Source organism: Dermochelys coriacea, chromosome 10 (assembly GCF_009764565.3).
Source record: "Dermochelys coriacea isolate rDerCor1 chromosome 10, rDerCor1.pri.v4, whole genome shotgun sequence".
Lineage (NCBI taxonomy): Eukaryota > Metazoa > Chordata > Testudines > Dermochelyidae > Dermochelys > Dermochelys coriacea.
Genome location: NC_050077.1, coordinates 81,046,402 through 81,190,580, shown reverse-complemented (window position 1 = coordinate 81,190,580; position 144,179 = coordinate 81,046,402). Strand labels below are relative to the sequence as shown.

General features: G+C 43.2%; 1 long non-coding RNA gene across 1 annotated transcript; it reads right to left on the bottom strand.

Moving 5' to 3' along the window:
* Positions 1 to 57,860: 57,860 nt before the first annotated feature.
* Positions 57,861 to 143,641, bottom strand: LOC119862697. Its single transcript, XR_005295336.2, has 4 exons — positions 143,484 to 143,641; positions 142,540 to 142,674; positions 105,553 to 105,675; positions 57,861 to 59,340 (listed from the first exon to the last, which is right to left on the bottom strand). It is a non-coding gene; the product is annotated as an uncharacterized LOC119862697 (long non-coding RNA).
* Positions 143,642 to 144,179: the final 538 nt, after the last annotated feature.

Genomic DNA, 144,179 nt, shown 5'->3' with positions numbered 1-144,179 from the left:
TGCGCCAGTTCTGGTTGGGTGCGAAAACTTCCGGCATCGTGCCCAAAATTTTCACAGTAGCAAAAGAGGAATTCTTGTGATTGAAAATGCCTGACAACTCCCTTTAGGCCCTAGAGCTGCCATCTCAGTGAACTTGGTTTACATAAGTAAGCTGGATAAGCCATGGGAAAACAGTCATCGAATGATACGCTGAGGTTTAAAACTGAAAACACGAGAAGAACTTTAATATGTAGTAGTTTGAACTTAGTTTAAACAAAGTTTATTGATGGTCCATCATGAGTGGCTGATTGCCCTTATGGAAAAACCCTATAGAATGTAGCAAAAAAATGAGAAATGATGAAGCATGACTCAAAGCTAGCATTTGAAAGGAATGAAGACTTCTTAATGAAGAATAGTATCCTTGTGATAGAGTTCTATAAGATGATCATTAAAAACCCAAACCAAACCACAAAACACTTTAGAAAGGATGTTCTCTGTTAAACTATAGGGGTGAAAGCATTGAAGTCAATGGGAATTTTGCCAACATCATCAATGGAGCCAGCATTTCAGCTTACGAGTTTTTGGAATAATTTCTATGGTATGCTAGAAGATTTTGTAGAATCCACTTGGTTACACATCTATTAAATTTGCATAAGTGTGTGTGTGTAATTGGAATGTGATGCATGATTCTATTCTCACTTAGCAGAGCTACCAGCTAGAAAGATGCTACAGTGTGGAACCCAACCCCACTAGAGAGTTGGCAGAGTGATTCCAAAACAAGCAACAAAGTGGAACCCCAGTGGAGTGCCTCAAAGAACCTTTCAAAAATGTGTCTTGAGGCCCAGATCTCATGGCTTTCCCTCAGCTGGTGGTGAGGAGGTTCACTAAGCTAAAATGCAGCTCTCTTAGGCAATAGAAACAAACCAAATTTGCTCACTGTAACCAGACTTGACTTTCACCTAAAGTCTCAGTATTCCACCCTTAAAATATGCTGCTCAGCTTAAGAGCTAGCAGTCTGCTGTGCTCAGGAAATTGCACAGAGCTTAGTTTAAAAGTGCAGCAGAGAATGCTAAAATAACCCATCTGCCTTTCCTTTCTTGGAGAGTCTGGTTCTACAAGGGCTGAGTTTCCAAAGAGCTCGCACACGTGTGAAACCCTGAAATGTGTGCACACAAAGTAGGTAGCTGCCCATACAAAATGCCAACTAGGGATTTTTTCCTCCTGGAAACACACGCCCACAGATTCATCATTTGCATTTCCAAGAGACCTTTTGAAATCCATCCATTGAAAAGTTTTCTTGGAGTCTTGCAGCCTAAAGTACTTACACATACTAGGGAAAATACATGACATTTTACTGTGCAGAGCAAGCGAAGAAATATACAGGGCACCCAACAGCAGTTAACCAAATCTCCCAGGAAAATGGAGCCTTGTCAGCTTCCCCTGACAGACTATGCCATGCATTGCTCCCCCCTTCGCCCTGCTTCAGTTATGCACTGTACTGTACTAGTGTAGGATACCTTCGGGGGGGGGGGGGGTTCAGTAGAAAAAACAGCTTCACTTCGCAAACTTTTCTTCAAGACTGAATGTTCATAGCAAAAAGAAAAAATTCTAATATAATCTAAAAATAAAAGGAAAAATCCCCATCAGGGGATTCAGCCCAGGTCTATGAATCTCAATTTCCCCTTTTTTAGTCTCTCCTTCAGACTAATCACTTGGGCAAAATAAAGGGGAGCGGGGCTGGTGTTAACTCCTTGTTCTCCAGGAAGCAGGCAGTGTCCTTGCCCTCTGGCTCAGGGTTCCAACAGACAGCTGTACAAGTTACTGATTCAGAGGTGAGTACTGTAGTCAACAAGTGTAGCAGAGTTTGGTGAATTCATTGTTTTGGCACCAGCTCACCTTTAATTGCTTTTGATGTCATATTTTGGCACTGGAAGAATTCTGTCCAAAAGGTCATCAGGACTATTTCTTTCTGTGTTTTTAATTTCTTGAAGGCCATTAGGTCTCATGGCAGAAGCAATGCTTGTGGAAAGGCTGCTTTTGGGAAGATCTCACCCAAAATTCAGGATGTGCACACCTCCCTTTGGCAGTGCAGCCATGCAGCTCCTGAGATGGTCAGAAGAAACCAAAGCAGAAGAGTTGCAAAGCAGCTGGATGGAGTTATTTTGGGGATGGGCCACTGAAACCAGTTCCTACAAAGCTGCTAAATATACTATGCAGACAGTTCCAATTAATAGAAATGTAGGAATTGCCAGACTAGATCAGAGTCAGGGTCCAGTCTCCTGTCTGAGATGTTGGCCATTGCCAGATGCATCAGAGGAAGGTGCAAGAACCCCACAGTAGGCAGATGTGGGATAATCTGCTTCCTCCAGCCTGATCTCTAATAGTTAGAGATTGGTTTAAGCCCTGAAGCACAAGGTTTAATGTCTCTTAATGGCTTGCTTGATTTTCTTACTGAAGGGTGACTGCCACAGCCATGGCTTTTTCCGCTTATATTTAGGAATGAAATGTTACTTTCATTACTCGCTTTGCTTTTTGGAAACGCTGCCACTTTTGGTGCAAAGAACAGAAGAGGATTTTGCTCGTAGGAGTCGGATGGGCGCCTCTTTGGGCTTTAACCAGGATTAAAAAAACAGGAACTAGTTACTTTCCAGAAGGAAAAACAAACTGCTAAGTTTCTGCTGACTTGAAGTTGCAAAAATGCATCTTGGATTCTAGAGTGCTTGGTAAAATATTGTGGTGGTAAGTAGCACAGGGAGTTAGTTTAGAAACAGCAGTGTAAATATACAGCCTAATGGGCCAGTTTGTTTCAGGTTCTTTTTTGGAGGTTATAGTCCTGTCTATCTCCTTTAGTTAACATGCAACTAAAACTTCAAGTTTAAGGTCAACCTGAGGCTGCACATGCTTGATTGGCTGATTATACCATGTAAACAAGTGCGGCCGTGTCGTAGACCAAAGCCGGTCCCACTCACTAACTTTGGTGCTGAGAAATGGGGAGCCAAAGAAAATAGAACTGTCAGATGGCTTAGTCAATAGCAGAAAGAAAAATGGTTCTCAAGTCTGTTTAATATGGATGTATGCGCGCAAAGTGACTAAAACAATGGAGCTGAAGTAGTTAGTATTTATTTTATTATCTATATGGTGATAATATCTCAAGTCCCTACTGGACTTGAACAAGACACTGTATAAGCATATTTTGAGAGAGAATAATAGAGTATCTTTAAGAAGCTTTGCAGAGTGGTAGCCATGTTAGTCTGCATCAGCAAAAATGATGAGGAGTCCTTGTGACACCTTAGAGACTAAAATTTATTTGGGCATAAGCTTTCATGGGCTAGAACCCACTTCATCAGATGCACTGAGTGGAAAATACAGGAGCAGGTATAAATACATGAAAAGACGGGCGTTGCCTTACCAAGTGTGATGTCAGTTTAATGAGAATTCAATTAACAGTAGGCTACCAAGGGAGGAAAAGTAACTTTTGTAGTGGTAATGAGTGGCCCATTTCAAACAGTTGACAAGGTGTAAATAACAGTAGGGGGAAATTAGTATGGGGGAAATTAGGTTTTGGTTTTGTAATGACCCAATGCCACTAGTTGTCACCTACAGCCCCCCCAACTAAAACCTCTCCAGTACATCATCAAGGATCTGCAACCTATCCTGAAGGACGAGCCCTCACTCTCACAGACCTTGGGAGGCAGGCCAGTCCTCACTTACAGACAGCCCCTCAACCTGAAGCAAATACTCACTAGCAACTACACACCACACAACACCACCACCAAGCAGGAACCAAACCCTGCAACAAACCCCGGTGTCAACTCTGGCCACATATCTACTCAAGGGACACCATTATAGGACCTAACCACATCATCCACACCATCAGGGGCTTGTTCACCTGCACATCTACCAATGTGATATATGCCATCATGTGCCAGCAATGCCCCTCTGCCATGTACATTGGCCAAACCAGACAGTCTCTACGTAAAAGAATAAATGGACACAAATCTGACATCAGGAATTAGAACATTCGAAAGTCAGTAGGAGAACACTTTGGTCTCCCTGGTCACTCAATAACAGACTTTAAAGTAGCAATTCTTCAACAAAAACTTCAAAAACAGATTCCAACGTGAAACTGCAGAACTGGAATTAATTCCTAAATCATTTCAAATTAGTAATCAAGTCCTAGGAAATATGGAGTTGGTGACAAGTTAAACTTGAGTCTGGAAGTGACCTGCTGTGACAGGTGAGTCTCTGGATAGCTGTGAAGATGATGCATTGACAGTGGATGTAGAGGTTACTGCATTACTGTGCCTTAGATCTGCCCTAACTTACACCTTGCCCCAAGGGACCTTTCCAGCTGCCAGAGTTCAATGGATCACAATTTTTTCGCTATGGGAATACCCCTTTCACATAAAAAATCCAGTGAGGCTGGGGCCCTTGGTCTTTAAGAGAATTCAGTGATCAGTTAGCTTTATTCACTTATAAGCATCAAAAAATACCAGAGGCAGCTGGCCATATCCCATTTGTTCTGGCAACTACCAGGGATACCACTAGTGAAGGGTTAGACTCGGAACTGCTCCTTCACTACTGACCACACTCAGTGAGGGGCATCTCTCTGGGTATGATTAAAGTTATAGGCTAGCCTGTCCAGTTCTGGCTCATCTTTTAAGTCAAGTAGTTCACTGCAAGTGGCTGTGCTTCAATAGTGGTGGTCATGGCTGGCCAGAGTAATGGCTTTTGGAAAAGAGCAGTACCAGCGTGGGCACTTGGAAGAATAGATGAGAAGGAGAGTCTGCTACTGTAATCTGTTCCGTCAATCAGCTAAAACAGGAGGCGACATCACCATCCAGCAGTCAGTGCTGTCAACTGCCAAAGAAATAGGACTATAACCCATAAAAGCTAGTCAACATGAGAGTTCAAATCAGAGATGGGGTGAGTGAGGTAGGAAAACGTGATACACCTCCATGCAAGGCTTATTTTGAGAGTTAGGGTTAGAACACATAGGCCCTCCAGTACCTTCTGTATTTGTGCTGGATGCTTCTGAATAATTTGCTATACCTTTTTGTATTGTTCTTCCCCCAAAGGCAGTACTTCCTCAGGCTATGAACTTCGTCAAACAGATTGACTGGCAAGAAGACATCAGTCTTTGTCATACTAGCTGTTGAAACTGGCACCCTTCCAGGAACAAGGATGGAAAAATAACCAGCATATCCCATGAACAAACAGGTATTTGGGGGTTAATAGTGGTTAGGAAGTATTTTCATTCCAGTACAGTTTATTGTTGTTTAAACAATGGCATATAATATATACTGTGTCAGTAAATAAATGAAGGGCTAGTTCTTATCAGGAAGGAATGGTATAAGGATAGTTAATCTCTCCATGCCTCATTATCCGCATTTCACAGATGGGAAAACTAATACCTACCTCCAGAGGTGCTGAGGCTTAATTAAAGCTTGTAAAGAGCTTTGAGATCCTCAGATAAAAGGAGTTGCAGAGGTGTATATTATTATTGTTAATGTATCCAGTTTGTTTGAGCTCTTCTACCTTTCTGGTTTTAGCCATTTCACACACAGGACCTACTGTCCTTAGCCAGAATACTTCAAGGTCAACCTGAGGCTAGCACCTCAAGTAGCTGGTTATATGATGTACACAGGCCTGGCATTACCCTCCCTCTTGAATCCCCAAGACTGTTGTAAGAATTTGGGGCAAGGATCGTTTGTTGTGTTTGTACTGCACCTAGCACAATGGGGTCTTGGTCCATACATAAATAGTAAGGGTGAAGTCAGGAAGCATATGCAAAGAGCAGCTCAGCTTTTCATCTCCACAGATGGGTTTAAATCCACAATTCATCACTCATGAATTCAGATGTTACAAATTCCACATTGGGGACTCAACAGTCAAACATTGGTGACATCACAGGATGACCCTATCCTGCACATGGCTCCTCAGAACCGATGCGAGGACATCAGCTGGACTCACCCAAGTTCCAACCTGAAGCTGTGTTCAGGCCCAACAGATTTGAAAATTGGATCTTAAAGAAGAGAAATGGAACGTTTTATTTCAGATTAAGACGACCAAATTCAACCTACACCACTTCTTGCTACAGAGGGCCCAGGTTATGCCCATGCAAAGAAGTTACAGCTTTCTCTGCCAAAGAGGGAAGGTACATACAGGAGACCAGAGCCCCACTAAGTAGTACTGTAGGATTTGCTGATCCAGTGCATACACAAAGAAAATACACTGTGCATGCACACAGCACTGAGACAATGCATACACCACTTCTGGCTGCAACTTAAGTGTTACCACCCCTAGGGAATTTCTCTGCAGGTAACTTCTGCCAGCCTCAGTGACAGGGCCTGCAGCCTAAAGCAGTACTCTCAAGCTGGAATCCATTAATTTCCATAGCTGTGATATTAAAATTTTGTCGCCAGGCTTAGGAAGAGACAGGGTTTCACTGTGGACAGTTATATTCCATTTCTTCTAAGTTTCCTCTATTACAAAGTCTGAACAGTGAAGTTCTGTAGTCCTGAAAAGTAAATTAAATAATAATACCACCAGCCTTTCAGCCCTAGGCCCCAAAGCCCTTAACAAAGGAGACATCATTAATCACTTGAGAATTTGAGGAAACTGAGGCACCAGGAGGGAAGGTGACTTGCTCAAGGTCACTCAGCTAGCTAATGGCAAAGCCAGGACTAAAATGGAGGCTGCCTGAGTCAGGGTCTATTTCCCTTATCCTCTGCTTCAGACAACCCACTGCACCCGCTTTACAATATTTAGACCAAGCAGATAGAGAAAGTTAAAAAAAAAAAAGAAGTTTGACTGAGGCTGTCTCTAACTACAATGTATGGGGTGATTCCCCCGCTTGCCTACACCTACTTGTGCTAGCCCCTATCCAGCTAGTATGGGTATAAATAGCAGGGTAGCTGGGTACCATGGGCAGCAGAGGCACAACTGAGCCATACAGAGGACAAACCAGAGCTCGCGTGAGCACGCGTACACGAGCGGGGAAATCACACCCTGGCTCATACCACAGACATAGCCTCAGAGCACAAACAGGGCACACATAGCACAACTGGTTACAGAACGCAATAGTTCTAACAAGTACATATTTAGCTTTTCTTCCAAGAAACTCTGTTGATAAGGTTTATTTAACTCTTCCAAATAGACGGTATATGCCTTTAAACATCCATCAGGATAGCAGGTAGATAAACTGTGCAACTATCGTCCATAATCCAAACCAAAGGAGAAGCTACAAAGCCAAACACATGAAAGCAATTGCTCTTTTGGCTTCACCTAGGCTTTACCACTAGGTGGCAGAGGTCATTGAGAAATGTTCTGTTTTATTCATATTCAACCTCATTCGACGGAGACCTAGATTTAACCACGCACTTACGCTCTTGCTTCAGAGAATCTTTGTAAGACAGTCACTGTTGCTTCTGTAATGGATGAATCAGATGGATTACCCACACATTGGAATGCCCTCTAAATTTCTACACCACCGTCTCTCTGATTTGATCCATTCTCCTCTTTGTAGGTACAGAGTTACATTCCTATATCACTTTGCATCAAGATCAGAATGAAATGCCCTCTAGTGCTGATTAGGGCTATTGAAACATTTTGTAACGTTGCCAGACAATATGCTAGTTTATCTATTCTAGAATGCCTATGAAAGGGAAGCATTTTATACCAAGCTTTCATGGAGTGAAAAATGGAGTTAAAAGATGAGTGGCAAACTGATTGGAGTTTTTCCCTATTTGATTCTCTAAAGTCTAAATTTCTTGCATGTAGTTTTAATCTGGGTCTCAGTGCTTCACTTATACTGGCTAACTCACCACTGTATCTGAGGGCTTAATTGAGCATAGCAACAGTGAGAAAGCTGAAGGCAGGCAATCTGGGTACAAATCATCTGATGTTGCAGAGACTGGAAATTTAGCAGATACATATGTACATAGAGATAGCTGTAGGTAAGTAAATGCAAGAGAGTTTTCATGCACATGAGCCTGGCATTTAAAGTGAATTCCCTCTAGCAACGTTCACAGCCCTTTATGTTTGCTCCCCATGGACATTTTTGCGATCAAGTTTTACCAGTGTGAATGGTTGAAGAAAGCGAATTTCAAATCCACAGGCAGATATACTCATGGAAAACTAATTTTTAAAGGTGCTTGCCTCAGTATTTGAATGCCTATAACAGCTCATCTAATCAGAGAACAGAAAACGGTGCCATGCACTTTATCTGGTCAGTCACAATAACCCAAATCAGTGCAGACAGGAAAAAAAAATTGCCACCCACAGTTAGGCGAATCATTGCATAAATCACAGTGTGCCCACACAGCATCCATGAAAACGGGAAGAGAGACCACACTGATCAGATTAATCATTGTCTGCTCAGCTCCAGTAAGAAAGATGAAGAACGCTTGGGAGTGGATTGCGCACATATTGGAGTCAGTGAAAGCTCCCATTGGCATTAAGATCAGGGCCCTCATTTGTGAGAAACAGATATGGGGGTGACTGTCAATGCAGTAAGCTCAAACCTTGTAAAATCTAATCAGAAAACCAGCTTTGCAGGTCAGCACGCTGGGGGGAAAGCACCTGTGGTTCCAGAGCTGTGCCTGGCAAATGGACAAGGAGACATTGGAACTAGGAACATATCTGGGGAGCTGCATCTGTGCTTTAGAAAAACTTCCCTTTGAACGGGGAGATTTGGACATTGACAGAGAGCTAAGGTCCATGAGAGAAACAAAATGCACTAGTTTTGGAATGGAATGGTTTTCATAGATATTAAGATCAGAAGGGACCATTATGATCATCTAGTCTGACCTCCTGCACAATGTAGGCCACAGAATCTCACCCACCCACTCCAGCAAGAAACTTCTCACCTATGTCGGAGCTACTGAAGTCCTCAAATCATGGTTTAAAGACTTCAAGGTGCAGAAAATCCACCAGCAAGTGACCTGTGCCTCATGCCACAGAGGAAGGCGAAAAACCAGGGCCTCTTCCAATCTGCCCTGGAGGAAAATTCCTTCCTGACCCCAAATATGGCCATCAGCCCGAGCATGTGGGCAAGATTCACCAGCCAGATATCCAGGAAAGAATTCTCTGTAGTAACTCAGATCCCACCCCATCTAATATCCCATCACAGACCATTGGGCCTATTTACCATGAATAGTTAAAGATCAATTAATTGCCAAAATCAAGTTATCCCATCATACCATCTCCTCCATAAAAACTTATCAAGTTTAATCTTGAAGCCAGGTAGGTCTTTTGCCCCCACTGCTTCCCTTGGAAGGCTGTTCCAGAACTTCACTCCTCTGATGGTTAGAAACCTTCATCTAATTTCAAGTCTAAACTTCCCGATGGCCAGTTTATATTCATTTGTTCTTGTGTCCACATTGGTATTGAGCTTAAATAATTCCTCTCCCTCCCTAGTATTTATCCCTCTGATATTTTTAGAGAGAGCAATTATATCTCCCCTCAGCCTTCTTTTAGTTAGGCTAAACAAGCCAAGCTCCTTGAGTCTCCCTTCATAAGACAGGTTTTCCATTCCTCGGATCATCCTTGTAGCCCTTCTCTGTACCTGTTCCAGTTTGAATTATCCTTCTTAAACATGGGAGACCAGAACTGCACACGGTATTCCAGATGAGGTCTGACAGTACCGTTATACAAGGCACTGAACACCTTATCTCTACTGAAAATACCTCGCCTGATGCATCCCAAGACCGCATTAGCTTTTTTCACGGCCATATCACATTGGCGGCTCATAGTCATCCTGTGGTCAACCCATACTTCAAGGTCCTTCTCCTCTTCCGTTACTTCTAATTGATGCGTCCCCAGCTTATAACTAAAATTCTTGTTATTAATCCCCAAATGCATGACCTTACACTTCTCACTATTAAATTTCATCCTATTACTCCTGTTTACAAGATCATCCAAATCCTCCTGTATGATATCCCTGTCCTTCTCTAAATTGGCAATACCTCCCAGCTTTGTATCATCTGCAAACTTTATAGCACACTCCCATTTTTTGTGCCAAGGTCAATAATAAAAAGATTAAATAAGATTGGTCCCAAAACCAATCCCTGAGGAACTCCACTGGTAACCTCCCTCCAACCTGACAGTTCACCTTTCAATATGACCCACTGTAATCTCCCCTTTAACCAATTCCTTATCCACCTTTCAATTTTCATATTGATCCCCATCTTTTCCAATTTAACTAATAATTCCCCATGTGGCACGGTATCAAACGCCTTACTGAAATCTAGGTAAATTAGATCCACTGCGTTTCCTTTGTCTAAAAAATCTGTTACTTTCTCAAAAGGAGGAGATCAGGTTGGTTTGGCATGATCTACGTTTTGTAAAACCATGTTGTATTTTGTCCCATTTACCATTGGAGAACTACTTTCTCCTTCAAAAATTTTTCCAAGACCTTGCATACTACAGATGTCAAACTAACAGGCCTGTGGTTACCCAGACCACTTTTGTTTCCTTTCTTAAAAATAGGAACTATGTTAGCAATTCTCCAGTCATACTGTACAACCCCTGAGTTTACAGATTCATTAAAAATTCTTGCTAATGGGCTTGCAATTTCATGTGCCAATTCCTTCAATATTCTTGGATGAAGATTATCTGGGCTCCCCGATTTAGTCCCATTAAACTGTTCGAGTTTTGCTTCTACCTCAGGTATGGTAATATCTACCTCCATATCCTCATTCCCATTTGTCATGTTACCATTATCCCTAAGATCCTCATTAGCCTCATTAACAACAGAGGCAAAGTATGTGTTCAGATATTGGGCCATGCCTAGATTATCCTTAACCTCTACTCTATCCTCAGTATTTAGCGGTCCCACTTCTTTCTTTGTTTTCTTCTCATTTATATGGCTATAGAACCTTTTACTATTGGTTTTAATTCCCTTTGCAAGGTCCAACTCTAGTTGACTTTTAGCCTGTCTCACTTTAATCCTACATGTTCTGACCTCGATAAGGTAGCTTTCCTTGCTGATCCCTCCCATCTTCCACTCCCTGTATGCTTTCTGCTTTTTCTTAATCACCTCTCTGGGATGCTTGCTCATCCAGCTTGGTCTACAACTCCTGCCTGTGAATTTTTCCCCCTTTCTTGGGATGCAGGCTTCTGATAGCTTCTGCAGATTTGATTTAAAGTAATCCCAGGCCTCCTCTACCTTTAGATCCATAAATTCTTCAGTCCAATCCACTTCCCTAACTAATTTCCTTAATTTTTTGAAAGTCAGCCCTTTTGAAATCAAAAACTCTAGTTGCAGATTTATTTTTGTTTATCCTTCCGTTCAGTTTGAACTGAATTAGCTCATGATCACTTGAACCAAGGTTGTCCCCTACAGCTATTTCTTCTATAAGGTCCTCACTACTCACTGAAACCAAATCCAAAATGTCATCCCCTCTAGTCGGTTCAGCAACTACTTGATGAAGGAATCCATCAGCTATCGCATCTAGGAAAATCTGAGTCCTATTACTAGCACTGGTCCTCCAGTCTATATCTGGGAAGTTAAAGTCTCCATGATCATGCAGTTTCCATTAGTATTTACTTCATTAAAAACATTAAAGAGGGCTCTATCCATATCCAGATTAGATTGCGGCAATCTATAGCACATCCCAAGCACTATCCCAGGGGAGACTCTAGTAGTTTTCTTCCCCAATGTGATTTTTGCCCAGACTGGCTTATCCATTCCATCGCTTCTTATTTCTTTACATTCTACCTCATTGATATACAATGCTACTCCACCACCTTTACCTTTATTTCTGTCTTTCCTAAACAGCACATACCCTTCAATACCTGTAGTCCAGTCATGACTACTATTTCACCATGTTTCTGTTATCCCTATAATATCTGGTTTCACTTCCTGCACCAGTAGCTCTAATTCCTCCATTTTGTTACCTAGGCTCCTCGCATTGGTGTACAAACATCTTAATTTTTTGCTGTATAGCCTCGCTCACATTTACCCGATTAGGCATGGACATTCTACAGCTTTGGGAATCTGTGATACTGTGGAGTGGGTCTTTGTGGCATTGTTCCTGTTGGGCAGTTGTCATTTCTGAACCAAAGCCCTGGATATCTGACCATCACTATACTTTGGGAATGGTTTGATCCTGGATCCCCAGTCTGTGGCTCAGAAGTACTCCAACTGAGGGCAAACTATGCGAAGGACACAAGGTATGGGCCAAATCCTGCAAACACTCCCATGAGTAACTTTACACATCAGAGCAGACTTGCTGAGATCAATGGAACAGAAAGTCACTCATGTTCATAAGTGTTTTCAGCATCGGAACCTATACTTGTAAGGTAGGGTTTGGTTTATATTTGCAGGTGTAGCACCACATCCAATCTCCATACAACTCCATGTCAGCACTAATACTGACTGGCATGTCCCTGTGACGAATTCCAACCTGTTTAATCTCTTCTACAAGTGGGAAGAGTTTAATAGCACATATAAAACTGTGCCAGTTTGTATAACCCAGGGGTTTAAGTCTGTATTTAACTTCAAGATTCTGCAAGGGAATCACCCAACAGTACTTATAAGGAGTGAGCTGCCCACATCAATGTCAGCAGAATTACAGGCTCATTACTTGAACCAGACTCAATACTCACTTCTTCCGCTCTGAAGACAAGCTTCCATCAGCCCCTCTCCCCCCACCCCCCGGCCCCACCTTAGAAAATCCTGTTTACCTTCTTAGATGGGATGTACATCATTATGGTCACAAATAGAACCTTTTCAGCAAACGTCTTAGTTCATACTGTCTTCTCAGTTTGCAGAAGGCTGACAGTGGGAGACCTATGGGATTGTTGGTAGTATTATTGCTTTCTCAGAGTGGCACCCCAAGCTGTGTAGTTGTGCCATCAAGAATTAAAGAACTTGCTGCTGGCAGTACTGATTAAATCCAGCCACAACCTCTTCCATTGTGTCCCCAGTTCTGAAAATGGCTCAGAGTTGGGTGTGCGGTTGCATGTTGGGGGTGGAGTTGGTTGCGACTCTGGCTCAAACACATTGGCATTTGAGAGGAGGGTTGTTTGTGCTAGTCAAACTCTCCCTCCCTCTCTGCCCTGCAAAACTCCTGGTGATCCTACATAGAATTTGGCTAGTTAGCATATACAGCAACAAAAGCCATATCCTGCTGGTGTCATTCCACTGATTCAAACTCCACGTGCCACACATGCCCAGCCTGACAGGTATGTACTTGATCCTTGCTCAAACTCCCAACAGTGACAAGGGGAATTTGACCCACCACCTTAGGATTTGAATCTAAATGGGTCAAAGTACATGATCCCTGTTAAGAAAGCTCTTTGCACTGTTCTGTCCAAAGCAGAACTTTCTCCTCAAATTGTAGAAAGCTTGGTATCCTTTTTCCAGTGTTTCCAAATCCCTCTACAAAGGAGACTTTTCAAAGGCACACAGGTCAGTTAGATGCCCATGTCCCACTGAAAGTCAATAGCAATTGGGTGCCCAATTCTCATCTCTCTCTTTGAAAATCATCCACCGCATCATTATCTAGTTCTACATGTGCATTAAACAGGATTAGGCGGGCTTCAATCTAAGAGCCAAATTATATCTTTAGAGGTATATGTATAAAGCCTATTGCTTCAGGCGGAGCTGTTCACATCGGGTGAGGGTTGAAGACGTGCTGAGAAGAACAGGGTAGAGAAAGGTACTTCCATTTGGTGGAGGATTTGGACATTAAGAAAATAGGATTTCAGTCTGATTTGGAAAGAAAGCCCAAAACGTCAAAGTTCTCTGTGAAAGGAAATGGAGCTTGGCCACAGGGCAGTCTGCCTGGAGAGGTGCCCTGGAGCAATAAACTCCATTGTTCCCTCAGAACCTCATCAAAATCAAACAGTCTCTGTGAAATATTTAGATGTCAACAGATTTTTTCCTCATGAAAATGTTCCCCCCCCCAATCAGCTCTAGTCATAAGTTACCTTCTACTGTAATCATAGGTTTTAAGGCCAGAAGAAACCATTATGATCCTCTAATCTGAATCCCACATAATACAGGCGATCAAATGTCACATTAAGTTGCTGATCCCAGCAACTTGTGGTTGAACTAGAGCGTCTCTCTGCAAAAGACAGCAATTGCTTGGGCTCATGTTTTGTGTAGTATTTATATACTCTATTGTATTGTATATATTTTTCCCAGCCCATTTGACCAAAGTCCATATACAGGCTTTAGATATGAACAAACTGTAATTTTGGTTCATTTAGATCTAGGTATTCAGAAATTCCAGTTCTGTCAGTAGGAACTCCTTTGTGTTTAAATGCAATTAATGGCAACAGAGGTCTGCATTATTAGCTCAAATCCTCCTTCATGTTATCAGAGTAGCAGCCATGTTAGTCTGTATTCGCAAAAAGAAAAGGAGTACTTGTGGTACCTTAGAAGAAAGCTTATGCTCAAATAAATTTGTTAGTCTCTAAGGTGCCACAAGTCCTCCTTTCCTTCATGTTGTGAATCTTTTTTGCATCAAATGCGTTTCAGGTCAGGGTGGGGTTTTTCTAATAGTCCACCTGCCAACCACCTGTTATCGCGCTACGAAAAATGTTTGGGGCATTAATTGCAATTGTGGGGAGGGGGAGGAAGAGTGTGAGAAGCAGTCCAAACCAAAGTCTGCTTGGAAAGGCTTTAAAGGAGAAAGTGAATAAAACGTTTTATAGCCTGTAAGAAAACTTTCAACCAGCGTATCAGTTTGAAGTAGATTCCGTATGTGCTTGCATGGGCATGCCGGCCACACCATAGCCAGAGATGAGCATGCCAGGGATTCGTGCCTAGCCTCGTGCAAGGTGTGTTGGCATGCAAATGCACGTGCTCCATAGGCCTGACTGTACAAGTGCCCCACTGGCATCCAGGCTCCAGCGTTTGCATTCAGAATTGCAGGTGCAAATTTGAAACCTGCCTTTGAAAATGTCGTCTCAAGGCCTGTACTCTCATAGGTAAATTGCAAGGAGTATTGTCTTTCAAGCAGCTCAGTGAGATCTATGTAAAATAAAAAAAGACATCATTACACATTTGTTCCCTATTTCTAGATAGCACAACTGTGAGGGATCAGCCCTGGGATATGAAGACTTTCTACTCTAGATTGCTGGTTTGAATCTAGCACAGATTAGCATTAACTAATGTCTGTTTGGAAGCCCCTATGAAACGAACTTATGGTTCCTAGTGGACAAATGTTTACATATCCCACCACCACAACTGGAACAGCTGATGGCAGTGTTAGCAGAAGGGCAAGGTCTGAATGTGTCAGAGACTAAACTATCTCTCACCTTATAGATGGTCTCTGCATTTGAGGGATATTTATAAATTCACATTACATCGGGCTCCGCATTACTGTCAAGCTAAAAAGGCCATAAACAATTGTCCCCCAAACTTTATCATTTAGAGATGGGTCAAATCCTGTTCCCCCACAACCACTCAGCAATTAGACTGCATCCAGGCCTGGTGTTCAGCTGGAGTTGCAGGGTACCCAGCATCACACACTTAACATATATTAAAACACTGAGGTCTGCCTTAGATTGTTTTAAACACAGCAGGACAGATTCTGTTCCCAGTTAGGCTGATGTAACTACACCAAATTCAATAGAGTTGCTCGAATTTATACCAGCCTAATTTGGCCCAGTGTGCTTCAATGGGCTGTCAGATACAATCGTGATGTGAAGCAGTAGAAATACCAAAATGAAATAGAAGAGAAACTGGACTAAAATGGCCTGTACCCCAGACTGGTTTCAGATGTTCAGAATCCAAGAATTTCAAACTGAAAATAAGCTGTAAATAAATTTGGAAAGATTCAAACAAGACAGGGCTGGGCTAAGGGTTTTTTGCGATATGGTTCTGTATGGCATTACAAGGAAGTCTTACTTTCTGCCTGGGTTCCCACTTGTATTGTATTCTGTTTGTAATAGAATCTTCAAAACCTGGAGAGCCATTAAAACTGTACAGAACCATTAGTAAACCTGTATGACATGTAAGCTAAAGACTATGCTCTCTGCAAACAGACTGGTGACACAAACAGAAATGCAGAATCAAAGGGCACAGAACCACATAAAAATGCAGAATTTGCCAAATCACTAAAATTGCCCACAGCACATACCCGGCAAGAACAATACAAGTCACCCCAGTCTGACAATATTGCAATATCAGGGCTAGCCCACAATTTCCTTTCACAGATCTACACTAAAGTTGTGGAGGATATCACCAAGATGATGAATGTAAGTAATGAAGATACAAATGCATCCGATGAAGTGAGCTGTAGCTCACGAAAGCTTATGCTCTAATAAATTTGTTAGTCTCTAAGGTGCCACAAGTACTCCTTTTCTTTTTGTATTTTCATGGATGGCTGTAGTAGGAGACTTGAATGTTGAAAATTATAGAGGTGTGATGGCAAGATCTAAAAATAGGGTAAATGATTGCCTTGGCAGAAACACTTTCAATGGAATAATAAAAGCTGTTAGATTTATCCTGGCAGTAATCAGAATATAACTGGCACCTTTTTACAACATAAAGCTATAAGTACATTTGACACATGGGAAAAGGCTACCAAGAAAATGTTATTTACTTTATATTCAGTGGGTGACTGCATACCAGTCTTAGAGATTATTCAGTTTTATAGTGATGCAAGTTATTAGTAAATGTATAGGCAATGACAGAAAGAGCTCCACACCCATTGTTTCCTGTTTGAAGCCATCACTTCTTTAAAGCTACACTCAGGGGTTTACTACTTATCTGAAGATCTGATACATTTGAACTTTGAGAAAAATATGGAAAACTTAGTGATGGTTCTTTGCAAAAGTAGTTAAAGATGCTGTCTTTGATGGTATAACTTTTTTTTATGCTTAGATTTATTTACAGATAAATAACCCTAATATAGATATTAAAATTAGAAAGCTATTTCTATACAATATATACTCCTGCATGGTAGTGAATGCTAAAATATAGCGTCAGAATTCTCCCAGACAAGTTATTGAGGCAGCAAAAAAAGACACATTACGAGCCCCTAGCATCGTGAGCTTATTCGTTAACTAGAAGCCAGATTAAGCTCTATGGAGCCATACATGGAATGGTCGGTCGCTCTGAGCACAAGTCTCTTCCCCACGTAGAAAGAAGGGTGTCGCCCCATGCTATGGCATATAACCCCCTCTTTCGGGCACTTCAGAGAGCATGGGGAGAGTAAATGGGGGGAGGGTGTCAATCACTAATGTTAACACATCCTCTCTGCACCAAGGAGCACCTTTATGCACGGGACCCAGGGCCCATGCCCACAGGGGAATCCCTGTCAGTATGGTACTAACATGGCAGTGCTAGAGGCAGGGTGACAGCGAGCCAAGAAAAGCATCAGGATGCCAGGAGGCACGCAGAGGAGGAAGCTCCTGCAATAAGGCGGCTGTAGGAGGTGCAGAGTGCTGCTTGTGACTTCCTGAGAGTGACCGTAGGAAAACTGGAAATGCCATTTTAGCAGAGTCAAACTACTTGCAGAAGCTACAGGTAACCCAGTTAAACATGAAACTCATTTAATCAAAGAATCTGCCATTCCCATATCAGGCCAGGTTGAAAAAAAAAAACAACACAACACAAAGAAAGCTAATCTGCAATCTTAAGATCATCAATGGAAACTTGCTAGATTCTTCCCAGGCCCATTGTATGCCTTGGGCATATCTAGCCAATGCCAATGGGAAGATGGAGGGCAGAGCTAAATTCTAGTTTGTACAGTGGCAGAGCTCCGACCGTGTCCCCATGGGTCCTGCGCTTCCAGGCAGTTTATGCTACCTTCAGAGGCACACTGCAACCCGCCATGTAGCCCTTCTCTCTCTAGGGCCAGGGATACAGTCTACTGAGCCCTTTTCATCATAAGCCAGCAATGAAGGTTGGCGAGAGAATTCCCACAGTCTGTTGCTCCTACGGCCTCATGCCAAAACAGTTTAGCTTCCTGTCCTGACAGGGGCCTGTTTTCCCCTCCCAGGAGATGTTTCTGTAGTGGTGGGTTGGGGGGAACCCAGGCTCGTCCTCTACTCTGGGTTCTGGCCCAGGGACCCTAATGGTAGCAGCTGTTGGCAGCCAACGTTTTACTGCCAGAGTTGCTACATTTCCCTTGGCCACTTCCCCACAGCTCTGCTTCTCCTTTACCTTAGGGCTCCCTTACCAATGACTTAAGGGTGTCTTCATTAACCAGCCCTTCAGCCGCACTTCCTCTCCTCTGGCTCCTCTCTGCCTGACTAGAGTGAGCCCTTTTATATTATCAGAGGGGCCTTAGAGTCAGGTGGTCACATTAGCTTAATGGTTAGGTTAATTGGAGTAGGTAAGTTCTGGGTACTCTTCTGGCTCTGTCAATCTGTTTCTTCACTTCAGCAGGTGGGTATTGTAGTTGTAAGAACAGATTGACAGAGCCAGAGAGTACCCAGAAGTTACCTACTACAGGACAGGCCCAACAAAGAAAATAACAGAACGCCACTAGCCATCACCTTCAGCCCCCAACTAAAACCTCTCCAATGCATCATCAAGGATCTACAATCCATCCTGAAGGATGACCCATCACTCACAGATCTTGGGAGACAGGCCAGTCCTTGCTTACAGACAGCCCCCCAACCTGAAGCAAATACTAACCAGTAACCACACAACAAAACCACTAACCCAGGAACCTCTCCTTGCAACAAAGCCCTTTGCCAACTGTGTCTACATATCTATTCAGGGGACACTATCATAGGGCCTAATCACATCAGCCACACTATCAGAGGCTCGTTCACCTGCACATCTACCATCTATGATATATGCCATCATGTGCCAGCAATGCCCCTCTGCCATGTACATTAGTCAAACTGGACAGTCTCTACATAAAAGAATAAATGGACACAAATCAGACGTCAAGTATCATAACATTCAAAAACCAGTTGGAGAACACTTCAATCTCTTTGGTCACTCGATTACAGACCTAAAAGTGGCAATTCAACAAAAAAAACTTTAAAAACAGACTCCAACGAGAGACTGCTGAACTGGAATTCATTTGCAAACTGGATACAATTAACTTAGGCTTGAATAGAGACTGGGAGTGGATGGGTCATTACACAAGCTAATCGCCCCCCCCCCACTGTTCCTCAGACGTTCTTGTCAACTGCTGGAAATGGCCCACCTTGATCATCACTACAAAAGGTCCCCCCCCACCCCACTATCCTGCTGGTAATAGCTCACCTTACCTGATCATTCTCCTTACAGTGTGTATGTTCTCTGTGTATATAAATCTCCCCACTGTATTTTCCACTGCATGCATCCGATGAAATGAGCTGTAGCTCACGAAAGCTTACGCTCAGATAAATTTGTTAGTCTCTAAGGTGCCACAAGTACTCCTTTTCTTTTTGCAGATACAGACTAATACGGCTATTACTCTGAAACCAGCTGATCCTAGAAACTTCCGAGGCAGGGAAGGACCCCAAGAAACACGTTTCTAAATCCCAGCCCTTAGTGGAGGCTGGGAAATTTTGCTACTAGCAGGATAAACAAAGGATTGGCACCTATACCAAACTTTTGGGAAAGAGTAGCTGATGTCCTCTTTCAGTGCTGCTAATTACAGGCATTGAGTAATCTCTTCCCAAGTGACCCTAAAATCCAGTGTTTGTTTTTACTTCTGGGATTCTCAGGGACCAGATAATTGTGGGGGACTTGGATGGTAACAACGAGATCAGACTGTCTGCTCCCTCTAATTGGTGGATCTCTGCAAAATTGGAGACATTGTTTATTGCCTTCTGTACAACTTGGCTGAGATGCCAAGAACCAGGGATGTCTCATGCCTGACAATAAAAAACTGCTTTAACAGGATCTTGTAAGGTCCTGCTCATAGCATAGCCAGTGGGGCAGGATGTAAGGAACATGTACAAAGGATCTGTGTCTGCTACTGACTGTGGCTATGTATTCAAAATGATCTGGACAAACTGGAGAAATGGCTTGAAATAAATAGGATGAAATTCAATAAGGACAAATGCAAAGTACTCCACTTAGGAAGGAACAATCAGTTGCACGCATACAAAATGGGGAATGTTTGCCTAGGAAGGAGTACTGCAGAAAGGGATCTGGGGGTCATAGTGGACCACAAGCTAAATATGAGTCAACAGTGTAACGCTGTTGCAAAAAGTGAATATTCTGGGATGTATTAGCAGGAGCATTATAAGCAAGACATAAGTAATTCTTCCACTCTACTCCACGCTGATTAGGTCTCAATTGGAGTATTGTGTCCAGTTCTGGGCGCCACATTTCAGGAAGGATGTGGACAAACTGGAGAGAGTCCAGGGAAGAGCAACAAAAATGATTAAAGGGTCTAGAAAACATGACCTATGAGGGAAGATTGTAAAAAGTGGGTTTGTTTAGTCTGGAAAAGAGAAGACTCAGAGGGGATACAACAGTTTTCAAGTATATAAAAGGTTGTTACAAGGAGGAGGAAGAAAAATAGTTTTTCTTAACCTCTGAGGACAGGACAAGCAGCAATGGGCTTAAATTGCAGCAAGGGAGGTTTAGGTTGGATGTCAGGAAAAGCTTCCTAACTGTCAGGGTGGTTAAACACTGGACTAAATTGCCTAGGGAGGTTGTGGTATCTCCATCATTGGAAATTTTTAAGAGGTTAGACACACACCTGTCAAGGATGGTCTAGATGATTAGTCCTGCCACGAGTGCAGGGGACCAGAATAGATGACCTCTCAAGGTCCCTTCCAGTCCTATGATTCTATGATTATTGTGTGTGTTATAGTAGTGCCTTCAGACCCTGACAAAGACCCAACCCCATTGTGGAAGGCACTGTCAAAGCCCATAGGAAGACAGTAGCTCCCCTGAAGAACTTGCAGCCTAAACACAAATGATGGTGAGAAGGGGTAGAACATACAAGCCGAGTAAACACTGATGAACATTCTAGCATTGTGTTGCTTCCATAACTCGCCCTGCCCCTCCCACCTCCACTCATGCGTTAGGGAAGAGGTTGGAAAAAGCAGCCAATCACCAGAGGGGAAAGAACGTTCAAAGTAAAACCATCAGAAAGCAGCTTGATACCACAGTCAGTGTCTGCAGTTCCCTACTGCAGCTGCTTCTGCATCTGCTCAGGCTGGCTGAATCTCCATCCCTATCTTTTCCTGAGCCCACATGGTGTCTTTCCCCCACCTGCAAGTCACTGAGATACAGAAAACATACAGGCTGGCCAGATCTTTGTGCTGTCTTCTTTGCTATATACAGCATTTTTGTAGCTGTTTGTGTCCCAGGAGAAGAGAAAGATAAGGTTGATGAGATATCTTTTGTTGGACAAAACTGTCTCACCAGCAGAACAATTATCTTGGAGGACATTAGTGCATCTTATAAGGGGCCTGAGCTGACCCTTCATTCCCTGCACAACCAGGTCTGCCATATAACTGAGCGGAGTTCTGGGTACACTAAGAATATAGTGTAAGGCCTCTGGTGACTGATGCATTCCAAGAAAATTTTTTGTGGTTCAGCAGCATAATTTAATATACAGTACCTACTGAGTTCCTTGTGCACAATCTGAAACATCATCTGACTAATCAGATGTGAACTGAACCTCCCAATCATTCTCCAATGTCTCTTTTAAAGGTTGAAATGTTTCTGGCTTCTGGCTCCAAGCCACAATGAGAAGGCTTTTTCAGAAAGTGACATATCCCCATATACTAAAAAAAAGTATTAGCAATATACAATTCTGGAGGCTCTGCATGGAGGGATTGAGTCACCAGACACCAGAAGGTCACCACACACTGGTGCAATAACTTTGAATCCATGAGCATCCATATCTATCCCTTAATTGATGAAAAAGGATTTAGTGGTGATCTTCATAGAGCTCCCCAATTAACCAAAGGCCCATTTCTCCAACCAGACAGAGCTATTGATTTTTACTTCCTGCAAATTGGAGAAAGACAAACAGAGCTCAACTGCTTCAAATTCCTCCATAGTTTTGACTGAATGAGTATTCATGCCCTCCTGTCCTTAGTTGTAGCATTGCTGGGTAGTAAGCAGCCCCTGCTTTTCATTCTCCACGGTTGGCTGCATTTCATGGGGGAATATATCTATACTGAGCTTTGACTCCTGACTGAGAGGGTACGCTTACCCTCAGCCTATGTTTGACTCTGCTCCCAATTCAGGGCTGGGATTTTCCAAGGAGCCCTAAGAGATTGAGACAGAGCTGGATCCTCAGACTGAATAGACAGAACTGCAGATATCTAACTAGAGTTCTCAGAGTCACCACAGGCCCACTCGGGCAGGCCTTTCACAGACAACCTCAGAAGCTTCATTTCTCACATCAATGACTTGAAATGGGCATTTTGCCTGCAGGATCAAGCCTGGTAAGAGGACGTGCTACAGTCTAGGAGTCCCACTGCTGCTGCATAGGGTGACCAACCAGCACATGTGAAAAATTGAGACAGGGGGTGGGGGATAATAGGAGCCTATATAAGAAAAAGACCACAAAATCAGGACTGTCCCTATAAAAATCGGGACATCTGGTCACCCCACTGCTGCTTGCTAATATTTATTGCTACAATTCTCCATTTTGACTTGAGAGGCTTCACACCAAACACACTCCAGAGCAGAAATGTCAGGAATTCAGATTCTGAGCTCAATTGAGTTCTCCCACACAGGAGGGCATCTTGAAAACCCTCTGAACACCGCCTTTTGTAGGGAAAGCAAGTTGGGGTGTGCTAGGAGACCTGCTGTCCCCAAACAGAGCCAGGCTATCAGACCTGCAATAATTGCTAAAATACCATCCAAGCGACCAGAGATTTATTAACCCATTGTCCTGTTAATCCTGTGAAGAGCTGCAAACTGAATTCCCCCACAAGCAACCTTTAGCTGTAGCTAGAATCACCTCCTTCTCAGATGACCAAAGCACTTCTTCCTACAGACCATACGCAAGCATTGAATCAATGGGATCAGTTCCCATGTTGCGCTTACACTAGCCCGAAGCATCTCTCTTTGGGTGTATTCAGGTAATAGGCATCATCAAAAGTTTGTGAAGCAGGGGGAAGCTGCAGACACAGCTTGCTCATATTGGCTTGTTTGACTAAGAGTGGCCCAATTATGAAACATGGCTCTTCCAATCCATAAACTTCCTTAAATTAAAAAGGAAACAAATAAAAACAATCTCCTCTGATGAGTTTCTCTGGCAGGTTGTCTCAAGTTTTCCTGTTCTGACACTCGCTCACCTGCTTTCCACCCTCCCCTGCTCCAAAAAGATCAGTTTACAACAAAAGAAACTTGCCTCTGTCTCTTTACAGAAAAGCTGCAGAGATAGTTATTCACATGAAGAAACTTTATTGTTGAAAGGAGTTCCATGTTTCGTAAATCAGATTAAGGGGCAGAATGTAAAACACAGGAGAGCTTCAACTGCCTTTACACTCCATTTGGATCACAGATTGTGTGTATGCTCCAATCACATTCCTGGATTAATATTGCAGTTTAGAAAACCTGAGCACTTCTATTGATTCTAACTGCTTGGCTTGTTCATCTGTATTTCAATGAGATTTACTAACTAGGAAACAAGACCAGGAGAGGCACATCTGCACATCCTCTGACCTGTCTCCATTTATAAACCGACCTATGATATAAGGCTCATAATGGAAGAACATCTTTCCCTGGACACACACCAATATCAAGGGAGACTATCTCAACAATTGGATTGTTTTCAGGTTCAGTAAAGGACTAGAGGAGACATTCCTATGACTCCCAGAGACTATTGGTATTTATTTATAGTAGAATAGTACATAGGGTATGCCTACACTACGGTGGGGAGCGAACCTCCCAGCTCAGGTAGGCTAGCATGCCAACAAGAGCAGTGTGGACACTGAAATTCTGGCTTTCAAGCCCACCCAACCCTTCAGCACTGAGCTCAGGTGGCTAGCCAGAGTGCCCACCAGAGCAGTAATGTCCCTACTGCTATTTTTAGCATGCTAGCTTGAGCCCTGCTTGCACAAAGCTGTCTACCCCAGCTGAGAAACTTGCTCCCAGCTGCAGCGTAGACATCTCTGTAGGGTCCCCAGCCAAGATCCCTATTGCACTAGGCACTGTAAACATGTAAGAAATAGCACCAAGACAGGAAATGAAGGCTCAAAGAGGCAAAGCAATTTTCTGAAGGTCACACAGCAGGTTTGTGTCAGAACTGGGATGGGAACCTATGCCTCAGAGCTCATAGTCCAGTGCCCAATCCATGGGACTACACCACCATCTTCTTTTGTACCCATCTTTATATCCCCTCTAACTGCCTCTTTCAAAAGTTAGACAGCTCTTCAGAAGCTTGGCTCTAATTGTTTAGAGGCTTAATAAGTTGTAACTTAAAACTAGTTTATGGCTGTACATAGAAAAAAAACTCTTGTTGTAAAGTATTTATTACACTTCCTTTGGAAACGATGACAGTCCTCCAGTGAATGTTTTTATTGTTATTCATCATCTTTCAAGAGGGTTAGAGAGCTCTGAAATACGGCTTTAATAAGAGCCAAATGAGAAAGTGCAGATTTAAGGGAAACCTCTATAGATCAGATTTCACTCAGTGCCTGCAGCACTTAGAACATGTGTTTCTGATAGAAAGCTTGACTTTGTTGTACCAAAACTTGAACTGTGTTACATTTATTTCATACGAACTGCAAAGGGTGGGGAGGGGGGGGGGAAAGAGAGAGACACACACAAAACCCGCTCCTCTGATTCGCAGTGATTGCTGGGGGATTACTCACCCGAGTAAGGTGAATAGAATTTGCCCCAGACAGATTAAAGTTGTTATATTCTATAAGGTGTAAGCCAAATAAAGCTGGGTCTCTGGTTTTACTAAGCTGTGATCTGAATGCAGAGCTAAGGTACTATTTAGTCATGTGGTTGAATATCACAGTGCTGGGTTAAGTATAAAACCCTGGAGAGATAAGTATAGATAATCTCCTGGAGAATGGTTGAAGGTTGGAACTGAATATTTTTAAATCCAGTTAATTTATAATCTTGGGAAAACAATCAGTATTTCCCTCAGTAAAAACATATTTAACGTATTATCTTAGTGTGGACTATATGGAATCACAATTAACCCAGTAAAAATATCTTCTGCTGCATGTTACATTCCCATACACAAAGAGCAATTCCAGGCACTCAGTCTAAACTATTTTAAATTTTAGGACTAAAGTATGGAAGTGAAGGCTCCATGAGAGAAAGCACTGGGTCTGGGTCCCACATAACATGCTTCAGCACACCCTCCACCGCCTCATTCCCTTCAGCCTTCACACTAACAAGACCTGGCTGGCCTCCTCTCCACGACTAGGTGGATGGGTAAAGTAACAGGTTTGTGGGGGTGCGTAGGGGGACATTTCTGGATTTGCTGCAGGGAAACCGCCTGAGGGCTACGTGAATGTTCACCTGGTGAAGGGGGATTTTCTTACTGTTTAAATTTCTTCCTGCTTGGCTTGCAGCTGATGAAGTGAGCTGTAGCTCACAAAAGCTTATGCTCAAATAAATGTGTTAGTCTCTAAGGTGCCACAAGTCCTCCTTTTCTTTTCTGGCTTGCAGCACATACTCCACCTCAAACCTGGGCTTCCTTTCAAGTGAACATGAGATGTGATGCAAGTATTTCACACAGTGCTGTTAACTCTGCTTGCCACTGATGAGAGGGGACTTCAAAAAGAGCAGTTTATTGCGCTTGAGAGATGATAGAAGCAGCTAACTTCATAGCCAAATCATTCTGAATTGAACTATTCATCTAACCTGTATTTGTTTTCTGCAGATCCAAGATGGGAAGAGTCTGTTTTGATGCTTTCAAAGCAAAAAATGATTTTTTAGGACTTCCTGTCCCACACAAACTGTGGCATAGATTGAAACCACTTCAGAGTCACTCAGCCCACTTGATCTGACGCAGGGAGAGCTGCTCCCAGCTGCTTGTAGAAAACACTCTGTGGAAAGCCTGTGTATAGATGTTTGTGCAAAAGGATGTGTCGGCCCCCCCACGTACCAGCAGAAGCATCTGTTTTCTTGTGAAATCCAAATGGCATTAACTAGCTTTGGAAAGAAGTTTTTGAAAATGGCAGAAAAATGCCCTGTCTGCATGGAAGAAGTAGTGAGACTAATGAGTGTCTGAGTTATAATGATGTAATGCACTTAGAATTAGTTGTCACAAGATTAGTCCCAGCTAAATGCTATAGCACATCCTAAATTGTGTTAACTTGCAGGCACTCTAAAGTCATCCTGCTGTGCTGTAATTAAGCTAGGGATTTGTGAATTTGCTGTTTGAAAACAGCCCTGGCAGAAATGTTTTAGGACTTTTCCCAGCTAACAGCTAGCTTATACTGCCTGGGCTAAGAAGGTGTTAATTTAGAGCCAGAGACCTAAAGAATCTGTCCCATTTGGCAATAGAAACATAGCTTTAAGGAAACCTATATTTAAAAGGAAACTATTTAGGTTTCACAGGTCTGGACAGGGCACCAGTTTGTAAACTTGTCAGGAGATGAGCATTTAAAATGGTGTCAGAGGGTCCAGCCCTGCATGAACACTTCAGTTTTGTGGGGGGGTTCGCCCATGCAGAGTGAAGCTCACCCCGTTGAATGCTGCTATGTAGCATCCAGGCCCTGTGCACAAGCAGTGCAAAGTCCTCGTGTGGATTCTACACAAGAGATGGGTGTCAGCCAGCATGCTTGCAAGAGCAAGTCAGTCCTAGATCTTCATCGCAATTGCTCATCCACAAATCTAACAAACCAAGTGATAAATGGGATTAAATGATCCATGATAAATTGTGCCCTGCATAACCATGTTCCTGCTGTACCCCCTCCAGTCGATGGGGTTGCACTGTGTGTAAATCAGTGCAGATTTTGGCTGTAAGCTTTTTTCAGCACTGGAAGCCTGGTGTTCCAGACAAGCCTGGCGTTCTACACCACATCATGTGAATCTGTTCCTCCATCAGCTGGCCGGAATTTCCTGGCTGGTAAGAGGCGTGACTCTCATACATGCATGGAGGCAATGAATTTGATAGACTTGAAGGATTTAGTGTTCAAGTTAAACCGTGTGCTGCTTCCAGCTTTCACCAGGCACAGCATGGAGTGGTGGGAGCCATGTCAGGGAGCCAGTTAAATTTCTCATTCTCTACCTTGAATAGAAGTTAGAGAAACCTGGTGGCTGCTCTGAGCTGCACCATCTGGCAATGGTCCCAAAATAACCACCTGCCGATTGCTGGAATGCATCAGGTTCCAGCCATGCTCACACTCCACCCCTTCACACCCTAGGATGCCCCCTGCACCAGGAACTGCAGGGAAGAAGGTATAGACCTTGGCTCTGCCAGCTCTTACAGCCAGTCTGTGCTCTGTTTATGCTGTGTGTGGGACACAGAGGTATTATGTCCCATCATGTATACCTGCAGTGCTAGCTTGTCAATTGAAGTTCCCTACCCCACACCCCCCCATCAGAAGGAGACTGTGGCAGTTTAATGTACTTCACCAATGGACTGAATTAGATGGTACCTTGCAAGCCTTGAAGTGCTAGATAAAACTACATGCTACAGCGAAGCCTGCATTAAAGACCTCCGCTAACAGGCATTCTTCCCCATTGAGACCCCCCTTTATAACATCTCCAAGGTTTCTAACAATTTTGTTTGACCTGTAATTAAAAAATGACCTTTTCTAATACCACCACCACCCCACCCCAGCTCTTATCTAGCTCTTTCCATCAAAGCACTTTACACAGGAGGTGAGTGTCATTATCCCCATTATGTGGAAACTGAGGCACAGAGCAGGAACATGACTTGCCCAAGGTCACGCAGCAGGCCAGTAGCAGAACCAGGGAACAGAACTCAATCACCCAAGTCCTGGTCCAGTGCTATGTCCACTAGGCCATACCGCTAAGCAATTCTTTTTTGTTGGTGTTTTAGGTGAGGTCTTAAGACAGATTTCACTGGATACAGTGATGGATCAACTTCACTTCACCCTTCTTCCAAAATGAGGCCACCTCAGAAAGGGTATTAGCAGCAGCACCTAATCCTTTAGAGACAGACAGGCACCAAAGAGAGGGGACAGAGCAACATTTTACCAGTAAGTGCCTGAGGGCATTGCAACCTAATGGAAAATGATCCTGCCTTGCATAGGGAGGCTGTTAATGAAGTGTTAATTAAAGTTGTTGGCTTTTTTTTTTTTTTTTTTTTTTTATTAAAGTCTAAACGTCAGCATTTCCCTTGAAGCCTATTAACAGACAATTACCTTCAGGCTCCTTTTCTGGTCCCTTATGGAAAGTGAAATTCTAGGTACACTAGGACTTCAGATTTAATTTACACTGAAAACTGAGAAGAGGCTGGAACTTGGGAGTGCTCCTTGTTTTGACTGATACTCCCATTTCTCTTTGGTAGCAACTTGTCAACATGACAATACTGGTCCTTCCCACTTTGGGTCTCCAAGGAACTGCAGGTAAGATTCAGCATTACATTATTCCATTTTCATGCTGAAACTATAGCACAACCAGCATGCTTTAATATAGTGCTTCCAGTTTTCAAAGCTATATTCTGAGGGTAAGATCCTCAACTGGCGTAGCACCATTGACTACACCTGTTTACACCAACTGAAAACATGGCCTTTCCCCTCATTTTAGCCCATGGAGACAAGGAAGCTACCAAGGTACGAGTCCAGACTTTAGCATGGGGACTCTGCTTAAGAAGCTCATATTTAGCTCCCGTTGGATTAGGAGTTGAGTCTATCCTTGGTATTGGTTAACTACACACTTTAGACTAGTTTTAGGGCTATTTTGTGAAAGCCTCATCTAGAGAAAACTTATCATGTAGCAATAGCATGAACTGCACTGTAGCCATCAACACAGTTCTGTGGATTATCTATAAGAGCATCCAGATCTTGGTAGAAATTAGAATTGTCGAGAAAGTGCACATTCTAATGCAAATGCTTTCTTGTGAACCACCCTCAAGATAGCTCACTTGGAGAGGAAAACATTTAAGCAGGTTGTACTGAATAAAAATCTAGAAATCAAGAAAGCTAATCACTGTACTGTAAAATATGATATGCCTGACTTCTCAAGGCTTCTTATGACAGTTATGTTGTTTCCCTGAGAATACCCAATTATAAAGCATGTAAATGTCCCCTATGAGACAGGGCAAGATGACTTGTCATATGTGTATAGACCAAGAGAGTACCTGTCAGATAATATCAGTTACAAAAAACCCAACAACCTAGATGTGAGCTCATTTCCAGACACCGTACACTTATTGCATTAAGAATTCAAATCTCTATGGTCCTCTCAGTATCATGGTATTCCATCTAGGACAAAACCAAGAGGTATTTTGAAAAAAAGAATATAAATGCATCTCTTGCTACCACTTCTGCATATTCAGAGTGAGTGAGTGAATATTTTTAAGAGTTCAAAAAATTGTTCCCGTCTCAAATTGGGACAAAGTCAAAATATTTAAAAGATTTGAACCTTCTTTCATTCTGGGTCAATTAAAACATTTTGTTTTGATTTTGACCTTTTTCAGTCTAATTAGCTTAAATTTAAAAACAAATCTGAAATTTTCATTTAGAAAAATTTTGAAACTCCCTCCCTCCTCTTTCTTTGTGTTGGGAAATTCATCAAACCCATCCCCGTTTCACAACTGTTTTGGTTTTGAAAATTCCCAGCGAGCTCTACCTGTAACGTTCACATTATTTAGCCCCAGTAAATCCTGCCTTCTGCTATACCTAGGTCCTTCTCTGGATGGTGGAAGAAGTAGGATTTGCCCCGGTGCAGCCAATGTGCATAAATTTTATACTACTAATCCTAGAGAAAATGAATGACCATTCAGATGGTGACTTTTGGCTGAAATCACTGTAAAGCACCATGTAAAGTTCTCGGGCTTCAGAAATATTTATTCATAATATTAATTCACCCAGAGCACAATCTTGAGCAATTGGAGCTAAGCCAAGCACTGTGACTGGGGCACATGCCGACTGAAAACAATAGAATAGAAGCACTCACTGAAGACCTTCTGCTATATGCTCCTTGCCCCTGCAGCATTGATTTGCCAACTCCTAGTTCACCCATGCCTGCCCTCCCACGTAAGAGAAGAGAACAGTAACAGGGCGGCTTGCCCTTTTAATGGCCAGAGGCCTGGGGCCAGCCAACCCCAGCAATAAGCAGGCACACCTGAGCAGGGATCAGGGTGATTCCCATGCTAAGAGCAGCAGGAAGCTGTAGAGAGATGGATGCTCAGGAAGAGACAAACAAAGGACGCTGTGGCTGATGCTGCAGAAGAGCTGCAGTGAGCAGGAGGCTTCTGCAGGAGACCCTTGACCAGGAAGAAGGGTTTGGGCCTGGAAGCTTGATCAGAGGGATGAAGGCACCTGAGGGACATGGAGAGCAGATTCCATGGGAGTAGGAAAAGACTTCAGCCAGGATGGGCTGAGGGTGGCCTGCCAAGGCAGGGAGGAGCTGTAGAGAGCACAGTCAGGGGGAGACGAGAAGCCCCAGGGTGGAGTTATGTTTGATGTCTTACATCAATAAACTAGACCCAGGAGAAAGGAGCATTACTGGACAAAAAAGCCTGCGTGGTGTTTATTTAAGAAGCCCTTTGAAGGGGGAAAACTGAGGCAGGCTGCCTGTAGAGCGAGCTCAGGCCAAGAGGGGGCACTTGGGAGGCATCCAGCCCATATACTGCCATAATAAAATAGCTTTCTGAACTGACTGCTAGTGTGGACTCCTACAAAACTCTGCGGTTGGGAGGAATTGCAATTCTTTCACACCTTGTTTATGACCTAGGATATGATGAATTCCCAAGTGTCACGTCCTCTACAACTATTCAGGAACAAAATACCATTGACGGTGACTGGGAGGCCAAAGAATAAAACATGCTGCCTGTGATGATTTTAACTTGTGATGGCCAGAACAGACCACATCCTAACTGAGGGTCTGATGGGTGTCTGGTTGCTTGGTGGTGAACATGGATCTGTGCCCCAAGAGGTGTTTTACGTGTAGGATTCCCGAGGTGCCGTGTTGGGCCACCTGGTGCTGGGGGGAAGCAGTTTCAGGCCTGGGATTAAGAGTCATTGAGGCTTCATCTACACTGCCCCGTTAACCCAGGTGAGGGGTCAGCCTTACCTGGGCATGAGCAGCCACACTGAAAAGCCCTACCTGAATTGCTGTGATGCCACTGATGCTGCACTGCCCCCATATGTCTGGGGGTGCGTCCCAAGGCCCTTTGGGCCAAGAGGCTCTAGGATTCTTTCCCAGCCAATTGTGTCTATTGCAGGAGAACTTGACTGTCCTTCAGGGTGGAATTGTGGGAAGGCACTGGGGGACTAACCGTATTGGAGTAGTTTAGCCTTAGTCTTCACTGCAATGAGCGGGGGTTCCTGTTCGAGCTAAAACAGGGCCAGGCCTCTAATCCACACTCCCAGCCTGGTAAAATAGCATGGGTTTAAAGCAGCTCCAAACCTAATTCCCAAGTTTTTCCTGTGTGGACGGCAGGGGCAGCTGGGCTAAAACCCAGGCTAAAAACCCAGGTTAACTGTGCATTGTAGACAAACCATTATTCAGCCACAAGTATATACTCCTTTTCTTTCACCAATATAATTCAGAATATTAAAGGAGAACTTAATGCAGGTTTCAGTTCAGGACTACGGGGAGCGGCAGTCCAAAGAAGCTGGAAATCATTCAAGATGCTGATTGAAGCCATCCCTAATAATGGATTAAATATTGCTCTCTGTCTGCAGTCCACAGGAGAGTGCAGTCCAAAGGATGGGTGTCATACGACATGCAAGGCCCTTTAATACAATGCAGAGACACAGTAAACAAAGCCAGAGACAGATGGGAGGGATCTCTCTGGTTTACATTAACAAAGAATCAGTGTTGGGGACCTGAGAGAGGGATGAAGATTCACCAGACTCTATTTAGGCTGAAGTCCGACACATTGGCCACCAGATGCTCTAACAGGATTCATTCCTGGGAGCTGTTCAGTCTTTTGTCTGTTTTCACTTTGTTTAACAGCTGCCCTTTGGATTGTGCTACTTTGTGGGCTGCAGATAGACGAAGACATTTCAGAAAACATACTCAAACATTCATCTACTCTATTCTGATTCAAAGCAGCTTGGCTGGCCATATTCCTAGGGTTAGGAGAGCGTGGATTGGTTTTTAGAGAACGCAACATACCCTAACATCAGAAATTATCAGAACTAGATATTTAATGAGAAGACCCAGAACTTTTGGGAGGAAATAATTTTTCCAAGAAAATAGATTAGGATGACAGGACCATATAAATGTCTTCCTACTAAACACCAAAACACACTGAAGATTTGCAAGTTCCCCCAAGGAGCTTCACTCTCATCTCATCCCTTTGAGCAGGTGTTCGGAAGGCTGAGAACAATGAGAGCAATCCTCCTTTGGGGAATTAGGGGGATGGGGATACTGATTTGGTTTGTATTGTGCTGTGAAGTCTGATGATTACATATACAGGATGGGGGGAAGTATGATGCAGTTTGGGTTCCATGATGATCTTTCAGCTGATGGCAAGGAGATCCTGGAACCCAGGAAAGGAGAAATGTGTACACTAGTTTTAGCTCCATCTTAACTTCACCCGAGGGTTCACCTGCATAATGGACACTCCGAGATCTAGGTAGAAGGACACAGAGTATTGTTATCCCCATTTCACAGAGGGGGAAAACTAAGGCACAGAAGGGTTAAGTGATTTGCTCAAGATGCAGGAAACCTGTGGTAGAACTGGGAAGAGCACCTAGATCTTCCGATTCCCAGTTCTATGCATGGAACTGCATTAACCTCCCAATCCTGTGCTTTAGCCTCACAACATCCTACCTCTTAATAGAGCACTTCATAGTGTTCATTTGCAACCAGGCTGAAGCCTGGCTTTCCTGTCTGTGGGTGCAATTTGTGTTTGCACTTTAGCAGCCACAAAAGGAGCCATGAGTATCAACTGGAGTGGTTGTACTTCTAAATAAATTTGCACCTAGAATCAAGAAGTTGTAGCTATTCAGATTTGCATCATGAACTGAACTCCAGGTGTAAACATGTGGGTGCAAACTTCACCCACAAAAAGGAAGGCCACCGTTCTGAAACATACTAAAAGCTCTTGCAACATACAAGAACATCTCAGACTGGAAGCCTCCTGAAGTAGCTAGTTCTTTTTGGATTGTCTTTCTAATCACAAAAGTCTAAGGTTTCTGTTACCTCGATATATCTGCAAGATCAGTTGTTCCACTGAAGTCGAGTTACTTCAGGCAAATCATTGCCTGCTGCAGAGTCCATACATTTCCCTTTTTAAATGGATTAAGTAAAGTATCTCTATTAAATCATAAAAAATAAAAATTGAATTCTGCCAAGTCTATTTATACCATCACCACCATCTAGCAGAAGAAATCATCCTCTTCTATTTTAGTGGATAAGCACTAGAGTTATGCATGTCTAAACTTTACTGAATCATGATTAAAGGACAGGCTAAAAGCTGATAACTACTCAAAAGAAACTGAAAGGAGAGAGAGAGGAGTTATTTAACAAAAAGGGGAGAGGGATATACATATGAATACTTGGACAAAAAGAAGAAAGGAAAGATGTAGGCTGAATATCTGGGGAATCTTTACAAGTTACAACTGAATTTATAACGCAAGTGTTATAAGCTCTTATGTCCAAAAGCCACCCAAGTGTGTACAGAAACTACCCATAACCTCGTCTACTTTCATCTTTAGTCACAAACCTGACTCTCCAGCCAGGTTCGTCACAAGATCGATTAACCTTCCAGTGAATGCAGAGCTCTACTGTATTATTGGATTCAATTTAAGAAAAGGGGAATTAATCCATCAGATTCAGACATAGTTGGGGACAGCTTTAAGATGGAAGGTGCTCATAACTTAGCATCTACTTTCGTATCCTTTTCTTTTACACCACAGTACCAACCATAGGTGACATGCAAAGGCACACAGGCCTTCCGTTGTATCCAGTCAATTTGTAAGTGGCCTTTTTGTGGGGGAGGGTGAGAGCTCTCCACTGGGCTTATTTAGCTGACCTCAGGAAAAGCAAACCTCATGATGGAAGGTCTCGCCTCCCATCTGGGCTGCAAGCTCTGAGAGGAGCCAGTCGGTCTGACTGCCACTAGCTTTTGCTTGCTTATGAATGCTGAGAACATCAGATAATCCAGGGATGTCAGGGTCAGCTGTTCTAACTGCTTTATCAGTCATAGATCACTCCCATGGCCAGCCTCTTTCAGGAGAGAAATTTCAAATGAATTGCGTGTGTGTTCAGTGTACTTGGGACATCGTGTCCCCACCAACGGGGCCTCTGCTCTTTGATACAAAATGTTATTTTAAAAGTGCCACCCTTATTAGCTGTTCTCACAATATATCTGATGAAACCCAGAGGGAAAAGGCTGCAGATTAGTAAGCACAAATACAGCAGAAATCCAATTTTTTCCTGACTCTACATAACAGGAGAAGTCAGTTCATCCATCTCACAGCATGCTGTCTGTTCGAATCGCCTGTATCCCTTGCAAATAGAATGGGATATTCATAGAGTTTAAGGTCAGAAGACACCATTAGATCATCTAGTCTGCTGACTTATGTATCACAAGCCATAGAATTACATCCATTTACCCCTGTACTGAGCCCAGCAACTTGTATTTGACTAAAGCATATTTCTAGATATTGGCTCTTCCAATTAAAGCACAATAACCCAAACCTCCCTCTTATTTGGGGTGGGGGGAGAGAAGAGAGGGAGAATTGATTTAAACTAGATATAACATTGTGCTTAGAGTTAGTTCAAGTGCTTGTCCTCCTTGCTTCTTTTCCTGGAATGTGAAATGGGAACACAGCTATGTTGTCTGTGGCAGAAGCAGCTATGTGACTTGTGCTCTGGCCCTCTTTCTTTTTTGGGTAGGGTGACCAAATAGCAAGTGTGAAAAATCGGGACGGGGTGCAGGGTAATAGGTGCCTAGATAAGAAAAAGCCCCCAAAATTGGGACTCTAAAATCAGGACATTGGGTCACCCTACTTTCCTGCACCTTTAAATATCTAAGGTGGCTGCCTGTCTGCTTCACAAAATGGCAGATGCCCCTGCAAAGTCCAGGCAGTTTTTAAATCTGACCAGATCTAGCAGCTCCCAACCTGCTGTGCTATATGTTTGATTTGAAATATATTGGGCCAGTTTACCTGTGAAATTCTGGCCTCTTTAAATTGCTCCCGTGGCCTTGAAACTGGCAGATCTGGCCACCGGGAAATTTTGGGACCCGATTCTGTAACCAGGTTACAGCCCCTTTGTACCACTGTGGTGGCACATTCTCGGCTAGACATTTGCCTCTAGATTACAGTCCCTTTGGGCCACCACACACACTTTGGATGCCAAGGCCCAGCATAGACTACTTCTTCTGAACAAAAACTCCCTGCTGACGCATTTGCTACAGCCTGCTCTTGCGTCTCCGCTTCCTGCCTTGCTGGTGTACAGAGCATGGCAGGGCTCTGCCCCAGGGCACCAATCCCCTCCCCAGTGCAAGACCTGTGTCAACAGCACACTTCAGAGCTGCCCAGCAGCAACCCTGAATGGTCATCTGGCCATAACCTCCTCTCTGATTCTCTCCCATCTGCTTTGTGAGAGGCAGGAAAGAATTTAGCAATTGGTGTAAGAGGCGTGGCTGGTACACTGCTGTACTCTGGCGTTTCTTAGCTGCTGGATCAGCCAATGCCATAGACACCAAGTGTGAGTTGGAGAGCTGGGCCATAAGAGCCCATCTGCAGGCTGGAGTGGTCCTGCTCTGGCTTTAGAGGGATGCACAAGACTGGTTTTAAGCCATCGATGCCTCTTCCTGCCACATTCCACTCCCGTGCCCAGTGCAGTTCAACGGGAGAGAGCATCAGGTCCTTCTGCAGTGATTTGTAGAGAATCTTTACGTTTTACTAGCACTGGAGGAAAAGCTCCATAAGCTAGTAGTATATATTTTAACTCCTATAAATCCAGCTCATTCTGATTGAAGAATTGGAAGCCAGCTGCAAAAAGACTAAAGACTTGTCTACAAGAGGAAACTGATGAGCAGAACTTCCGCAGTATGATCTGCTGCAGAAGTGGAGTAATTAGACCAGAATAAAGTAACTCTCATTCCAGAAGAGCGTCCATAAGGGGAATTATCATAGTTATAGAAGTGTAATTATACCAGTTAGTTTCCTGGGGTAGACTAGCCTGAAAGCTCCAGGCTGGAAAGGCACTAATTCCTTTGCAACCTAGCAAACCACACCATGCCCTTAGAATGCCATTCAGTGTGCCAGCAAAACAAATGGTTATTTGCAAAGAAAACCATTGATGCCGACATGTTTTCTGAAAAAGCAAAGCTAATACAAGGCGCTTAGTGTGCTTGGCTCCCATAGCTAAAAGGAAGGGAGCACAGAAGAATATAGATGGCACTGAATGGCGCATCTTTGCCTGGACCAATGCCTCAGCCAATTACCCATCTTAAACATTTCATCTCTTCTCATCTTAGGCACCCTCTTCTCTAGTCAGTCTCACTCCAGCAGTGCATAGAGGCCCAGCCTCATCTCACCCTCTTTTCCCCTGACCGGTGTCTTGGCCCATTCAAGGCTCCTGGGACTGGCTGCATAACACAAACGACAGCTGTTACATGTAATCTCCTTAATCTCATTGGAAATTCAGTTGGAATGTCTGATCTGTGAGCAGTTCGTCACTGCATTGCTATTATACACTGAACGTGCAATTGTTGGCTAGCCAAAGCCCCCCCCCACAGTAAAGTAAGTAGGTCAGAAACATTTACAATTCGTTCCACATTTACACAGCCCAGCCCACACACACTCCCCACTGCTCTACCCCTCCCATCTTGGAGGTGCCTGCAAGCAAAGCACTTTCACTCAGATTTGTGCAGAGTCAGCAGCTTTGCAATTGTAATGGACTCTTCACTACCACAGATCCCCCGAAAATAGCCAAGGGCTGACGGTGAGTTTAGCCCACCGCACAATGAAGAGGGGATACTCTGGCAACTGCCTTTGAGGCGCTTCCAACATAAAGGTCCAGTCATGGTCCTGTTGGCATCAGTGGCAAAACATCACTGGATTGAACCCCAAAGCAGGGGCCCATAATTGGGGAATACATGCTGAGAACTCTTGCTCTGCCCAAAATGTGCAGCATTAGAGCCCCATCCCAATCGAGTGGAATCCCTCCAGTACCCCAGACCTAGCAGAACATTGGTAGCAACCCCAGGACATGGTGAACATTACCATGTTTTGAACAAGCTTGGTGCAATGGCTAAAGATGCGGTGTGAGCCTGGACAGAATATTTCAGGCTCTTTTGTTAGGCCACTTGGCGACTCAGCATCTTTCAGCCCTTTAATAGAAGCATGGACTGACCTAAACATTCACCAGTGAAGAGGCCAGATTGCTTTGCAATTCATCCCTGCTGTAGTTGATTTATGGTCTATAGTTTCTCCAAATGATGATGGATTAGGACCAAGGGGAATGGATAATAATCACATACAATTAACAGGGTGTAAATACCAAAGGAGAAAGAAAAATTCTTTGGGTAGGAAATGGTGGTACAACTAGAAGCAAATCAGATGGAAGAAAAGGAACATTCCAGATGAAAAGAAGGGAGATGTATGTTAATAATGGAATATCTTAGATGTGGAACAAACGCCCAAGGAAAGTGGTGGAAACCATGTCTCAAGTCAATTAAACCCAGGCTGGACAAATCCCTGGAGAATAGACTGTAGGAACAAGCTTGGATTGGCCCAAGCAGATGAGATAAATGACCAGGTTAGGTCCTTCTCATCTCTAATTTCTATGAGAAAAGGAAACGGCAAAAAAGTCAAGACATTTGTTTCCTTTCAGCTAGGCAGATTCAAACATGCTTTTGTGTCTGTTTTTAATTAGTATGTTTGGGTGTGGTTCTTTAAACAGGATAGCAATTTTCACAATGACCTGCAGTGACATTGAAGACTGTACCAACTATTGTTCTTTTGAGAAGGAAAATAAACATGAAAGCCCATAAAATCATGAAAAGAAGAGTACTTGTGGCACCTTAGAGACTAAAATTTATTTGAGCATAAGCTTTCGTGTGCCATAAAATCATGGCATAGGACATTCAAAGATGGAACAAGTACATTTATGTAAAAAGTATCTGGTCTAGTATCCGCCTGGAATCTGGTCAATACAGGATGATGCTGACACAACTGAGACAGGACTGGGTTTCCAATTAAGTTTTGAATACATTTTTATTTGTCCAGGCACTGGAAACAATCTCTAGTAACAAGTTTATGATTTTCTTTAGTTCTTAATTAAAGAGTTATGCGGACTCTCTTGAGCCATCCAATATTTTAGTAACAAAGTCATTTAAGAATGAGCTGCTCAGAAAACCACTGAAAAGAAAAGCAGGCAATGCAGTATTTTGAGTTTCTCTGCACAGCAGGGAACAAAGGCAGAAGTACAATTTGGTTTGTTTCTTGGGAAAGGGGCAGTAGTGTTAGCCTTAAGCTCTCCAAAATCAGAGTTGGAAGGTTCCCAAATCACAAGATTGCTTGAAAAATCAGGAGAGTAAAAAAAAAATTTTTTTTTTGAGGTTCTCTCTTTGCTTTCTATGTTGAGAGCCTTTAGGATGCGCTTGGGTCACATTTTCAAGCTTTTCTCTGCAACCATGAGGGCTAGAAAGTTAATTTTATCTTCTAAACGAAAGCTGTGCGTGACTGGTTCCCCAGGGTGGAATTGTGGGACTGCTGTGCCCCTGAACTCTCCCCAGCCTGGGCTGTCTCTCCCAATGCCTTGATAGTGACCAGCAGCAAACCCTGCCAGGCGCTGTGATCACTCAGCACAACTGCACGTGGAGCCCCATGTCCAGCTAGATTGCATGAATGCTCCCAGAGCCACTCAGGAATCACAGAGCCAGATCCCCCAGCTCCCAGCACTGTACCCCAGGAATATACCATCTTGCACTGCTCCAGACAAGCAGTACAAATTTATTAATTGGTTCACCGCTTCATCAGTGGAAAGTGGACATACATGAGCCTTTGCCAATTTGAGCAGATTTGCCACACATGTCATACAAACTCATTGGTAAATATGAATTTGTTTTACTGTTTACTACAAGAGATAGACCAAAAGTCAGAGTTAGTTACCAACAGAAATAAAACATAAGCCTGCAAATCTAAACTCTCAGCTCTATTAGACTGGACAACAACTTGACCAAGCAGTTTTTCTCACCTCCACTGGATATTACAGTTCATAGTACACAGATTTCACCCTTGAAATCTGGGCCACTCCCATCAGTTAGAGTTTCAGAGTATCCTTGAAAAGAAAAGGAGTACTTGTGGCACCTTAGAGACTAACAAATTTATTAGAGCATAAGCTTTTGTGAGCTACAGCTCACTTCATTGGACAAATGCATCCGATGAAGTGAGCTGTAGCTCACAAAAGCTTATGCTCTAATAAATTTGTTAGTCTCTAAGGTGCCACAAGTACTCCTTTTCTTTTTGCGAATACAGACTAACACGGCTGCTACTCTGAAAAGAGTATCCTTGTTGCTTGCTCCGTAGGTGGGTGAAGGAGAAAGGCCAAGCCTGGCACCCCATCTTCACTTTTATACCCTCAGTCCATATGCTTAGAAAGCACAAGTCCAGGCATGTCTGGTTGGGCCTTGCTGAGTCTCCAAGCCAGGTCGAGCAATTCCGCTGTGTGGCCTCACGCAGGTGTCATTGCTTTGTAGCTCCCTTGCTGGACAATGGCTGTTGATGGGTTGTTTAACACCGCGCCTGAGTGTTGGTTACTTTCCTTGTTGTTTCCTCTGGTGAGCGAATATTTGGCTGATTCCTCAATTTACAGCACTGAACCCCACAACCCAATTCTCATAACGCCATATGCATTAATGACGTATATGGACTCTGAGCAGATCATAACCTTTCCCCTGATACCTTACAAGGCCTGCTTTATATAAGAGATCGTGATTTAAAAATGAGGAATATGGGGACTCCAGGACACTCCCCCAAGGTACAGAATGTCACACTGAGGCCTTGTCTACACTGCCACTTTACAGCATTGCAACTTTCTCGCTCAGGGACGTGAAAAACACCCCCGAGCGCTGCAAGTTTCAGCGCTATAACGTGGCAGTGTAGACAGAGCCACATTCCCTCCCACAGCTACTCCCCTCGTAGGGGTGGTTTTTTCACAGTGCTGGGAGAGCTTTCTCGGAGTGATTTAACATTGCTAGTGAAGACATACTGAGATTCTAACTTCATCAGAGCAGGACTTCACTTGGGGGTAAAAATTGAGAGAGCAGGTAACACCAAAGGTGACAAATGAACAACAATGAAAACGGAACTCTTTTGTCCTCTAAACTATGGGTTATTTCTTACAGCACCATCAGGAAAAATTGACTCCCAAACTGACCCTGCAAACAATTAAGGATGGTGCCCTAGGACTTAAGGATTTGTGCTGGACCTCTGCAGAGGGTTGAATTTCACCGGTAGGGAATGAAAAGAGGTGTGGAAAGAGGTGAACCCAAACGAGCAGTTTGGAATTTGAAGTTCATTCGTGTATAACTTATCTGTATTAGGGTAGAGCCAGAGGGACCACCCAATGGGTGTGGCATCGTACAAACAGATAACAGAGTCCCTGTCTAGAAGCGCTTACAACCTGGGAGGGGAGATGAGCACAGACGGGGAAAGGTCACACCCCAAATTAGTGGCAGAGAACTGGGAACAGGACAGATCTCCTTCCCAGCCCAGTGCAGTAGGCCATTGATGTACCCTGTCCTACAGCTTTTTAGAGCTACAAATAATGGAAACAGTGTAGGGGGAAACAAAAAAACCTTCCACTGAATAGGAAGGAAAAAACAAAAAAGTTAATAGGAAGAAGGAAGGAACTTACATTCAGCTGCAGGTTTGCTCTGACCAGTTTGAGTGGGGCTCTAAAGCAAACATTACTAGTAAAGGTAGCTTACAGCTTGCTATCCTCGGAAAATGAAGAGTTGCCACTTAGCTAAAGTCCAGAGGGACGTGATCTTTCCCACCCCTTGGTAAGAGAAATTTACAGCTAGGTTCTCAGCTGACCCCATTCCATTGAAGTCACTGGAACTATGCTGATTTCCACCATCTGAGAATCTGCCTCCAGGTCTTTAAATTGTGCCTTCTTTAGTACCACTGGCTAGGCATGCTCCTCCTTTCACTCCCACTGGTTTTACAACCATTTCAACTTCAATATAATTTCTCCTGATGTACAGCTGTGCAAAGACCATATTTACCCTTGCTTCCCCCTCCTACAACCTCACCGAAGTGAGCAGAGTGTGGCATAATTTGTCCCATCTTGTCTAACTTGTTCCACATGGAATAAACCTCTTTCACCCTGTTAGCTACTTACCCAGGTAGAAAGTTTGTTCCAAGTTGCATAACTGAAGAGAATGACGTTTATCACTGTGCACATGACACGATGTATTGCAAGTTTTATTGCAGATTCAACTACTTACTTGCTGGGTGACCCTGGGAAAAATCACTTCCCCCCCTGGGCCTCAGTTTCCTCATCTGTCAATAGGGATGCATTATCATCATGTATTCAGTGTCATTTCAGCACCTACGAGCCCCAGTTGTGTACCAGGATGCCATTACGTCAGGTGCTGTACAAACAGAAAAAAAGACAGACCAACCCAAAGAGCTTGCAACGTAATGATACCGACTCATCTTTGTACAGTGCTTTCCTATAGCATTAAGGGTGAGATACTGGCTCTATTGAAGTTAGCGGCAGAATGCCAACAGACACCACTGAGCCAGGATTTCACCACAGAAGGTGTGTGTGTGTGTGCTGGTACACCTACATACAGAGCGTTAGAAGGGTGTTGTACAGATTATTTCATTCTGCTTACACAGGACTAGAGACTGATATCTTTACCCAAGCGGAGTGGCACTTCATGCCTTGAATAGTTCTAACTGATTTCAATGGGACCAGACCAGGAGTTAGGTACTGCTCAATTTAAGAATCACACAGTTGCTAAAACGGCAATGAGGATTATGGCTTGTGCTAGCAGGTCATTTCTGTTCTGCTGTAGAAACCCATTTGCCCCTCTGTATTTTATAGAGACACCTGCTTCTGACATGCCCCAAGAGCTAAGCATATGGTAGGAAAGCACCTCCAGCTGCTGGCAGCCACACACTGTTCTCCCAGGCTTGGTGATAAATGCCAAAGGGCTGCCGATTTATGTGCCTTGTGCACCTGCCAGCAGCACTTTGTTTGATCATTGGCTCATACTTTTCCAGCTTGTAACAAAGAAAACACTGCTGAGATCACGGTGAGCACTAAGACTCAGCCAATAAATAATAAATTCAAGCACCACTGTTACCAACTGGATGTCAGGTGTCACAATGAGAGGAAACAAAGACCTGATGACTAAAAACAAATCATGAATGTGCTGTCATTTCAGTGCCACAGTACCTGGGCCTGCTGTCCACAAAGCCACTCCCTTACATGTCTCATCCAATGCCCAGGGACCAAAGGATACAGATTCTGCCAAGTCAGCAGACCTTTCGTCTCTCACATGATAAACTTTTCCGAGTAGCAGCTGTGTTAGTCTGTATTCGCAAAAAGAAAAGGAGTACTTGTGGCACCTCAGACTAACAAATTTATTAGAGCATAAGCTTTCGTGAGCTACAGCTCACTTCATCGGATGCATTTGGTGGAAAAAACAGAGAAGAGATTTATATACACACACACAGAGAACATGAAACAATGGGTTTATCATACACACTGTAAGGAGAGTGATCACTTAAGGTAAGCCATCACCAGCAGCAGGGGGGGGGAAAAAAAAGGAAAACCTTTCATGGTGACAAGCAAGGTAGGCTAATTCCAGCAGTTAACAAGAATATCAGAGGAACAGTGGGGGGTGGGGTGGGAGGGAAAAATACCATGGGGAAATAGTTTTACTTTGTGTAATGACTCATCCATTCCCAGTCTCTATTCAAGCCTAAGTTAATTGTATCCAGTTTGCAAATTAATTCCAATTCAGCAGTCTCTCGTTGGAGTCTGTTTTTGAAGCTTTTTTGTTGAAGTATAGCCACTCTTAGGTCTGTGATCGAGTGACCAGAGAGATTGAAGTGTTCTCCAACTGGTTTTTGAATGTTATAATTCTTGACGTCTGATTTGTGTCCATTCATTCTTTTACGTAGAGACTGTCCAGTTTGACCAATGTACATGGCAGAGGGGCATTGCTGGCACATGATGGCATAGATCACATTGGTAGATGCGCAGGTGAACGAGCCTCCGATAGCGTGGCTGATGTGATCAGGCCCTATGATGGTATCCCCTGAATAGATATGTGGACAGAGTTGGCAACGGGCTTTGTTGCAAGGATAGGTTCCTGGGTTAGTGGTGAGTATTTGCTTCAGATTGGGGGACTGTCTGTAAGCAAGGACTGGTCTGTCTCCCAAGATCTGAGAGAGCGATGGCTCGTCCTTCAGGATAGGTTGTAGATCCTTGATGATGCGTTGGAGGGGTTTTAGTTGGGGGCTGAAGGTGATGGCTAGTGGCGTTCTGTTATTTTCTTTGTTGGGCCTGTCCTGTAGTAGGTGACTTCTGGGTACTCTTCTGGCTCTGTCAATCTGTTTCTTCACTTCAGCAGGTGGGTATTGTAGTTGTAGGAATGCATGATAGAGATCTTGTAGGTGTTTGTCTCTGTCTGAGGGGTTGGAGCAAATGCGGTTATATCGTAGCGCTTGGCTGTAGACAATGGATCGAGTGGTATGATCTGGATGAAAGCTAGAGGCATGTAGGTAGGAATAGCGGTCAGTAGGTTTCCGATATAGGGTGGTGTTTATGTGACCATCGCTTATTAGCACCGTAGTGTCCAGGAAGTGGATCTCTTGTGTGGACTGGTCCAGGCTGAGTGGGATGGGGTGGGATGGAAATTGTTGAAATCATGGTGGAATTCCTCAAGAGCTTCTTTTCCATGGGTCCAGATGATGAAGATGTCATCTATGTAGCGCAAGTAGAGTAGGGGCATTAGGGGACGAGAGCTGAGGAAGCGTTGTTCTAAGTCAGCCATAAAAATGTTGGCATACTGTGGGGCCATGCGGGTACCCATCGCAGTGCCGCTGATTTGAAGGTATACATTGTCCCCAAATGTGAAATAGTTACGGGTGAGGACAAAGTCAAAAGTTCAGCCACCAGGTTAGCCGTGACATTATCGGGGATACTGTTCCTGATGGCTTGTAGCCCATCTTTGTGTGGAATGTTGATGTAAAGGCTTCTACATCCATAGTGGCCAGGATGGTGTTTTTAGGAAGATCACCAATGGACTGTAGTTTCCTCAGGAAGTCAGTGGTGTCTCGAAGATAGCTGGGAGTGCTGGTAACGAAGGGCCTGAGGAGGGAGTCTACATAGCCAGACAATCCTGCTGTCAGGGTGCTAATGCCTGAGATGATGGGGCGTCCAGAATTTCCAGGTTTATGGATCTTGGGTAGCAGATAGAATACCCCAGGTCGGGGCTCCAGGGGTGTGTCTGTGCGGATTTGTTCTTGTGCTTTTTCAGGGAGTTTCTTGAGCAAATGCTGTAGTTTCTTTTGGTAACTCTCAGTGGGATCAGAGGGTAATGGCTTGTAGAAAGTGGTGTTGGAGAGCTGCCTAGTAGGCTCTTGTCCATACTCCGACCTATTCATGATAACGACAGCACCTCCTTTGTCAGCCTTTTTGATTATGATGTCAGAGTTTTTTCTGAGGCTGTGGATGGCACTGTGTTCTGCATGGCTGAGGTTATGGGTAAGCGATGCTGCTTTTCCACAATTTCAGCTCGTGCACGTCGGCGGAAGCAGTCTATGTAGAAATCCAGGCTGCTGTTTCGACCTTCAGGAGGAGTCCACCCAGAATCCTTCTTTTTGTAGTGTTGGCAGGAAGGTCTCTGTGGGTTAATATGTTGGTCAGAGGTGTGTTGGAAATATTCCTTGAGTCTGAGACGTCGAAAATAGGGTTCTAGGTCACCACAGAACTCTATCATGTTCGTGGGGGTGGAGGGGCAAAAGGAGAGGCCCCAAGATAGGACAGATTCTTCTGCTGGGCTAAGAGTATAGTTGGATAGATTAACAATATTGCTTGGTGGGTTACGGGAACCATTGTTGTGGCCCCTTGTGGCATATAGTAGTTTAGATAGCTTATAGTGTCCTTTTTCTTTTGTAGAGAAGCAAAGTGTGTTTTGTAAATGGCTTGTCTAGTTATCCTGAAGGACAACCCATCACTCTCACAGATCTTGGGAGACAGACCAGTCCTTGCTTACAGACAGCCCCCCAATCTGAAGCAAATACTCACCAGCAACCACACACCACACAACAGAACCACTAACCCAGGAACCTATCCTTGCAACAAAGCCCGTTGCCAACTCTGTCCACATATCTATTCAGGGGATACCATCATAGGGCCTGATCACATCAGCCACGCTATCAGAGGCTCGTTCACCTGCGCATCTACCAATGTGATCTATGCCATCATGTGCCAGCAATGCCCCTCTGCCATGTACATTGGCCAAACTGGACAGTCTCTACGTAAAAGAATGAATGGACACAAATCAGACGTCAAGAATTATAACATTCAAAAACCAGTTGGAGAACACTTCAATCTCTCTGATCACTCGATCACAGACCTAAGAGTGGCTATCCTTCAACAAAAAAACTTCAAACACGGACTCCAACGAGAGACTGCTGAATTGGAATTAATTTGCAAACTGGATACAATTAACTTAGGCTTGAATAGAGACTGGGAATGGATGAGTCATTACACAAAGTAAAACTATTTCCCCATGTTATTTCTCCCTCCCACCCCACCCCCCACTGTTCCTCTGATATTCTTGCATAATCACAGGTTTCAGAGTAGCAGCCGTGTTAGTCTGTATTCGCAAAAAGAAAAGGAGTACTTGTGGCACCTTAGAGACTAACAAATTTATTAGAGCATAAGCTTTCGTGAGCTACAGCTCACTTCATCGAATGCATCCGATGAAGTGAGCTGTAGCTCACGAAAGCTTATGCTCTAATAAATTTGTTAGTCTCTAAGGTGCCACAAGTACTCCTTTTCTTTCTGATATTCTTGTTAACTGCTGGAATTAGCCTACCTTGCTTGTCACCATGAAAGGTTTTCCTCCTTTCCCCCCCCTGCTGCTGGTGATGGCTTATCTTAAGTGATCACTCTCCTTACAGTGTGTATGATAAACCCATTGTTTCATGTTCTCTGTGTGTGTGTGTATATAAATCTCTCCTCTGTTTTTTCCACCAAATGCATCCGATGAAGTGAGCTGTAGCTCACGAAAGCTTATGCTCTAATAAATTTGTTAGTCTCTAAGGTGCCACAAGTACTCCTTTTCTTTTTATGATAAACTTTCTTTTCAAAGCCACCCAGTTGCTATGAATGGATCCTTTATCTATAGCCTCCAGCAGTCTTAAGCATGTGCAAAAGATGAGCCTTTAAGCCAGGCTGAGATGATTTGCTTGCTAGCCAAACAAGTTTTTTTTGTTTTTAAGTGTTATCCTTGGGCGATTGGTAATGGAACATGGGGCCTAGTACATTTAGGTCACAGTCTTGAGTTTGAAGATCAGCAGAGCCCGAAGGCTGTTACTACCCTTTGTGGGCCATTTGGTGACTTAAGGGAAATGAGTTGATGGGATAAGTTGAATTTGCCGTAGAGAGGCACCTCGACATATGAGCTTCTCCCTCATCACCAGGTCCATCTGGCTCAGGACCTAGGCACTTTGGTGGAGAAGAGTCTGATGCAAAGGTCAGCTGATGTCATTAGAAAGACTCGCATTGAATTCAACTGGCTTTGGACCAGCCCCACAAGGGGATGGGGTGTTCCCTGTTCCTCTTTCTGTACCTGGTCAGTGAATATTGGGCTTCCCTCCCCAGACCTTTCATGAGCACTACAATTTAAATTAAAGGCCAGAACACTTATTCACCTCATGTAGCACATGACCAGAGGGCAAACTAAGCTGAAGTTTTGAATTCCCCCTCCTCAGCTTCTAGCCAGCTTCTCAGCATGTTTATTTCTATTCTAGAAATAGAAGGCACTGGCCCGGGAATCGGAAGATCCGGGGTCAGTTTCCAGCTGTGTCACCGACACCCTGTGAGACTTTGGGCAAGTCACCTAGCCTCTCCATGCATCAGTTCCCCATTGGTGAAATGGGGCTAGTGATATTCCCTTTGGCCGTGTGGATGTTAAATTCTCTGGGGCAGGAACTGCCTTTTACTCTGGGTATTTTCAGCACCTGGCACAGCGAAGCCTGGACACTAGAACACAAATCACATTTTCCCGTGGTTCTGCCATGTGCGTTCAGATGCATGTAGCTCATATTCATAGACAGTCTGACCTCCTGCATAATACAGGCCACAGAATGTCCCCAGAGTCACTCCTAGAGCAAAGCTTTTAGAAAAGCTTCCACTCTGGATTTTAAAATGTTGAGTAATGGCGAATCCACCACCACCCTTGACCTTGGCCATCATTTGTACTGTTTGCTTTGGGTTGCTACTGCTACATCTGCCTAGTGTCTTCCCTCTCCTGTTTTGTTCACTCACCTTCATGGTCTATCCATCATGAACATTCCTTTCCTTGCCAAAATGCAAATGCTATGCAGATAAGATTGGATTTTAAAATATTTTACATGTACAGAAAGAAAGAGCCACATTAGCAAGAGAAGAGGGGCAGGTACATAAAGATAAGGTCTCTATAAAATGAGCTAAGCGAGGGAAAGGTTAGCTATGTTAGCACAATAGCCAAGTTAAACAAGACACAATTAGGGGCCCATTCAGATCCCCCATCAAACTCTCACACAAATATCACAATGCCCAGAGGTGCTTTTATAGATCTTTGCAAAAGCCAAGGTAGAAAGGCTGGTGGTGGCAAAACTGGAGGCTGGGAATTTCAAAGGAGCCCAGGGGAGTTGGATGCCTAAATCTCAGAAATTCAGTGGAGGTGGATTGTCTGTCTCCCCTAGGCTCTTTTGATACAACGCAGCTGTAGCCATTTTATGAGGGCTGCTACATAAGTGAATTCAAGCTCTTCACATGAACTTCGGTAGCTAACTTCACAAGAAAGGGAGCCTTCACTGTGCTGCACAGTGTTTATGACTGTTTTCTGTGTCCTGCAGCTTTACATTGAGACTCTGTTGGAGGCATCTGACATTGTGTATTCCATTGAGACAGACTGTTAGAGGAGATGCATTCCGTGCTCTCTCCTGCAAACGGTGTTTGTTCTGCACTCTCTTTTTAGTGTTCCATTAATCTAAAATGGAAGTCACTTAGACTGAACATACATGGCCATTCTCCATCTATGGATAACATCCACTAGTCCACTGCTGCAGATGGAGACAGGTCAGACCTGAGAGTTGCATAGCTTACCTAGGACAGGGGTTCTGTGGCAACCAATTGCTTTGTTCTTACGGCTGGATGGTAAAGAAGAAAGAATTAAAAAAATAATTCTTCACAACTGTACAAGGGGAAGTGGACAGAAGCTAGGCAACTCATTTCACTTGCCTGGTTGGTCTGTGGTCTATCAAAAGATAATTCAGCTGCTATTGGCCTGGCTGAGATTTGGCTATTGAGCTAGAAAGGAAGATTCTATAATCCAGTTATCAAGTCCTGAGACATCCAGTTTCCCAGAATTACAAGTTCAAAAACTCCCAAAACATGACCCACAACAGACTTTAAATTCACAGGCTTTTATATAAGCCAGTCCCCTTATACAGTAGGCTGACAATATGTGGTTTAAAAAAAAATTCTATATATATTTGCAGGTGTTAAATTAGCCACCAGAGGGAGTCCTTGTAGCCCAATGTCAGAGTGTGACCAAAAAGGATGGAATTAGAACAACTCTTTAGAAGTTCCATGAAGTCTACAGTTTTCAGTTATGGTGCATTCTCTAGTACATCAAATACCCAGACAATGGCCTGTGTTGGTAATGACCACCAAAAAGGGACATCATATTAGATTTTCTAAAAATTATTTGACAATTTAATAGCAAATAGACCAGCAGAGCAAATGGTGTGTCCTCGTCTCACGTACTCTGTAGACTGCTGGGACTCTCATGGATGTTCTCCTTATATGTTAATGTCACTACCCACATGGAAAAGAGATGAGGCCAAGCAGCCATGATTATTATTTACGCCACCATGTGAGTGCCTGGCATGCCAGAGATTTGGCTGCGGACACTGCCCCTGCCCTGATGAGTTTACAATCAAAGGGCCTGATCCTGCAAATCCTTCCCTTACTCTGAGTATCTCTCCAGTGAGTAAATGAATCAGAATGTGGGATGGGGAGACAATAGGGGAGAACAGCGCTTAATGTTTGTTCAGTTGAGACTTGCTTCTTAGTGGCTCTGGTTTTAATTCCCTCCCATTTCATTCCACTAAATGCATGTATAGTTTGTATTGTTTTTACTGAGGGGACAGGCAGGCAGGGAGGGACAAAGGGGAAGTGAGGAAGGACAGAACTTGTGGGAGGGATGATTGAGGAGGAACATGATGGGACACAGGTGGAAATGGGAAAAGGAAGAGGAGGATTGAAATGAGGAGAAATCAGATGTGAAGCAGAGTAAGGGAAGGGAATGGCTGAGCCAACCATTGGTGCTCAGTTAACAGGTGGCAGTGAATGTATCAAGAAGGGAGGAGCAGGATGGGGGTGGTGACTATTGCAAATGGCAAATGAAGCATGGCAGATGGCAAGCAGCAAACCACAAGTCAAACATCCTGGGTACTAGTTGGCAACTCAGCTCTCCCAGTCTCTAGGGTTCATCTCAACCAGCTAACAAGCATGTGAGCTCTGTCATGTTTACACTAGGATATTTAAATATGTCCTGTTTTAAAAGTACACCTTTCTCCCAGGTTAGGCATACCCTACAAATGCTTGTAAGCTTAGAACAAACATTAGGTTCAGACTAGCCTTTAGCAAGGTGCTAACTCCTTCCAGTTAACTGGTAGTCAACTAACAAGGGGAAAAACTCCAACCTGGAGGTTGCAGCAAAAGCAAGGGGTTTTCTTAAGCGTGTGAGCTAAAGATCTTCCATTCTTAGTATCATAATACTGAGTTCACATTACAGCAGATTCTCCTTTCCACTGGGGCTAATTGCCATGATACCACTGAAGTGGATGGCATTGCTTCAGGTTTACACTAGTGCCAATGAAAGCCAGAAGCAGACTTCTCAAAATGTCCCTCATAATGAGGAACAGCCTTTCGTTTTCACCTGTGTTTCATTCAAGTCTGGTGTCCCCTCACTTGTATTGCAGGAATCCATTTACCTCTGAAAGAAAACATGATGAAACTGAAGTTATAGAAAAAGTTATTCACCAGAAAAGAACAAATCTCCCAGCATTTTAAATTTCCTGCATGAATAACTTGTCTCTCAGACAGTGCAGCCCACATTTGGGCATTAGCAGATTAGGAGCAGAATTTGACCCAATGTTTGTTTTGTGTAATAGGCTAGTCCTACACCCCCAGAAACTGCCTGGTTCTGTTGACTGTAAAAAACTAGAGAAAGTGGGCTGATGAAAGGGAATCCTGCCGTTACAATTTCTTTGCCAGTTTAACTCTGTTTAGCCTAGAGTCAGCTGAAATTATTGAACATTTTTGTGAAAATACTGCCTTTTCGACATCTAAGCGGTCCATCAAAAATGCATTTAAAATGATACAGTGCTAGAGCTCATAAAGCTCCCCCGTGTGGGCTACGCATCAATACCACAATGGAAGCTCCATATTGCCCGTAAGTATGATTATAGAACTGCCTAAAATGATCAAAATGTCTGTGATACATCAAGCAAGGCTACGTGAATGGATTATGTGGTTCAGTACGCTCTGTAGCAATTGCAGCCAGTGACTTATGGAATTCCACGCAGAAAATGCACTTCTAGCATAGCCAGCCTTTGAGTGAGGTGGTTCTGCAGATCATCACCTCCCCCCTGCAGATGCAATAACCATCCAAGGCATTGGTTTCCCTGCATTAATTCAGCAGATTGATTGAGGAGCCATTCATAACTGAAAAAGGAACCGCCCTACTGACTTTCTCCAGAGTATGCAGGCTCCCAACGTGAAGCCCTTTGTTAAACCTTTGGGCGGGAAGCCCACAAGAGTATGTGAAATGGGGCAGCTGGAACATTGTTATTTCTGCCATTCCATGAGAAATTCTGAAGCTAGTCTGCCAGTAATGCCTCTGTACAGCCAATCCAGTCATCCTCGGGCACTTCTAAATACCTGTCACCTTGGTATCTAAGCGCTAAATTTACCAAACATGGCAGATGGTCTTTGGGCTAGTCTTCACCACAGAGTTAACCCAGGCTCTCACTCAGGTGTTGCCTCTAGCCCCCCTCCTGTCCACACACACCTCTCTCACCTGAAAGGGGTGGTGCTAGCTGGCCCTTCTTGGGGTATTGGCTAAAGCCCAAGCCAGGCTTTCACTGGTAGCTCACGTACTCTGCAGCGAGGATGCAGGGTAAAGCACAGGTTCTGCCTTCCCACAATTCCTCCTGTACGCCCAGAAGGGCGGACAGGTTCTCACACAATTCCCTGGGAAAGAACTAGAGCAGCCCAGCTTACTGCAGTGCTGAGAACCACAGGATAGGCCCGCAGGAGTCCTAGCACCTCACATGAGTGACTGCAACCCCAACAACGAGACAGCGGAAGGGACACACAAGCATGGCTTTGCAGTGTGGCCCCTCACACCCAAGTGCCGATCTGCAGTGCGGTTTCCATTCTCAGAGCTTAACATTAGTGACCATTCTAATTACAACACAAGGCTGACAGGCTCATCAAGCGCCCCTTCTGGTGAGCATATCTACATGGGCAGCCAAGTGAGCTCAGTCGGACTGTTTGCATGAGTAAAGATCTGCAGGATCAAGACCCATCCACCAGGACTCTTCAGACAGCAGCATTGTAGCTTTGCTTAAGGAAAACACTGGGCAAACATCTGTCTTCGTTTCTCACTTGTACAATTGTGCTGTTACCATAGGCATTCGCAGGGGATCTCATCCATACAGCTCCGGATAATTTCATTTTAGCTGGCGGGACAATGCTGGGCAATCACAATGCTGCAAACCCTCACAGTACACCTTGCAGGGCATCTCACATGAGCATTGATGTGGTGGCATCGCTTCAGTATTTAATTGTCCTCATAAGCTAATTGCTTTTATATTCCAGCCCCATCAACCACATTGCCTGGAGCACCCACAATGTTGATCAGTGCCTTGCAGGATAGAATAATCTTACAACTGTAGTAGCTATGCACAATCACATTGAGTTGATAGATTATTCCTCCCACTAAGCTAGCAGGTAAATCTCCCCTCCTTCTCTCTTCCTTCTCCTCATCTGCTCTGTCCTCTTTGCCCAGCCCCTTTCCCTCACTTGTTTTGTCTTTCCATTTAGCTCATCCCCAACTCAACCCACCTGCCCCACAAAATCTGGGAACTAACGAGACTTTGAGCACCATCATGTTAGGTACACTGCTGATATGTTTTGTCCCTTTAAGCTACCCTGTGTCAGTCTTGTCTAGCGCTTTGGGTCTGTGGTTGTACAGCGCCTACCACAGTAGGACCCCATTGTTCATTGGTCCCTAGGCATTACTGGAATAAGCTTGATTAATATTAAAATAAATCTATAGGCTGTTTAACCAGTATGTTATCTTAGTTTAAGGTCACTTCAAGTCCCATTTTATCCCAGCCACTATTGATTAAGTCTGTATGAACAAATGAATGGGATGGATTATGTTGTTCTCTCTGGTGGCTTTCAGATTTTGTGAGGTTTCAGAGTAGCAGCCGTGTTAGTCTGTATTCGCAAAAAGAAAAGTACTTGTGGCACCTTAGAGACTAAAATTTATTAGAGCATAAGCTTTCGTGAGCTATCCGATGAAGTGAGCTGTAGCTCACGAAAGCTTATGCTCTAATAAATTTGTTAGTCTCTAAGGTGCCACAAGTACTCCTTTTCTTTTTTCAGATTTTGTGCATCCATTATTTCCTGAGGATGAAGAAGTTACTGCAACCTTGCTGGGGTCTTTGAATGGTGTGCCAAGATGTTAAAACAGCGATGGAGCACACCAGAGAAGTCTAACTCTCAGCTGACAGCCAGCATTACAGATGGAGGAGTTGGCAAACATCTTAGATGCTTAGAACACACTCATAAGTAAATGGGAAAGGTTCCCTCAGGCAAGAGACAGAAATGGGGGTGAACCCTGAACTAAGGTTATCCCACCAGAACTAGAAGTAGGTAAGGATATCTACTCCCTCAGCGCTCTGGGGGACAAATACATTTTTGTTTTAGGTCTTACAAACACCAGCTGCCCACACCCATATATTTGATTTTTAAAAGCATTTTTCCTGTAACTTGGCACGCCATCTGATTGCCACAGGATTTTTCATTCTTTAAATAAACACTGCATAATACACAATTACATTCTGTGGATGGAAACTTAAAACAACCAAGGAGGGCTTCCAGACATTTATCTGTTATATCATGCAAGGGTGGAATGCCATAATATTTCATGGGCACAAAAATAAGTTAATGCCATGTGCACACAGGAAAAAAAAATCAGGAAATTCAAAGTTATGGCTTCTGCAGAAATGGCAACTCAGCTCCTTTATCGATGCAGTATCATCATTTGTGGCAATAACTTTTCGGCCTGCATAATGTGGCTTAGTTACAGTTGCTGTGAGCACCACAAATACGAATATGCTTGTGCACGTAAAATCTCATCTAGAAGGTAGCATGAGTATTGAGTTTTTGCTTTTAAATTCCTTGTATATTTTTTTGTTTGAGAACTAGGATTCCACTATGCAAATGAAGTTGTCGCATGCCCTTGTTTCAGTGCTCTCCTATCATCTGGAACTCATTCATCTTGAATATCTTAATCAGTAACCATCCCATTTTTAAACCGCTAAATGAAATCTTAGGAAGCTTCCAAAAATAAAATAATCCACTTCTGGACAGAGAACAAGCATCTGAAATTTCAGGGCAACAGAAATGTTCAAATCAAGCGTTTTCTCAACCATGTTGCTAATGTAACATCCACAATATGACTATGAGGTGTCTGGTGGCACCTTAAAGACTAACATTTATTTGGGTATAAGCTTTTGTGGGTTAAAAAACCCACCTCAAAAGTGGGCATTTTTACCCACAAAATCTTAAACCCAAATAAATCTGCTAGTCTTTAAGGTGCCACCGGACTCCTCATTATTTTTGTGAATACAGACTACCACGGCTACCCCTCTGATACTTGGCACAATAGGACTGACTTTCCTATCAATATGAGATAGACGGTGCATTTCACTGGTATCATTTGCTGTGAACACGCGTTTGAAGCAGGCTCCGGAGTATTTTGCATTTCCATTCTGGTCTAGTGTGGAATAGAGCATGCACATTACTAACAATGGTTCTACCACTATTGAATCATTAGGTTTCAGAGTAGCAGCTGTGTTAGTCTCTATTCGCAAAAAGAAAAGGAGTACTTGTGGCACCTTAGAGACTAGCTGTAGCTCACGAAAGCTTATGCTCTAATAAATTTGATAGTCTCTAAGGTGCCACAAGTACTCCTTTTCTTTTTATTGAATCATTACTCTCACACACATTTAATGGGTTAATCTTCCTTGCAGAAGAGGCGCTAACTCAAGGCCAAAATAAACAAATAAAAATGCAATCCTCAATCAAACAAAGCTTCCATATCAGTCAAGGATTATGGTACTGCATGTACCTGAAAAAACCCACCCTCTGAATCAAAAAGTGAAATCTACAGGCTCTTTTAAAAAAAAATTGTGTAACTAAAATGGGTAGCTTCAGGGCTTTGCTCTAGGATTTACGAAATTGACTAATCTTTTGGATAATTGTTGTTAATGCCACATTCCATTCTGGATCTTCAGGCTACAATTCTAATCTATATTATATTGTATGTCACAAGATGTACCATAACCTGTTAACAGTACAGTTTTAGCGGTTGGCTGAGAGCACACATAGTATGAGCTTTATAGTAACTGATCAATCTGATTTAATCACCAAGTCAGTCATGGAAGGTCTCAATGATCCAATGGGTATATCCCTTCTACCACTTCTATAATTCTTCATCTGGACCCATGGAAAAGAAGCCCTTGAGGAATTCCACCATGATTTCAACAATTTCCATCCCACCATCAACCTCAGCCTGGACCAGTCCATACAAGAGATCCACTTCCTGGACACTACGGTACTAATAAGCGATGGTCCCATAACCACCACCCTATATCAGAAACCTACTGACCACTATTCCTACCTACATGCCTCTAGCTTTCATCCAGATTACACCATACGATCCATTGTCTACAGCCAAGCTCTACGATATAACCGCATTTGCTCCAACCCCTCAGACAGAGGCAAACACCTACAAGATCTCTATCATGCATTCTTAGAACTACAATACCCACCTGCTGAAGTGAAGAAACAGATTGACAGAGCCAGAAGAGTACCCAGAAGTCACCTACTACAGGACAGGCCCAACAAAGAAAATAACAGAACGCCACTAGCCATCACCTTCAGCCTCCAACTAAAACCTCTCCAACGCATCATCAAGGATCTACAACCTATCCTGAAGGACGACCCATCACTCTCACAGATCTTGGGAGACAGGCCAGTCCTTGCTTACAGACAGCTCCCCAACCTGAAGCAAATACTCACCAGCAACCACACACCACACAACAGAACCACTAACCCAGGAACCTATCCTTGCAACAAAGCCCGTTGCCAACTCTGTCCACATATCTATTCAGGGGACAGCATCATAGGGCCTAATCACATCAGCCACACTATCAGAGGCTCGTTCACCTGCGCATCTACCAATGTGATCTATGCTACCATGTGCCAGCAATGCCCCTCTGCCATGTACATTGGTCAAACTGGACAGTCTCTACGTAAAAGAATAAATGGACACAAATCAGACGTCAAGAATTATAACATTCAAAAACCAGTTGGAGAACACTTCAATCTCTCTGGTCACTCGATCACAGACCTGAGAGTGGCTATCCTTCAACAAAAAAGCTTCAAAAACAGACTCCAGCGAGAGACTGCTGAATTGGAATTAATTTGCAAACTGGATACAATTAATTTAGGCTTGAATAGAGACTGGGAGTGGATGAGTCATTACACAAAGTAAAACTATTTCCCCATGTTATTTCTCCCCCCCCACCCCCCCACTGTTCCTCAGACATTCTTGTTAACTGCTGGAAGTGGCCCACCTTGCTTGTCACCATGAAAGGTTTTCCTCCTTCCCCCTCCCGCTGGTGTTGGCTCATCTTAAGTGATCACTCTCCTTACAGCGTGTATGATAAAACCCATTGGTTCATGTTCTCTGTGTGTGTATATATCAATCTCCCCACTGTATTTTCCACCGAATGCATCCGATGAAATGAGCTGTAGCTCACGAAAGCTTATGCTCAGATAAATTTGTTAGTCTCTAAGGTGCCACAAGTACTCCTTTTCTTTTTGCGAATACAGACTAACACGGCTGCTACTCTGAAACCTGTTAATGACACTGATTTCCTTTCTCGCCCCGAGGCCTGGTGCCTGTGCTAAGCTCTGGATATTACTTTTCTAAAAAGACATGTAAGTAAAATGCCCTCAAGCAAGGATCCTGCAGCTGGGCCCTTCAGATAACATTATGCCCATATTTTAACTGCCTATAGTGCACAGCTGGGTCCATCCTCACTGCTGAAAACAGAATTCTGTGCCCATGATGTTAATGGGTGTCAGCGGGAGGACAAACAAGTGTTGGGGATGGGATAGTGAAGGGAGGCATCGGGGTTTGCAAGGAAGAGAAAGGAAGTAGGGGGAAGAAGAAGAGTGGGCATTTTAAACTGACACTCATACCAGGTTCCAAAGGCCCTTTCAGCAGCAGTTTAGGAGCTGCCAGCCTTCTAGTTATATGGACAAATGTAATTAGGATCTGCTGTACACTACAAAAACCAATTGGGAAGGAAATACCCTGAATTTGAACATGATTGTTGTGTCAAGCACTGTTGCTAGAAAAAGCTCCTAGGGGATAGGAGGAAGGAGCCCAAATGGAAAACTCAAAGGGGACAACACATTGGACAATATTTAAAAAACATACAAAATACTCCAAAGGTTAGGGAAAAGGGGTGTAGAGCCTCCCTTCTGGACATCCTCTCCCCTCTTCCAAGGAACTACTTTCCACGGTGAAAGGATATACTGTATAACCTCCACAGGTTGTTTTTAAAACTCTTCCCTTGCAGTTGGAAGCCTGTGCCAGAGGGTGTACTTCTGTCGACGGATAGGTGGAACCATTCTCCCTTGGCCAGCCCATGCCTCCCAATACACACAAGACACTCTCCAATGGTACATGGATGCCCACGGCACGGGGGCTTATTGCTATAATGCAGCCTCAGCACATTTTCCAAGATTTAATTGCTGAATAAATTCATTTAGAAGAGCAGCTCTGTCCTTGGGCAGTAACTATAATGCACTGGAAAGTCTCATAATGGCTTTGAGTATGTGGAGTTACTACCATTGACACAACATAGACCTTAACGGCTCCCAAGATGGCACAACTGTCTATTGTTTCAATGATCAGTAGATTAAGGCTTCCCTAAGTAGTGCACAGCAGTCACCATTAAAGCTGTTACAACATTGCTTTTGCAAGCAGATAACATTACCATGGTATAGGGAATGTCATGGGAATTCTGGGAATACCGCAGTGATGTTAGTTACTTGCAAAGGCGTTTAATAATGACCACTATGCTGCCTATAACACGATAGAGGATTCTGGTGTGTGTGTGTGTGTGTGTGTGTGTGACCCGTCTTGCTGTGATTCCTACACAAATTCCATTTATGATCTCAGGTCACTTGATAGACACAAAAATGAAGAGGTGCCTTAGATCTGATTAAATAGTTTCTGGGATTATTATAATTGTAGCTCAGTATGGGTGGCGCTTTACCAGAAAGTATGAAGGCAATGTGATCAAGGTGAAGTCTTTATAGTCTAAGTATAACTGTTACATTTTACACTGTGGTTATATGCTTCCGAGATTACGAAATTGGAACAGAGCTCAGAGCAACTCAAAGCCATTTAGTGATTGAATAATCATTCCACTGAAAATTAATTAGGACCAAAAGAATTGCACTGTTTCATCCTTGAATTATGCTGCAGACGGCTCATCACAACTGCAGATGTGCTAAATACTAAGTTATTATTTCAGAACAATGTGGGACAGGTTGAACATTTTCTGTTAAAACTTTAGGTGTTTTGATTAAACCAAAGTGTCATGGATTGAGGAAAACGGACTTTTTTTTTCATTTTTCCTCCAAAAACTGAACATGTTTCAGTTTGTGGCCAAAAATGTCTGAAACTAACATTTTTGCTTCTCATGTTTTTGAAGAAAAGTAAATTTTTGCAAGAAAAACTGTTTCCCAATCAGCTCTAATGACATGTTTAACTCTGAACTTCCTTGCATTTGTTGCCTTGAAGAGGTAAATCATCATTTTCTTTTTCCTTCTAGACAATACGTGGAGTTACACCAGGGGAAGGTATGGAGCTTGTGTTCAGACAGGCACGCAGAATTTAGATGCTTATCTGAAACTTACCAGCATTAAACTAACCAAACCTCTTCATTCTAGAGTTAATGCTTCTTTCTTTGTTCCTCCAGTCTGGTAAGCTACTATACCATCTTACCTGCTCCTCCATACTTAAGCATGCTCCTCCGTTACCGCTTAGAGGCCAAACATTTTTTTGTGGGTCTGCATGTTTTCTGTCAAGCTGAAGTTCTTCCATTAATCTTTGATGCAGCATTCTGACTGTCAGTTTCTCCCAGGGGAGTTGATAAAAGTGAATACAATAGCCACTGAACTGTAGCAATACTAGCTTCTGATCTATTACTCTAGATTACAACATGATACATCTAACATGGCCTCTATTACCATAGTATCTGAGCTCCTCGCAAATACCCCATTAGATGGTGAATTGAGGCACAGAGACATGATGGTCCCTTGTGACCGTAAAGTCTATGAGACTTTGACAGAGCAGGCAATTGAACCCAGGTCTCAAGCTGGTCCTTAGCCACTTGACCATCCTTCCTCCTCAAGTCTTAGCCATTCTGAGATGGCCCTCACCCAAAACAGAATCAAGCCAGGTTTGGGGTTCCCCCCCCTTCAGTTCAAAGTGTCAATTAATTTCACTTTAGAAGATCAGAAGAACTCTACACCATTGAGCTGAGCAAGTGAATTTTATCAAGGAGTTCAAGAATTTGGGATCCCATCAGTTCTGTTTCAAATAAAGTTGAGTGCATTCAAATGTCACAGAAGCAGGCCCGAGAACCCTATTGTATCCCAACATGTTCTCCATTTTTGGTTTGAAGAGAGGAACTCTTCACGCTCTAGATGAGATGGTGATGGGAGTTGTCTGCAAGGACCTGCAGCACCTTCCAGCGCAGATTCCTTTGAGCCTAAAGGAAGAAAAACTCCATTGATTAATTTATTGATGTGCCGGGTAGTTATTTCTCATCTGTCCCTGCATGCCTGTCAAGCTTTCCCTATACTCATTTCTGTGGGCCCCCTTCAGTAATGTGTCATTTCAGGGAAAATAGCCTATAGCATTTTTGATGTTCCAGCTAAATCTGTTAGCCAAGTCTAGAAGAGCAAAAGAAACACTGAGGTTAGATGAAGACATCTTTGGCTGCACCTTTCTATATTTTAAGTTAAATTACAGTAATCATCTATTTGGAGGTACAAAATCTCATTTATAATAACCCAGACTACAAATGCCATGGCCATTAAAAAGCTGGACATGCAAATTGGTGAAACAAAATTGTAACTCTTATGACTATCATTAGTAGTGTTAGTGTCTTTGGAAAGTTGAGGCAGAAATTATACGGAAGGATCCTGAACTTCAAAACCTTGTAAGTGAAATAATTATGATGGGGTTTATTCATCAGAAGGGTTCTGAGGCCTTTTCTGACTGCTGGATGACTTGGAACCAGTTCCCGCATATTTTGGGCAATCTATTGTATTAAAATTGGCAGGGCTGGGGAAACCATTTTTCCCCATTTTGCAGGGCTGGGTCACAGATTGTTGGAAAAAAGGAAGGAAGGAGTTGGAGGAAACTATGTAAATATCTGTCCCTACCCCTGTTCAGGTCAGTGCCTGTTTCAACAAGGCCCTTTCTGGCTAGAGAGAGAAGTGAGGAATTTGGGTTTTGTTTTGGTATTCAACTGAATTAAATGAAGTTGACACCAGAGGCACATCCTAGCTGTCAAATAAGTATCCCTGGAGGCTGCCATTGGTGGGTTCTCTCTGACTGTCCATATGCCTATGGTTGAGAATTTTGGGGGTTTGATTCTGGTCAGAACCTGGGTTGTCTTGAAGAGCTAGATACATTCATGGAGATTGGGTCCATCAATGGCTATTAGCCAGGATGGGCAGGGATGCAAAACTATGCTCCGATGTATCCTAGCCTCTGTTTGCCAGAAGCTGGGAATGGATGATAGGAGATGGATCACTTGATTACCTGTTCTGTTCATTCCCTCTGGGGCACCTGGCATTGGCCACTGTCCACAAGATACTGGGCTAGATGGACCATTAGTCTGACCCAATATGGCTGTTCTTATGTTATGCTCAATATGGGAAGATCAGTGAACTCTGAGCACTCATTGCCATCTTCTTGACTTCTCTTGAGTTTGGCTTCTCCCATATGCATTCATCATGGTCCTTTGGATTCTGCAATGGGGAGTGAGTGTGTATATAAAAGGAAGTGGGAACTGAGCAAAAAGATGTGCCACAGAACTTTGCCCTCAATCACAGCTAGGCTTCAAACCTTTTGGGTCTCCAGCATATTATACTTGATGGTATATTGAGTATATTTTGTAACACTTTATAATCTATTACGTGTATTTATTGTCCATACAGCTAACAGAGACCTAAAGATTAATTGTAAACCCCCCCCAAAAAAAAAACCAAGCAGGCTCACTCTCCAGGAATACTTCACACTAGGTACTCAATACTTAAGCTTGAATTTTTGAGTAGCATTGTTACAACTATTAAGCCCCACATAATAGTAAAGGCTTCTTCTTAAAACCCACCTTTACCCTTTGTTGTGTCCTCAGAATTGTGTGTGCAAGTTCTGGACAAAGAGAGGCTGGGATAAAATTGCTTTAAAAATTCAGGCACAGAACATTATCCTAAAGTTATAACCATCATCTGTGCTAACTCCTAAATCAGCCACATATTTTAAAGTGTCCCACCATCTCTCAATAGTTAGGATTTCATAGGATATATTGCCTGGCTTTTGGACATGATTAGTGATTCTGGAAACAAAGTGCTGAATTCATTGCTGCACCCAAGCAACCACCTGGGAAGGGAGCTACAGAGATATTTGTGGCTCCCCCATCCTGAAGCCAGCTTTCCTCCAGTCCTACCTTCACTACAGTTTTGAGCAGGCTTAGCTGGCTCTCTGCCATTGCCTTCTAGTCTCCTTCAGCGGAGGGAGGAAGAGGGGGAACAGTTGTGGCCAGAACACTGCTGCACTCCAGCAATTCCTGGCTGGGGTAACAGCCCTTTGTGGGCTATGACTTGCTGGGATAGTTGAGATTTATCTGCAGTTTATGTCTGGGGCCAAATTAGTCGCTAGCATTCGCAGGGATCAGAGAAGAGCAAAAGTGGTGTACGGGCATCTGCCATTCCTAGCACACTCAGGGGTCCTGCATCAGGCCAAGACCAGCTGGACCCCAGGATGAGACCTTAGACAGTAATGGGAGAAGGTCACTAAACTGCAGGATGAGTTTGCAAAAAGTATCCTCTGACTGCCAGAAGCTAGGGCTGGAGGACAGGGATTGGATCACTCGATAATTGTCCTGTTCATTCTCTGAAGCATCTGGCACTGGCCACCAGGATACTGAGCTAGATGGACCATTGGTCTGACCCAATATGGCCGTTCTTATTCCTGTAGGGATTATAAATAATGTTTGTTGGATATAGGAAGCCGGTGCTATTTTGGGGGGATAAAACCCCAAATAGCAAAGCTGCCACAATTGTGAAAACTACATAGGGCAAAAATGTGTGTTTTCCCATATTAATTCCCATTGCTTGCATCTCTGGGTTTGATTTTCACTGTCTTTTCTCCACAGTTTCTCTGATTTCCCCTCTCTCCTCACCCCACAGAGAACATGAACCCCATAATGTACATGTTTCATTCACACTATTGAAACCTCACTGTTCACATTGGTTTGTAGTTAGGCAAAGCAAACTTGACTCTCCCATACAGATTTGTGCATTTGCATTTTCTATCTAAGCATTACCATTTCTTTTTCTCACAGATCAAATGATTCTTCTGCGGTTTCTTTTTGTCAGGCTAACCCTTGGTGCTCTTGAAAGTTTAGCAATACTGGGAAGTTAAATCCTAACTTTTAATTGCAGTGTCAGATGCTAGTTTGCAGGCCAGATACCTCACACTAGCCACACGCAACTGCCTAAGGCCAGGGTTTGGAAGAACCATCCTTTTCAGAGGTGAATGGAAGTTCAGCCTCCTCAGAAAATCAGCCCCTGCTATAGATTGTGTAATCGTAGACAGAGTGGTGCAAAATCACATGTAACATTATACAATGCTCACAAGAATCCAGCCAGAACTAAATTGAGATGACCAAACTCCTGTCACTTTGGACCCTCAGAATAGACTGGAATTATAATCCCAGAGATAATGAGGCTTTATTCCAGCCACCAGTCAATCTGCCTCCACTCTTCACCTGCCCTCCAGAGAACACTTTGAAAGGCTACAGGCTTATAGATGATATTTTATTACATCTCAAAAAAAATTACAGCAAAAAAAAATCAGGAATGCAGTTTCATTTGCTGTTTCCTGAAACCTGAGCAGAAAGTTTATAAAAACTTGGTCATGTTTGGACTTCAGGAAACAGCATGAGAAATCATTCTCCTTTTCCTATTTGTTTGCTGAGCAATCCCATCAATCCGGGAACATTCCCCCTTTATCATCATCATAAAAGGCATCTTAGTTCCAAGATTAATTCTATTGTCTTGGAAATAAATCAGAATGTTTGGGTCTGAACAAGATATTTCTTGTAGTTCACACACCCTTTTACAAAAACAAAGGATTAAAAAAGCAATTTGATCCTCATTTCCTAAGTCTAAATTGTCTGGAAACTGCTGTTACTTAAGGTTAAAAGAACAAAAACCCTTGAGATCTAAAGAGCTTTTAACCACCATCCCCCCCCAAAAGTAGACATTCATACTAGACTAGGGTACTAACATGACAGGTGCAAGGGAATCCAAATATGATCTGCTTCAGACTGCTCATTCATTCTTTGACCTCCTGTCTGACCTCACCTTGCAATGCTTGTAAGGGGCATTGTCACACACTCGCATGCTAGTAAGCAGACAAAATTCATGAAAAAAATTAAATGCTGCAAAAAGTATCTTGTGCAGAAATAGCATCTGGTAGCCCCTTCCTTCACTAGAGTAATCTGGTTTGGGTTAGTTTACACCAGGAAAAAGTTTAAATGGGAAGCATCTATTGCCGAAGAGAACCTGTGCCACTGGCGGACAGCAACTGGACATTGATAGCAAAAAAGACTGCAGGCAAGGTATCTTTGAATGGGTGCGTCGCATGGAAGGAGATGGGGCTTCCTTAGAGCGTCATGTCCAGAATACATTATAGGCAGTAGTAGTAGTAGTAGTAGTATAGGTAGAGATGCCTGCAGTTAAAGTTGCTTGACACTTTCCATTATAAGACCCTGTTTTCAGTTGCTTATATGTTTGCCAAACCTTAGTCATACAGGCTGAAATTTAACATGCCAGGGCCTGAATTGGAACAAATTTTTGGAAAGTTTCAGCTAAAATGATTCAGCCATTTTTGAGAACAAGATTCATGAAACACAGTTTTGTCCACATTTAAAATATTCTTACAACCATTTAACTGAGAAGCTCTAGCACCTCCATGTTTTGGAGCATAGAGTTGACATTTGGCAGAGGTGTTGTCCTGCAGTCAGGGAAGCGCTTATGCTGTTCCTGTGAAAATTAACCCCCGCATTGGCCAAGTTATGAGCCTCTGACAAGTTAACGCATACTCAGAGACTTGTAAGTTTGGCAACTAAACTGTCTGAAGATTCTATCCTCACTGAGTATGCTCCAGCCTCTCAGCTTCTAGTGCTGACCGCACTCCACGTGCAAAGCCAATCCTCTACATACTATATCAATCAATCTGAAGAATTTAGCCAGAGCAGTGGTGATTAGAAACATCAAATGGCTTTTGAATAATTCTGGAATTGCATCAACCAGTCACTGCTACTCCTGCCGCCACTGCCAGTTTCTAAGAAACGGGAACCCACATTGCTTTCTCTGTTGGACCCAATTCACCTTCTAAATACTGAAAGGAGGGAGTCGTGCAGTATTTACACTAGAGGTACCATGCAGCCTGTCCAAGCACATTTCATGAAGTTTAACTTTATTGCTACAGATTGCCTGGAGAAGATGGTGCATAAAGAAGATACAATGCAAGGGAGTGGCCAGTCTCTGGGATGGAGGGCAAGAGGAGAGGTGAAATGGGAAAGCACCCCATAGCAAGTTACTGCTGTATTTACAAAAACTATCAGAAGTGATCTGTAGAATCAGGCGAGACTGAAGTTAGCTACAATGCGGTCGCACTTGAGCAGAACTGAGCCCAGTGACTAACGTACATAGATGACAAAACAGCTTCCCACTTGTAAATATTGTGTATTGGTGCATTGTTATGAGGATCTCTTGACAGGAACACAAGGATACCATCAAAAGGGGAGTTGATGTGTATACAGTACTGACCTGGTATTTCCGTGAGCTGCCAGTGCCAGGGACCAGATATCACAGGGGAACACTTTGAAGGGACTCAGGGACTGGGGACACCTATTGTTAACCTGAAAGGCAAAGTAAGGGCTGGCATAGCCCAGAGGAGAAGGCTTGGGTAGCTAGCAGGCTGGTGGTATTAGGGAGCAGTCACCCAGCTGAGCACAAACAAGAATCCCTCTCACAGCAGGCAGGGGATAAGTGACTCAGTCCTGGGTACCCCCAAAACTGTCCCACTTACTGACTGAGCCCTACAGGCAAACCACACAAAAGCAGCACAAGAATGAACATATCCGGTTAGGGAGACTGAAGGGCCAGGAGAACCCCTGGGGAAAGCATGAGGGTGGTGGGGGGCAGGAAATGGCTTTCCTGTCCCAATCAGGATGAAAAAGTAAAACCAGTTCATGTCAACTGAAGTGTTTTGTTTTTGATTTTTTTTTAAACAATAAGCTTAAAATGTCTAAAACCAAAAGTAATTGACAAAATTACTTTTTTCCACAGCTGACGCTTTCTAATTTCCAACAAAAAAGTCAAAAATATTTCCAACTATTTTAGTCTGAGAATCAACCAGATGGGAAACTGAGGCAGCAGCAGGGTCTAAACTGGATTAGGTAAACCCCTATTATAGATACCTACACTACAAACTCTCATTGTGGTGGATGAATAATGGACAACACGCCCTTGTATTCAATACCACTGAGCTAGTGGCAGGATTCTGGGTCCTTCAGATATTTTTACGCTAGAGACTGTCTAAACTCGGACTGTTTTTATAGTTATGGTGCTGGAGACTGGAGATTCATGTGCTCTTCACACTTGATCTATACTCTTTACTATTCCAACTGCTAAATTATTTTAATTTGGAAAGTAGCTTCAAGGAACAGTTTTAGGTGGTTTTTTTTGCCTGCTGAAAAGAGATTGCACACATGGCTTTACAGCAGGGATCCAATGTTTTAATCATTTGGGCACATCACAACATTGCACTGTGCTAATGAAGGACATAATATACCAGAGTAAGAGATGCTGCCAGCTGAAGATTTGAAGGAAGACGCCGCATTAAAAAAGGCTAATTTCATCTGAGACAGCTTCTGTCATTTATCAAGACATGAAGATCAATTAAGGAAAGATAAGGCAAGGAACTCATCACATCCTTTGCTTGTTAGATAGAAATCGACAAGGCAGAGTGATGGAAACATTTCTAGGAGCAAAGCCTCAGAGGCCCAGCCAGAGAGAAATGGTATGAACCAGGAAAAGGATGCACATGCAGATGAGGTGTTTTTAAAGTGACAGAATATTAGATATCCAAATGAGAAGCAGTGATCTAAAATTTAACATGACATTTCTGTGAAGAAAGCCTCACATAGGAAAATCTGAAAGCCTGCTATGAAGGCCTAGGTAGAAATAGGGTGACCAGATGTCCTGATTTTATTGGGACAGTCCCAATTTTTGGGTCTTTTTCTTATATAGGCTCCTATTATCTCCCCCCCCCAACCCCCCATTGTCCTGGTTTTTCATATTTGCTGTCTGGTCACCCTAGGTAGAAACCATGCCAACAGCTGGTCTTAAGGGAACTTGTGTCCCAAGTAACTAATTTCCCTCCCACCTCTTCACACGCTTGCAACCCAATTGCGTGGGTACAGCCAAACGGAGAATCAGAACCTGTACTGACTTTTGTGACCAGTCACAGTCGACAATCAGCAAGGAAAGGCCATCCTGGTTGGTTCACTTCTGACCAGCTTTCAGTTATCCTAAGAGATCATGTTGAATCACATTCTAAGAGCTCTTCTTTTCAACTCTGTCCCTGCATGTTCAGATTCACCACTGAATACTACCACCACAAACATGCTAAGCAAAGAAATTCTCCGAATAGAAAAATACACTAATAACGACCGTCCATTTTACAACTAACTTATCAGATGCATTTTTAGGTCCATAAAGAGCAGGATGAAAGTATCTTCTTCCTCTACCAGAGCGCGATCAGCCTCTTGTCCTAAAAGGCAGAGCATCTCCTGGACAGAACACCTACACATATGCATTCCAACACAAACTTCTGGTTTGGAAGGATACAGAAGGATCAAGTCCAGAACTATCCATTTCAATCTAATCTCTAGAGGCACTAATGATTTTTGATATTGCATTGGACACCACCAAACACCTTCATGATTCACAGAGAATAATCTCCATCTCTTCTCCCTTAAGAAAGCCCCACCAACTGGATATGCCTCAGTCAGGGTCTGCTTTGCACAGCCTCTCTTTAAGACTTTCCTCTCTTTTGTGTGCATGGTAATGATGGACTCATGACTGGACACTTCCGTATCTGGGTCTTTAATTGCCTTTACGGCTTTTTTGGGTTATATTCATATTCTTCCCACTTTACTATCCCCGACAGCTAGAGGCCTCAACATTCCACTAAGCTTTCCAGTGGATCAACAAATATTTCTTTTCAATAGACGAGACAAAGCTTGCTAGAATAGTTCTGAATAGTCAAGCAAATATTGACTCCCATCGGCAACTGCCATGTGAATGCAGCATTAACTCAATGCCCTGCGGTTTGCCGAGACACTAGACTCTCCTTTAAAAGTAAGATAAGCTTAATTACATCAGTGAATTTAAGAGTCCAACTTTGCACACCCTTGCTCATGTGAGCAGTCTCAAAAGTCCAGTATCAGAAAAGTCAGATAAGCATAAGATAAGAAGGGCCATACTGAGTCAGACCAATGGTCCATCTAGCCCTGTATCCTGTCTTCCGACAATGGCCAATGCCAGGTGCTTCAGAGGGAATGAACAGAACAGGTAATCACCAAATGATCCATCCTCTGTTGCCCATTCCCAGCTTCTGGCAAACAGAGGCTAGGGACACCTCAGAACATGATTTTGCATCCCTGTCCATCCTGGCTAATAGCCATTGATGGGCCTATCCTCCTTGAATTTATCTAGTTCTTTTTTTAAACCCTGTTATAGTCTTGTCCTTCACAACATCCTCCGGCAAGGAGTTCCACAGGTTGATTGTGCATTGTGAATGTTTGTTTTAAACTTGCTGCCTACTCATTTCGTTTGGTGACCTCTAATTCTTGTTTCAGAGTAGCAGCCACGTTAGTCTGTATTTGCAAAAAGAAAAGGAGTACTTGTGGCATCTTAGAGACTAACATTTATTTGAGCATAAGCTTTTGTGAGCTACAGCTCACTTCATCGGATGCATTCAGTGGACTAGTTCTTGTGTTTGAGTAAATAGCACTTCCTTATTTACTTTCTCCTCACCACTCATGATTTTACAGACCCAGAAGTTCATGTGCCTGTGATGCACCTAATTGGATGGTTCAGAAATATCCAGATTTCCTGGATATTCAATACTGGCCTTGAAATACAATTAGAACAGTTAGAACAGCAAAATCAATGAGGAGTCCAGTGGCACCTTAAAGACCAACAGATTTATTTGGGCATAAGCTTTTGTGGATAAAAACACCCCACTTCTTCACTAAACATCATGAGAAAATGTCAATGCATCTGGTCAGCCCTTCACTACCAGAGAAGCCAGTGGAACCATGTAATCGTTCTTGGGGCACCAGGACTGAATCACCTTGTTACCCCTTGCCTCTAGTGAGAGGTAGCCTTGCCTAGGGTGAATAGGTGTTAACCTGTTAGGCACTTAAGCACTCACCTCTAGGCTATGCCAGCCCTGTCTTTGCTTTGCAGGTTATCAAGAGGTGCACCCCAATCCCCTAATCCCATTGAAGCATTCCCCTTTGATATCCAGCCCCCGACACTGGCTAGTCACAGGAAATCCAGATCCTCTTTCCCCAAAGGAGCAGTGTACCCCAGTTTACTAGTTTTACCTTAAATCATCGTTCCTATAAGCCACACAGTACTTGTAATAAAACAAAGGGATTCAAGAAATGGTTAACTAGAAACAGGAGAGAGTGGAGGAAACAAGGCTACAATACAGAACAAAATCTTAAAACATGAACTTGGGTCTGCACTTAACATTTACCTTTCCTACCTAACAACGTAGGTTTCCCCCCCCGAGTTCAGTTCATTGCAAAGCTGGCTGGCTTCACAGCAATTAGGATCTGATTTTTCATGAGAACATCCCCACTCCAAGGTGTCTCTTCAGTAAATGGATACAGAGTGCCTTACCCCCATCTCCTACCGTTTGTTTTTATTCTTAGGCAGGACGATCCCTGGCAGTTGTAGTGTCTTGTTTTTGGGGGTTTTTTTTTTACACCTCCAGTTGGTTTTGATTGTTTGCAGTGGTCTCTGATGATTTCCTATTGATAGTTTGAGATGGGGCAAGACCAGACAATTGAGTCCTGCATTACAATACCAGTTAAGCAAAGCTGGGTGACAACTCCTTTCCACATGAATGGGCCATCATGGAGACACATCCCCGAGTAACTTTTACTCCTAGTCCATAAAGCATACTTTCAATATAAAACTACAGGTTTCAGAGTAGCAGCTGTGTTAGTATGTATTTGCAAAAGGAAAAGGAGTACTTGTGGCACCTTAGAGACTAAAATTTATTTGGGCATAAGCTTTCATGAGCTACAGCTCACTTCATTGGATGCATTCGGTGGAAAATACAGTGGGGAGATTTATATACACAAACAGAGAACATGAAACAATGGGTTTTTATCACACACACTCTAAGGGGAGTGATCACTTAAGATGAGCTATTACCAGCAGGAGAGGGGGGGGGAGAAGGAGGAAAACCTTTCATGGTGACAAGCAAGGTGGGCCATTTCCAGCAGTTAACAAGAATGTCTGAGGAACTGTGGGGCGTGGGGAGAAACAACATGGGGAAATAGTTTTACTTTGTGTAAGGACCTATCCACTCCCAGTCTCTATTCAAGCCTAAGTTAATTGTATCCAGTTTGCAAATTAATTCCAATTCAGCAGTTTCTCCTTGGAGTCTGTTTTTGAAGTATTTTTGTTGAAGGATAGCCACTCTTAGGTCTGTAATCGAGTGAGCAGAGAGAAATTGAAGTGTTCTCCGACTGGTTTTTGAATGTTTTAATTCTTGATGTCTGATGTGTCCATTTATTCTTTTACATAGAGACTGTCCAGTTTGACCAATGTACATGGCAGAGGGGCATTGCTGGCACATGGTAGCATAGATCACATTGGTAGATGCGCAGGTGAACGAGCCTCTGATAGTGTGGCTGATGTGATTAGGCCCTATGATGGTGTCCCCTGAATAGGTATGTGGACAGAGTTGGCAACGGGCTTTGTTGCAATATAAACTACATTATTCTTAATTACCTGTACATGTGTCTTGCAGTGATTATGAACCTTGACAAGTTATGGCCCTTTCATAGATACCTTACATGTTACACTCTATGGCTAAATACCCTTTGAGACAGGTTTGGTGTCGTGAGTTTGACAGGTCTGATGCAAGAGTCGGTTGGAAAGAAGAGGAAACCTTTTGCTGAGGGGGCTCTGCATCACAAGCACTCACATGTGTAGGGGGGGCAGGACCAAGCAATGCTTTATTGAAGTTTGTAAAGAGCTTTGAGATGTTTGGATGGAGGCTGGTGGCAAAGTGCATGCTGGATCTGGAATCTTTCACCCAACTCTCTGAACAGCGTCAGGGAGTTTAAGACATTGGTCTTGGAGGTTCTTACTTTAAGGTGGTGGAAAAGTTACTCACACGAAATGGATTTTTTTTTATTTTAGAACTTTGTTTCACAATTGTAGGCTCCTCCTGCCACAGATACTTCAGTTTTGGGCTCAAATTCCAGGGCCAGCCCCAGGCACAATTCCAAGCACAACCTCTTAACAATGGCTGCTATAGGAATTGGGCAGGGATGCCTCCATTCTTCCTTGAGACAGAGCCATGCTCAAAAGTTCAGAAAAAGCACCTCTTCTTCCAGCTTCTTTCCCAGTAGGCATTATTGCCTGGCCTGGGGGTGAAAGATTCAAGGCAGGCTCACCAGGGTCCAAACATGACCAGTCATAACAGGTGGTGATGCAAGAGGAGTAAGGCATCCGCAACACTTTAGTTTTGCCATTGGTTGTATGGGCCATGAGCCTCCCTGTAAGTATTTTCATACAAGTGAAATTGAGCGGTAAGCATGTCGCATCTTAAAATTCTCTTTAGTCTCCCCGTGACTGCCTGAGGCACTAGAAGTTGAGCAAAAGGCACATTCTTAAATTAAGTGTTTGACATTACAACAAATATTTTGAATCCCCCTCTCATTTCTAACCTTTAATTGCCAGAAGTTGTGCAGTTTTGAATGTTTCCAAGCAGCTTTTATGGCAGAGTAGAAAGAACATTTTTCTAGGCCATCATGTTTCAACTTGCCCCCTTGCTGCACATCAAATGTAGCATCATTGTGAATAGTTAGCATCTCAGTCAACTTGGAACCTTTCTACCCAGAAACAATCCTATCTATACAACATCCTCCCCGTCCTCTCATGCTCAGTTTTAATGACCCAATCTGGCCTTTCCTCTTTAAGGAGAACTAAGTGGCCTTCAGCATGTTGAAAGAGCTGGGTCAAACCTCAAAATGTTTATAGATGCTTGAGATTGACCATAGCCAATACAAAGTCTCAAGCAGGGTGGACAATTCTGTTGAGGATGCGATAAGCAGAGTAATATCCTTCTTTATTCTGCCGGATCTGCAGGGATCTTCCAAAAACTTGTCAGAAGAGGAAGCAGGCATGAATTAAAGACATATGGAACAAATACATTGAGTAAGTCGTTAACATTTTTATACCACCATCTTTTATAGCATTGGACTCCAGTGGAATTGAAACTGCTCACACCAGCAGCAAATCTGGCCAGGTGTATCTACAGCTGACCAGAACTACACTTTAAAATTCTGTGAACTTCCAGTGACATCTTAAACAAGAAACAGAGCATCAGGCATCATTTGACTGTTATGTGAAAACCCAGAGTAAACATTTGACATACACTAGATCAGCTCATTCATCCTGGAACAACACATTGCTTATTGTTCCTTAAACAAGTTCTTCTGTGTTTCATTTGCCTGACATTTCAATTGGGGTTCTAATTTGCTTTGGTGACACCATGCCCTCCGGCTGCATTCTTTGGGCATTTTTGATACTGGTGCATTGTAGCAGCAGGATGCTGCCAGCCAAGTGACTTGGTTACATCATTGTGCATCTGAAGCATCAAACCCATGCGATGCAGACCTCTCATTTGTGTCTGTATCAGACAGCAGACCTGCCGTCGCCAAGCTGTGACAGCCTGCCGCCAGACTGCATAAGCGTGGGCAAAGTCCAAAGAGGTACTAAGGCCTTGCTGGCCCTGGGAAAGAAATGCCCACAAGTTTGAATATGATTAGCAACCTCAGGCTGGCAGGGCATACATGGCATTTATTGTTCGAGGGCACAAGAACCCTTTAGAAAAAAGTTGCATGGAGAGCTCTCATTTAGAGATTAAACTATTTCCCTTCATAGCTATTATGCACTGAGATAAAACCGGCGACAGCAGTGGATAAAGGGTCTGACGCAGCCTTTGTACATGCCACAGCCTCTTCTGTTTCAAGCTGTTCCCAATGGGGAAAACAACCCCAGAATTTAAGAGGGACATTCTCCAGATATTTGTTTGCCTCCTGTAAAGTTAGAGGAGACAGTTGCTTTGTTGATTCTCTTTTGTTGTGAGCAGTGAAACCTTAAGCCTGGGTTCATCCAGGGGAGGTAGTTAGGAAAAAGATTCCTAGAGTTGGTCCATCTGCTCTTTTCACCCGTTTCTGAAGCATTTTGAAAAAGTGCTTTATGGGCTGTCCAGGAGCTGGTCTAGATGGCTCCAAACAAACTCATTCACTGTCACTATGCCCTTGATCATTAGTCTTGCAACACAGAGTGAGATCCTGCTTCAGGGTGATTGAGGCCAATATTGGAGATAAGGCTTCTTAGCCGCAAGGCTCTAATCAACGAGCACTTTTCCAAGTAACCCTTTCACCTGCAGACACCACCAGCCTGAATGGCAATGCCCTCCTGCTGCTGATTTGGAGCCTTGGCACTTCAGAGAGGGGTGATCACACAGGACAACTGTACTCTTGCCTGGCAGGGCAAGTGCTGCCTTGTTCAGATAACTCTGGATTATACATAGAATCAGCAGCCATTTATTTTGGATTTTTATTTTCTTGAATGGGTCAGTGACTCAGGAACCTCAAAACTGAAGCATCGCTGGGCTGCGGTAAAACCCTCCCTGCAGCAAAAGGGCGGAGCCTGCGAGGTGCCAAGCACCTAATTAGGCTGGATTGGATGGATGGGGCTTGCACTAATCACCACATTGATTTGTAGGCACTTGCCACACAGCAACGATTTGAATCCGAGACACATTCACAGAAGTGCAAGTTCAGGCCATCTCTGGGAGAGCTCGTGACACCAAAAGAATGGGAAATGTGCCAGTGAAAACTCCTTCCCAGCAACAGACACGCTAGGCATTGCTGAACCATTCTGGCTCTATGAGCCTGATCTAAATGTCAGCAGACTCCGGACCAGACTACTTCCCCCTCTCCATTGCACCGGTGTCACATTTGGTTTTCCCCTGTAGTTGTGTTATTCTCTTTTGCCTTCTTTGTCATCTGGTGTTGCATTATCTGAATCTTGGGGCAGGCTCTCATCTTCCCTGCTCTGTGCAGTGGAGCAAAACCTCATGGCATCAGGAAGAAGTGACGGATTTTGACACTGAGGATGGAAGCCTTTCAAGAGAGACTATATGGATTGAAAGCATTCGGCAGTCAGTGCTATACAAGGTCCACGTTTTGCTCTAACTAGCTTCTCTCCTGGTTTTAGGACTAAAGCCATTAATTGTTGTCCAACCACATTTGCATGATCTAAAAGTGCAATTCATCCTAACATTAAATGGGGGAGTAATTGTTACATTAGAAAATGATCCAGAACACAAATTTCCTGGTATTTTTCCTGTATCTTACAAACAGACTGGGACAAAGATGCTAAGTCGGGTATTTAAAGAAAAGAACAAACACTGCAGAACTATTCTAGCCTATCTTTAATCAAAGCTCTGATGACTGACAGATACAGTCTCAAATGCAGTAATTATTGCCATCTTTGAAGCATAACATGAGTGCAGAGTGCGCTTTCCACACCTATTTCAGTCTCACAATATTTACCTCATCCTCAGTGTACTCTTATGCAGCAACTCCTTTGTAGTTGGTGCCAGGGAAACTCATTGCTGTTCTCCAACATAGTTACTTTTTGGAACAAGAGACAGTAACTTTATGCAGGAGAGAACATCAATCAAACCAAGTAACAGTGGACGACAGCTCACATCGTGAGAAAGTCACGGCGTTTATCTGTAACCCCTTGATGAGGAAAAATTAAGTGATTGAGTTTCCAAATAAAAATATCTGGTGTGCACATCTGATGCACGTTTCTGACCCCACCTGGTCCCCTGCCTCCAAACCTCTTGAATGAAATTCTCATCTTTGGTGCCTCCTTTCACAGAGACAAGATTAGCACGTCTTGTCAATGGAGCTCTGCACAAGTTCAGTAAAAGGTCCCTTGGTGGAGATCAGACCAGCTACAGTTTTAGCGTGGGAATGTTGGATTGAGGGCAGCGGAAGAAGAATGAAAATCTAACCAAATGATTTGTTTGTCCTAATTTAAGCTTATGGGCTGAACAGAGATTCTGAAATATATTCATCAGGCACAAAGCTACAGATATTGCTGTGAGTATTCCAGTAGGAAAGCATCATCCTGGAAGGTCATGGGTCTCCTGGTGGCATCTTTGACTTGCCATGCCAATATGTTCTCCATCGTGGTTATTCCCACTTAATCAGCATAATAAGAGAAGAACTCCTTGATCAACGCCCAGACAGGACTCAAATGTAACTGCTTGTTCATGATGCTGGCACCCATCCATTAAGAGGTAGCACAACTGATACTCATGCACGGTGTTGTCCTTCCTTTGTTCACGTGTACTTGATTGCAACCTGGGAAGAGCTAAAGCATCTATGTCTTGGATTTTTCACTAGGGCTCCCTTCAGATGTTTTCCACAAACTATATTTTCCCAAGGGAAGAATCTCTGTTTCTGGTGTATCGTTAGTGTGAGAAATAGGCTGAAAGTCATGTCTTCAGGATGTTCCTGGAGGAGTTTAAAGTAGCTGTTTGTCATCAGCATTTTAATTCATCTTTCTGGGAACAGGAAAACATACAAGGAGTATGGGGTGTGGATCCTGCAAGGATCTCATGAGAGAGGAAAGTCAGAAGGGGGGGGCGGGGGAAGAAAACTTGGTTTCTTACATGGTCCATTTCTACCGCCCTTTTCTCAGAGTAGCACCCTTACTCCCCAGTAAAAATCAGTGGGGCTACGGCTGGAGTGAAGTATTATTCAGTGGGAGTAAAGGTGGCAAAATCAGCTTCATAGTGTTGAGAAGACAGAGGCAGAGTCTAGCAGCCTCTGTGCAGGAATAAAAGCCTGTTTTAATCTTGGTTCTGACTCCCTCTATGACCTTGGCTAGTCAGTTCACCTCTCTAGCTCTGATTGAGAAAGGGGGATAATTGACACGTGCACCCAAAACCATAGATAACAAATGACTTGAAGGAAACTTAAGGTGTGCTAGGAATGAACGATAAGCCACAATTCTTGGCTGCCCTGAGGCTTACACAACCACCTATTCTTCCTGTATTGGTAGCACACCAACCCGAAATGCTTAAAAATCTATTTTAAAAGGGAAAGAAAATGTTACTTTTGGCGATATGGTTGCACTGCCAACGTGGGCCATAGATCCAGCCTTCTCCCGTTTCAGTGTTTGAGCTGTTCTGATCCAGAGATCTGGGCCAGTCCATTGTATTTATTTAATTATGGCCAGCTATGAAATTGACTTGGATTTGGATTCCGAACCCCTTCAAAATTTGACAATGTTTGGATCCGGAGTTCAGGTCTGAGCCCATTTCTAGCTCCCACAGCAACACAAAGGCTGATTCTTAGGCCGTGTTTACACTACCCCTTATGTCACAAAACTTCTGTTGCTCAGAGATGTGAAAAAACAAACCCACCCACAAAGCTCAAGCAATACAAGGTTTGCCGGCATAAGCACCCATGTGCACAGTGGTATTTCAGCAGGAGATGCTCTCCTGCAGATATAGTTACCATGGCTACATGAGCCATCTTATAGTGGCACAGCTGTATCGGTACAGGTATGCCACTGTAAGGTCACTAGTGTAGACATGGCCTTAGTGTCTTTTGGTGTCTTGCAAGGGGGAAAACCAAAAATGCTCAGCAAGTGGGAAGAGGGTCAAGGGTCTGGAAAATAAAGCCCCTAATGCACATTTTTATTTATGGGATCACCAAAAGGAAACTAGCCATAAAAAGAGGTCACAGTGGCTATATTTCCGCGGCCCATAGACATTAAGGAATTTTTGCCGCACTTACTGACAAAAAACAATTTCCCATGAATCAAAAGTTAGCAATAAACTGCACCCAGGAAGGCAAGAGGCTAAAAGCGGACTTGCTGTCTCCCCACTTAACAGACCTGGCAGCCCAAGGCTGCTGCTGGAAAAACTCTTCCAGCAATTTGGCATCCGAGTCTGGCATTTGCCATCTGAAAGGAAAGGGAGTGTGGGTAAGGTGGCAACCGATTGAGACTTCTCTTGTGTAATTGTTAGAGAGAACAGGTAAAAAAAATTAAAATATGCTAATTTTCAAATATATTTTGTGCAAATATAATTGGATCATAGAGGAGGAAAAAAATATAGATGGAATGCAGAAGGGAGCTTTTACCAGCTGAAGGAATTGACACCCTTTGTAGCCCTTATACTTCATGAGTGTGGTCTAAAGATGAATGGTTATGGACATTTTGACACGTAACAGATGTTCTCTGTACAACATCTTTGCTCATGATATTTCAGTCAGCCAAGATGGGACTATGTCAGAATCACTGAGAAATCAAAAGGCTATTGTTTGGCCTTACAATATTGTCGCTACATCTCACCAGCTCAGGCAGCAGGTCAATTCGCAGTTATGCACATCAGACCGTTGACTTTTCATGAAACTTACAGGAGTTTAGGCACCCAAATCTCTCTGGAAAATGGGACTTTGGTGCTTTTGAAAATGCTACCCTTAGTCTCCCGGTGATGGTTTCCGTTATCAAAGAGATATTTGCCAAAGAGAAAGAACAGTTGTGTGTTGTAGCTAAGATCTTACCCCAGGCCGAGAGAAGAGATTTCATATTATAAAGCAGTTAAGAGAAATGGCAGAACTTTGAAAGGACAAAGACAGCCTGAGGCAATGAATAAGAAATAAAGCCATTTTAAAGGACTCCAGTATGTGCAACTGTGCACCTAATTTCCACCAGCAATCATCATGATTGCACACACATCTGGAAAGCATCCAGGCAAATACCCCTCTAGATACATTTCTGGGGACTTGCTTGTGCTGTTACACACCAACACAATTTTAAACACCAAATCCTGGATTAAATTAACATTGGCAACCCGGTATATGGATCGTGCTGTTCCGATAAAATTAGTTACCAAAATTTAAGAGGGGTAGCTAGTTGGTGGGATGGAAGAAGTGTTTTTTCAGGACTTGACTGAAGAAGTGTTTCTATTCAGCCTGGTGCTCCTGTCATGTTCATCTGATTAGGGATGAAGGAACTTCTTTATCTCAATAGTACCCTTCTCATACACAGTGGATTAAAATAAAAGATCAAGCAGCTAGTGGAGTTTGGGATGCTCTCACTGACAGCACCAGCACTTCCAGCATTCCCCTCCTCGGAATATTGGGGGGAGACAGGGATGGAGGCTAAAGATACTTCTAGTCTTCTCTTTTCACTAGTCCCAGTGAAGAGAAAGAGGAGACTGCCGTTCTGGGAAGCAGTCCCTTGAGCTCAGGAAAAGAGGATGACTCTCTCTAGCAACTCTCCCAAGAGGTCTGCTATGTCCAAAGATCCTGGCTGTTTCAGTACCCGCTCCTCTCACAACCACTCTTCCCCCTTTGACTCTTGTGTTCCTGTAGAGACTCAAGCTATCTGAGGTGGATTCACTATTCCAGTCAGGCAGTGAGTAGGCTCATGAGATCCATTATGGAGCATTTGAGGCAGTTCAAAGGCATTAACATGTAAGAGAGAAGAACTCTTTCACATGGGGGCAAAGATTCCAGAGACCCAACAAGGAACCAAAACATCTCGATTAACGTATGAATGTTATTGAGAACGCGGAGCCTGGCACAGAGCCCAGCCGTGTGCAGTAAGCTGTCTGTGTTTTCATTTCTGTGGTGTTAAAGCTGTGAGATTTTACAGGAGTGTTGGCATACCATAAAAAAGAAGGAGGCTTTTAACACCAGAGCATGGATATTCTTCTCTATGTTTATATCTCCACTGAGCTTAACACCGGTGTCATGCTTTGCATGCTGCATTCCCCAAGAGAGGAGTTATATCTGGCTGTTGTATTTATGGTAGATCTGGAAAGCTGGGAACTGAATCCATCCAACGGAGCGTAAGTGATTCCAATTGAGACATGCCCTGAGGAAAGAAGCTGACAGTTTGGTATGTAACATTACAGAGACAGGTTTCAGAGTAGTAGCCATGTTAGTCTGTTTCGGGGGGGGGGGGGGGGGGGGGGGGAGGAGGAAGAGTACTTGTGGCACCTTAATTTGTTAGTCTAAAGGTGCCACAAGTACTCCTTGTTTTTTTTTATTACGGAGACGGTACTTGGAGAAGTTTAACACATTTTAAAATACTTCAGACCATTCCTAACACTGAAGGAGCTCAACTGTACATATTGCAAAGATGCAGGTTAGCAAACCGTCCGGCAGTCTGTGTCACAAAGCATGCTCAACACCTAGGCCCCGATTCTGGAAAGCATCTGTATTTGGCTAACACGTACTTCCGTGCTTTCTTGAATTGGAGCCTTGGAGATTACCCGCATGCTGACTATGGTAGATTCCAAGTATGGGATGGAATTTTCAATGCCCAAACCCAGTATCATTGGGTTATAAAGCACTGCAAACACACAGGGCACTATTAAATAGATATGGTACCATACAGAAATTATCCAATTAATTTAGCCTCTGTGTGCATTGACTGACAAAAAAAAAAAAGATGTCCACAAATCTCTTCCTTATTCATGAGAAGGTGGGTGAGGTAATATCTTTTATTGGACCAACTTCTATTGGGGAGAGAAACTTTTGAGCCACACAGAGCTCTTCTTCAAACAAACCTGAAGTTGGTCTAATAAAAGATATTACCTCATCCACCTTGCATCTCCAATTTCCTGGGAGCAACAACTACACCACCACCGCTTCCTTATTCAAAATTGAAGATGTTTGTTAACGTTGGTAACTCCACTGATTAATTACAAGCAGCTCCTGTCGATAGTCCCTGCTCAAGCAGCGTTGGCTAGTTGTGATTAGTCAGATAAGTCACATGGCACTGTTTCTGTTCTGTGATTGGATGAAGCACTCCCAGCCTGAATAAGTGCACGTGCAAAAGTAAAATTCTGTTTTGACATGTGTTCTGGAAATTCACAAGTGTTGATCACACCACCATTCAGGAAAAGGGAACAGGAACATGTACCTGACTGAGACCTATGTATTTAAAAACCCGAGCATATATTGGTGGGAAATATCTTACTGTACTTAGCCATTTGTAATAAATAAATCATACTACTAACCACCAGCAACACAGACATGTTACCAGCTACAAGTCTCTTCCACATGGACTCTAGGGCAATAGACTCATCTCCAAGAACAGGGCACCTTTTCAGGTACAGTTTGAAATGAGAAGTCTCCTCCAATGCACAGGGCTACTCTGTTGAAGTACCTCTGCCTCTTCTCGAACCGGTCTCCTCATGCATCTCTTTACATTAAGACTTGGTCAGATTCTGCTCAGAACAATTAGATGTGGACGATCGAGAGCCCAATTTGGCCAATGTACAGCAAGACACACAAAACCTTCAAAGAGATTATTGCTCTCAAGAATCACTACTGAAAAGGGTTTGTGAATGTGATGATTCAAATTCCAGGTTTAGATCGACAGCCAGATACAGAGGCCCTGATATGCCCAGCAGGCAAAGGGGGGGGGGGGAAAAATCAGACCAGGGCTATTTTAGTGCTAATGATGTACCTTTCTAGCACACACAGTTCAGAGAGTTGAGAAAATTATCAGATATTTCAAGCCAGCTTGCGAGTAATGCTTCTGCTTGTCAAATACTAGTGGATATTGCTGCTGTGCATTGCAGGAATTATAAATCTGTGGACAATCTATTCCAATGCCTTTGGGAGTTTTCAGCCCATCAAACCTCTGGCCTCCTTGAAATACAGGGGAGCCAATTCCCTGTGAAATTTTGACTCGTGTCATAAAAATAAAGAGGTCAGCCAAGCGTCAATGTGCCTACTGCAGTTTACTTGTGAAATGCGTAAATGCAACGAGACAGTCATGTTTATGGAAAGCTGAAACCCAGGAATTCGCAAGGCTCAAATGCAGATAACATGATAACAGTTGTCATTTAATAGTCTCAAATACCAGAAAGTGAAACTGGGGGGAAACCCAAAAAGTCAATATTCAAAAAAGAGCCACCCCACGCAGATTCCTTTAGAAGGATAGAATATTAGGATTGGAAGAGACCTCAGGAAGTCATCTAGTCCAACCCCCTGCTCAAAGCAGGGCCAGCCCCAACTAAATCATCCCAGCCAGGGCTTTGTCAAGCCAGGACTTAAAAACCCTCTAAGGATGGAGATTCCACCACCTCCCTAGGGAATCCATTTAGTGCTTCACCACCCTCCTAGTAAAATAGTGTTTTCTAATATCCAACCTACACCTCCCCCACTGCAACTTGAGGCCATTGCTCCTTGTTTTGTCATCTGCCACCACTGAGAACAGCCGAGCTCCACCACCTTTGGAACCCCCCCTTCAGGTAGTTGAAGGCTGCTATCAAATCCCCCCCCCACACACTCTTCTCTTCTGCAGACTAAATAACCCCAGTTCCCTCAGCCTCTCCTCATAAATCATGTGCCCCAGCCCCCTAATCTTTTACTGATTTTTGTTGCCCTCTCCTGGACTCTCTCCAATTTGTCCACATGCTTTCTGTAGTGGGGTTGTACATTGGGGGTTTGAAAAGGCAGAGGTCATCAACCCATCATTTACAGCAGTGCTATGTGGTAATAGACCCAATACACCCTCGCACTCAGATTCTGAACATCTGTCCCCAGCATTAACAGCAGCCCTAGCAAGCTGAATTATCTGCAGCATCTGCTGATCCCTTGCTTTGGAGTACTTAGCTAACGAAGCACATCGAGATTTTCGCTGATTGTTTGTCTTTAAGGGGTTAATTTTTTTTTTTTTTAAATGTCCTCATCTCCCCACCCCCAAACTACATAAATATAAACCATGTCTTATCTTGAGGTGTTTTAATGTCAACAGAAGAAAAACAGCAACTTTGGCACAATTTTCCTCACTTATCTGATTTCAGTGACGTGCCTTCTACACAACCTTAGCCATCAAAAGTTGCCTTTGGCTGTTAAGCACAGAGGAGTTGAATCTTCTAAAGCACTAGTCCCCTCTGCCGTGAAGCTCTGTAGTCCATGTTATTTGCAAAAGCCTTTGGGGCATCTATCAATACAATTACCACCTTAACTACTGAGCATGAACAAGCAGCAATAGTGGGCCCTGTTAAAGCCAGTCAGGTCATTTATGAGGAAGGTATTTTACAGACTGGGCCAGACCTCTGACAAACAGACCTCATTTTCCTTGTGATCAAGGAAACCGGTATTTTTTAATACTTTGAAATCCAAAGTCTGAGTCGTTAAATGACGACAAATGTTTATTTTCTTGTCACATAGGAAAACTAAAACGTCACTGGTTTTCCAGTAGAGACTAATGTGACCTGACCGACCAGGCTATGGCCTCCCATGATTCACAGCAAATTCTGGACACTCAGGTGCCTTTCGTCTCAGGACGCTGTACAAAGCATTACGTGTTACCCCCACTGCGCCGGTGGGGGAAAATGAGCCATGCGTCAGTTTTCAAAGTAGCCTTCCCTGGATGCCAAAATGCAATTAATTTTGACAAGGTTGTGGTGTTTAAGAACAGGACTGCCTTTCTGTGGCAGGCTGGGTCAGCAACAGTATAAAATAGCCACGCAGCAGTAACGAGTGGAACAGCTCTGACTGTATAAACACAAAAATATCAGACCCCTCAGTTAAAACACACCTAGAAGCGGTTGTCTGGGCACAGCTTAGGAACAAAGGAAACACCAGACTGGATAGAGCAGCAGTCCATCCAGTCCAGTACTCCATTGTGCACAACTGCCAGTATCAGCTGCTTCAGAGAAGGTGCAAGGATGCCTGCAACAGGCAGCTATAGGCTAAAGTTTCCTCCTGACCTCATCAGCTGGCTGATGCCCCGAAGCAGGAGAGTTTATAGCCCTTCCCAGACTCTGGTTTTTAAATATTCTCTATTCTCTCTCCAGGTGTTCTCCGTATCTGAATGTCCAACTCCTCTGAAACCTGTTCAGCTCTTGGCTTCAGTATCTTGATGGTGATATTAGGCCACTTTGGTGCAATGACGGGCAAGCTGAGGATTGTAACTTCTGCCACCCAGCCTCCTCCTTTTCCCCAGGGAGCCACTTGCAATCTCTCTCACTTTCTCACACACAGCATTGGAAAGATTAGGCACAAGCGAGGTGTGCGGCTTCGGCAATGAAGGGGTTAAACAGTAGCCCTGCACTGCTAGGAGTGCCTCTGAATTCGTGACACTCTGGCATCCTTCCCATCTTCCCCCAGTAGGCTTCAGGTCATAAATATGGGTTTTCAAAAAGGGAAAAAACAGACTTGCCCAGTTCAATCCATAGCGTGATGTCAGGCACAGAACATACTGTATTTGCAGATACTATGGACCAGTTTATACACTAATACTCGACACTGTTTCCTCTGCTCGCAGAAGGCTCGGGACTGGAAGAGCAACAGTGGCAGGTCAAGAAGAGTGAGGTGCTTTAGCAGAGCTGGCTTGGAAGTTCCAGGACTAGAAAAGCAAAAGCGGTGCAGATCAGGGTGAGGAAATCCTGTCCAGCATTTGGCTGATCTGGGCACGGCTCCCAGCACTGCGGTAATTGTCCTGCTTGTCAGGAAAACTATGTTCACCCGCACAGGTAAAGATCCAGAGCAATTGTTGTAAAAGTCACAGAACATTGCCGAAATGTCATGGACTCCGCTGGCCGGCAGCGTAGCAAGGCACTGGCTCAGTTCCAAAGACACGTTCCCACGCAGAACACACAGTTCTCCTGCTCGGCTCGCATGCCCACCCTATTGTTGTGAGGAAGCAGGGGACTGAAATGCACAAGACTGACAGCAAGATGATGCTTGTACATTTCAATCCCCTGCCAGCTCTCAAGCGTGACAGCAGGGAGACAACGCAGCGCGAGCGCATCCTCGTGCAAACGGGGTTGGGATGGGTCTAATGCGAGACACAGCGGGCTTTGAATTGATTATTGTCTTTGACATAGGGATATAGCCTGCACCTACCCCAGAGCATCACTTGAACTGCAAAAAGAGTGAGTTAGCTTTAAAAAACGAGAAGGACAGGTACTAAGAAGCCCGGACCATCCCAAAGAAACTGAAAATTGCTTTATTAAGGAGGGGCTATGGATTAGCAAATTTCTCTTGACACTTGTGGGGAGAACAGTCATCTGATCCCAATGTTACTTGAGATGGAAGAGGGGGAATTATTCAGACTCTGACTGGAGATTAGCATAGCCACACATGTGAGTATCAAGTTTAGTGGGTGTCCTCGTTGGTTTGAGTGTGGTTTGGCACAACTCCTGCCCATACTCCACTGACACGAATATGCCGTTTGGTTTAATAATGTGGGCCAGCAAATCGGGCAAGGTTTGATTTGCTGGACTTGCGCCATTTCCCATTCAAGGTAAACATCCAGTGGGAAGGAGCTTAGCTGGGGACTTGGGAGACCTTGGTTCAGTTCCTTGCTCTGCCAGACTGCCTTAATGAAAGTCACTTTCTCTGTACCTTAGTTGCCCAGCTGCTCAATGGGGATAATAGCATTGCCTTGTCCTCACAGCAGCCCTGGGAAGGGCAGTATTAAAGATGGCAAAGTGCTCAGATCCTACTGAAGTGGAAGCCATATAGGTACCCACAGAGGAAGAAAAACCTTGGCAGAAAAATTTGATTTATATCCTGGAGAGCCCCAGGGTGCTGGGGAGGAGGGAGAAGGAGGTTGCTGGGATGGATCAAGCGGCCGTCAGGGAAGAGAAGGGAGCAGATAGATCCCCTGGGAAGCCACTGCAGGAGGGAGAAGCTGGCAGAGAAGGGGAGGTGCTGCAGCAGGAGCAGCACAGAGAGGCCAGGGAAGACAGGCACTGGGTGTTTGGAGACAGAGGAGGGCTCTGAGCAGTGGAGAGGAGAATGCACCCTCTGTCTTTTGAATATGGAGCATTTTCTCCCAGCAGCAGGAAGGCAGAGCAGGATGTGGGCCTTAGCACCTCAAAAGCAACCTGGCACCAATGCTTTGGAACTAAGCAGCCCTGCTCACATGTTGAGCCCCTGAGTAATGAAGAGCCAGATTGTGAGAGGCCCCTACGTAGGTGCACAGGCATGGGGCCGGGGAGGAGGTAAAAAAATAAATTAAAAAAATCACATGGGAGTTCCCCCCACTTTGCACACACTGCTTAAGGGCTTGACACTGGTATTCTTCACACTGCCCAGGCAAGATCCTGCCCAATTGGGGGTTGGAAGAGGTGGGGCAATGGCTGTAACCCTCCCTCAGCCCATGGAGCAAGCCTGGCACAGTGACCAAGCTAGCTACAGTCGCCGTAGGTTGTAGCAGCAGGTGTACATGTCCCCCAATTTCCCCCCTTGGGCTGGGGGGGCTTTGCTCCTCCTTTTGGCTTCTATGACTGGCAGCCAAAGGAAAGGAGGTGATTCTTTGGGGCAACCTGTGCCCAGTCTCACTTGGCCCATTCCAAAAGTGAAAATGTGGAGAGGCGATCTCAGAACTCCTGTTACAGGTGAGCAAGCTGCATACTGATGCTGGGTCTGTATTTATTACACACAAAATAACCAATAGTTTTAGAAAAAAATTAAGATTTTATTCATGTTCAACCAAACCCAATGTCCTGTACTCTGGTTTTAAAGTCCTTGCTTGGGCAAGACTGCCATTATCTTTAATGGAAATTTTGCTTGAGTAAAGTCTTGAGGATTTGGGCTTTTAACTCGAGGGTGCAAGTTGGGTGAGCAGCTCTCCTGTTCCCCTGTCCAAATGCAGACTGGGTATACACAAAAGTGGATGCTCAAGGTCTGTCTCCACTCATTGTTGACACTTCGATTACAAGCTCTTGGGGCAGTTCTTGTTTATGCAGCGCCGAGCAAAATGGGGTCTTGATCAGTGACTGAGGCTCCTGCAGTCTATTGCAATACAACAAGAGAATGGCTTGTGGCTGCCAAATACCTTGGCCCAGTTAATGAGATGTATTCCCATTTGGACTAGGCTGGCCTGGATAGGGGATGGCACTTGGAAAGATGGCAGCCATCTATTCCATCAGGGCTTTCCATGAAGTGTTACGCAGTCACAATTTAGCTTTCAGCCTTTGCTTAATTTCCCCCCCACGCCCCCCCATCTTAGAATTATAACCTTTTATCTCCACTCAGAAATGTTTTTGCCATTCGTTAACTAGTTGCAAAGCCAGCCTGTAAGGAGGATTGCTATTGTATTTCTAGAGGATACTCACTGTGTAGCTGGTCAGTATCCTACACTGAAACTCCAAGCAACTGTCAAGAAAAAACACTGTCAATGAGTTTCTTTTCCCAGTCATTGCTACTTAGTGTTGGACTAAAGGACAACAAATGCACGGGGCTTGCATTATTCCCTAACATAGTTCCTACCCTCATTGCCAAGGGCTAAGTCCAAGGTAAATTCTTTTCAAATGTTACAGTAGAACATGGTTGAATCTTATTGACTCCATCAAACCTGACAGACAACCTCATCTTACCCAAATCCACTTAAAGGGGAAATAAAAAGTGGAACATTGCTTCAGGCTCAAATATTTGTTAGTCTAAAAGCCTGCAAGCTTCAACCATAACCTTGCAATTTCCCTTGTATGTATTTATACTGATAAGTCCTGGACAGGAATTACTGGGCTTGTAACTACAAGCCAGTATCAGCTCCAAGGGCCAAAGGCCAGAATGAACGACAGCGAGGGGTATATAGGAAAACTGGTGGCTTACTGTTACTGAAGTATCCACAAGAAAATCTTTTTATTCTTAAATCAAGACTAAGCGGGAGAAAAGCTGCTTGAAAATCAGGCAGTAAAACATTGTATAAATATAATCTTGACATCAATAGATCATTTTGCGCCTTTCAATTCAACTGACACAGGTCCACTCCCTGCAGTGGACTCAAGAAGTGTCATTCCAGTCATTCTGATTTATTCTTTCCAAACACCCCATATTCCAGCCAGCCTCCACCCTTGCATAGCTATCCACACAATAGGGATTAATGTCCAGTCTGTGTAGCTGAGACTCCTGTTTGTCTGTGCACGTGGCTGTTTACACATGCAAAACAGGTGCAGGTGCACTACTGCAGGTGCACTTAGTTTGTGTCAAGCAGCAGATGCACAGACACAAATTAAAGGCTATCCCAGGTCAAATACTCTAGATTTTCATTATGAATATCAGGGTTGGGGAGGACAAGGGAAATACTTGAAAACCATAAGATGACCACTTGAAAATACTACCACTTAATACCCTTTTATAATGCGTATCTGTCCGAGTAGAATTGCCAATTAAGAGAAGATAGGAAAAAATAACTATAAATTACAAGTAAAAGACTTCATCTTACTTCATCGAAACAAACTTGCGTAAAAAAGGGAAAAAATGAAGGAAAAAAGTATTTTTACTTGTTTGTGGGGTTGTTAGTGCCTTTGTTCTAGTTACTTGAGCATCCAGTTGTTTAGTATTTATCTTGAAGTAGCACCTAGGAGCCAGTCATGGACTGTTGTGCTAGGTGCTCTGCAAACCCTGACAAAGAGCTGGTCCTTGCCCCTAGGAGTTTCCCAAGTATTCCACTTCACAGACCAGATGGAGGCATGTGAGAACAGCCTTGTATTCCTCCAGATTAACTGCACCCTGCAGTACATGTGGGATTAGATTTTGCTCCTTTCTGCCGATGCTAGGAGTGGAGCAGAGGAGACTGAATAGGGGGCCTTTTCTTCATGCCCAGTGCAAATGAAATTCCTAATGGAACCACTGATGTACACATGAACAGCAGAAGAGTTCACAATGATCCGTATCCTCACATGGTGTCATTCTCCCATCAGCCCTCCCAGGGGCTGCAAAGCTGCAGGGGAAGGCAGCTGCGGAGCAGACATGCAGCAGATACCACACCCCCGCATGCAATACAGCTGGGCTCCACACCAGCGTTGCATGTGCTACCATGGAGAGGTGGGGCACAGATCCATTTGGCCATGACTCCAAGAGATGCAGCAGGGAATGCGATATTCACTACTGATCTTTCCTAGGCCAGTCGGATGGAGATTGAGACCACACTCTTTTGACCTCCATGTCCCATAAAGCCTATTTACTGGGGCCTTATATGTGGGGGGGGGGGGAGCAGCAGGAGGAGGAGGATGGTGAATTTAATCTGCAATGAATACCCAGAGGGAGCAAGAACAATTGCCTATTCATTATTATATTGCACAGTAAAGTGTCGTATGTTGAGTCCCACTCCAAGCTTTGATGAAGCATGGATGGTCCATCTGGACAATGAGCACTCTAGCAAAGAGTCTGCTGCTACCGCCCTTACTCATCTCAGTATTACTTTGGAGTCAATTGGGCTATTCATGTGAGCATGTGTTACGTTAGGAAGATTTGCAGAATCAGGGACCTAAACTGTTTTGTTCACTTGTGCAACTTTGGATGACATGACCTCCTCAGGCGGACGTTAATAGTGTCACCTCCTCTAGCTGGCACCTTCATACATACTAAAGGTCAGAAGGGACCATTATGATCATCTAGTCTGACCTCCTGCACAACGCAGGCCACAATCTCACCCACCTACTCCTACAAAAAACCTCTCACCTATGTCTGAGCTCAAATCGTGGTTTAAAGACTTCAAGGAGCAGAGAATCCTCCAGCAAGTGACCTGTGCCCCATGCTACAGAGGAAGGTGAAAATCTTCCAATCTGCCCTGGAGGAAAATTCCTTCCCATCCACAAATATGGCGATCAGCCAAACCCTGAGCATGTGGGCAAGATTTACCAGCCAGATACCCAGGAAAGAATTTTCTGTAGTAACTCAGATCCCAATCCATCTAACATCCCATCACAGGCCATTGGGCCTATTTACCATGAATATTTAAAGATCAATTACCAAAATCATCTCCTCCATAAACTTATCAAGTTTAATCTTGAAGCCAGATAGATCTTTTGGCCCCACTGCTTCCCTTGGAAGGCTATTCCAAAACTTCACTCCTCTGATGGTTAGAAACCTTCGTCTAATTTCAAGTCTCAACTTCCCAATGACCAGTTTATATCCATTTGTTCTTGTGTCCACGTTGGTACTGAGCTTAAATAATTCCTCTCCCTCGCTGGTATTTATCCCTCTGATATATTCATAGAGAGCAATCATATCTCCCCTCAACCTTCTTTTAGTTAGGCTAAACAAGCCAAGCTCCTTGAGTCTTTCATAAGACAAATTTTCCATTCCCTGGATCATCCTAGTAGCCCTTCTCTGTACCTGTTCCAGTTTGAATTCATCCTTCTTAAACATGGGAGACCAGAACTGCACACAGTATTCCAGGTGAGGTCTCACCAGTGCCTTGGAGAACGGTACTAAAACCTCCTTATCTCTACTGGAAATACCTCGCCTGATGCATCCCAAGACCACATTAGCTTTTTTCCATGGCCATATCACATTGGCGGCTCAGTCATCCTATGATCAACCAATACTCCAAGGTCCTTCTCAGTTACTTCTAATTGATGCATCCCCAGCTTATAACTAAAATTCTTGTTATTAATCCCTAAAAGCATAACTTTACACTTCACTATTAAATTTCATCCTATTACTGTTATCTTCCATCCACTCCAACGGCTGTGATTTTGCACTGACAGGCCAGGCCAAGGAACACTAGCTACTAGCGCCAACTTTCAGATGCTCAATCAAATGGAACCTTCAGAACTTTCCAGATCCCACTTCAGTAGCAGAAACCCCATCTGTAGCTCCTCTGGATTGTTTAGTTCTTTGAACCCAGCTGTGGGAAGCTGAAACCCAGTTCTCAGCCAGCAGTTGGTGACTTGCCTAAGAACTGTGCCCAAAATTCCCAAGCCTTCTCAAGCTTATTCTTTACGCCCAATATTTCTTAAGGCGTTGTACACTTTACTGAAGTGGCATTGAATCTCTTTTCCCTTTCAAACCCATTTCTCCCTTCTGCTCCTTTTCTGCCCAGCTAGGCAAGCACTCAGAGTGGATCAGGCTGGGAAGGAAACTTGTTCACAAACAAAATTTGCAGTCATGGCTCTGATGTATATTTCAGAGAAAGCACAAAGATTTTTTTGCTTCCCAAGTGGGGAGACAGTGTCTGGAAACAGTCAAGTAATAACAGGGTTGGAGGAGTAAAATTAGATGATGCTGAGAAGACTGATCTAAGAAGCACTATCTGCCTAAGTTCAGCCAGGACTTTTTCCTGATGTAAATATATTGTTTGGGGGAATGTAAAGAAGCCATTCCTATTTCAAGAGAACTGGAATTTAATGAGTTGTCAGTTTCTCACAGTGATCAAGAGACAAGATTAGCTGTTATTAGTGCTTCACTGGGTTCAAGGGGAGCATCTCTTTCCCCTTAACCAATTCTAGCTCCCAAGGATCAGAGTCTAGCATGGGCTGGGAAGAGAACAGGAGATATCACATCTGATCACTGCTACTCTTTAGTAGCTCATGTAAGGTCACCTAAAAGGTTAAAGTAGCCATTCCAAATAGGCTGTAAAGATTTTTCTTTACTTTCTCACTATGGGCAGCTCAGAACAGCTCATTTCTCTTGTGATTGATTGCCTTAATTCGGTCTTAACTATTAACTTCTAGGCAAGAATTAAACATCAACATTCAGAATCAGAAGCAAAACTCTAGTTCAAGAGTCTCCCAAAACATATATATATTCATAGTGAAAGCCTACAAAACACCTTTTATCCGTAGATCTCAACTTACTCTCGAGTGGGGGGGTATCATCTCCATGTTAGAGACAGGGAAATGGAGGCACAGAAAAGTGAAGTGATTTGCCCAAAATCACCAATCAGGCAGTGACAGAGCTGCAAACAGAATTCCAGTCTCCTAAATCCCAGCCTAGTGCTATATCCACTAGGCCACATGCCTCCCCCTCAAAGAGAAGCCTAAGCCCATAAGGTGCTAAGCCCCATTGACTTCAAGGATCTGGCCCTAAGGGAGGAGGCTTGCAGGCAGAAAAAGCTCCAAGGGTTACTGTTCAAAATGCAGAATCAAATTCTGCCCTCTGACACAGCTCCCCTTGACTTCCGTGGCAGGGTGCGTCCATGTCTGAAGCCAGTCATTTCCATGAATTTGCTGTTTACTCAGTCCCTTTCCCATTATACATAGGCTTGGAAAGATTAGATTTTGTTGATTGTGTACAGTGTACACTGTACACAAACTGACAAATTTCTATTGATAACTGAAATTTACAGCTAGGCAAAGACACAATGGTGCTCAAGAAATTGTTAGAGCTTGATTTATTTTGTATATTCTGAAGTGCGACGTTGACAGTGTGTTTTAAGTTAAGTTTAAACTTCTGAATCTCAACAGAATACCGTCATTAAATAATTGTCTTACTCCCCCCTCATTGTCTGAGCCTTGAATAATTTCTCAACTGAAAATTTAAATAGATAATCAAAAAAGCTTAAAAATGATCAATTATCCACCAAAATCATAAATAAGCTAATTCTGCCAAGTCTAGTTATACATCAGCTTCTGTGCTTTGGAAGGAGAGATTTGAGAGATCAGCGACTGAAATGGGGTAAAATATGAGCAGTCCCTTCTCCCTAGAGGTGGTCACTCCTAGGCAGAGCTGAGACACCCAGGTAGGCTGGTGGGGAAACCCGAAATGCTGCTTCCCACATTGTAAATGTGAGCAAAGAACATCAGTCCCCAGGGCTAACAATATAGCACTGAACTCCCAGATAGATGCGAAGGAAAGAGCTAGATGGGAACCTTGGAGCAGCTCACATTGTGTCCGAGTCCCCGCTAATCCAGATCACTGAACTCTCCAACTACCGAGTTTCTGAGAAGGTAGAGAAAGTGGGGGCGGGGAAATAGAACCATAAATGTAAAAGGAAACCTCATCCACTAAAAGCGACCTAATCTGCTCTGACAGCAACTCCAGACAATTGTGTTTAATCCCTTTCTGGCTGAGTGGCATTGAAATCTGAAAAGAGCATACAAGAGGGGAGCTGGCACAGCCCCTCAACAGATGGAGTTTACCATGTAGTAAGTGCAGTAATTGGAAGCAGCAATGGACAGATGAGAGCCCTGGCAAATTTAGGGCTAGAGTTTGAATTTAGGCCGAGTCCTGAGCAAAGAGCTGCATTGTCTGCATCACTCCAGGCGTGGTCCCAGAAAGTATAGGGACCCACTCCTGCCTGCTCCTTGCCACTGGTTTGTACCAAGAGGAAGTTACAATATTTCACCACACACCCCAGCTAAGCTGTGCTAGCCAGTAAATACAAGGCATGGAGTCATGGCTCCACCCACTCTTCACCTGCCCCACTGCTTTACTCTTACATACATGGAGACCTACTGTCTGGGTAGCCCATGTAACGGGGGATCTCACTCCCCCCTTGCTAGGACATGTAAATCCAGTCACCATCTAGGCCTCAGGAAGGGATCAGATTTTGAAAGACATGTTCACAAATTTTTCAGTTGGATTTGAGCCAACTCCTTGAAGTGCTCAGATTCAGAAAGCCCTTAAAATTCATGCACGTTGTCTCTGAAATCAGAGGGACCTGCAGGCGAGATCCATATGCTCCATTCTTTTGCTGTTATACCATCTTGTGATTTAGCTTGTAAATGCGTTAGGCATGAGGTACGTTGATTTCCTCCACTTCCCCTCCTTAAATCCTCCTTCCCCCTCCCCTTTTTTTATTGGTTAACAGCAAAACCACACATTCTAACCTGGGAAATTGGCTTACTGTCACGTAGGGTGAAAATTGACTGAAAGGAACAAAACGGCAGCTATAAATGGCCATAAAAATCCCACATCTCTGCAGTTTACTTCCTAGAGATTCAGAGTTACTGGAACCATTACCAATGAACATGAGCTGAGGATCCGCCTCTCGCTAGAATTACAGCTAGTAAGAAAAAAAATCCTCACCCCAGTGAATTTAATTCAAAACTGCTAAATAAGCAGATTTAATTCATTAGCCAGGAGGCTGAAGGTATCAGTGGTTCAGTGGGTTGAGAGGAAGGCTGGGCTAGTAGTGAGGGCACTATCTTGGGATTCAGGAGAGCTGGGATTAATTCCCTGCTCTTCAACAGACCTCCTGTGACATGGGCAAGTCAAATCCCAACCACCTGCTATGCAACAGTTCCAGTGATCCCAATGCATTCTCCTCCTCCACAGGAATACCAGGCCACTCTAGCTCTGTATCTCTCCCTGGGAAACTCAGTTTAAATGGGAAGGAAGGCTCATTCCTCTCCTCAGCCATGATAACTAGCATCATGTGTAACAGGATCAGTTTGAACTACACCCACCAGCCAGTGCTGCAAGCCTCCCACTCTTCTATTCTGTATTTTTGATGGAGATTTCTTGAAGCTGAAGCCACCATGTACAGACAGAGCTAGCCAGTGAGCCAGTTATCTTACATGGTCTCCAGTCAGTTTTGCATGCTTTGATGTTAAAGTGGTCATTCTCCTCAATTTTCCTTTGTGGCCCTCAGCACCCACAGTAGAACCATGATTCAAAACTAGTTACATTTCATGTCATTAGGGAACACCCAATCAGTAACGCTAATGCTGTGGATTCCTGGATTGGCCATCATGACACTAAGTCATATTGGAGGAAGTGGGAATAGGTGTGTTAGCATCCTAATGACTCCTGCCTACAGACATTGTGTTATTAGGAGGCAGCCAGACTGTTTCCAGCAATATGAATGTCAGCTTTGACAAGGGCTTGGACCACTCTCCACTTTAACCCAAGCTGGTTCAGACTTCTTGAAATGGGCCAGACTGTGTGAAGTGGTAGTCCATCTCTCTCCTCCTCTCTCCTGGCATGGAGGCTTAGACAGAGGTAGCTATTTGAGTAGCTGGTGGGGCAGATGTGACTGCATAATATACAGGTTTCAGAGTAGCAGCCGTGTTAGTCTGTATTCGCAAAAAGAAAAGGAGTACTTGTGGCACCTTAGAGACTAACAAATTTATTAGAGCATAAGCTGCATCCGATGAAGTGAGCTGTAGCTCTCGAAAGCTTATGCTCTAATAAATTTGTTAGTCTCTAAGGTGCCACAAGTACTCATAATATACAGGACTCTGCTCCTCTCTGCAGCCCAGCCCTGCTCCAGACTTTGCAAAGAGGCTACGCAGGGCGGCCTATGCCTATCCTACACTGGGCCTGCTGGCAAATGAGCTTTTTACAGCCCTCTCACCACTGCAGCAGCATAGAGGCCATAGCTGGCTGGAGAATCCCTCCCAGAGTCTATGCATTTCCTTTGGGGAAAATTCTGGTCTGGTTTTAGTGTTACACCCACACCATGCTTCTCTTATGGATTTCCTCAGTGGATAACATACCTGTGGCATAGTCCAACTTTGCTCGGACTATTTTGCCATTAGATGTTATAGCAACAAGATGAGACGATGCACTTAACCAAGAACTGGCACATAGGAAAATAAAAATCCAAACCTGAACTATGGTAGGTTTGTCTGTTCTTCCACCTCGGGTGCAATGCACTGGCTTTTCTCCTCTCTAGACAGCTCATTTGCTGAAGCTTTCAGCACACAGCTCAACGTGATCCATATCATCAGTTTGCCAACAGTTGCAAAGCAGTATCACATGTGGTCTTCTCAATCCCACTCCACAACATAACAGCACGAAGCCGCCTTACCCAGCCCGTCCCCACTGACTCAACAAGTTCTCCACATGCAGCAACCCCCATCCTTCCACCCCTCCCACATCCCCTTTCAGAAGCCACTTGCCCTTCTCAACAGGGATAAAAATGAAGCTGTGACCCAAATTGCAGAAGGACTGTGGGATATTGTGGGTGGTGGGCCAACATTTCAGCCATTTTGTGGGGCCCAGACCCAAGGTGCTCAAGGGAAGCACTGCCCCAGCGATAGCAATCTGCACTGCCATGCAGGAAGCCCAGGTGATTGCCAGTCCTGGCCAGCCAACTGGGGCTGAGAATGTCAGAGAAAAGTGCACTCAGGGCTCGATGGAAGGAGAGAAGGTTTCACATGGCCCAGTAGTAATGGCGATTAATTACAAACAAAAATCACAGTAATCATTGGTGCTCGGCTGTGAGGATAACTGGTGACTCACAAGGGAATCAGAAGAGGTCCAGCTTCCAGACTTTTATATTTGGCATCTGGGCAGACTAAAGGGTATAATTTTCTTTCTAGGCATAGAAATAGAGTCATTCTATTGCTCCTAGTTATATTAATGGGATTTGTGTCTCAAAATCACACACACACACACACACACACACACACACACACACACACTGAGGTGAGTACATATGCTTTATCTTTTGTCTGCCTCTTTTGCCTGATTAAACTCACTAGGTTACCATTTTTACTGTACTTTTGTCTTAGAAAATTTTCCATCTAAATCAGAGCAAAATTTGAGGAGTTTAATGAAAAACATTTTCTGTTTTGAACACGTTTAAGGAATGTTCTTAGTGATTTGGAATATGGCAAAGGGAAGCCAAACCTCATACTGCAGTTTTTGAAAGCAAGAGATTTGACAGTATTTCTTGAGCTGTCTCCTTTTCAGCTTCAAATGTGGAAAAGATTAGTGGCCAAATCCAGTTCTCACACATGCCCTTTCCTCCTAATTGTGTTTTTTCACCAAGTCCTAACATTTGGTACAGAAAGCTTCATCTGATTATATTTTTGTTTTGTTCCCTCCATTAGTATCACTTACACTAAGGAAATTAAAGTATCCTTTCATATAGTTGTCAAAACAAGGCATACAGCTATGTTTTTTCTATCCATTTATTATTATTTCACTTCTAAGTCTTTATTTTCCTTTTGGATTCACTTTCGATCTAATTCAGAGTCAGAGTACCTTAGACAAATCAAACCTATTCTACAGTTTCTTTTTCAATTGGTAACAAAAAGACACGGACTTCAGATAAGCCTGTAAGTGAACACTGTCTGCTTCAGTTATGAACACGGGGACTAACTGTTCTCATTTACACTGGTGCAATTTCTGACTTAAGCACAGATGTGTCTGTTTATGCCAATAGTGAACATCTCCCATAGTGTTCCTGTGTTACCAAGTAACAGAGCAGAATTCATCTGGTCACCCATCTCCTACCAGAGTTGTGGATAATGACACCCTAATTCATGATGTAGTATTAGACCCAAACAACTAGCATAGACAGTCCAGGAGATTCCAACAAACATGCTACTTGGAGACCACTCTGTATGTACCAAGCCCAGATCCAGCCAGTTAACTTTCCTGGGGTGGCCTCAAAGGCAAAGTCCACTTTACAGTAGAACCTCAATATTTTAAACACCAGAGTTATGAACTCACTGGTCAACCACACCCCTCATTTGGAACCGGAAGTACACAATCCGGCAGCAGCAGAGGGGCCCCCCCAAAGCAAATACAATACAGTAGTGTATTATATGTGAGCTACTAAAAATAAAGAGAAAGTTTAAAAAAGATTTGACAAGGTTAAGGAAACTGTTTTTGTGCTTGTTTCATTTAAATTAAGATGGTTAAAAGCAGCATTTTTCTTCTGCATAGTAAAGTTTCAAAGCTGTATTCAATCAATGTTCAGCTATAAACTTTTGAAAGAACCGTAATGTTTTGTTCAAAGTTACGAACATTTCAGTGTTACGAACAACCTCCATTCCTGATGTGTTCATAACTGAGGCTCTACTGTAACTAGAAATACAGATCTATACTGCTAGAGTGTAGCAAGTTTTGGTATGAAATAATCACACAAATAGGGACAGGGAGTGTCAAAGCTTTAGAGGAGAGAAGAGAAGTTTGAAAACAGAATATACTTTACTCTTCACTTCGACTCATGCCAAAATTTCTTCTCTCTTTATTTTAAGCCCTAGGGCTGGACCATTCTGGCCTCCCTAGTGGTTCTAATGTAATATTTACAGCACCGTATACTAAACAGGGTTCTACATGCAAGCATGGCCCTAGAAACAACTCTGCTCTTCGCTGTGCTTACTTCTGGCAAAAGCGAATTCATGGCTAGAGGGGAGCTACATTAGTTAATTCCTCTGTCTCTTATAAAGGCACAAGCTCACTTTCTGAGGTGCTAATTAGCTCATGAAGAATTCTGCACAACAGCAAGTTTCTCCAGTAGCAAAGATACATTGGCTGCACACATCTTTCACTACACCTCACTCATTAAAAGAAGCCAGGTTACCCACAGATATTGTTCATGTATTTGATTTAATTTGAAGCCTCTGGCTATTGCTGTACTATGTTATTTCTTCAATAGCAGTAAAAAGATTGGACATTTGTTGTTTTTCAACCCGAGTCTTTAGGCTGCTATTCTCTTAGTAAGTCTGGTTTCTCAAGTCAGTCAGCAGTGTCAAATGAAACTGCTGTTGCATTCACCCTACAGATAAAACGAACAACCCTCGTCTCCCAAAGGAAAAAAAAAATACCAGTTTTTGTAAAATCCTAGATTTTCCCTGCATAGCATCAATTTAAAAGATTAGTCTGAGTGGCTCACAGTTTAAAAGCCTTGCACACTGACAGCTGCTACAGGCTTCAGAATCCTGCTGGCTCCTACCGTCTGCAGTGTATCTATATTCAGAGTTTTAATCTTGTCCAGTTTTAAAAATAAGAATAATCTGTTAAACTAGTTGCAAAGTCAACAACTGTATGCTCCAGTGGCAAGTTCCTGGGAACAGATACCTTATCTAGAATGATTATGGTCTCAATAGAAGCAACGATACGTTCATTGTTTTGCATATTTGTGCATGGAAACAGAATTTTGCATATATGCATTTGTTTTCTCTCTTTTAATATTTATTTTGTGAGAGCACTGCCGTATCTAACAATCAGATCCACTACTGGGTGTGGTACACTACACAAATATACATGCCTCTTTCCACTTAGAGCTCTATCCATTATTTCATCTGTGAACCCTACAGTATACAGTCAGTGATTATACACCTGGAGAAATCCAGGCCTACATCTGGAAGAGTGACAAATAATTGCGGGTACCTCAATTTTTGGGTGTCCAACTTGAGACTTTTAAAAGGCATGATTTTCAGGAAGTATCGTCCAACTACGCCCTCTGAAAGTCAAGTCCCTTGGTGTTTCAAGCTGGGCACCCAAGAAATGAGCCATCCATATCAGTCTCTCGAAAATGTAGGCCTCATCTGTCCATGGGTCACTTGTCCACATGAGAAAGCTGCACTGCATTTAGTTGCGTTAGTGCAAACCCTCCCTTCCCCCACCGCATTTCTGCCCCAACTCTGAATTAGGTTTCACAGCACTTTGTTGATTTAGCCTAAGTGTATTCCCAATCAACATAAGATGCCCCTACCAAAAATCAGAGTGCTCATGCCAGGGGATTACACCCGTTTATACAGAACCAAAGCGCAATGGGATCCAGATCTATGACTAAAGCTTTTATACAGTATGGTGTAAAAAAAAACCAAACAAAACAAAAAACCCAACCCTAGTTTAATTAAATCAGTGCAACTCTCTTATGTAGAACGTCCTTGGGGATTTATTACTGGAAAAGAGAAGACAGCTGTAGGATGCCTTTTCAGTGAGGCTTCTAGTGTTTAAAAAATGCTCCCACTGTTGATACTATGTGGCATATGCACAGTGCATATCTTTTCATGGGCGCATGCATTTTCCCCCCCAAGGGTGAACATCACCCAGAATCCTTCTGGAGGTTTTTTTTTTTTTTTTTTTTTTTGGACTGCCTGGCCTTTGAAGATGCGAGCTATCAGTGCTGAGAGGAAGGGTACTTTGAGGAATTGTAACCTCATGGCACGGAGTTAAAATGCATTGAAAGCCATATCACATACAAAGTAAATGCCACTCCATTAGTCTCATAAGCCTCTAGTCCTGATCCTGCTTCCATTAAAGTTAATGAGCATTTGCCATTGCGTATTGGGATGAGGTTATCTAACCCATTCTAGGGGCTGTGACAGACTGTACCCCACATTACCCTCTGTACCAGAGCTCCTTCTCTGCCTCGGTGGGTTCTGTGCTTCCACTTAGCAGTGGGCCGGGGCATTTCTCTACCTCAGAATTTCCCCACGCATCTGGGCTTGCTGTCCATACCTTGTTTAAGCAGGGTTCCTCCTGGCCTCCCTGACGGGGGAGAGGGAGGGGAGCCTTAATCTCTGGTAGGCATGGTGGCAACAAACCAGGGACCCAGTTCAGTCTCTCCCCTCAGACCTCTGGGGCCTGGAAGGGCTGTTTGCCCTGTTGGGTAGGGTTTCCCCTATCCTTCACCTCTGTACCTGTGGGGTTTTCCCTCGTGGTGTGTGTCAGCATCTGCACTGCCCAGGTCTCCAATAGCGTGCTTTTCTCCCACAACTCCTATCACATACCCCTATCTGGCTGGGGGGAGGCTTTTTAACAGGTTCTGGCAGGCCCTTGATTGGCTCCAGGTATCCTGAGTAACCTCCATTCAGTTACCAAGGGAAAAGGGACCTGCTTATCCTCCAGCTAAAATACCTGCCTTCATTTAAAAAAAAAAAAAAGCACTCTTGTATCCATCTGGCCTGACCCTGTCACACCACATATTCACCACTGTTATGATAATGATGATAGGTTTTGTGTTGTACAAAGTATGCCTTGAGAACTATCATTTGAAAAGTTGAATTTGATGAACCTCATTATTCTGTTGAAATGCATGTAGCTGTGCCTATGAAGTTTTGCCATATGTTCATTATGGAAACATGCGAGTCTGGGAAACACCCACAGACTTGTCCCTCAGAGGACAAAACCTTGAAAACAGAGGTCACATACCAAGGCCATACCTAGAGGCCTCACATAGACAAAAGGTGTGAGCAAAAGTTTGCAATTCATAATCAAGGATGGTAAGCAGCTCACACACACCATGTGGGCTGCCTAACCCGATACAGCATGAATTTTTCCAGCACCTGGAGAAAAGTATCAGTGAGGGACAGTGATGTCACCAGGGGACCTGCCTCTTCCTTCTGATCTCTACACAAGGGAGCAAGAGAGTCTGGAAAACCAATCTCCATTGAGACTGTGGGAAGGGCTGGACCTAAGTAGAAGGTGTTCCAGTTAGCAGGAACGGCTGTGAAGTTTTGCTTTTAGAATTACTAGTCTGGTAACGTTCTGGATTTAGATTGCCATTTTCCTATTTTATTTCTTTTTGTAACCAATTCTAATCTTCTATGCCAATACCACTTAGTCTCTCTCTAGTAAATAGATTTGTTTTGATGTTTAATCTAAACCAATGAGTTTGTCTAAAGTGCTTATGGGATCTGCTCAGATTACAGAAACTGGGGCATGTCCACTACACTTTGAAGGAGTGGCGAACTAATTAATGATCTTGCATTGATCACAAAGAACTTGGAGAACAAGATGCATGTTTCTGGGTTGCAAGGCTGGAGGAATTTGCTGGGGTCTCCCTGTATGCAGTTCACAAGTGGCTAAGAGAGACTTCATGTAAGTTTGCTGGGTGTGCCTCTGTACGTGGATGGCTGAGTGAACAGAGCCTGGAGCGGTTTGCTGTTCACTAGCATAACAATGTAGAAGACAGCCTGGCAGGAGATTGAGAGAGGGCACAGGGGTTCCACAGTCCAGATTGTACCCTGGGGGATGTCATAGGGCACCTTCCCATCTGCCCCAGGATTGTTTCCTACACTTCATTTGTTTTGTAAATCCCAAGCAATAAAGTTAGTGTATCATATAAATCCTTCTTAGTCCACCGCAATTATGGTAATTTGAGATAATTGACTGTGCGTGTGCACTTGAAGGGGATTTCTGCACATAACCAATCACTGAAGTGACATGGCAATGGTCCCCAACACATCTATGCTCAGTGTTCAGTCTGCAAGCTCAAACTCTTCAAGAATCATTCACTGAGAAAATGTAACGTGAGTAGGCCCAGAAAACTGCATTTCTAAATAAAATCACCTCATTCCCCTTCCTCCCAGTTTCTGAAACAACATCCTGGAAAGGTTTCTAAAAAAAAAAAAAAAAAAAAAAAAAAAAACTGATTTGAGATAGAAGTAGGTGTTTAAAAAAAATCTGAGAATTTTATTTCAAATTCAATAAAGGAAGGTTGTTCCCCATGCACAAGGCCAATTTTCAGCTCAAAGTACAGTTTTTATGAGGAGTTACAAGCCTCTTGAAGAGAGATTTGGTCCTGGAAATGCTGACAAGTTGAACTCTAGTGGCATGATAGGGCACCACTGGAATCCTCTTAACTGCAAAGCTGCAAACCATTGTATATGGCAGGGTGGAGCGCAGGATAGTAAAAATGGAGGCTGTGATTTCATTCCTATCTGCCAAAAAAGTAAAATTGCTTTGCTAGTTGGCATGACAGTCTCTCTGTATAAACAAACCTTGGTTTAAATGTGCCATTTAAATGTTATGTAAACAGTTTCCAAGAGAAACAACATTTTCAATGCTGATTATCTTGGAGTCGCTTTGCATGTGTATGAGCTTGTAAAAACTAGAGAGTTGCGTGTTTAAAACATATACTGGCCCATATTTAGCAATTGCAACTCTATTGGTTTCAGTCGGCTTATTCCAGGGCTGAATTTAGTCCAAGACTAGAGCTTTTAGAAGGAACATTTTATAGCATGGCAATATCCAGCCCTTAACTGTGAACCTTACAAAAACCCAGGGTTAACCCTGAACATCAGCAAATCAAAAGTTCTCCACCAGCCAGCTCCTGGTCAAATCATGAGACCCAGCAAGGAAGTTCTACACTGACAGAGAAGAACTGGAAAACTTAGAACACATTGCCTACCTTAGCAGCCATCCCTCACAGAGGGCGGGCAGAGAGATGTCGAGATTCAGTGCAGAATTTGCTGCGCTAGCCTTGCCTTTGGCAGACTGTCTCAATGAGCATTCAACCACCACATTAGAAGACACTAGACTTTTCGTTTATAAAGCAGTGGTAATCCTAACACTCACTTATGGCTGGGAGACTTGGGTGACTTACAGACAACACCTGAAAAACCTGGAACGCCAGCACCAGCACTTTCTTTGGTAGATCCTCAACATAAAATGGGAGGATCGCCACTCTAATGTCAGTATCCTCACGGAGGCCAACACCTTCTGTACTGAGGCCCTGATTATCCAGCACCAACTGAGATAGAGTGGGCACTGTGTACGCATGTCCGATGCGCACCTATCAAAACAATTGCTGTACACCCAACTCAAAGGGGAAAGGAATCGGGGAGACCAAAAGAAGTGCTTTAAAGACACTCACAAGACAAACAAGAAATGTGGCATCGACACCACACTCTGGGAGACAGTAGCCCAGGAAAGGGCTAACTGGCAAAGACTTGGCAAAGGAACGACCACTTTGAGGGAAAATGGCATTGCCCTGGCTGCAGAAAAAAGCCAGAAAAGAAAAAAGGACAGAAAACTGTCATGCAGCAATCGTGGCCTAACCCTGCCTTCCAACATTGGTAGATGTTGTAGACAATGGGTTTGAGACTCAGATTAGACTCCTCGGTCACCAAAGGGTCCATAAAAAAAAATAAAGCCTGTGGAAGAGATCATCCTTTACCCCAAAGGATCAACGACAACGACCACCAGACAGACAGTCATTGGTTGTCAAGGACCAAGGTGTGCTACAAAAATTATAATTGCTTCAACTTTAATTAGAATTCAGAGTAGCAGCCGTGTTAGTCTGTATTCGCAAAAAGAAAAGGAGTACTTGTGGCACCTTAGAGACTAACAAATTTATTAGAGCATAAGCTTTCGTGAGCTACAGCTCACTTAGTAATGCATCCGATGAAGTGAGCTGTAGCTCACGAAAGCTTATGCTCTAATAAATTTGTTAGTCTCTAAGGTGCCACAAGTACTCCTTTTCTTTTTAATTAGAATGAATCAATTACAATCTTATTGCTCACCAGAGGGGGTTATAGTCTAACTAGCAACAAAAAGGCTTTACGATATCCATCATGGTCATGGATGGTACCCGATTTTCAACTAACAGTGATGGCTGATGTTGACTATATCAAAAGTTGATCGCATTAGATAGTTCCAGGTATGCTGTCTGAGGTTCCCAGCAGCTCTGTTAATGGATCTTCGACATAACCTATAATACCTTGCTACTCTAGTCCTGAGCAGACAAAAATCCTGAACTACATACACCTTGCCTGGCTTATGGTTTTGTTACAGACTTGAAACCCAGATTCTTCCAGAAGTGGTTGAACATTCAACTAATTTCAAATGCACCTAAACTCAGCCTTGGTTTGAGTTTGACTCATGTTCCCAGAAGACAGCCAGATTTTTCTTCAGGGTTAGACAAGCTTTTCTGGAGGTGCTGAAGCTGTTTGTTGGTACATTTAATGTCTCATCTATGGTGGCTTCCTAAAGTCACATGGAAGCAGTCATGCTCTCACTGGTTGGCTGAGCCCACTCTATGCTTTGCAAAGCTGGCAGAAGCAATATCACTTGATTGCTCAGAGATGCTGTGCTTTATGCTGAGCTCCCTAACCCAGGCTTAGAAAGAACATTTTATCCTAGCTATTGTGTTGGACTGGCCCCCTGCCACATAGGTTAGCTGGTATTTTTAATTCAGTCACTTAGTGGAAACCAACTGTTTTAATATTTAGCTTCATTGCAGCACATATTACTGTTGTGGCTTTTCAAATAAAGCCTTCCCTAGCTCTAAGTCCAGGCTCAGCCAGTGCCCCCAACCTCAGCAGCAACCAGACATTGTTATGGCTGTATATAGTAGGGGCAATTCATACCTACACAGCAATTCTTGTCAGCTGCATTGTCCTGGCACCCCAGGCCATGACTGCCCTGCCCATCCAACACCTCTGCATGGTGTTTAATTAGCACTTCCTTGGACCACCAGTCACCTTTTTGAGGAAGCAACTGCAGGTGACACTGCCCTCGGTACATCCTGCTGCAAAATGGTCCCAGAGCACAGAGAACAGCCAAGGCAGAGCTTTATCCTGGTGACCAACTGTACCAGGATATGCACTTGGCTGATCCTCTTTTCCATGCTCCCCATAACCTTCCAGCCTTCTCCTTCCACACTCCCCCTGCACCATTCCTCTCCTCCACTCCTAGCATTAAAGAGTGAGCCTAAAAAGCAAGCTTAGTTTGCTCTCTGCACTCTCTAAAATGGCTTCTCTTTCTTTACTAAACCTGCACAGCAACAGTTTCCCTGCCAGTCCTAGTGAATCCATGTGAGGAAGGCACACCTGAAGCTTGCATATAGGTTTGGCAAGTGAGATTTAGACATGGGGAAAAAAAAAAAAGTGTCTGAACCCCAACCTTCTTGATCTTTATAGTCATGGAAATGATTTTGACAGAAAATCCACTAGCCCATTTCAAACCAAACCTCATTGGCGACCTGCTGCTCTATTTAGAAACCTAGGTCTATTTGCAGTGTCATATTGAAGCCACAGTAAAGTGAATCCTTTGATATGAACTGTAGGTTCCATTAAAGAAGGGCCTGAGTCAGAAACTCTGGGTCTAGATATCTAGTGTTTCTGTGGGACTTCAGTCCAGGGGTTTGCTTTCATTTTGGGCTCATCTGTGTTTTCAACTGAGTTTCAACTTTGGGTTTTTGAAGTTTAGAACATCCAGGTTCCAGCCACCTGTAGTCATGAGCTGAGCCTCTCCCAGTCATATTGGATAGTTCAGGCTGTCACATGGGCTAGGAGGAAACATATTTCATTGGCTGCCAAATACAGATGTTTACCCAACCCTCTCAGAGATGAATGACTTGTGTTTTAAGTCAGTACTACTTCTGAGCTTCTACCAACTCCAGCAGGTTACCATTTAACTAAGGGGGAAAATCTGGCTAACGCACAGATAACTTTGGTTGCTTTTCCAATCACCTCTGCCAATTCTACATCTGCACCTCTTTTGTAAGCCAGTAAAGCATTTATATTTATGGAACAGATTGTGATGCTTAGCAGATACTATAGGATTATGCTTAGAAAGTGCACAAAGCAACGCTGGGACTCATTACACGCAGCACTTATGTTGCAGTTTTATGAAAAATTATGTGAGGAACGGTGTAAAAGGCCATGGCATGCTAATTTATACAGACATGTTCTGGTGGAAAAATAGGAATGGGGCCAGCAAAGCTGTGAAACAGTACTGTTGGCTCCTTGATATTTCAGTCGATCTACAAAATGCAGAGATGTCTTTCATGCTGAAGAGTCTTGATTAAGATCATGGGTCAAGTTGGGCCAGTTTACAGCAGCTCTAGGCCCTGGCTGTTTGACTGTTTTGTGATCCAGCATCTAAACTTTCACTTAGAGAAAATTTAATTCTCAAGCCTTTATTAAATTGTCAAGATTACATGTGAACCACGTTCTGCAGGGTAACGGAGGTAGAGATGTTTGCCTGAGTCATCAAGCAGCCTGAAAAAAATGGGGGCCTCTTCCCCCAATCACTTCAGCACACAATTTACATTCACCCGGTAGATGTGGCCACTTGGGAATTCGCTTTGTGTACTGAGTCACTCAGGTGTACATGGCCATCATACAAGTTTTACACCATACTCCTATCCAGCTGCCAGTGAAGGGGAGAAGTATTTTAGCCTCTTGCTGGGGAGGAAGGATCCTGTGATGAAAGAATACAGCTGGAAATCAGAAAACCTGGGTTTTATTCCTGGTTCTACCACATTGTGTCAGCTTAATTTCTCTGTGCCTACATCTCCTTATCTGTAAAATGGGTATAATACTTATCACAGGAGGACAGTGAAGCTTAATTCACTAATGTTGATAAAGCACTTTGAGATCTTCAGATGGAAGGGTGGAGTATCATTCTATTACTAGAGGACCAGACTGATACCCTTCCTTCAACTGTGTAGAACCTTACTCCAGGAATAGTCTGATTGAACTCAGACAATGAGAGGAGTCAAGTACCACCTCAGCCTTAGTCAGGGTACCAAACATCATGGTCGGCAGTTTAAAATTCCCCCAAACTGTTTCCTCAATTCTTACATTGATGGAGCAACCCTAGTTCAGTTTCCAAAGCCTATTCAATCTCTTCCTCTTCAGTTGAGCCTGCTAAAGGCAGCATCAGTAACAAAGGTGGTTTTCATGATGCGAAGGTTTCTGTTCAGTAGAAATATTGAGCTTCTTCCTTAGTGTCAACAGCTATTGAGAGAAAATTGAAAGGCGGCGAGCGGAAGGACAAAACCAAAGCTAAGCACAGATCAGATAAGCAATTGCTCACACAGGGCTGAGAGCTGTTGTGAAATGGGAACTTTTTCAGTTTCCAAACTATCTATATTTGCCTACTGAGCTAAACCACCATATCCTGTTTGTAAGCAGAAGGATCAACAGGATTTCAAGACAAGTGTTACCACAGTTCGAGAACCTTATCGCAGAATGGTATTCTTGTGTTTATTCTTGTGTATTCCTGCCTCTGATGAATACAATGCCCCTCTTAATGCTTAATTAACCGCTATCAGGGAAGACCACACAGCAAAGGTTATTAGCACAGCTGATTGTATGTTTCACAAACATTATTCCAAAAGGTACCACTTACCAGTCTGACTAAGGATTGTCTTCGTTCCCCTTTTTGGCTTAATCTTGGCATATTTTATATTCATTAACCACCTTTCATTTGGTAATCTATGTGCATCGGACAACATCCTTGGGCCCAATTTACCTGTAAGAATTAAATATTGAAATATGAATGTAACCCCATTGGATATGTAGCACTTGCCAGAAAATTGGTGTTTCAGATACTTTCTCAGTGGCTCAGTTCTTTTATAGCCTGCAGCATGTGCCATAGTTGAAAATCAGTAATCCATGACCTGACTCCTGTCAGCACTGGGTAGCACATTTAAATACTTGACATAACACAACATTTAGAGTACAAACAGATCTTGTTGGCCAAATTTAAAAGGTACTAATTTCACCTAAGATCATATTGGTAGGAAAGAGATCCACCATTGCTAAAGAGCTCTATTATAGGTTGGTAAGTGAAATTTGCAAGACATTCAGACAAATCAGGCAATGCATTTAATTATATATGAAAGTTACATAGCAAACACTGCAGAAAATAGATTTATCCTGAAAAGCAACCAAATGAGTCATAAAAGTTCAGTATTTAAAGGGCAACATTGGTGTCCAGTTCTATGCATGTAACTGATTGCACCTGCAGAAGTGGGTACATAAAGATTTTACACCTCAGCAAGCCATTTGCACACAGAAACTGGAGAGTTGTGTGCCCCAACTCCCAGCTTGCCTGTGCAAATGACCACAAAAGGTGTGCCCACCATCAGAGCCTGGGTTGAAATTTGGTTTCAATGTCTTTGTGATGGTACATGCGAGACAGTTGTCTCGCAGTCATTGGCCCTAACAAGGAGTTGCAGGTGTGGCACTAGGGACATGCTTTGCAACATATAGAATATATTTCACTATTTGCACAGAAATATTTATTGTTCAGCCATATCAATACAGTATGATAGTCTGCCCCACAGACAGCATTTATATTAGACTATTAAGCTAGTGATCGTGCATAACATGGAATTAAAGTACAAAAATATGTATTGGCCCATGATGCATGACATTCATAATAGCAGCATCCAAACTTTTCATCAGAGCATTTCCAGCAGCAAAGCTATAGTTAACGCAGGGGAGGGAAGGGCTGGTTTTGAAAACAGCAGCTATACAACATATTGCTTGGGGTGACAGAAAAATGACAAAGCGAGGATAATGCCTAAAGCCAAATGCTAAAGGCATTATTTCCCATTGGAGGAAACTTTACGATCTCAAGGCACAATCCACAGATACAAAGATGGAGAAAACAACAAGCCCAACTTGTTTTATTACAAGTTTCTGGGTGTTTTCTCAAATAAAACCCTGCAAAAGGCTTCACTTCTCATGTTTAAATGGCTATCTTGTCTGGCACAGAAAGTTATCACTACAGTTGTATAGGAGCTGGCTAGGTGGGCAGATGAGCAGCCAAGGAAGTCCAGGGAGACTGGGCAACCTGCCCACAGCCTGGCAAGAAACCAAACAGGCAGACTGGCCAGTCAGCTAGCCAGCCTGCCTTCCATTGAACATTTTGACAGAACAGACATTCCCGTGGAATGTGTTGATTCCATTGAATTAGAAGATTCTGATGGAAAGCTGGTCCATAAGAAACATTTTTGACCAGCTGTAATCATATTGTTTAGATGCCCCCGCAAACACATGAAAAACAGAAAAATATGCCTGCAGAGTGACTCACTACTGCATTTACCTTCTAATCAAGGACCCTCTTTGGGGAAAAGACCCACTCAATTACTTTACTCACCAGGCTTTTCTGGTGAACAGTAGCCACTGCCAGTAACGTAGACACCAACATAAGGCGGTTGTGATTTGCTAGCATGTGTTTGCTAGAGAAAGGATGCAAGTGTTTTAGCCTATTTTCTTCCTTCTGAAGTAGGACAGGAGAGATTGTGAGTCATAAGAACATATGAAGGTTAAAAGATTCAGGAATAAGTCACATCTGTAGAAGGTTTTCTGCAGAATGGTAAGCGGCTATATGGGCTTTTTTCAAACACCTCCAACAAACAGTCCTATGTAGCTTTCTGTGCCTTGTATTCAATGCGACAGCTGAACATGGGGCAGAATTATTGCCTATTGTGCCATTAGGGACAGGGGCTAGATGCTCCATATCCCTGGTAAATCTGCCTCATGTCACTCCTATAGCACAAAGCAGACAGACCTGGTTTAAGTAGTCTGCTGAGGGTTCCTGTGATGTAGGGGAATAATCCTCTAGTGCAGTGTCTCTCAAACTGGGGTCTGTGAGGGTACTCCAGGGGGTCTGCAGACCCCACGATCAACTCCTCTCCCCCAAGTGCTGGGAGGGAGAGGAGAAGGGGCAGGGGCAGGAAGAGGTGGGGTGGGGCTGAGCAGAGGGCTTGGGAGTCGGTGGCAAAATTTTAAATCAAAATGAGGGTCCTTGGGTTACTAAAGTTTGGAGAACCGCTGCTCTCGTGTTCCAGTGCCACCCTAGACAGCCCTACATTTCCTTTGCAGCCCTGGCCGAGGTAGCATATCAAGTGCATAACCAGAGCACTTCAGAGTCCCTGGCTGCAGAATAACCCCTTGTGCCACTGGGCCCTGGAGATTGCTCCAAGTTGCACCAAACTGGTCATAGGACCAAGGGCACAGGGGTAACTTCAAGCTTTTTTTTTTGGCCCCATCCTTTTCTGATCCCAAGCTGAGCAGAGCTGAGGCGCTAGCCCCTTTAAATACTGGTTTGCAAATCAATGCCATGACAATCCCTTCATGCACACATTCTCTATGGAGAGAAGGAGTCTAAGCACAGACAGGAGCAGCGCTAGGCATTTTTCTGGCCAGGGCAGACACTGCCCCTCCCGCCAAAACAGCCAAGACAAGAAGGTCAATAAGAAGAATGAAGCAAAAACCAGTTGAGTGGAACAGCACCCCCTAAAAGTTGGCACCCTGGGGCAACTGCCCTGCTTACCTGCCCCTAGAACTTGCTCTAAGAACAGGGCAAAGAGCAATACCTCAGACATTCTCAACCCTCTGTTTATGGTAGGGCTACATGATGTTATTCTGTATCAACTTGTGAACCACCATTATTTTAAAGCCTTAAATATTTATAGATAGCATTCCCAGGACTAATTCCAGGAGTTAAGAACAAGGCTTCTGCCCCCCCCCCCTTTTTAAAAAAAAAACTGGGAAGTTTCTGAAAGGTGAATAGAAAGAATCCCTTCATCCCAGGATCCTCCTGGAATGGGGAGGTTCAAAGGATGCTGCTCACTATAGCTTTCGCTCACTAAATCTGTTTAGAGCAAGTCACAGTGTACGGCCCCTGCACTTGCACATTGAGCAAACTGATGACTGGACCCACCTTCTGGCCTTTTTAGTGGTTTATTTATACTGCTTTTTGAAAATGGCCACATCAAGCCAACTCATTAGCTTGATTTTTATCTCCACTGAAGCACTTACTTCCACCCATAAATAAGCCACTATATGGAGGTTTGACCTTTGGACACAAAGATAAAGGATATTATTTCACCAGCAATGATCCTTAGCTGGTAGTTCCCCACTTGGGGAAAAAAAAAACAAAACAGTTTTGAGCCCCTAAACTCAAGCAAAACGCCCATCCCTGCCAACAAGAGAGCGTTGCCTTGTAAGTGCCTCAACACTTTGAACTAACTTTTCATCTTTGTTTTAACAATGTCCATGAAATAGCACAAGTTAAAAACCATCCCAAAGCAAAACACAATCTCGGCCATTGGCACCGAGCTACTATGAAGATGGTGCCCTGGAAATATCTAAGAACACCCTCAGACATTATGAAAGTTTGGATTCAGATCCTGATTAAAAATTTGCTGCTTGGGCCCTTTCTGAAGGATGTGTCTGCAAATCTTGTGCACTCCAGTGGGTAAACTCTTTCAGGTCACTTCTAGGAAGCTGGGAGTCACAAAAGGATCCCCCTGAGGGCACTGGTGAACTTCCAGCTCCTCTTCATAAAGGCTGCTTCCTCCAGCATTAACAGATCGTAATCTCTTACTAGACAAGCAATCTTAACACTGGATGGAGGAAAACCCGTTAATTGTATTGTGTACAACAGCAACAACAACTATAGGCTGATGCCAGGAGGCAGCCATTACACTTCCAAAGCAAAGAAGAGGAGATCTGTGCTGGTGAAAGGCAGGAATGGAGAAATCCCAGGGGGTTACCTGGCGGCAGTGAAAGTGCACAATCAATTGCGTATGGTCAACATCCATTGATTAATAGTTATTGAACGTGCAAGTAGTCTAGGGATGTCAGACCTTTCTGCTAAGCCATCTATCCACTGGCTCTAACTTCACATAACATAGTGCTAACCCCAGTGGGTTGCAGCTAGCCTGGGCACTTCTTCCTGGTCCATCTGAAAGCAATGCACAACTTTTAACTTGTCTGCATTTGTTAACTGGTACTCCAAGAGATCTTGATGCATTTACCCTCTGCATTACCAGCATGGAGCACCAAGTTTGCAGCTTTCATACGTCTCTAAACATGGAAAAAATACTTCATTATAACACCTTGATAAGTTCACAGTGGGGATGTTATAATGAGGTTGCCTATAATGGCATATGACCCATCTGCCACTGCTATTAGCAAATATCTCCAACTGCCAGAGATGGAACACTAGATGGGGAGCGTTCCAAGTTACTACAGAGAATTCTTTCCCACATGTCTAGCTGGTGGGTCTTGCCCACATGCTCAGGGTCTTACTGGTCACCATATTTGGGGTGGGTCAGACTGGCAGAGACCCTGAGATTTTTCACCTTTCTCTGCAGCATGGGGCATAAGTCACTTGCCGGTATGAACTAGAGTAAATGGTGTTTCACAGCAGTGTTTTTCACCCCTTTTTTTATCGCGTCTAAGTACTGTGGTGCCATAGATGTTGCTTTTGGTGTTGGAGCCATATGCACGCCAGGGAATTGTGCTGCTGTGTGTCTTGGTCTCTTGCAAGCATGCAACATCCATCCTACATGTAAGATAGAACATCAACCCTCTCTGCAGAGAGCCCCTCACCATTAAAACTGACAATGTCAAGTGCTATTTTAGGCTGAAAGGGGCAGTTTATGTTGACATTTATGACTGTCTTCTATTGCAGTCTCAGTGTGTACAGTCATCTTTGGTCTCTCCCATAGTTAATTGCAATGGGAGATTAACTGGTGTGACAACAGAAACCAACCCCTGAATATCAGTCTTGCATCATGGTCACAGAGCAAGCTAGTGACAGAACCAGCCAGGTAAGTTACCTAGCCCCAGGGGTGTTGTACAAATTAATTAACTGACATTGTGCAATCATTTATAATCAAGACAAAGGTTGCTATACAATTATTGTACATGCAATTTACTAGATTTCTCCTTAATCTAGAATGACTAATTTATTTAATTGTGCCTACTTTCACTATGATTTAATCACAGTGGCTCTGATATACATTGGGCTAACCCTTACGGCTGTTGGTGAGCCCTTGAACAATCCTCCGATGGATCAGTAAATGTTCAAACTGAGTTCAGGTTTCACAATCTAGTTCATGCTGAATAACTGATCTATTTGGAAGACAGAGCTAAGGGTAAAACGCAAGAATGAAAGGCTGCATGTGCAGTACTGCACCAACAACATATCCATGAGCCCTGCACCGATGCCATCCTGAAGCACAAACTCCTTGGCACCTTCTCAGCCCAGAGCCAAGACACAGGCCCTGGTTAACATAAGAACATAAAAATGGCCATACAAGGTCAGCCTCCAGGTCCATTTAGCCCAGTATCCTGTCTTTCCACAATGGCTGGCGCCAGGTGCTTCACAGGGAATGAACAGAACAGGGCAATTATCGAGTCGTCCAGGTCTAGCTTCTGACAGCCAGAGGTTTAGGGACACCTAGAGCATGGTGCTGCTTGCCAACCATCTTGGCTAATAGCCACTGATGGACCTATGCTCCATGGATTTATCTAATTCTTTTTAAAACCCAGTTATAATTTTAGCCTTCACAACATCCTCGGCAACAAGTTTCACGGGTGGACTGTGCATCATGTGAAGTACTTCCTTAAGTTTGTTTTAAACCTGCTGTCTGTTACATTTCATTGGGTGACTCCTGCTTCTTATGTCATGGGGTAAGGGATAAACACTTCCCTATTTACTTTCTCCACACCATGCATGATTTTATAGACCATCATTCCCTGTCCCCGTCACCTTTTCCAAGATAAACAGTGCCAGTCTCCTCCTGTGGAAGCTGTTCCATCCCCTTCCTCATTTTTTGTTGCCCTCCTCTGTACTTTTTCTAGTTCTCATGTCTTTTGAAACGGGGCGACCAGAACTGCATACAGTGTTCAAGGTATTGGTGTACCATGGATTTATATAGTGGGATTATGTTATTTTCAGTTTTATTATCTATCCCTTTCCTTATGGTTTTAAACACTTAGCTTTTTTGATGGACTATGCACATTGAGAAGGTGTTTTCAGAGAACTATCCACAAAGATGCTACGATCTCTTCCTTGAGTAGTATCAGTTAATTAGACCCCATCACTTTGCAACACATAATCCCAACTATATATACACACGTGCATTACTATGTACTTAACATTGAACAACTCATTTTGTTGCCCAGTCTCCATTTTGAGAGATCCCTTGGGAAATCTACCCAGTCAGCTTTGGACTTAACTATTGAGTAATTTTTGTCTGTACATTTTGCCACATCACTCTCTTTTCCAGATCATTTAGGAGTATGTCAAACAGTATGGGTCCCAGTAGAGATCCTGGTTCTGGTCTAGTATAAATCAGCAGTAATTCCAAAGCCATTGGACTCTCATCCTTATAAAAACCTGTGGAGTTAGATTGGATCCAGGTCCAAGGCCTGAAAAATTGAATCCAGCCTTGACACAGTTTGGTTCCAAAAATGTCAAGGTATAGTTGAGTTATTCTGACTGCTGGGGAGCTGCTGACTCTGCTGAAGCATTAACCTGCTAGGCCATGGAGACCAGCCAGTTAAGCCCTCTGCACAGGTAACTTCATGCATCTTCTGTTGGTAGCCTACAGATTGAGTACAAGCCATTTGTTATATGCTGGAAAGTGCTAGATAGATAGAGGTGAATGGAATGCTGGCTTAGCTCATATGCAGAGCACTTCTCATTTAACATCACTGAGGAGAAGGTTCCGCAGATTAATATCTAATTATTCTTCACATTGCTCTTAATATGTTCATTTTAGGTTTCCATAAATGCAGTAGCGCCAGTTTTTCCAGCATGAGAACTTTGCCATGTAACATACATTTCATTTCAACAGCATGCTAAATAAGTGCAAAGGGTCACAGGAGCTTAAAAGAGGACATCATTCACTTTACCATTAATCCGGTGTTGAATATTATCCAGGAGAGAGTAATTTTTAAATGAGGCCCTGGTTTGTCTTGTTTAAACTTGCACATGCCTGAGCTGCTTTTAGGCCTGAACCCACAGAAAAGAAAATACAACTTGGCTTGAGTGCAAAAGAGAGAAGTGCTAAGAGTACTAAATCCACCTTTTTATCTTTGCGTTTGCTCAGTAGTACAGAGTAAATATAAGAAAATGGAGATTGTTACATTAAGGCACACCTAATAATAGTACAACATTCTTAGTGCCAATTAACTCAACCATTTCAACATTGCAAATCATTCGTAGTGCTCTTCAGATAATACAACTGATGGCAGCAGTAAAAAAAGTACAATGCAATCAAGAGTTATAAGTTCGATCAATTTCAACAAGTGGTACTAGCAGAGAGTTTATAATAGCAACACACAGCACCTTTGTTCTGAGGATCTTTGGGGGGTTGGGGGGGAAGAGGGGTTTACCAATAATTAAACAAGCCTCAACACCCAAGTGAGGGTATTAAATATTGTGGCCACAAATGTGGGTTCTTAAGATTAAGCCCGCCAGTCCATATTTAGGAATCTAAAATATAAATTTTGGAGTCTTACTTTAGGTTCTCAGATTTTAAACTTTTGGTCTGTTTTACAAAGAGAGAAGAACAAGACACCGGGGAATGAAATGCTTGGCCTAAGTTTGCACAACAAATTAATGGAAGAGGCAGAAGTCCCGAGCCCATTTCCTCTCCAGGTGCATTTCAAGACATCTGCATTAACCTAGAGCTTACTCATGCAAGCAGTCCCATTCATTTCAGTGACTACTCACACGAGTGACAACTACTCATGTGAGCCAAGGATTGGAATCAGGCCCATAGAAAGGATAAATTCATGAACACTTGCAGTTTGCAGAGGAGTACACATTTTTCTACTGTACTGGGAACGGATGGTTTGTTGGCAGGTGGAGAGGCTTGGGCTAGTACAAGTCTCTAACCTATTTATGAGCAAACATTTAGGGCTGTTATACAGTGATGTCCAGGTGATGTTTACAGAAAAGAATTGCACATTAAAGTGATCAGAAAAGGTGGTGAGGTACTTTGGTATTGTTTTCCAGAGCCTTCCAGCGGACTGCTAGAAACACTACAGTCTTTCCAGTAAGGTTCTAAAGTTCCTGATGGACCTTTTAAAAGTTGGAATGTGGTTTTCTGACTACATAGGTAGATAATTTAAAAAAAAAAATCTTATGAGCCTATCCTAAGAAATGGAGCCTAGAAAAACGGAGTGTTTGATTAGGGAATTTCTCGGGCGGTTTACAGTGTGTGAGCCCCACATTTCTGCAGTGCGATGCAGGAATAGGTTACAATTATTTTTAAACCTTTATCTGAGGGCAGCTTCTAGAAACCTCAACCACATTGTTCTAGGCACTGCACAAACACAAAATGACTATCCCCTCCCCATAGAACTTGTCTCAGAGACAAGAAACAAGAGGTGAATGAGAAACAGTTGAGCTGGGGAGGGAAGAACGGATGAGGTAAAAACAGGGCACTTTAGGACACAGTATGTGCAGTTCTTAACTGATGAGCAGCAGTGATCAAATACTGGGCCCAATTCTGCAAACTTACTAATGTTAAATTCATGGGGTAACGCCTGGCGGTAAGCAGTAGGCAGAGCAGTAAGCGCTTGCAGGATCATGTCCAATGCAAGCAAGGCCTGATCCAAAGCCCACTGAAGTCATCAACTTCAGTACCCTTTGGATCAGGAACCTTCCGAGTTCTGACATTTCACTAGTATTGAGTGTTTAACATGCTCACAGCACTTAATCGCTCATTAATACTAAACAGCCTTCCTCCTGCAGTGCTTGTGAGGATTATCCCCTTTGCACAAATGGGGGAAATGAACCAGAAGGGTCAAGTGACTTGCCCAACACCACACAGCTCTCCAAACCATGTTGCCTCTTAGAGGAAGTGCAGCCACTGCCCAGCCTGACATCTTCCTGATGTGGGGTAGTTCTTACCTCCAATAACCTTCTCGAGTTCAATGAGGCTACTCAGGGGTAAGCACTAAGCCTTGCCTTAGACTGTCTGCATGCAGGCTATGATTTACTGGAATGTATTTGTTATATGGAATTATTCACCTGTAAACAATTCTTGCTCCATAGATTGGGTGTGAGCAGTTTGTGGTGAGTATTCCAGGCCACGTTGGTCAGCTTTGCCAGGACGCACAAGTCACAGACTATTGTTTCCACTCATTGATTGGATAAGAGTTCGCTCAAAGAATCTGGTAGCCAGGGTGAAACTGACAAATTCAAAATGTGCTTTTTCTGAACAGGCTAAACATTCCTGACAGTGGGCTCATGCACTAGAAAGTTTGAAGAATGAATATACCAAATGGTGCAGGCTCAGCTGAAGTGAATTAAATTTTTTATTCTAGTAAATATTTGCTGAAAACTGTTTTGGAGATATTTGCCCAGTAAGGATGGAGAAAACTTCAGGATTAGACCTTTAGACAATTTCACTCCCTCAGAGCGCACACAGCCATTCAGACATGCAAATTTAGCACCACAAATGCAGAGACATCACTGATCTCTGAAGTTTGCAACATTCCAATAGATTAATTTTTGCATCCCAAGATATAACCTTCTGGCAGGTTTCCCAGACTCTGAGAAAACGATAGAAAAGGCATGGTAACCCCACAGTTGATAAGTGAATAGCCCCCAGAGACTGAATAGATTGCAACATGGGACAAAATTGAAAAAGTGAGCTTTTAAGTTTCATGGTCTAAAGTTAAGTCATCAGGTTTAATTATTTCAGAGATGGAAGGTATGATCTTCATTTCTAAATATATGCACTGAGGCCTGTCTGGGGGTGGGGGAAACTCAGAGCTGCAGAATCAATAGGCAATTCTGTTTTCAGGGAAAGAAAAGCCCTAGACACCTCTAAAACTGTTTGAAAATTCTTTACGGCAGGGATGGGAGGCTTTGTAGAAATTATGACTTGTATAAGCGTAAATTTCAGCTCTGACCCTAAATGCAAAAACTTTCAAGATGAAGAATAAATTTACAAGTAAAATAGGACTTCAGTCCAAGCAACCCATTGAGAGAGTTCTTTATTCATAAACTCATTAATATTAATGGAGCAATGCACAAAAGAGTAAGCAAACATGTGATATTAGCTCTATATTTGTTGGATCATTTTATGTGTTTGATTGAAGATGATTTGGCTTGTGGTCTTACTTTTAAACCTCAATACAACAGGACATCCTCATTAGCTGTCCAAGGGACCGATACTGTTCCCATTGTAGAAAGTGGCAAAATCACCAATGACTTCAATGGGAGTAGGATCAAGGCCTAATGTAGGGGCCAGAAGCTTTGCCGGCTAGTGTAAATCAATGTAGGGCCATTGAAGTCAAATGAAGCCAAGATTATAATTTGATTGATTAAATGCTGGAAGGTACTGGACAGATAGGAATGACATTTTTTCCATTGAATTGCTTTTGGATTAGTGTGTGTGAAAATTTCCATTTTTATCAAAACATTGGAATTTCCACTGAAAAATTCAAAAAGCTAAGCTTTTGGGGGGGGGGGGGTTGGATTTTTCAGTGGAAACAATTTCAAAGAAAAGCAACAATCACTACTGTTTTCCATTTTTGTTGAAGATTTTCCAAGGGAAAAAATTTCATTTCCCAGCTGTCCAGGGCACTGAATCAGGTTAGGCTGAGTGTTGGCTTAAGTTTAAAATGATTTTTTAAAAAGTTTGATAGCTTAGATATTTAAAAAACTTGAATACAATTTAGAAAACCCATATTATGGATTAAACCCCCAAATCTGATGTAAAAAAGAAGCCATTGTTCAGATAGAAAGATAAAACTTCTGAACAGTTACACATTTTTACACTGCTACTCACATAACTAAACCAGGAGATTTGTGCCAAATAGTTGCTTTTGTTAATGCATAGCATATTCTCTCTACAGCATAGCACACATGCATCAGTTTCACCCTGAAGTTAATGTTCACAGCCTAGTTATAAATCCTTGGAAATGCAAGTTTATAATTCTAAGGGTTGCAGATCTGTTCTTGGAGCAATGCACATGTTGTCCATGTGGTGATCTATGGCCTGATGACCTACAGACAATACAAATGGGTTTATCTGGAATAGCACTTAGGGGACTTTTTGCTAATAAAACATTTGAATAAGTGTCAAGAAGTTTGCAATAAAGTCAAAGTCAATCTGGGTCATTTAAAAAAAACCCCACTTTCCTGGTGCAAAAACAGTCTTGCTAATGTTCATCTTCAGTAAGAACCTACCAATTGCTGTTCAGTTTAAACATGTAATTTATGCCAATGTAACAGTCATTCTTTCCAATAGCATGTTATCTGCATCCCTCAGCAAGATGATTAGAACTGCCACAATCTCATTGATAACAGGTTTCAGAGTAGCAGCCGTGTTAGTCTGTATTCGCAAAAAGAAAAGGAGTACTTGTGGCACCTTAGAAACTAACAAATTTATTTGAGCATAAGCTTTCGTGAGCTACAGCCCACTTCATCGGATGCATCCTTTTCTTTTATTGATAACAGGTGAACTCACATGGTACTGAATGGCTATTACTAAGGCAGCGAGTCTATCACCGAGGTCACGGATTCCATGACTTCCATAGCAGCCCATGCGGCCAGCGTGGGACTGTCCGCGGTGCCCCTGGGCTGCACCCCACCCCAGAGCATCCAAGATTTAGTCAGGGGTATATAGTACAAGTCATGGACAGGTCACGGGCCATGAATTTTTGTTTACTTCCCATGACCTGTCCATGACTTTTACTAAAAATACCAGTGACTAAAATGTAGCCTTAACAATTTTTTAACATTTATATTAGAATCACCCCTAGGAATTCCAATTGGGATTGGGGTTTTGTTGTCCTGAGGACTGCGTAGGACACATGAAGGAAGATATTGTCCCTCTCCCAAATAGCTTGCAATCAAAGACATCAATTACATCTTCATTGTACAGAAATGACAGGGCTGGAAGTGTTTAGAATAAAAAAATATGTTTGCTTATATCGATAGCATCAGCCAACCAGGTTTATGGAGGACAGTTTTTTCCAGGCATTATAAATGTATAGCTGCCCATGCAGGTGTCGATGTGTTCACCCAGGGTTGAGGGTTTTGTTACTAGTACTTTAGAGTGTGTATCTTTGCCTAAGTATCCCTTTACTTGTACACAGAACACATTTGGCTCTGGTATAAACTAGCCCAATTGCCCATGACTCCATTGAAAATTGGACTTGTTAACTCCAGGGATGATTTTGACCTGTGCATTGTAAGTAACATATACCCTATGCTTATGTTATGTACATCTCTCATAACAGTTCATAAGTCTTTATACTGTAAATATGCCAAAATGACATTTCTGCATTTTGTGGGTAGAATTTAAGTTTACAATTGAAAATAGGTCTTAAAATGAAATTCCACACTGGGTCAGATACATATAGGACAAACTACACAGTTAATTCAGGAAAAAGAAAAGGAGTACTTGTGGCACCTTAGAGACTAACCAAATTATTTGAGCATAAGCTTTCGTGAGCTACAGCTCACTTCATCGGATGTGAAGTGAGTCTCATCATTGGAGTCTCTAAGGTGCCACAAGTCCTCCTTTTCCTTTTGCGAATACAGACTAACACGGCTGCTACTCTGAAACCAGTTAATTCAGGGTCACCTCACTTAATTTGTATGCAATTTATAACCTGAGAAAACAGCCACGTGAATACGCTTAAAGATTAATGGATGCCGCATGGGAGAAGTAGCAGCCATCATGTTAGTACAGTAGAAAAAAATATAGTCAGAGCTTTTCATCTAAAAAGATATACTTTAGAGTAATTTGTTACTTCATATAAGTGATAGTAACTGCACAAATTAACTGAAGCACCTCTGTGGGTATCGTTTTACTAAACGATGAGTTACTAGAACAAGTCTTGTACATACATGACCTGACAGACAGCAAAGACAGAGCTTTTCTGATTGCAATCTTTCCTTTGGTAATCAGAACCAGCCCTATTTAGCTGAAACACAAAATTAAAAGCCTGTCCCATGGCTGCTTAGTTGAAAAAAAGTGAAACCAATGAATAGGTTTAAAGTTATGTCTTCTTTCCTATCAGATATGATCTGGTTAGTCATGAAACAGTAATACCAGAAAGATTCTAGAAGGAAAATGTTGCTTCAATTAGTCAGATCCAGTTGGCAAGAAAACAGAAATTTTGACCTTTCAGTTTGTTTTTTGCATCTTCAGTTGTGTTGGTCAGATGCGATAGGCGTTCCCTTGGCTTAGATACCCGATAGTCAGATATAGTCAGCCACAGTTTTCTGTGCTAGATTTCCAGAGGCTCCTTTTCTGTGTTAAACACCATATTAATTGCAATCACCTCTTCAACACTGCAGCAGGGCTACAATTTTGAACGAACTTTTTAGTGGTGGAGCTAGGTTGACTACAACTGCAGTTCCCTGGCTCTGAAAATCATGCCTAATCTGGGAACTGAAGATGGAGAAAACATCTATTCGAGTCCTGGGAAGGTGGGCGGGTACAAGTCCATCCACAGCAGAAGGCCCCTTTCCCCGCAAAAGGGAAGGAGCTACTGAACTCAAGGCTCAAAATTTTGGGGGGGGACAACAAATGAAAATCAGATGGAGAAAAACAAATGAGCAGGGAAAAAAATCCTGTTTCACTCTCTCTTGGAAATGATGGGATTCCCTGAGATTGTTTGCCACAAAACCTAAGGGAGGGAAAAGGAAAAAGATTGACGGTGCTGAACAGCTCAATGGGCCCCATGCTGACTGAGGCAGGTATGCAGCTTGCAGAACTGAAGGAAGCATGACAAGCCCACCAGATAGCCACAATTTTCTCCAGCCGAGGTCTTACCTCTATTGGAGGAACCTATAGTTCTGGTGGCATGGGCAAAGAGTGAGTGCTGCATTCAGAGATGAGCATATTGGTGTAAATTATCTATCATGCTACATCACTCTTCTCACCCATCTTAGACTTCCTTACATTGAGTTGGCCAAATTCAGAGGTAACGTCCAACGGGTCATTTAGAAGGGAATCTAAATTAGTGTCAGAATACGGAGGGGGACCAGATGAAGGTGCAAGTTACACCAACTTCTGAATTTGGACCAGGTGCTGCACCACAGAGCTTCAAGGCAACATTGACTCCACTGTCTCAGAATAAATGCCCAAGACACGGTGAACCTCCAAAAAGTCTCAGAGATGAAGAGTGGATGTGGGTTCACAAACATTCCCATATATAGATGGTAAATTCACCTCAGCTACCCAGACCTCATGAGTAAAATTGGACTGGAAATACTGTATCACCACAGACTCCTTTGGGAGATTCACACTTCTTCCTGCTTCTAGTAAGGCTTGGAGTTTCACCAAGAGCAGCTGTTCTGCGGGAATTTTAGAACTTCTGCTTTTGGTCAGAGGCAGAACCAGACTTGGTGGTTTAGGTCCATTTCCAGCGTGAGGGACAAACTCAGGGCAGCTCTTATGTTAACCACCACCTCCAATAATTCTAATCAATGCACCTGCACAGCTCCTGCCACCTTCTATTTTAAATATTTAACTAGCGAATCTTAAGAATTATCCCTATTTCACATTCAGAGAGGAAGTGCCTGGGCCAAAGCCAGTAGCAGAGTCAATAGAAGAATACGGGCAAGGTTCGATAACAGAAATCCTGGCTCTCACTCCATTCAATTAAGACCCAGTACCTCACCTCCCAGTTTGTTTTCTCCAGGTTTCCTATCAGTAAACATTGTTTCCAGACTTTCAGTAAAATTTGTGTTATGTGCATTTATCTGGCTGCTAAAACTAGAAACTCCAAGAGGAGGGAGTTTATGAAATGAGAAACAAGCTCTGTAAAATAAAGTATCCATGCTGCAGGAGTAATACCATGTGATCATCCATATAGAACTTCTGATGTTCATATCGTACCAACCACTGCGTATTTAATAGAAGTGGTCTTCAGTGGCCACACAGGGATCCCGGGGGGGGCAGGTTCCTAGGTGTACACGGTTGCCAGTGCACCTCCCTGGGCCAGCTAGGTGATCAAAATGAAATCCACCCCGGCAGACAGCCTAAGGATTCTCTTTTAGGATTACTGCTTGGGAGGCTCCATAGGAGCACCACCAGCAAAGACTGACCAAGGGAGGTACTGGAAACCAGGAATACTTTAAGATGGTAACAGATAACTGGAGGCTGCCTAGAGGAGGAGCAGGCAACCTTACTACAGGTTTTAAAGTGGTAACCAATTTCTCTGGGTGTACTTGTCAGAACGGGCACACTACATTTATGCACAAAAGACAAAGGACACTTTACTCCTGTGATGTCCATATGGGCTTTACATACAGCTACACTGAGACTGTTAGAGGTAAGCGCTCGGAGTTGGGATTCCTGGATCCTGTTCTCAGCTCTGCCACTGACTTGATGTGAGACCTTAGGAATGTCACTTACCCCCTCTGAAGCAGAGTTTTCTCCATCTGTCAAATGCGGTGGGGGGGGGGGTTAATATTTATTTGTTTTCAGATCATTGGAGAGATGCTGTACAAAGCAGAAGTATGAATAAGAGACAAATGAATCTCAAACAGTTTGGAGGTTCAGGTAAGCATCTAAAAGTTTTGATTTCTCAGCTAATCTATGATCTTATATCAGGTTCCCAAGTCTGAAAAGGGAGCTGGAAATCACAAGTTTAGGTGCTCTCACAGAAGGTTTAGGTTACCATCCTGCTCTGAGTTGGTCTGGAAATCCTGTGACTAGAACTACAGCCTCCCACAGTGTTTTAGCACTGCTACTTCCAATCCCTGCTGGACCTGGATTGGGAGTGCTGCACAAAACGCACCTGGGGGAAAAGTTAACTGACCTCTTTCTAACCCCAGGAAGAGTGCAAGGGGATTTCTTATTTTCTCCATTCCAGTTTGCCCATCCCTAATTAGTATCTCAGAAATCCATATCAGTATTTCATAACCTTATTAGAACAATGAGTCTTAGCCAGGAGTCTTGGTGTTCCAGAAATTTATAGTTTACTCTCCATCCCGTTTGAAACACCATCCTCAGGAGCCAAACTGCCTGGGTGTTCCAACGAGACAGGGCCAAACTCTGCTCTCCACATTTACGTTGCTATAACTCAGAGCACGGTTTGGCCCAATTGTGTCCTAAAAGGGCAGCTGAAATGGGGTCCTCTGGGAGCCAGACTGGGGTGACTCTAGATTACTTGCTGGAATACTGTAAAGTACTAGCTTGGCGTGTGAGTGAGGGCTGGCACACAAGGCAAATGAAGGAACTACTACTCCGAGCAGCTACAAGGGATTCCGTCTTAGCTGCAGCAGCAGAGGCCTATTTAAGAGCTGAAGGAGCCAAGTTTTAATAACCGTTTCCAACATGGGTGGAAGAGATTTGCCCAATAGTTGGCGCTGTCAGCTGCAGAGCCTGAATTTGCCACTATACAGCACAAGTAAAAACTTATGGATGTTCACCCACAACAAATGAGACAGGAGAGATGACAAATTTATGTTCTGACCAACACTGGGATGGAATTTGTTTGGGCTCTCACTGGTCTCAGTGCTGGAATCCTTGCTTGGGCAAACCTCCTATTAGACACTGTTTGAGTCCGCATTGCAGGGAGAAGCAAGCTGTGTGAATAAATACAATAGTGTTAGAGCATCTGGGCTTCTAATGGGCAGGCTCAAACACTTTGAACCCTGCAGCTCCAGGACTGAAGGGTAAATGTTTCCTCCTCTGTCCAGCTGTAGGCTAAATTCTCCATTTTATAGTCCTTACTCCAACAAAACTCCCACTGAAATTAGTGCAGGGTTTACTGGGATGTAAATTTTCAAACACTAGCTGACAACATGCTGGGGGCTCAACTGAATCTGTTTAGCTGCCATCCACACTTAGTATTGCAGTCATTTGGCCTGAACTGTTGAAGGGGCATTTTGAACACTTGCTCCAAGACAGTGCCATCACCCCGATGAAGCATTAGGAGTGTTGGAAGGTCTGCGGACACAGTGTTTAGAAAGCATTTCGGGTTCCTAAGCAGATACTGGCAAAGCTACAATCCTCCTAGCACCAGTCTCCTCACATTTCCTCTTCTCTGGTGTGGGCTCCCACAAGGGTAGAAAAGGTGCTAGCTTAGGGCAGCAAAATATTTAGTGACCGTCTTGCATGAGTGATGATGCACAGCAGGGTGGGAATATATTTCAGTTCACTAAGGAAGCAAACCCCTGCTCAAGGAATTGAAGTAATTAAAGCCTGAATAAGCATCTATACTTGGGAGCTTATCCAAACCAAAGCAAGCGTCCAGATCTTGTGTTTTACTTGCCTTTCTTCTGGATTTTGTTTTGATTGGTGCAACCATCTTCGGAAGTTTCAACAGCTCAATACCAGCCTAGCCCTGCTCCCATGGACGTTAGTGGGAGCTTTACTACTGACTGCAATGGGAGGAAGTTATGATGCCACCACTGAGTGCTTCCCAACATCCCAGACATGAAATAAATTAAAACCAAGTACCTGCTCTTAGTGGGAGGCATGGTCTACTGGTGGGAGCACATGATTAACACCCAGACACTCCTGAGTTCTAATCCCACCTCCAACCACATTTGCCTAGGACAAGGCAAACACTACTGTAGCTGCACCATCTGTAAAAATGGTAGTTCTAATACTTAGTTGGGATGTTTATAAAAGCTCTTTAAGAGGAAAGGAGCTGACCAGACCTAAAGTATTACCAACTTCCTGTCTAGCTATCTGTAACTCTTCAAGGTACCCGAGTGCCTCGACAGTTTATGGGAAATTCTGCCATCTTATTGGTTCCCAATAAAGTTATCCATGCTAAGCCCCTGGCAGTGTTAACTCCTATGTGTCTTAACAGAAGTGTCACAGAGCCTCTCTTACACAGATGAGGTTGAACCATCTGCAACCCACTCCATTTCAGAGAACCTGCTGTATGTAAGGTACCAAATTGATGACCAGGGAAAGCCTTCTTATAGAAGACAATCATCCTTGCAAGTGAACAGCTGTAGAGGTGAAAAGGGGAATTCCATTTAGAACAATTACTTGCAAGTATCTCAAGGAATAGAACTGGCTGGAGACTTCAAATGAATATTTACAAAGTGTTTCTTTAAAGTTTGTCACACTCCCTTTGGACATGCCAGATTATTCTCAGGAAGCAAGCGAGCTTCCTGGCAGGACTATTCACCCAAATAGCCAGTTTTAAGGTAGTCAATTACACAACACTGGCAGAAAAAAATAATCTAACTTTGAAATTCCAAGTGACCGCATTAGAAATCTGATCTTAAGAGTTACACTCACCCAATCAAGAAGTAGAAAGAATGCCATGTGATCTCTGTACTCAATCAAAAAAGTTTATCAAATACAAAGTGACTGGCTCACAGACAAGCTACAGGCTGAGAACCTATTTGCAGAAGTTTACACATTTTGAATAAGTTAATTCAAGAAAACCACCACAAGAGGCGGCAAAATTCACTGAATTATTCGTTACAAATCATTAGGCCAACTCTAATGTGTAACTTAATTTCAGATAGGCTAACGATTCTGGGCCAGATCCTCACCTGGTAGAAATCAGTATAATTCTATTGTCTAAAAACTTCCTGAAGTCTGCATAGACTTCAGTTGAGCTACACCAATTTACACCAGCTTAGAATCTGACCCACTGATACTTCCTCTGGAAGGAGGGAGCTTGAGGGATGTCCTTCAATGTGCACACAGAGCCCAAAGTGCTACCAAGAGCATATGGTACTCGGGTCATTTTTCCTTGAACAGCTAGCTGCTACTTCTAGCTCAAAGGAGTAGTCTCCAGGGGAGAGCTTTCATTTTAGCAAGAGAGACACCCTTCCTGATATGTTCCAGTTCCCTCTTCCCCACTAACATCTGGTGCAATTTATAGGTAGCTGATTTAGCCAAAGTGATGATTCCACATATGGTGCTATACTGTTGCCTCGCAACCTCTCAAACTTACTTCCCATATGTATTTGAGCTCCGACCCCTTTCTAGGTGTTGGTGGGCATCTTAAGTCCTCAGACATAAGCAGCCAATACAATAAAAGGACATGTAGGGAAGCTAGAGGAGAAAAGGAATGTAGCACTCTACTCAAAGTTTATAATGGCAGCTCTAGGAAACCTAGTGAAAGTTACCTAGTTTGTATAAGATATTATGAAACCCTGTGTCAATCCATCATGTTTTGTATTAAGCCCAGATGTAGATCATCTTCTCATCAAAAGAAGAGTGCTATAGTTGTTACAGTTTGCCAGCTGGTTTTAAACTCTTTTTCCCTACAGTGTAATATATCCACTGCTCATTGGAGCTCATGTCCCACAGAATAGGTTTGCAATTTGTAACCAGCACGCAATATGCTTCAGCTATAATTTCATAAATCATACTGGAGCCTCTGTTTAATAATAAATCTTCCAGTACTTCAGCATTGCAAGGGACAATGGAAAGGTCTGAAATGAGAGTTTGACTATATAAAGCAAAATAGATTTAAAGACTTTTGTAAAATCCACAAGGGGTCACTGTCTTGGCAGAAATAATACTCTAAAATTGACTTTAAAATGTATAAATGCTCTTATCTCAACTATTCTTTTAGTATGCTTGTGGCAAGAGGTTAAAGGGGCTTGGATTTTGCAGAGTCAGGTACATTTCTTGCAAGACAAAGAATAAAAAGAACAGACCGTTCAGTTTTAATGGAACAAAACCCCAACTTCTACATTCACAGTTAGAGGCACCTTGTGGAAAGTTACTCATAGAAAATATAGCAGTTAATCAGAAAGTTGAAGTGGGACACTGGTCTAAGTACAATACAAGTTTTTGTGACAGACTCCTATCTAGAAAGAAAGCAGGCTCATGGACATAAACTCTCTCCCCGAGAATTGCTCACATTTAGAAAATGTATGGCTTGAAGGTTTTTATTGTTTATTATTTGTATAACAGTGCCTAGAGAGACCCCAACAAGAATCAGGGCCCCAGTACACTGAGCTCTTGTACATACCCATAGTAAGAGAGGCCATCCCAGCCCCCAGGTCTCTCAAATTCCAGTCCAGAGCTACACCATGCCATCTCTTAAGAAAATAGATTGAACTTTTTTTCCCTTGCTATATTTTCAGTGTTATAAAATATCCCCCAATATGGTTTTATATAAAAATCAGCACCTTATATATGTTGCGCGCCCATGCGTGTATGTTATATATGTATATATAAAAATCCATCCATATACCTCCACTTCTACTCTAGCAATAGGTCCTACTTCAAAGTCCCGATCTTCTCCTTCCACAATATCTGTGGCATTGGCCACTGGCTTGTCATGCAATATTAAACTAAAGTACTGCCTCCATATATTTAATTATTGTGATGTCCTCTTTGTTAAGTTGTCATCTTGAACCAGGATTGCTGATATTTGTTTTTCCTCCTGACAGCAGTCTACTGCTGTACACTTTCTTCCCATCAGGTTGTTCTGCAGCTATCTGCCATTTTTAATTCATTTGCACAGCTTGCTTCTCCCTGCAACGCTGACTCAGGCAGTATCTAATGCAGGGTTGGGCAAACTTTTTGGCCCGAGGGTCACATCAGGGAATAGAAATTGTATGGTGGGCCATGAATGCTCACAATATTGGGGTTGGGTGCAGGGGGGTGGGCTCAGGGGTGGGACTGGGGATGAGGAGTTTGGGGTGTAGGAGGGTGCTCTGGGCTGGGACCAAAGGGTTTGAAGGGTGGGAGGGGGATCAGGACTGGGGAAGGGGTGCAGGAAGGGTTCCAGGTTCCAGCTGGGGCTCTGGGGTGGGGCTGGGGATGAGAGGTTTGGGGTGCAGGAGGATGCTCTGGGCTGGGATCAAAGGGTTTGGATAGCAGGTGGAGGATCAGGGCTGGGGCTGGGGGTTGGGTGGGGAGAGAGGCTCTGGGGTGCAGGCTCTGAGCAGCACTTACTTCAAGTGGCTTCCAGAAACAGTGGCATGTCCCTTCTCTGGCTCCTATGTGGAGGGATGGCCAGGGGGCTCTGCACACTGCCACATCTGCAGGCACTGCCTCCTGAAGCTCCAACTGGAGCACTGGAGGGGGCCATTGGAGCACATAGCAGCTGGAGCAGGGCCATGCCATGGCCCCTGTGCCTAAGGGCTGTAGTTTGCCCACTCCTGGTCTAATGGGAGGTTTGCCGGAGGAAGGATTCCAGGACCAATGGAAGCCCACACCAATTCCATCCCAGTGTTGATGTGAGCATGAATTAGTCATCTCATGTCTCATTTATTGTGGGTGAACCTCTAAGATTTTGCACATTCCACCTTTGGCTAAAGCTTGTGCTGTATAATGGAGTGTGACACATCCACATCCTGCAAGCGACAGCCGCAATTACCAGGCAAATCTCTTCCACCCATGTCGAGAACAGGGATTAAAACTCTGCTCCTTCAGCTCTTAAACAGACCTCTACCACTGCAGTTGAGAGAACTCCCTTGTAGCTGCTAAGAGTGGTAGTTCCTTCATCTGCCCTTTGGGCCAGCCCCTAGATGCAACAGCCTTCACCCACACACCAAGTTAGTACCTTACAGTATTCCAGATGGCAAGTCTGAAGTTGATCTAGAGCCAACCCAGTCTGGCTCCCAGAGGATCCCATTTCAGCTGCCCTTTTAGGACATAACTGGGCCAAACTGTGCTCTGAGTTATAGCAGTGTAAATGTGGAGAGCAGAGTTTGGCCCCGTCTCTGAAACACCCAGGCAGTTTGGCTCCTAAGGACAGTGTTCCAAACACCTTCACCACAGAGCACGGAGCTGCTCCCAAATTAAACCCAAATTTGTATCAGCGTAAGGATGTTTCAGGATGCATCTCAGTTAATTGCAGCACATTCGAGGCAGACTCAGCCACCTACAGCTCTAATATCAATGTATTTAGTTACTGCACAGCTCCCCGCTTTGCTGAGCCTCACTCTGAGAGTTCAAAAGATAAGCAAGCAGGTGTACACTGGAATTTTATTTCCAGAGAAAATACTGACTTACAGATGTCAGTCCTTAGTCTCTAATGTGTCACAAGTACTCCTTTTCTTTCAGCAAGATGCCACTCACCTGCAGGTGGCTAACAAATTTATTTGAGCATACTTTGAAGTGAGCTATAGCTCACAAAAGCTTATGCTCAAATAAATTTGTTAGTCTCTAAGGTGCCACAAGTACTCCTTTTCTTTTTGCAAATACAGACTAACATGGCTGCTACTTTGAAACTTTGCTGAAAGAGGAGACACTGAGGACCTCAGGGGGAGTATGCAGAACCACTAGCCCACCTGCTTTAGCCAGCAGAAGATCCCTACATCTATTTATAGCTAAACACAATGTATAATACACTTGGGATTTACCCCGCATGAAAGCGCAAGGAAGGTTGGTGATGAATTTCATACACACAGCTACCCATCACAAATAACGTCACTTGATTTTTATGCCAACCAGCTACCATTATGAGAAGATGCAGCAACATAATCATTAAAAGCTTTGGGTCCAGTCCTGAAATCCATATTTAAGCAATTCTTACTGGAGTCAGTGGGAAATTTTTCTTGAATATGGTCTTTATTTTAAATCCATTCCAGTGCAGTGGAGGACTTCTCATGGGTAGATTTCCATTAAGTCCACCTTAAAATCACATAGGTCAAGTATAGCAGCATGAGAGTGTATATGTGTGTTGCATACATACACTGTGGACTATAATGTAATAGCCACCAACAATCCTGTTTGGTATGTACATCGACTTCCACTGTTATTTGTGTACATTTGCACTGGGTTTTTAAGTGCCTCAGGCAGAAAGTAATGGGGCCAAAACAACACAATCCAACTAGCTATGTTTTTTGGGATGGTTTATTTTTTGCATCTGTCAGCACTTTGGCCCTGATCCTCCAAAGACAAAACACCAGAACAACTGTGTACATGAGCAGTTCCATTGACTTCAGTGTGACTATTCATCTAAATCACGTTATGCCCAAGTGTTAGTCTTTGTGCAATTGGGATATTTGTGTGGTAGTCTGTTTCCCCTGAGGTTTGTGCAAATCTTTCACTCTGAGCAATAGGGATTAAAAACATTTTATAATAGGAAAACGTGACAATTACAAAAACTGGACTTGGGGCAGATGAAATACCTGTTAAGTTGTCTGCATTCATTGAAATAAAAGCTAATGTGCATTTTGACATCTGATCAATTATCTCTGCCCTCTTTGCAATCTGTAAGAGCTTTACTTCGAAGACAGGAGAAACCATAAAAGAGCTAGCTGCTAACCACACTATAATAAATTTCAATCTGGAAGGCATACACAATGTGGTACATCCAAAAGAGAATGACAGAGATAGAGAGACCAGTCTACCTTGTACAAAAGCCCAGCATCTTAACACTATACAGTAGGTCAAAAAAAATTAAATGGGATAGCTGTGTTGGAAAATGCTGTTTTGTCAGTCAAAATGTTTCAGAGGAGCATGTTGATTTCTATACAATGACAAAAATTTCACAAATGTTTGAATCAAAATGGAATATTTCATTCCAACTTCCTCATTTTGTTCTGACAACTTTAACATTTAAGTTCATATTAAATAGCATGTCAATATTAAAATGAAATGTTTTGGTAAAATCATTTTGATGTTTCCAAAACAAAATTTTAGCATTTTGACATTTCCTCCTTAAGCAGTATGAAAGAAAATTTTGGAATTCCTCATAGGACATAGGAATTTCATTTCCTGACCAGCTCTACTTAACTTTTCTATGCGAGTTACATTTGTAGTGTCAGCTTGCAGGGTTTTAGCATAGGTTCCATGTTAAAGTAGGTCTTTCAGTGAACTACTACTACTACTACTACTACTAATCCATTGGGGCTTTACTTTAATTTGGAAAAGCTATGGGCTAGCATTAATGCAAAGAGCTTTCCACTGTCTCCAGGAAAGAAAGGTGTACATGACCGACGTATGGGTCAAGGGCACAGAGAAAGGAACTCTTCCTTCTGAGCTCATGGGCAGTGTTGTGGCAGAAGGGGAAACTGATACACAGCAAACCCAGGGTTAGGGAACAAAGTTATGTTGTCTCAGGAGAACACTTAGGGTGTCTTCAATGCAGAGTTAACCTATACTCTTTTCCTCTTGGATTCCCCAACCTCCCTCCCTCCCACACACAAAACCCTCTCACTCAAGTTTAGCGGTGCTTTAAGGCTATTGCTCAGGGGAATCTAACATGCAGGCTGGTAACCCGCCCATTTTGCAGCAAGGACTGAGGATAAAAGCTATACAACTCGAGTGCATGGTCCTCCAATGCTTTCCCATAATTGCCCCATGTGCCCAGGACAGTCTCACAAGTTTTCCCAAAATTCTCTGAGAAAGAATCAGATCAGCACAGCCTACAGCAGCACACAGGACCAGTGGATGGGCCTCCAGAAGTCCTAGCACCTGACCGAAGTGACTGCAGCCCCAGTGTGGACACAGCTGAGTGGACACATTCAAGTCTGGCTTTGCAGTGTGGCCTCTCACACCCATATGCTAATCACCTAAGATAACTATGCAGTGACAACATGCCTTCAGGGAGGTGGAGACTTCCTGTCCAGCCAATGGTTGACTAAAAGGAACTACATGGATTCTCAGAGGCACAGGGGCATGGTGTCTACACTGCAGCTGGGAACAAGTCTCCCAGGCCAGGTAGACAGACTCACACTAGCTCTGTTCAAGCTAGTGAGCTAAAAATAGCATGGACATCATGGCACTGGTGGCAGTTCGAGCTAGCCATCCAAGCTTGGACTGAGGGGATCAGGCAGGCTGGTAGCCCAAGCCACCTACTGCACCCCAAGGTCCACACAGCTATTTCTTTGCATGCTCGCTCAAGCAGAACTAGTGCAAGTGTGGCACAGTCCCAGCTGCAGCTTAGACACTCCCAGAGGGCACAGACTGGCCAGGCTCCAAGAAGAGAAACCACCTCGAGCTGGCTGGGAAACAGACAGGGAAGTGATCTGTAGAAAACTTATTTGAAAAAAAAAAAAAATGTGAAAGTTTCCAGCCAAAAAATTTTCAACTTTTGGTTTTCCAGTGAAAAAATTGCAAGTATTTGGGAGCAGCCAGGCACTTCCCACAAAAGTTTACTTTTCATCTAAACCCAATTTTGCATAATTTTTAAAATTATTTTGGTCAGCTCGACTGACACCCCAAAGAGACCTCCACTACACACTGAGAGGAGAGTAGGAGGGCTCAACAACCAAACACTACAAGGCAGTACAACTCCCCTTTTGTGCTCCTTCTGGCTCTTGGGGTTGGAGCAAAACCCAACCCTGGTGCAAACTCCTCTTTCAGATCACATTCAATAATTTCATCTAAAAATTAAACACTTGGTAGTTTCTAAAATAACGGTGGGTTAAAATAGCTTCAGTTAGTTGACGCTTAAGTGGCAACTCTAATATAATGTCAGTTCCTTAGATAGATGGGACTGTTCAACCCACATTATGCGATCTGGACCATCAGCTTGCTTATGAAGTGTTAAGAGGAAGAAAAACATGCTGAATTCCCTAGTATTTGAATCATTTAAGTGTTTGCCAAGAATGAGTCTTCCTCGTTACAGTTCCATAATTCTTCAGTCCTTTAACAGTTTAACTCGGACACATTATTTCAGTAATAATTAACTGTTAACTGCGCAAACTGAGTACTCAAGTCTTGTGTTCAAGCTTGGCATACAATAATGAAACTAATAGCATTTTGATGTTCAATCTGTTTCATTTGTTACACTATTTAGAAAAAAATAAATGGAAGGGAAGCAGTTTGCAGAAGTCTGATGGGTTTTTTCCTCCCCCCCTTTAGATTTGGAGGGTGAGCATTCCTTTCCCAGCAGATATCATGTATGTTCTTTGTAAACTGGCTTGTGTTTCAATTCTGTGCTCCAAAGCAGCATCCACTGAAGTGTCAAGTAACCCCACTGCCACAAAAAAAAAAAAAGACAGTGCATGCTCAGTGAAACCAGTTTCAGATGTTTTGCATTAACCAACAGAATCTCAGTTTTCACTTAGACCCTCAACCCTCATGAAGTGTTGGGAGTCGCTTTTCTCAACATTTACAAGAATGGGAGGAGAACTGGTAGGTCTGACTGATGCCTACTGATACACGTACTGTCAATCAGATTTGTAACAACTCACCACTCTGATGGTGGATTGCTAAGATCAACACCTTCCTTGAATATGTATTTATTTATTTTTTTAAAGACATTCACCAAAATGTAGAAGATAAAGATTTTGGAGAAAGGCCTAAAATAAACTAGGAATAATCATGGATGATTTACATTTGACAACAAGCAAAAGGAAGAAAACACCCCCCTCAACAAAACAGCTGGCCTACACAATTAGAACAGAAGGGATGGCCAATGGTTAGGGCACAAGCCTAGAATTTAGGAGACTTGGGCTCATGTCCCTGCTCAGCCATTCGTATCCTGCTTGGCCTAGGACAAGTAACTGTCTGTGCCTCTGATCCTGATCTATAAAATGGGAATAATAGCACTGCTGTACCTCACAGGGTTGATGTGAAGATAAAAATATTCAGTGCTCAGACTATGGTGATGGCATTTAAATTCCATGGATACAGAGAATTATAGTCTTCCAGTGCAAGAGCTTCTACCATTCGATGCTGTAAAACGGGATTAAAACCACCACCACACTCCAATTCTGCAAAAACAAGCACATGCTTCAGTTTCCACCAGGGTAATCCGACATGCTTGTCTTTGGGTTCAGCGTCTAAATTTCTTGGAACCTACAGGAGCTGCCCCCTTCCCCTGCCCCCATTTGCTTTTCCCTGTATGTCATAGCTGCACATTCTCTGCTCTGAAATGACAGATCAAAGGAATTGCCGTGGTGACAGAACATGCTTTTGCCTGGCATGGACAGCTTACTAATAACAAAACTGTACAGACCGCAATCAGTGCAAATAGTTATTGACGTTACATTCGCTCCCTCTAAGGCTCCATGGCTATGCTACCTGTGTGGGGGTTAAGAAACAACCTTGAACTGGAACTTCAGTTCCCAAGCTAAGAGGTCCCAGTGGCACCATAAGTCACATAGGTCCCAGTAGCATCAGGTTGCAGATCCCTCTATTTGGATTAAGAGTCCTTTTAGGAGTGCATTACCTATTCCATTATTAATAGAAAATGCCCCTCATGACTTGCTGGAGATACTAGTGCTGGATAGCTAGCTGCCAGAGAATCGCTATGTAATAACCTAAGAATACAGAGGTGTAATTGTTCTATTAACCCTGTAGGTGACCTGGTTCATGCTGGGCGCATTATTGTATGTTGTGTTATAGGACTTTCCCAGGTGATTATGTTGTTCTAGCTTAATAGGGGGCTGTAGGGAAAACAATCAGGGAAACAAACACTATGGGTCCAGATATATAACCTCCAAGACAAACACCTGGTGGCAATGACAAGACAGTGGGAGAGGCTCAGCTTTGAGGATCCAGATCCTGTCTCCAATGAAGATACAAGCCTCACTTTGCCAGGCTGGGAGCCAGAGATCATGGGTTAAAAAGCCCTTCTGAGGAGAGGAGGGCAGGAGTCAACCAACAGGGAGACAGGTTGATGAAGAGGTTCTCTACAGAGAACTGAACTACAGAGAATCTGAAAGGATGGGTGTTGCCCAAGGCTTATTGCTGCCTGGACACAGGGAAAGGAATGAGTAAAGGCAACACTGGTTTATATCTTTAAGATCTGTTTTTTATTAAATACTTTTGTTCTAAATTAACACCATACTCTAAGGTGGCTGTCTGGTCACTGGCTACCACCGTCATTGCTCCTGGAGGGAAAGGAAACAGCCACTGAAGTCAGCCCTGCTGAGGTAATCAGTTGATCCCAGGGGAATGTAACCCAGGACCAAGCCTAAGAGTGAGAAAGTCACATGATTCCACCTCAAGAGAGACCAAAGCCAGGTGTCTGGGAGTGGAGGAGAGAGGGCACCAAAGAGACCAAGAGGGGTCAGAGGTGCTGTTCACAGGGTAACTGACAGCTACCACCACCAAATAATTATGTTTTGTGCTATGGATTTCATTTTCAGTTTACCAAACAGTCAACTGCCTGTGAATGCAGCCCCACTGAATACAACTCTATAAATCCAGTGCAGATGTGATTTCAGAGACTGCATTATAAACGCTCTTGACTGTATGACAGTAGTGCCCAGAGGGATCTGTGAAACACTGTGTATACTTTCAGAAGAGTTCCATGAGGAGGCAGTCCCAAACACTGCTGCAATGACAGCTAACAGTATGCTGTGGCCCCTTCTTCCCAAGCCCTGATCTGCAGTGTTGAAATGTCTGGTTGAATGCATTTCTCAGACAGATACTATTGACCTATGTCGGTATCCCAATAAGAGAAATGCCACAGCTGTATAAATGAAACCATAGCTGTGTAGCACCAAGTGGACATCCCATGCTCCTGTATCCATGTCAATGTCCAGATTTTACAAGGATTCATTTCAGAGTAGCAGCCGTGTTAGTCTGTATTCGCAAAAAGAAAAGGAGTACTTGTGGCACCTTAGAGACTAACAAATTTATTAGAGCATAAGCTTTCGTGAGCTACAGCTCACTTCATCGGATGCATTTGGTGGAAAAAACAGAGCTCTGTTTTTTCCACCAAATGCATCCGATGAAGTGAGCTGTAGCTCACGAAAGCTTATGCTCTAATAAATTTGTTAGTCTCTAAGGTGCCACAAGTACTCCTTTTCTTTTTACAAGGATTCAGATGCAGAGACAGGAAAAGGACTGGAAAAAGCTTTCAGTGCATCAGGAATTCTGCAGCCTTCCCTCTTCTGTTTTCTATTTGTGGTTTGGAGTGGAAAAAGGGGTGGGTGTGGGGAAGAATGGGGGGAGAAAGAGCATGAAATATTCTTGACATTCCATGGAATAAAAAACCTTACAAGGGCCATCACCACCAGACTTGGGAGCGAGGCACTTCACTGCTGTTAACCAGTCCTCATTCATTAGCTCAGCCCACAGTAAGATGTATTTTAGGGAATAAATGTGGGAAGGGGTGGGATCTGCCATTTGAGAGGAAATTATGTAGTGGAAAAAAGTTAAATTTGACAGACACGTAGGAGAGGGAAGGGGTCGAAGCAAGATAGTCAAGCTCATGCAGACCAAGTCATGGAGCTCCTAATGCAGTGGTCATGTAATGAAGGCAATGTGGATTTCTCTGTTATACCCATTAGAGCTAGATATAGGCCCAAACCAAACACCTCAATTTGCTTTGGGGTTATTTAAAACCCCAGAATAAATTAGGACTGTGATCTATACATCATTAAAGAGACCTTCATAATGAGAAATTCCAAGTGCCTTAGCCACAAGAGCAACCTGAGCTTCAGGATATCAGAGTTCAATTTCAAGCTCAGTCAGAGACTCCCTGCGTGACCCTGGCCAAGTCACTTAGTCTGTCAATTCCCCATTTGTAAAAACAGGAACAACGAGAATCTTCCCCCCAACCCCTTCTTTGTAGTCTTGAGTATTCAGGCCTTGATCCTGAAGTTTATAATGCACAGATACAGGAATAAATGCCTCCACTCCTCTCAGATCTACCAGGTTGAACCCTGTCTGTCAGATAAAATAGTTACAATTATTTTTCTGCAATTGGTGGATAACCTATTTACAATTTTTTCATTCAGCCAGCTATGCTTACCAATAAACCTGGACTGACACCAAGATTAAATATATTTAAAACTTTGCCTGTGAAGAATATCAGAACTGATACAAGTTACCTGGTTATTATTAATACTCGCCACCTCCTAGGATCATTTTCAATTAACTCCTCAAAGCAAGACTCAATGTAATGGTGACAATGTTGCCCTACAGGCTAGAGACATTGCACTATTATCAAGCAGCATCTGGAGACACAGATGTGGCGACTTCTAAGCACACATGCACCAGTAGAGGCCATTGCACACCTCCGTACACAAACAGGCATGTACATAAAGGAATAGCTAGAAGAGGCATGCAGAAAATACCCACTACACACCAGGGCCTATGGTATATTCCCACAATTCCCTGGACAGCCATGTCAAAACACTGGTTGTGGTGTCATTTCCCAAAGTAGTGTTTATTCTCTGGAAGGCAGTAGTGCTTCGTATAAAGACATTTTAGAACCATGACTGGCAATGGAGCTGCCACATCACTGATGAAAGTACTGCTGTCCAGAACAGTGCTACAGGTGCAGTATTGGCAACAGCAGGCAAGAAAACACATCCGAAGCGCCAAACATCTATCTCTTCTGAGGATTGCTCTGTAATCCTCTAACACGTGTCTGCTACTTCTTTCTTGATGTATGATGAAAACAATGGTGGGACTGCAACCTGGCCAACTTCAGTGACTGAGAAAACCAAAGCAATTCCTCATTTAAGGGTTCTTCTGTGTAAAATAATCCTCTTATTTTAATGCATCCCTTTTCATTCCAAAGTGCACTAAAGCCAATGTGAAAAGCATTCTAAAGGATCACTTCATCTCTCATTGCTGGGTAAATGCCTCTGGGGAGAAGTGTGGTGTCCTAACCATATATTGCAACTCTCCATTACAGTTCAAGACAAGCAGCAAATACTTTATCAAAATAAAGTTGTACAATGACAAAGGAAGCCCTCTTATCTGAAAGATACCACCTCTGAGTGTAGTACCCCCAAGGTGCAAGACTCAGGTTCCCTGGGTCATGCTAGACCCAGATTGGAACTTTGAAACTTGGGCCTTTTTCTAGTTTTCTAAAAATTTAGTCTTCAGAAATTTTAAAGACATTTCAGGAACTTCGTGGGCACACATCCAGGATTCCCCTAGAGCCCCATCCTTCCTTCTTTCACTGCCCTCAAGTGCCCTGCTTTGTGGTGACTCTTCTGGACATGGAGAAATGAGAAGATACAAATGTTTTGCCATGGTATGGAACGGGAGAGTAGGAGAATCTGAACACTAGCTTTGCCTGGTGAAGAGCCAGTGTCAAATATTAATGGGGCAAGCTGGAATTCTGAAAATGCATCTAAGAGCAATGATGACTAACAAGTGTGAGCTTAAGAGTTGCAAAGATTCCATTCAGTTCATTAAAGAAATTAAATGTTTGGAGGCTCATCTGAATCTCATTGGTCTACAAATTGGGCTGGATATCACCCAAGGAAGCCTGTACTTGTGAGATATCCTGTATTCTTGGTCCTGGCTGAGAATACTATGGGAAAAGCTTTTCTCACAGAACTTTGGTGGCTCTACCTCTGGCCCTGACTGAAACCGGAAAACAGAGAGGCAGGAAAAATAATGAAGTAACATTTTTTCAAGCCTCACAAAGTTGTCTGGATTATTTTTGTTTTATCCAAACCTGTTTGCCCACTAAAGAGTAACATTTAGCAAGTTATTCTGAGCAGAGCTAAGGAAAGAATCTACCTACAAGACTGAAATTTGTGCATTAAGCCAGAAGGTTGTGATAGGAATGCATCTTCTCTATGCCGCGCACGCATGCACACACACAGAGTAAATGGGAATCCCGTGTGGGATTGTCACTAGGCAATTAATGGCCAACAAACAAAAACAAGAAGGGCCAGGAACCACTGAATTCTTGGCTTATAGACTGTCTCCATTCCCATAATTTCTCTTTCAGGCCTGTAAACATTCTTCAGACTCACTACCAGCGAACAAGTTCTCCGCCCCCTTCATTGGGCTATGTTTTTAGTCCTGTCATCTAATGCCTTATGGCTCCCTATGTTCAAGCTGATCTGCATCCACATTCCCAGAGATTTGTTTTTGACCTTCGTCTTCCGAGCCACCATTATCCACTGAGCTACGTTTTGCAGCAGAGTGAGCAAAGCAGTTGTTAGAGTGATTTAGTGAGTCATTTTTCCTCAAGAATTCCGGGAAATGCTTTTCTGCTTTTTAATGAGAAGGTTTTTCTGCTGACTTCCATAGCCAAGCTAATAAAAAATGGAAAGGAATAAGAAATTCCAGCAGAACAAAGAATGGGATAGGAGGAAGATGACTCTCTCGTGTTTGAATCTGTCCTAAATGGGAGAAGATTAACCACATCTAAAAAAAGCAACTGTGTATTCAATTTTTGGGAATGCACACTTCAAGAGTGCTCGCCAAAAAAGCTTGCTTTTATGAAAAAAATGGTTTCACAAAGGCACAACTGTAAGAAAGGTTGCAATTTGCCCAAATAAAATTTAATTTGATCCATGAAATAGCTGTGGTTTATTGTGTAATATATGTGCTATGTGTTTTAATTTAATAGATTTCAGTATAATTGTAAACCAGTTTAGTTGCAGAGCAACTTTGGGTTGTTCCCACAGTGTACATCATACAGATGCTACTTTGTGCCTGGTCATAAATCAGGAAAATAGAATAGAATTTCCAACATAGCAGCAAGCATTGAAGAGCAACATGATAAAGCATTCTAGGAAAGCAGGAATAAAACTACTTGGTATGAAAAAACCCTTCGTGATCAATGGTGATCAATTGCAGTGTCACCCTGAGACACTTTCCTAGATCTGATCATAAAGACCATAGGGCACTTGTATGGAAATTAGAACCTGAATACCACAAGGCATCTAAGCAGTTACCTTCAATCATTTACAGCGGGCATTTTGAAAGGCACTAAGGCAATTAGCTACCCAAGTCCCATAGAAAGTCAATGGGTGCCAGTTGGGAGCCTCACTGACCCCTTGTGCCTCTGAACATCTCCCCCTAAATACCCATAGGTCTCTGAAGGAGGATTTCTTACACCTCAACAGTAAGGCTGGTGCATAACACACTTGCCTGTCTTTCAAGAGCCAAGATAGGTGCAAATAGGTCCAGCCCTCCTATGATATGAAAGAAGGGATCAGGAAAGAAGGAAAGGAAAGGACAGAAAAGGAGCAATGAAGAAGTTCCATGCTACTCCTTGATTTTCCCTTTCCCCTTTACACTGAACTCCTCTTATCTTTTATTACTTTTAACTGTCCAGTTTTTCCTTACATACAGCATGTTAGGAGGGCTCTGAACAAGCTCCATAAAATGGCATGAAGCAACCACCTGAGACGTATTAGAACAATTACAGCCATTTGACTGGCATGCTCAGCTTTCTTGTGTGATTTCCATAAGCTCAGCAATTCAGTGCACCTAGTAGTCTCCAGAAAGGAGACTGGAGAAAGGTTTCTTCCTGGGTTATTTCAAATCCAAAATTACTTTTAAAGATTTGCATTAAAGTAGCAACTAGAAGCTACAATCGAGATCAGAGCCACATTAAACCAGATGCTGTACAGACACTTGAAGTCTGATCTATACTAGAAAATTAGGTTGGCATAACTACACCAGTCCCAAGTGTGAAAAATTACATCCCAAGCAGTGTAATTAAGCTGACCCAAGTCCTCATGTAGACATCACTAGCTGTCCCGTTGTCATGGGTAGTGTCTACAGTGAAATGCTAGGCATTTTAAGTGTAGACAAGCCCATAGTAAGAAACAGTCCTGCCCTGAAGAACCTACAACCTAACGAGAAAAGACAAATGGTAGGAGAGGAAAGAGTGGACTAGAAGGGAAGCGTCTTGCTCAAAGTCACACCTGCTCAGCTGCAGAGCTGAACCCACGTCTCCTGACTCACAGTTCAGCACCCTACCCTTAAAACGGCTTAGAGTAAAACAATTGAGGTAGCTAAGTAACAGTAGTGTCTTCACCAGCCCCATCTTTCACAGAACTCCCACGATGAACCATAATTACTCATTTTCTGGCTCCTATAAATTTGACACTGCCTATATAATAAACTCATTCTTGTCAAGTGTGTGTTAAAGGTTAAAGTATATTTAACCTTAACTCTGACCCACAAACTGGTCACTCAAATATATGGTACTAAAAGTTTTCTTTGAGAGGATGCTGTTAAGTGAAAACATATGATCAGTTAATATATTTTGTCAAACTGGTAGTTGGACATGTTTGGTAAAGTACTGTACTTACAACATTCTCAAAAAGAAAGCAGTTATGTGCGCCATATACTGGGAAGCAGTGCTGCCTAGTAGATAAGGCTCTGGAATAGGGGAGTCAGTAATGGAAATAAATAGCCAGGAGATCTTGGGGTTCTAGCCTTAGCTTTATTGCTGTTAAATATTTATATTCTAGTAACACTACCAAATCCCGACTGAGACCCCATTGCACCGGGTGCTGTGCAAACCCAGATCAAAGACTATTCCTGAACTGCATGGCTCACCAGCTGACACTGCTCTGCCATTGGCTTTGGGCAAGTCACTCTAGTGATCCGTGCCTTGATCTTCCCATTGGTTAAATGGGGATACTTGCCCTCCTTTGGGGAGGACTTTGAGATATACAGATCTATAAATACAGAGCTATATTCTGTGGAATTACGCACACCATTACCAATGGAAGGCAAAATCATGTATGTTTGTGGCCTTGAATTTGAGGCTGATCAATGCAGGTCAGTAACTAAGTAGTTGCCATTAGCAACCTTAACTGGGGGGTTTTTAATGAAGGGGAAGAGGGATGTTTTTGGAATTTCTTAATGTTTTCTTTTTCTATCTTATTTGTGGCTTTTGTATAGGTGCATGGGTACTGCACTGAGTTACTTTAAAAGACGACGAAGGCTCTGATCTATCCAACACATGGCCTAGCATAGACCCTGTGCTCACAGAGTCACCCTGAAGTCACCAAATCCAGCCACTTAATAGCAGGGACATGGTCCTGCAGATAAGGACAGAGCTCCTCACTACAGCATCCACATGCAGAACCTGAGCCTTATATTCTCCGCACCCCCCCCCCCCTTAATTTTTTAAAAAATATAGATACAGATGCAGGACCCAGACGCTCAGCCTTTCTTGCATCTGCTACATGCCACTCCAGGAAGCGTAAAGCAGACTTTAAGGTGACTTAAGTGGTTAATTAAGGATTCCCTTTGCACTAGGAAATTCTCCAGCAACACACAGCTGGCCTTGCTGGATCTATGCCACCACCCATTGCAACCCCAAAGGAAACGCGTCCTGGCCAAAGCAAAGGGGGAACAGCCAGAGGACTCTTGCACACCCCAGCTATTGAAATGGCTTCCTGGGGACTACTATGATTCGTTGGCTGAGGATAAAGGAGCAAAAATGATGGCAGATCAGTGCTGGGGTCAAGCCCACTATTTAAAACCCATTGAAGTTCTGGAACCAGATAAGTTAATGGGCACTACCTAAAGCTATAACATGCCATTTTGCTTTACTTTTTTTTTTAAATTTGTACAAAATAAAAAGTTATGAGCTGCGTTTCATTTTTTGAGAGAGGAAAAAAGGATGGCTATCATACATAAAGCTTTTAAAACAATAGCCCCTGTTTTTCTGTTACATTCAAATACAAAAGTGGCAAAGTGCATGGGGGAAGACGGCAAGGAATCCAGTGTGGTGGGCCAAGATTGGGTATTGTAAATTTCATCCTCTAGAAAATGTTTACTGCAGAGATATAACTCTGAAAATAGAGATTGTAGCGTAAAGAGTGACAGATCCTTAAGCGTTGTGGCAAAAATGGCACCACTCTGATTTGTACAAGATCTGATGTGGTACCTTAGCACTAATTTTTTTATATTCTTTGCTGTAAAAGGAAAGGTTATTTTCAAATCAAAAAAGAGTAACATGCATCAAAGGCAGGAACGACAGATGTTTTTCTCACTGCAGGTGTCTGCTTCTCCAACTGCCTCTGAAGGGGAAAACTTCCATTTTCTTCCCCAACAATTTGCTTTGCAGCAATTGGCTGATGCAAAATCAACATATTGAACAGATTTTTTTTTAAAAAGGCAGTTTTATTCCATTTAAAGGGATCCCCTCAAGTAACTACACTCTGCAAAGCAAAGCCTACAGGTTTTTGCTGAACTTCATACAAGTAGAAATATTAATTCAATATTTTTGATTCCACTGAAAACAGTTTTGTTCTTTAATTTGGACTTTCCACTGCAATATTGGAATTGGAGGACTGATTCTGCAGTCAGATACCCACTGGGGGATTCATGCCTGGGCAGATCTGACTGCAGGGCCCAAAGTACAACTTTGTGATAGTGCTTGAAAACCAGAAAGGGCTCCAAACTGCTTCCTCCCCATCTACACTGTCATTAAATTGTGTCAACCTTAGTTCAGTGGGCCCTGTTGCTGGCAGCCATTTACAATAGTGAGTAAGTCTTTCTAACAAGCTTCCATCTTAAAATTATAATTATTTCCCTGCACACTTTTACAGAAAAATGTGAATGATTTTAAAGTGGGTAGGTACAATCCAAGACTGTTTTACACCCAACTGTTCCATATGCTACATCAATCATCCCACATGGCACTGGACAAGAAATAGCTGGAGACCTTCATGCTGAGAAAAGTAACTTAGATGTAGCAAGTTGATTGATCACATCAGAGTTGCACAAAAACTTTTGGAGAACTGTGCTATGCTTAGTAAATACTTATTTTATCCTGGGCTCCTGAAAGTTGCTGGCCCTAGCATTCATCTTCTAACAAAAATGGCTAAAACAAACTGTTCTAGATGGAAATGGAAAAAAACCTGTGACAGCCTGACCAGAAGAAGCTACTGCTAGCTGCAAGCCAGGAATCTCACTTCAACCCAAGTCTGTGATAGGCTTTGGAGGTTAATTTTTCTGTATTAGAGGAGGGTCTCTACCGCCATAGAATAGACAGAACCCACTATAGCCTGGTCTTTCAGACTCACCTTTCAAAAGCACCCTCGATAAGAAAGAGTGAAGAGGGACAAATTCTGCTCTCATTTACAAGGGTGAAGCTCCCTTTGAAATGTAGGCAGGGGCATCTACCGAAGACTTTGAAGAGCAGTAAGATGGAGATGTAACTAGAAATAATGGAACAAAAAAGAAAACAGGCTGAATGTCAGGAGACCTGTCCTGTCAGTCAGGACTACCAGAATGCAAAACAGTCTCCCAAGAGAAAAGAGGGAAACCCCATCACTTGAGACATTTCTAGGACTGGACAGAGCACTAGAAAAATCAATACATGAACAATTCTGCATCCAGCCAGTTCCAGCCTGCCCCCCTCAATGCTGACTGCTTGGAAACCAGAGGCTGAGGGGCAGGAACACCAGAGTAAACAAGGTGCTAGAGGACATTAACATTTTACATGCTGCGTTACCGACACCTGCTTTGAACAAGGCAAACATGGCCCTTACATCAACTTCCTCCCTCAAATGCAAAGGAGGGGGTAGAAGAGAGAGAGAGTATTTACACCAAACCAGCCTGGAGCAAATTATTTGAAGCTGTACTTTGCATAACTGTACCATTTCTAGTGATGGGCCTGATCCAAACCCCTGAATCCAGCCAGCCACCAAACTTTGGGGGCATTTAGAGCGGACCTTTGCTCCTGTAGTTCATTTCTACTTATGTCTGGTTTCTTTGTTAGCACCCACTTTCAGGGCAAGATTTGGTTATTCACATTATATCCATTTAACTTGCACCAGCAGTCAGAGAACATCGTATTTGCTACTTAGACATATCTCAGGTTTTAGAAGACCATCCATTCCTCCCCATAGTACCACACTTTCCACACAAACACAAAGGTAATTATTTTCTTCCAGCAGAAGCAAACTTAACTATGCATTTGGTCTCTGATTCAGGAACAAACAAGAACAGAAAACCCCTTACTTACCTTGGGTAAGACAAAAACAATGTTGTCCCAACAGGGCCTGAAAGAAGCTAGGCTTGTATTGAGAAGAGACTAACACAACTGAAAATCTAGGTAACCCTATTACCTCCCTCAACTATTAAAAGCAGGTGGTGATTGTCTTCCCATTTATATAGGGGAGTGCATGAGGTGGAGCGAAAGGTAGTTCTCCACTTAAACTCCTGCAGCTGCCTGCATCAGGTTTCTGTGTGTCATATGCATTTAGGGAGAGAACTCAATATGTGATTGATTGAAAGCCTCTTCTCACCATGGGGGAGGAAGGCAGATTTACTGCTTAGCTGTGCTTCAAATGCATGTTTTGGCTTGACAGTCAGTGTCTGAATCTTTGAAAATAACTGAGCTGGTTTAGAAGGCATTGGTGTTGAGCAGTTGGGTAAGTGCAGTATTTGATGGCTTGCTCTGCTACAGAGCATAGAGTCAGTGTGAAAACAGGAGAATGGAAGATTTGGTGGGTTGGAAATGGGGTCCAGAGGAACTTGCTAGTTCAAATCCAACATGTTAGTAGTAAGCTCGTTTACCACTTGAGGGCTGCTTGGTCACCTATGTGAAATGTGTCTGTGACCTCACTCCCATTCCCAGAAAACAGGTGTCCAACTTACACAAAAACACCACTACAAGTGACCCTTGGGCGTAGCTCTAGCTGAGGAAATAAGAAAGTGA